The sequence below is a fragment of the Telopea speciosissima genome, chromosome 10 (assembly GCF_018873765.1).
Source record: "Telopea speciosissima isolate NSW1024214 ecotype Mountain lineage chromosome 10, Tspe_v1, whole genome shotgun sequence".
In the NCBI taxonomy this organism is placed as follows: Eukaryota; Viridiplantae; Streptophyta; class Magnoliopsida; order Proteales; family Proteaceae; genus Telopea; species Telopea speciosissima.
The window spans coordinates 62,523,328-62,665,143 of NC_057925.1; the positions used below are offsets into that span (position 1 = coordinate 62,523,328).

General features: G+C 38.1%; 12 protein-coding genes and 2 long non-coding RNA genes across 18 annotated transcripts; 4 read left to right on the top strand and 10 right to left on the bottom strand.

Moving 5' to 3' along the window:
* Positions 1-250: 250 nt before the first annotated feature.
* Positions 251-3,237, bottom strand: LOC122642369. Its single transcript, XM_043835810.1, has 7 exons — positions 2,752-3,237; positions 2,272-2,358; positions 1,900-2,157; positions 1,611-1,775; positions 1,448-1,501; positions 1,173-1,319; positions 251-941 (listed from the first exon to the last, which is right to left on the bottom strand). The coding sequence occupies exons 1-7, from the start codon at positions 2,929-2,931 to the stop codon at positions 564-566; spliced, it is 1,269 nt and encodes a 422-aa protein (XP_043691745.1). The 5' UTR covers positions 2,932-3,237; the 3' UTR covers positions 251-563.
* A 21,355-nt stretch (positions 3,238-24,592) lies between these two features.
* Positions 24,593-29,713, bottom strand: LOC122641581. The gene is made up of 2 exons (XM_043834861.1): positions 29,094-29,713; positions 24,593-24,948 (listed from the first exon to the last, which is right to left on the bottom strand). The coding sequence occupies exons 1-2, from the start codon at positions 29,429-29,431 to the stop codon at positions 24,885-24,887; spliced, it is 402 nt and encodes a 133-aa protein (XP_043690796.1). The 5' UTR covers positions 29,432-29,713; the 3' UTR covers positions 24,593-24,884.
* A 261-nt stretch (positions 29,714-29,974) lies between these two features.
* LOC122641583 lies at positions 29,975-30,442 on the bottom strand. The gene is made up of 2 exons (XR_006329931.1): positions 30,318-30,442; positions 29,975-30,072 (listed from the first exon to the last, which is right to left on the bottom strand). It is a non-coding gene; the product is annotated as an uncharacterized LOC122641583 (long non-coding RNA).
* Positions 30,443-33,421: 2,979 nt separating this feature from the next.
* On the bottom strand, positions 33,422-39,769 carry LOC122641578. 2 transcript variants are annotated; one of them, XM_043834857.1, is made up of 3 exons: positions 39,495-39,769; positions 34,401-34,481; positions 33,422-33,936 (listed from the first exon to the last, which is right to left on the bottom strand). In XM_043834857.1, the coding sequence occupies exons 1-3, from the start codon at positions 39,729-39,731 to the stop codon at positions 33,643-33,645; spliced, it is 612 nt and encodes a 203-aa protein (XP_043690792.1). In that variant the 5' UTR covers positions 39,732-39,769; the 3' UTR covers positions 33,422-33,642. The 2 variants fall into 2 exon arrangements, with proteins under 2 accessions (XP_043690792.1, XP_043690793.1); XM_043834858.1 differs by lacking the exon at positions 34,401-34,481.
* Positions 39,770-41,661: 1,892 nt separating this feature from the next.
* LOC122641580 (putative H/ACA ribonucleoprotein complex subunit 1-like protein 1) lies at positions 41,662-46,396 on the top strand. Of its 2 annotated transcripts, none has more exons than XM_043834860.1 (4): positions 41,662-41,919; positions 42,114-42,262; positions 42,380-42,495; positions 46,046-46,396. In XM_043834860.1, exons 1-4 carry the CDS (start codon positions 41,802-41,804, stop codon positions 46,218-46,220), a joined length of 558 nt encoding a protein of 185 aa, XP_043690795.1. In that variant the 5' UTR covers positions 41,662-41,801; the 3' UTR covers positions 46,221-46,396. The 2 variants fall into 2 exon arrangements, with proteins under 2 accessions (XP_043690795.1, XP_043690794.1); XM_043834859.1 differs by having other exon boundaries at positions 41,665-41,915.
* An 864-nt stretch (positions 46,397-47,260) lies between these two features.
* On the bottom strand, positions 47,261-50,495 carry LOC122641576 (glutamate dehydrogenase 1-like). Of its 2 annotated transcripts, XM_043834853.1 has the most exons (9): positions 50,352-50,485; positions 49,691-49,804; positions 49,216-49,437; positions 49,032-49,106; positions 48,485-48,601; positions 48,070-48,320; positions 47,802-47,877; positions 47,619-47,705; positions 47,261-47,446 (listed from the first exon to the last, which is right to left on the bottom strand). In XM_043834853.1, the coding sequence occupies exons 1-9, from the start codon at positions 50,457-50,459 to the stop codon at positions 47,261-47,263; spliced, it is 1,236 nt and encodes a 411-aa protein (XP_043690788.1). In that variant the 5' UTR covers positions 50,460-50,485. The 2 variants fall into 2 exon arrangements, with proteins under 2 accessions (XP_043690788.1, XP_043690789.1); XM_043834854.1 differs by lacking the exon at positions 49,032-49,106 and having other exon boundaries at positions 50,352-50,495.
* Positions 50,496-56,998: 6,503 nt separating this feature from the next.
* LOC122641582 lies at positions 56,999-57,483 on the top strand. Its single transcript, XM_043834862.1, has 2 exons — positions 56,999-57,209; positions 57,336-57,483. Exons 1-2 carry the CDS (start codon positions 57,033-57,035, stop codon positions 57,438-57,440), a joined length of 282 nt encoding a protein of 93 aa, XP_043690797.1. The 5' UTR covers positions 56,999-57,032; the 3' UTR covers positions 57,441-57,483.
* A 1,500-nt stretch (positions 57,484-58,983) lies between these two features.
* On the bottom strand, positions 58,984-62,676 carry LOC122641577 (dnaJ homolog subfamily A member 3, mitochondrial). Of its 2 annotated transcripts, XM_043834855.1 has the most exons (4): positions 62,336-62,676; positions 60,437-60,505; positions 59,831-59,899; positions 58,984-59,672 (listed from the first exon to the last, which is right to left on the bottom strand). In XM_043834855.1, exons 1-4 carry the CDS (start codon positions 62,606-62,608, stop codon positions 59,061-59,063), a joined length of 1,023 nt encoding a protein of 340 aa, XP_043690790.1. In that variant the 5' UTR covers positions 62,609-62,676; the 3' UTR covers positions 58,984-59,060. The 2 variants fall into 2 exon arrangements, with proteins under 2 accessions (XP_043690790.1, XP_043690791.1); XM_043834856.1 differs by lacking the exon at positions 60,437-60,505.
* A 3,992-nt stretch (positions 62,677-66,668) lies between these two features.
* LOC122641956 (adenylyl-sulfate kinase 3-like) lies at positions 66,669-70,657 on the top strand. Its single transcript, XM_043835311.1, has 6 exons — positions 66,669-66,806; positions 68,714-68,863; positions 69,450-69,568; positions 69,672-69,756; positions 69,968-70,014; positions 70,556-70,657. Exons 1-6 carry the CDS (start codon positions 66,683-66,685, stop codon positions 70,649-70,651), a joined length of 621 nt encoding a protein of 206 aa, XP_043691246.1. The 5' UTR covers positions 66,669-66,682; the 3' UTR covers positions 70,652-70,657.
* A 4,161-nt stretch (positions 70,658-74,818) lies between these two features.
* Positions 74,819-84,004, bottom strand: LOC122641955 (casein kinase 1-like protein HD16). Its single transcript, XM_043835310.1, has 17 exons — positions 83,697-84,004; positions 82,269-82,753; positions 81,573-81,698; positions 81,427-81,500; positions 81,260-81,329; positions 81,121-81,176; positions 80,921-80,992; positions 80,715-80,809; positions 80,436-80,502; positions 80,040-80,169; positions 79,719-79,934; positions 79,470-79,600; positions 77,221-77,395; positions 77,029-77,119; positions 75,557-75,714; positions 75,233-75,421; positions 74,819-75,062 (listed from the first exon to the last, which is right to left on the bottom strand). Exons 2-17 carry the CDS (start codon positions 82,695-82,697, stop codon positions 75,003-75,005), a joined length of 2,139 nt encoding a protein of 712 aa, XP_043691245.1. The 5' UTR covers positions 82,698-82,753; positions 83,697-84,004; the 3' UTR covers positions 74,819-75,002.
* Positions 84,005-93,419: 9,415 nt separating this feature from the next.
* LOC122641466 (pumilio homolog 5-like) lies at positions 93,420-104,946 on the bottom strand. The gene is made up of 7 exons (XM_043834707.1): positions 104,653-104,946; positions 103,039-103,686; positions 101,651-102,984; positions 101,371-101,533; positions 94,259-94,422; positions 93,768-94,026; positions 93,420-93,634 (listed from the first exon to the last, which is right to left on the bottom strand). The coding sequence occupies exons 2-7, from the start codon at positions 103,603-103,605 to the stop codon at positions 93,527-93,529; spliced, it is 2,595 nt and encodes an 864-aa protein (XP_043690642.1). The 5' UTR covers positions 103,606-103,686; positions 104,653-104,946; the 3' UTR covers positions 93,420-93,526.
* A 4,911-nt stretch (positions 104,947-109,857) lies between these two features.
* On the bottom strand, positions 109,858-112,181 carry LOC122644036. Its single transcript, XR_006330219.1, has 3 exons — positions 112,033-112,181; positions 110,184-110,324; positions 109,858-109,966 (listed from the first exon to the last, which is right to left on the bottom strand). It is a non-coding gene; the product is annotated as an uncharacterized LOC122644036 (long non-coding RNA).
* A 686-nt stretch (positions 112,182-112,867) lies between these two features.
* On the top strand, positions 112,868-135,221 carry LOC122642629. Its single transcript, XM_043836161.1, has 3 exons — positions 112,868-112,872; positions 130,419-130,528; positions 134,617-135,221. The coding sequence occupies exons 2-3, from the start codon at positions 130,432-130,434 to the stop codon at positions 134,838-134,840; spliced, it is 321 nt and encodes a 106-aa protein (XP_043692096.1). The 5' UTR covers positions 112,868-112,872; positions 130,419-130,431; the 3' UTR covers positions 134,841-135,221.
* LOC122642627 (probable serine/threonine-protein kinase PBL16) lies at positions 116,113-119,958 on the bottom strand. Its single transcript, XM_043836159.1, has 6 exons — positions 119,613-119,958; positions 118,523-118,830; positions 118,274-118,409; positions 117,551-117,687; positions 116,703-116,826; positions 116,113-116,497 (listed from the first exon to the last, which is right to left on the bottom strand). Exons 1-6 carry the CDS (start codon positions 119,674-119,676, stop codon positions 116,124-116,126), a joined length of 1,143 nt encoding a protein of 380 aa, XP_043692094.1. The 5' UTR covers positions 119,677-119,958; the 3' UTR covers positions 116,113-116,123.
* Positions 135,222-141,816: the final 6,595 nt, after the last annotated feature.

Genomic DNA, 141,816 nt, shown 5'->3' on the forward strand with positions numbered 1-141,816 from the left:
CCTACTAGATAATTGATCAAACAATTTAAAAAAGAAGTGTGGGAGGAGGTGAAGTTCCTCCGAAAGGACCTACAGATCGAAAAGCAATGGCATCCAATTCCAACTAACATTCATACCGACCTCTCCATACACATCTTTTAAAAAAGGGTCCCCTCCCCCCTCCAATGTTTGATGCTTGCAAAAGGCACTAAGCTTTGCTTCCACCATTAGAAATTTAGGATCAAAGTAGTATGAATTTACATCATCTCAATTTAGCATCAGAATCTCATTCATCCATTAACAAACCACTCCAGGGAGAGAGGAGCGAACAAATACAAAGAAACTAGGAAAGTGACCAAGGCTGTTCCTCTAGGCTGCTTTAAGAAACTTGGCCCCCTCCTCTCCAACCTCTTATGGGGAGAGAGTGAGAAACAAAGAGTCAAAACTTCCCAACACAAAGCAAAAGAAAAGATGAACATGTTACTAATCTAACCTAAGAGGTAAAATGTGTATATAAATGGGAAGGACATTAAGTTACATGAGAGAGAGAGAGAGAGAGAGAGAGAGAGAGAGAGAATTATCTTTCATGGGCAATTGGGGTTTTTGCCCGGACCACCATAGTAGAAGTAGTTGCCCCAATCACCATTATTGCCATTTTGGACATCATAGCAATTGGATTGTTCAGTGAAGGTGCCGATTCCTTTTGGGGCTCTTAGATTATTGGACCCATCAACAACCTGAATATTCCTGAAATAACTAGCCTTACCAAAGCCTTCTTCAGGGAAATGGCCACTACCCATCTGAGTTGATGTGTGCTCACCATCTGGTTCTGAGTTTACAATCTCTCCTCCCCACTCAATCATGGATGCACTGTCAGCCAAGTATGAGAAGAGGAAAGAAGGCCAGTAGCCTAACACATAATCATTCCCAAATTGCATCCACCAGTTCCCCTCTGTTGGGTCCTACAATCCCATAATAGACTTAAATTAACTTAAAAATTATTTAAAAAACAAATTTAATAAAGGAACAAAAACATTCATAATTGAACAAATGTCAGAGATTCTCTGTAGCTTTTCTGTAATCGTTTTTTAATTAATCCCTCAATATTTTAAGTGGGTCCTTGGATTTTGTTTTTCTTTGGCGTTTAATCTTTATATCTATCATCACGGACAGATGGATACGTTGGTTTTTACCTTCCAGACAAGTATACTGATATCATATTGGGAACCACGATAGCCAGATACAGGAAAGATGCTTGCACCCATTGCTATTTGATTGTTGATCTGAATAAAGCCTGAGCAGAGGAGGTTGTAGCAACCCGTGGCCTGGTAAGCATCACTCTATACGGAAAAGAAAGAGAAGAAAACGAACTTAAATTAGATATGTATGGTTAAGACTTGAAAAAAAAAAAACAGATAATTGACCCCCAAATCAGATAGGAAGGAAAAATGGAGGCATGGAGGCATACAGTCCAGTAGGTGAAGAGTCTCGTATTGTTGTCTCCATAGAGATCTGGGCTGACCTGTATTTTGTAATCGAAAGTACAAAATCAACCAAAGAAGAACCCACAATAGGTTTCTTAACTCAATTTCCATTTTTTAGGGTTGTAATTATAAAGAAATATAACATACCTGCCAACCAGCTTCAATGCTGTTGAGATCTTGACCAAAAGAACCTCCCAAGATCCAGAGCTGAGATAAGCTAAACTCATTAGTCTGTTGGATCTTGGGTTCCCACACGTTAATGGTTGCTTTTGCTCCATAATACTTGTCCCCTTCAGCATATGCTATTGCATGCTACTCACTCCAAAAGAAATTAAATAAAAGAAAAAGAGTTATAACCGTGAAAACGGGTGAAAAAAAGCAAGAAAAGTAACTGAAAAAAGTTTTTTTTTTTTCTCCCCTTCTCTTCCTCTTTTACCTGATGACCACTTTCATTTATCAGGTCAGGATTAGCAGAACGGGGCAGAGGGATTGTTCTGTGCTTCTTCCTTCCGAATCTTTTGATTGAGCTTGCTCTTAGAATATCATCTTTCTTTGTTCTTCTGATGGGTATGGTTCCTTCTGGGCATCTTCCATTCAAGTGCCATAGCTGAGTAATGGAGTTTGAACTTTGTTTGGACTTGGAACTGACCTTGTTTTGGTCGAAAAGTCCTTCTGGATGAAAGCTAGGTCTCATCTAAAAAAACCAGGAAAAAAGATAAAAACACACTAATTCCAAAGGACAAAAAAAGAGGGGATGCAGTAAACATTAGAGCAACCAATGGCAGGAGTTGAGAGCAGAAACACGAACCTGAATAGTATGGTTCTTGAGAAAAGGATGGTCGAAAGCAGGTTGATGAGAAGCATGGACGCAATCGATAATATCTCCATCTGGGCTCTGTCACCAGCAAAATACCAGATTTACAACGTACAAGAAATCTAATAATCATCAACACTCATACACAGAAAAAAAGATTTTCAGAAAAGATTTTCTCATTTAGTAAACATAAAGGAGGAAAATAAAAGGATTACTGAAGACAATCCCACTTATTCCGAAAGAATCCTTCAAATTTATTATCCACAACAAAAATCCAACCAAAAAGCAAGAAAATGAAAAGAGATCGACTGATTTAAAAAAGGGAAAAAGGGAAGATGGGAACGAAACACTGTAAAAGATCCATAAAAGGAGAAAACTCATTGTAGAGAGAAAATAAACGAAATGGAAGAAAAATAAGGAGGAGATGCTCAACGAAAGAGAAAGAGTGAGGGAGAAGGGGAGGGGGGGGGGGACCTTGATGGTTTTAACGGCAGGCTTGTTGAGGCGTTTTAAGTGGTTCTGAACTTCGAGTTTCTGACGGGAAATGCGCATCCCATTAGCAGCGGATGAGAAGGGGATCAAAGCCATGAAGTAAAGGAATAGCAGCACTCCTACTCTCTTCCTCCTGCTCTCTCCGCTAACCCGCGCTGCCATGTTGAACACCAAACCAAGGAAACACTACTACACCCCTCCCCACATCAACAAAGCAAGCCTAGGTTCGAGCTTTAAGTCACCTCAGTAACATCATGGATTCATGGGTTGGCGATCTCTCAGTCCTTCCCACCCAATAAACAACCACAAGTCCACTTCTCTGATGTTAATCCTCGCTCTCTCTCTCTCTCGGTTGTAACTTGTAACGTGCGAGAAGGAAACCGCCTTCTTCTCTAGAGTCTGCTGCTTATCCTACGCACCCCCCTTTTAATTATCTCGATCCCACTCTGTCTCCTTCTCGCCCTATGTCCCTATCACTCAAATAATTCCCAGAAGAAGAAGAAGAAGAAGAAGAAGCTGAAAAAGAAAGGGTTTCCTGGCTTTCGCTCCCACAAGCAAAAAAATCCTATGCGATTGCCGACGCTCAGTTGTTAACCCCCCCCCCCCCTCTCTCTCTCTCTCTCTCCTATTTTCGTTTTTTTGACGAGACGAGACGAGAGTGAGGGTAAAAATAGAACAGAAATTAAGAAGAAAAAAAAAACAACTGGCGGAAAAAAACAGAAAGTGGGGAAGCGAGTGGATTGATTGGTTTGTCGTTTTTGGGATAGTTCCCAGTTCCCACGCGTCCCCGAGGTCTTCCACTTTACCTTTTTCAGCTTTCATTTGAAATGTGAAGGTTGGTATGTTACCGAAATAACCCCCTACCCTACCCTCAACACATGAAGCCCCCATCAGTCATTTTGCTTTGTTTTGTTTTGTTTTCTGAAGAGAGTATTTCCCATGATGCCACTGTAGGGAGGGATCTCCACGCCAGATAATGAAGATGTAAAAAAAGATTGAGAAAAAATTCTATGGGGGGAGTATACCATCCTCCTATTATAAGAGGAGAGAGATAAACTCAACTAATACTACGCTACGCTACTGGATAGAAAATGCCATTATCTATATAAGATCCACATGAGTGAGATTCTGAGTTGTGAGAATAAGGGAAAGAGAGAGTGCCACTGACATCTCATTGTGTATGAGGGCATCTTGTGCTTCCCCCTCCCCTTCCTTTTTTTTTAATAACTAAGCATGTAAAAAAGATGGTTTACTAGTGAGGAATTTGGACCACAATCCAAACACAGTAATAATAAGATTGTTTACCAATTTTGGTTACATAGTTAAAGAGAAGATTCTGTGTGCAGCACCAATGAGGTGATATGGGGTTGCAAATTTTGGTGTGCAGAACATGCTTTGGTAAAGAGGGGTGAAGAAACTATTTTAGGAGGTGTGGGTATGGAAGCTAGCACTTGGAATGCATTTATGTCTTATGTCTTGTTCAATTAAATTGTACATTTTTAAGGTTAAAATTGATCGAGAACAGCTACTGGTGGAGTTGAAATGGGGTAGCGTAATAGAGCACTTAGGCATCCCAAGCCTATCTATGTTTCTCATCTACTCCCATTCATCCCACTTTGTTTGAATTATTATTTATCAAAAAAAAAAAAAAAAACTATTATGGAATTACTAAAATGTAAATTGAAGGAACTTTAAATTGAACCATGTCTATTCCTGGCAAATTATAGGTTTATGATTAAGATGACATTATTTTTGGTAAAATTGAAGAACGTGCCTTAATTTTAAAACAAAAAAAATTAATAGGAAGGAAGTATTCAGGGAATCCGAGGAAAATGTCTCATGTAAAGATCAAACGAATAATAATAAGAAAACAGTAGCTAGCCTAGCGTTTCATCCACACAGATGTTTTAAATATTTGGTGGTACAGACAAAGATTCTTCTATAACTCAGCTGGGGTTTCACAAATTTTTTATTTTTAAAAAAATAAAATAGTGAAGCTTTAACTCATTAATCGATAATTATCAAATTTTCAATTAGAAAAAACATATGTTTTATATTAAAATTAGCAGAAGAGAGCCATACATACATACATACATACAGCCCCACACTACACACGAGTCGATCCGCATAAGTAAACAGTCCAATGCCATATTATTGTTTGATTAACTCGTTTATGATTTATTTATAATTCAGTTAACTCATTTAAAGATCGATTATAATCTGATTAGTCCAATTATTTTGACTTCCATTACATATGGATAACCGATTGGTTGAGGGAATATAAAATATGACTATGCTTAGCTTATGAGACCTGATTAACTAAATGATGTGATAAAAATGAGGAGCCTTAAATTGGATGGAATTGAGCAGACTGGACCGGACCAGATCAGACCAGATCAGATCGAGCAGTTGACAGCCTCACTTACAGTTCAATTTGAGTACTGAGACCTTAATTTATTTGTGGCGCAAAGCCGCAAAGCCATCAGACACTACGCTCTTACACGGGTGAGGCGAAATGAGCTAAAGGGTATTTTCGTTATTTTAAGTAAATATTAAGGGCTTATATGAGAAGCACATCACTCAGCAGAGCGCCACTCACCTCTCGCCACTCGCCCAATCGTTAATACCAAAGCATGATGAATGAGTGGACTACTTAGTACTTACTGGGTGGAGAGCATCTTTTAAGTAACGGTGAGGATCAGAAAATATAACGCCTGTTAATTAATACCGTCAACTCCGCCACGAAAGTGGATAGGAAAGGCCAACAACGGTGGAGAAGGAATCCGAAGACAGGGTGGAGTAAGTTTACGATAAATAGAAAGAAAATATTTCAGAAAAGTCATCATTTGATTTTGAAGAAACGTAACGTACATAATGTGGTTCACTCTCTCACTCTCTCACTCTCTCACTCTCTCACTCTCTCACTCTCATGAGACATGAGCCTATAGGTAGTATGAGAGATGTCTTATATAGGTCATGGTGTTCATGATCACGTGGGGATGAGAATCTTGAGGGTTGCACGAGTTATAGGGAGTGAGCTTCATTAACCACTCCAGTAGTCCAGTAGTCCAGTAGTCCAGTCCGAACTTTTCAGAGGGTACTTCTGTCTTTTGGGATGCAAACCACAGACTACGGACAAATGGGGATAATGTCTCATCTCTGTACATCATCATTCACGTTCTAGTAGGTATTAACGGACCTTATCCGTTGCCGTAACTGGAGTGTTACTGTGCGTATCATGCGGTGTAACAGTGATCCTATGTATACAGTGAGGCCTGTTGTGCACACATGATCATTGTTGTACCGTATAATACACACAGCAGTGGATAAAATTCATAACTAGTGATGACACCATGAGAAAAAAACCCACGGACTCAGGAATTCAAGAATTCCATTTGAAAATCGAAATTGGAATCGAAATTAGATCGATTCAGTCAAATTGGGATCAGCACAGACCAATCCCGATTTCGACAATCTAGATTAAAATCAGGGAAAAAAAAAAAAAAATTTCTTAGATGGTCCAAATATTTTTATGACAAAGCAGCTTAGTTAGAGTTAAAAATTTAAGTGTAGCTAAACCCTAAGACTAAGGTAGGTTACTGAAATGCTAAATTGGGAGACGAAATATTCTCATAGATTGGATTCCATCTAAACAACTGTGAATCGTTCACGTACATGAAAATTCCCTGCTCACGACAAATAATTGGAAGACATATTTTTCCAACATATATAATAGTGCTTTGCTTTTTTTAAACGTGTGTGAATCGGACAATATAGGATGTATACCACTTATACACCGCTAAGTACTTGATTGAATTAAACTTTAAAATTTGATATGTGACTAATCTAAAGTCTAAATCATGTTTTTTTTCTTCTATCAAATAGTCATAATAGTCATATCGTCTGTCCATGTGATGCAATAAAGGTTGGTTGTGCCAGTCCTTCCTAGGAGGGGTCGCTCAAAGGTATGCCTTTTGAACTATAATTGCATAATTTTTATTCAAAGGTCTATTCACTATCTCGTACCATACTTTGCATTTGCAAACATAAAAACTATTGTAGAGTTTGCTTTTTTAGGTTTTGTTTTTTTGAGGTAATCCTATCAAAATGAAGTTCATGTAAAAAATGTCCCCTATCAATTGAGTGAAAATTTTGCACTTTTGAAATTATCCAAATAGGAAAACAAATGAGTTTTCGAAGATTGGTTTCTCGAATGTCCCTTGATATTTCACCAATGAAATGGGTAGGGATCCTTTTATCATACAACTCTAATTATAACCACATATATAATAAATTGTCATGAAAGATTAAGTTATTACGATTCTTACTACTTTGTTGTTTCTGAAGGGGTTACAGGACAAATTTGAGTAAACCATTTTAAATTCATGGTTTTTTAAGAATTATATATGTCTCTATTGGGAAAGAAAACCAATGGTTTACGTTGGCCTTTTGTTTATAGAGGTTGTGGACTTATATCCTTTTTTTTTTTTTTTGCCCTTTTGAAAAGAATCACCCCTATTGTATCATGCTCCAAAGGTACATCACTTCACTTCCCTTCTTCCACCATGCTCCAACACTTTTTTTTTCTCACCTTTGAAATTTTGTACTAATTAATCTTTGGTAATCATTTATTGTCTTCTTCAATAAAAAAGTGACTTAATTTCTAGTCCCCTATTTGTTTTGGTCTTTAATTTAATTTAAGTTGTATGATGATCTCTGCGAAACAAGGGCAAGACTACGTACATTATAGTTATACCCGCACCTCGATCAAAATGGTGGGAGCCTTGTATTTAGGGCGGCGCACTCCTTTATTTGATGATTTCATTACTAATTTACATTTACGATTTGAGATAATTGACAGATAATTGTTGATACTATATTAAAGTGTACAACCCAAAAGTTTAAGCTATTACACAATGAGACTGATCAATCAAGGATCTAGTTTCCCTCCACCCATGGTGAATGGTATCTCATTGACTGAGGGGCGTGAAAAAGCAAGAATGGATGATATCAGGAGGATATATAGTTTGGAACATACTAAAACCCTAGGAGGGTTTTGTGAACCCTAGCTAGGATGATAGGTGAACTGTCCTCTATGAATGGATGAAAACTTTGTCCCTCAATTAATTTACGAAATCATCCAAAGTCTTATTAGAGTTGATGTGAAATCATTTCTAACAAAAATATCTATGAAATTGTAAAATTGGCCGGTAGTTTTGGGAGGGGGGTTTTCAATCGGAATGCTAGAGAGTAAATCTACATGCAGTCACTTTAATTCCAATGGAGAGCTTAATTACAGTTTGTTTGGTAACCTGCTATTACACCATTTATATATTCTCATCCGGCCACCTTCATGTATGTATTTTGCTTGCTTAGTCGTCGATCAGTCCGACATTGATAGATATATAGATGTTAACGTATAAGGTAATCCTCGCTCCACCGCACATTTCTTCAAATCCATACAAGAGCAGTTAATTAGTTGTCCCATGTATATATGATCAAATTGTGCAGCACGTACCCACATGTAATGGTGATAGGCTTGAGTCACATGCAGTTGGACAAGATCGAAACCATGCATACTCTCCAGTGGCAACAAAATATGGCCTTCGATCTTGGTGAGAGACCCATTAATAATTAATAAGATCCATACCCGGCCCAAGGTGATTCAAGCCTTGAATTTGTATGAAATGAATGGAGTCAGACATTAACAAAGTGGGACCACCAAATCAAACGAACTTATAAACAAGCCACAAGCCACAAGCCACAAGCCTTTGTCATCATGTCTGTGCATGAACTACTGTAGGAACATGAGTTTGTGTTCAAAGGTAAGCCATATTTCCTTTTCAATTGAGAAGAAATTACGTTGGAATATCAATTTTGGTTTATATTATGTATAGAGAAGATATATACCACAATAACAGTAACAGTCTTCTTTCACTGCCTAATTATAACTCCTTCCCGGCCACAAGGCAGAAGAAACAGACCAATTTTAATCAAATGGACTTTGCATGAGCCAATAATCTATATATGGTCTACCTTGGGCCCAATTATGTTCGTGGGTTCAATTAATTGCTTTGATTTTTATAACCTAACAAACTTTGATTTAGACAGCTCAATTGATTAGGATACCACTCTTCAAGTTATTGGTATCGCCAGTACGTACCCAATATCGATTCAGGGAGAGAGGGTAAAATGATAAATAAATTAAAAAAAAATCAAGGTTTCAGTATTTTGAGGGGCAAAGTAATCCAACCCGACCAGATAAGACCAATCTGTATCGATATCGATATCAATATCAATAATGGTCTAGATCGATATGGGTACTAGACCGATATTGATACCGGTACTGACGTACGGTGACATCTCTATTCTTATACAAGTCTAAGTAAAAAAGTTGGAGTCCAGTTCCACTGCATGTCCATGCACATTCCACGTATGTTGAGTGCTGGACAAATGTTCCATCCAAAACCAATAAGAAGTGCCTTGAAGGGCATTTTGGGAAGCAAAGAGTACATGTGTCCAACGCTGTGTGTACGTGCAGCGGAGCCACTCTAAAAACAACACGTAAGTTGGAATTGGAAGAAAGAAAGGGGAAAAAGAACCATATGCCCATGTATTGTCTGCGCGCCCCCGGGACACCTGTGTTTGGCTGTGTCCTCCCCTATGTAAATGTAATGACCTCCCTGCCCCTCTTTTAAATATACCAAAAGAAGGGCTGTGAGTGGCTGTTTTCTGCTGATGTAGCATGCCACTCCCCTATGCGGCTTGCTCAGAGAATCCCAAAATAATTGAAAAAAGAAAAAGGGGTATTTGCATAGTTTTTGGATGGGATAGGGGCATAGGGGACATATTGTGAGAATATGAGTGAAACCTTTTCCTCGTAATTAAGAGTAGTACCCATGATTGTGATATCCAATTCTTTCCAAATATTCTTTATAATATTATTATTATTATTTAAATATAATCTAACCTGTCATGCATCTTTTTTATGAATATGTTCTTTCATACCATACCATACCATACCATACCTTTCAAAGGTGTCTAGAACCCAAAAAGGTAAATCCATTAGCAGCTCAAAAAGATTTATATCTTCAATGCATGGTGTCCCTTAGCTAATGGGGCATATATTAGTGGCCCACAATAAAGCTACCTTTAATATTGTATAATCGTTAATTTATCAGTCAAAAAAAAAAAAAAAATAAATTTATTCTTAACTGAATTGAAGTGCATGAGATCGAGATTAATGCTTCTTGTCAATGAACATGGCTTTGCAGATCGAATTGCAGCTTGTTGAATCACGGGCAACTCTAGCTGATCCGTGAGTGTGAATTGTTAGAACATTGAAAAGAAAATGACTTCATTCTTAATCTAATCACTAGAGAAAGCAACACTTAACTTGTTAACCTTAAATTACGGGGGTCAATATAATTAAGCTCCCATCGCCTTACTCCACTCTCAATCTTGTTTTGTTTTACCTTTCTGAGGTCAACAACTTCAGCTGAATCTGACATTGGAAATTAAGGAAATATGTATATTATCAAAGTATCTATCCTGTCACTCACGTGAACAGATGATACGTCCATTCTAGCCGTTGGATAAAAAGGACATGATATCAAAATCTTCGTCCACAAAACATAACATAATAATTGGTAAATCCCACAATAATAGAAAAATTAGACAAGATGCATGGCAATTCGAATATTTCTTTTCTTGGAAACAAGAATATCAGGGTAAAATTATATGAAGTCACTCCAGACAAAAACTGATTTACAATTCTTAACAGGTCCTCAAGAAAGGAGGAATCCCACAAATCCCCGTCCCGTGAGGATAGGTCAAGGCCCATTTAATTTGGCAATACTATGGGTTTAAAGGTTTGACAATCCGAATGAAAGACAACACTCCGGGTTCGAACTGTGTGCGCACAGCCGCACACCATTAATCTAAGGTAAGGATGTCAATTTAGAATTGAAAACGAAAAACGAAACCAAAAGTGATTGTTTAAAACTGAACCCAAAAAAAAAAAAATGGTTCAGATATGTTTTTGAAATGTGAAATTTCCTTCAGATTGATTCAATGAAAACCAACTGAATAAATAAATAGTAAACCGTATAAAACGAAATGAACCAAAACTAAACTAAACCATACTAAACGCTAGAATCTTTTGTCTTTGTTGAGCTGTGTAAAATTATCTACTATGAGTTTCTTTGTTGGTGTTAAGTAAAAAAGGATGAAAGATTCAATTTTAATATTGTTGTGGGACCTGTATCTTCATGAAGTTGTAATTTCCTTACCAATTTCATTTGTTGTAATAGCTTATTTTCATTTAAACCAAATTTGAACTAAACCGAAACCGTGAGTGAAAAGAATAAAACCGTATTTGGTTTCAGTTTTGAAATTATAAAATTATAAAATTATGAATTATTTGGTTTCAGTTCAATTTCGACTTGCACATTGTATTTTAAACCAAATCGAAACCAAAACCGAAAACAAACCAAAAAATTGAAACCAAACAGATTGACATCCTTAATTTGAGGGCGAGAGCTTCACCTATCAAGACTGAGGGTGGGGTAAAGGTGATCCGAAGCAACTGAGAAGACAAGGTTCCTCTGATCCAACAGAGAATGCAGTCAAACCCCAACTTTAAGAGTAGAAGAGAAAGCTGCATCATTTGAGAACAGAAAGATGGCAATAGAGGTACGTACGTACTAGTGGAGTGAAGAGTTGAACTGTCATACATTTAGTCATTTGTTTTGTTGGAACTACGAGACATGTTTATAGGAGACCCACCACCCTTAACCTGACTGTAATCTGGATAAGATCTAGTGTAGCCCATTGTGAATAAGAGGCGGTTCAGGTTCAAGAAGAAAAGTCTTCAAGGATAAGGTGTCACGAAATGGGGAAGCCGTTGAAAAGGGATTTCCTTCTCTGAAATCAACCATATGGTATCAGGGTTGTGCAGAAAAGGCTCGTGATTACTTTGGTTGATGATTTCATTTGGGAGACAACTTTTAAGTTTTAAGGAGAAATGGATTGTTAATTTTAATGAAGATGAAATCCTTTTTCAGTTTCAGGTTCAGAGAGTGTGGGTGCAAAGGAATCTAGAGCCTCCTCACTAGGAATCTCCATTGGTTCTTCATAGTTGACATTATGATAGCAAAGGAACTGAAGATTCCACTTCTAAAGGGAGAACAGAAGCAGGGTGCATTGCATGCAAACAATTCAAACACTTCTCAGCTCAGTGCCCTAACAGTTTGGGGTGACATTTGCTCATAAGGATGTTCATAGTGCATCTGTTGGCTTGAACAGAAGAAGCAGATCATGTTGTTGGGGGCCAAAAAGAAAAGGGCAGTCTTGCTGACAAGAGAGAAGTAGCAGTGCTGATGAAAGGCATTCACAATCTCAGACATGTCTGAAGCACAATACTCACCTATTTAAGTACAATGGTGATTGGTTGAAGTAATTGTCACTATTTAATTACAATGGTGATTGGTTGAGGTAATTGTACTAATGTGGTCCTTTTGTGTTTGTTCATATGGAGTACGTCTTGTTTGATTCTCAAGTTGCAAGTTGCTGGGGCAAAACTCTAATTTCCTTTGTTATCACAATTTTTTTTTTTTTTTAGGTAATATCAATCTATAGGAAAAGGAGGAAAACAATTATAACTCAAAGGCAGCCAATCTAAGCATCAGGGAGAAAGCCCCCAAGACTAAGAAGGCTCCAAGAACTACTAGGACGGAGGCCTACATTCTAGACCAAACCAAAAGAACCAAAAGCCAGGAACCAGTCGCTAGGATCATAACACCGGGGCCATACTCCTCCCAATCCATATTGGATGAACATCCCATTTCTGAGCTAGGTAGTTCCAAGGAGTCTTCCTCCCCTTAGGAACAACAACTCTACACTTGTCCTCGACATCCTCCGCTTAATGATGCAAGGCAAAGCCTTTGTCTTGTTAAGAAATAATTAGAAATTTCTGTCCTTCCAAATGAGGGCAACCGCAGCACCGAATGCCAGCTTGGCTATACATCCAATAAAATCTCCCTTGAAGGTCTTCCCAATTCACCTTGCTTCCAGGAGGATGCTCTCTGCATTGAACTTCTAAAAGGATGACAAAAGCTCAAAATATCTCTCCAAATTTTTTTGGTAAAGGAGCACTCAAAAAATAAATGGTTCCTACTCTCCAAAGCCAACAAAAATTACAAAAGGGCACCACTAACATTTTTCGCTTTCGGATCTGAACCTTCGAAGGGAGACCATCCACTAGACACCTCCAAGTTGTTGTTGAGTTTCTAGGAATACTAGTCTTAAACCATATTTTGCCCAATCCAACTCCGGGGAAGAACACCTCACAATGTTCTAAGCTGATTTAATAGAGAAGAAACCGGATGGGGAAGCCGTCCAAATGACTGAATCATCCCTCAGATCATTACGTCTGATGATGCTATCAAGCTGGCCCCAAATGAACCTAAGATCCGAAGAAGTGAGTGGCCTTCAGTTAGTCCTCATTAGAGTTCAATTTGAGTCTTTTAGCTTTAATAATTAAGTCTATTTATATAATGTATGCTGCCAATGTAGGATCAGATGAAATAGAATTTTAAGCGAAGCTTTGTAAGCAACAGGCCATGTGAAATGTTGAGGAAGCGTAAGTCATTTTTTCTTCTCTCTCTATCAATCCTATTGCTTCTTCTTTTCTAAATTCACCTGCAACAATTATATTTCTTCTTCTCCATTCTACATATTTTGTTAATTGCTTAGTTTTTTCTAGCATAAGTTTATTTTCTTCTTCTATTTTCCTTAGATAATCATTTCTTAGCTTATCTGAAACATGAAAACTCTGTTTGTACATCCGTGAACTTTCAAACATTAACCCAAAACTCTTTCAAAAACTCTTCTCTTACCTCTTTGCAATTCCATAAATCACAGCCCATGGCAGTGGTCCATTTTATACATCCAGGAAATCACATACACTGGAAAGACCTCCAATACCTGCAGAGGAACTTTAAAGAAATAAAACTGCAACCTTCTCCACACCTAAATTACTTTTAAGCCCAATTGACATATTCATCTTCTTCAGTTAACTAAACCATTTTCTACCTATATCACTCAGCTTGTTTCAGAACCTGAAAGTTTAAAAACATGGAAATCTTCAAACCTACTCAAACAGGCCCTCACCATGCATCTCTGTAATTCTTCAAGCTACAAACCCCAACTTGGGCCATCTGATTAAAGCTACACTTTGATAATTCAATTCCGTAGTTCCTTCAAATTGCATCACAGGCTAGTAGGTGCTTGTTAATATTCTTTAAAAAGGACATGCAATAACTTACTTCTGATACTTCTTTGCTGCATCATTAAATCTTTGCCATTCATCCACATCTACATCACCAGCTTATACACTTGATCAATTTATTTAATAGTCATTATTCCAAGCACTCTTTTTCTCATCATTAATATAGACAACAACAGCAACAACAGCAACAACAATTACAGCAATAACAAAGACTTGACACAGGAACAGTTAATTTCCTTTCACTGTTTGTGCAGGAAACATATATTTCTATAACAATAACAGTACAACAACATACAATCATAGGGTTTTTACACTTGATCTTATTCATAACGCCAGTATAACTGCTTATCATAATCAAATGAATACATACATAGGAAATTAAGCTGCTACTGAGGACCTTAAAAGAATCCATTGGAATATAATGATAATCTGGCAAAGAGCAGAGAAGGATACCCATACAAATAACCAGTACGAAGAACTCACCGGCTATACTGAGTTCCACAAAAGAAATTCAATCAAAATAACATAACAGATGCAACAATTACCAAAAATACACATTAATCAAGCATCGTAATTATACAAATGAAAAATTCATCACCTCTCTTTTTTTTTTTCCCATTTTTTTTGAGGGGGTGGGTTGAGAGTTGAGACACAATAAAGTGAGAAAATAGAGTAAAACTAAAAGGATCATTCAAACTTCAAATTCCTTGTTCCTCCCAATTTACACCCGGACAACGATCAACATTTAGGTCTAAATTAAATTAAGAGCAAATCAAATACATGATGATAATAATAATAATAAATAAGAGAAGAAAAAGTAGAATATATATATACTACAGAGAAAACACGCGGGTATCAATCCGAATTTGAATCGTCAACAACGTCATAATCGGACCCAGATGATGAATCGGAATCATCATCGGAAGAGTATCTGTAGTAAGAATTGGGTGGTGGGAAACAGAAGAAAGTCCACAGACAGAGAGCAAGACGACCCAACCGCTGCAACGGGAAGCAACAGAGGAGCTCCAATAATTGTTGGCTGTTCACTCTCTCTGGATAGCAAGCCATATATTGGAACACATCAGACGACAGGTTCGCCACTGCTAACAATACAACACTACTGAAAACCATCTCTCTCTGTCTGTTCTACAAAATTATAAGCTTTTTCCCTTTCTCTTCCGACGATTTCAACCTATTGGTCTTCTAATCGATAGAGCCATGGTGAATTGGTGAGGGAGGGATGGGAAAAATTTCCGAAAGAACTCTGAGATGAGATGAGATGAGATGGGTTGGCATCTGCTATCCGTGTTTCTGTGGGAAATTGCGTGTCTTTCGGTATATGTTAGATTTGTTTCCTTTCAACCTCCTCATCTTCTCTGCTGATGATGTCTCTGATGACTCAATACCATGTCAACGCTGCAAGTTTTGGGCAACCCAAGGGCGGCGTGTGCGTGTGAAATTTGCCACTCAACTTAAGGGTGGCTTGCGGCATACCCTCAGTAACATCTAAGAGGTTGGTTCCGTGTGTCCAGCAGTTTCATTAGGGTGCGTTTGGTTGCGTAAATCCTTTGGATGTTGTCTGATTGGAGATTGTCATCTATTTGAGTTACCATCAAATGAATCGTAATTCCATAAAATAAACTGTTTGGTTGCCATGATTCTGTGACATGATTCTTTTGGATAAACTGTTTGGTTACCCTGAGTCTGTCACTTGGATTCACCCTGAATCTATCTGAAATACTGTTTGGTTATCCTGAGTCTGTGAATTAGAATCAATTTAAATCTATCTGAAATACTGTTTGGTTACCCTCACTATGTCAGTTGGAATTATGTTTGTTTTTTTTTTTTGTTTTTGTTGATTTTAATACATGGCCCTCTTTTCTTACCTTTTTAAATTTAAAATTAAAATGCCTAGACTAAGAAAAATAGAAACGAAATGAGCATAGATGGAAAACCAGTGGCCAAGAGAAATCTAAAATCACTTGATACTTTGGAGATAAAAAAAAAAAAGAAAAAAAGCTCCTATATTAACAGGGGAGAGATGCACTTTTGCTTCATTGTTCCACCTACACCACTTCAACTACAGCCTAATGGTTTGGTCTTTCATGCTAAGGTCCTAAAGAAAAAATGAGATAATTTCTTTTAACTTCCTATAGTTGATGAGTTAAATTTCTGAGTTTACAATTGAATCAAATACGTACCAGATAAATATGCACGCAATTAAATGCCCATTAAGCTACCACGATTACACAAAACAATTAACATAAAAGACCATCAAAATACCACCCATCCATCCTCTATTCGGTTAGACCCATTCAATCTAGGGTTACAAATATAGAGATACATTGTTTCACAAATTTTAATTTAATTACATGAGTCACATGTTTTGGGCATACACCCCCTCTCAACCCCCTCCCATACTATTTCACTTGTTAAGATTAAGTGTTTTGACAGCATCAAGTAGCTCCTCCCATGTCTTAGTATGTTGTTTGGCATCTTTAATTTTTGCTGTGAGGTATCCCATCAGATAGTCCTTGGATTGACATGGTGTTGGTGAGATGGTTGGTGCATCCATGACATTATTCCTTGGTACCTGATTTGAAGATGAAGATTCTCCCTCATCTATGAATTTAAACCACCCATAACCATTATTTTTGCCCTATATACAAAAAAAAATGATATTTGTAAATATACGGAGACCAACTGTGTTACAAATGAAAATTAAGAAAATAAATGATGAGACACCATACCGAGGTGGAACGTGGGCAACACCAGAAATCTCGTCCTACAGAAGGGCCTCTAGTGCATCTTCTAACCTTGCACTGCCCTTTGCCACAGTCACACATTCGGAAGTGGTTGGCCCACATAAAAAATGATTGGTGGATAGGGCACTTGTAGAAACTTCTGCCCGGATTAGTTTTGGTTTTGGAAATTAATATTATACATTGCTCACCACAAATGTCACATCTAGCCACAATGTCCATCTAGCCAGTTGATCAATATCCCACTAGATCTTGATGGCCTTCGACGCTAGAATCAGTGCATGAGATTGTAACAATTAAAAAAATGGGCATTTTTTGGGAAATGTAATGAGTTAATGGATTACAGATGACTATAAAATGATGTGCCGTTAAAGTTTGGTAAATTACAGTGAAAGTACATGGGAGGAGAGAAGAGTATCTGTCTTCCCTAGTCTTCACATTTGGTCGTCTACTTCCATATGAGTATTCATTTTGAAACACAACAGCCCACATGTACAAAGCACGGCATGAGTTGCCCAAGAAACCCAAAAGAGAGAGAAAAGAGAGAAGGACAGAGAGTGACCATACAGTTGGGCTCCACCTCAAAATCATAGAATAAGTAAAATGGGGAAATAAGAGACAAGGTTTCAATGACTCATTAATTCCTACTATCTGTTGAAGAAATCTCCATTAATGTTTAGATTCTATTTTGAAGATATTGGATCCATGAAAATAGAACCTTCAAACTCATCCCAAAAAGTTAAAAATTAATATAGTATGCATAGAAACTCCAAAGTATTTGAAAAACAATTCTAGCAATGTCACCAGAGACAGATCACCGAAAATCCATACCTGCAGAGAAATATTCTAAAACACATCTTTAATACAGAAAAGTGTGGGTTAGGCTTATCTATGACCCTTCTTAATATAGAAAAGTGTGGGTAGACGAACTAACATGGACCAAAAACTGAACATATACCAAGTTTCAATGCATCCAAACTTAGTGAGCTGTAAATTACCACAATTTAATGGAATGCCCATTAAACCACAGAAGCTATATCTTATAACAAAATTCACAGAAAATATAATTAAAACAACAAAATTGCATCCATAAGTATGAGGTGAAATTAGTCTAAATGCAAAGGCCAGCAAGTATAAGATGAAATGGATCTATCCAACAAAACATAAACATCTTCAACTGTTTAAAACTATGCTAAACCATCCAAAACAAAGCTAAACCAAACAAACATCTATGGCTCCAAAGCTAAACCAAACATCTATCCAACAAAATATAAACATAAAAACATCCATTCAATTAGTTCATGCTTAAAACTATGGATCTAACCACATCTTCAACTGTTCTGGTTCACTTGACAAATATGGTGTATGAATTTCGGCTTGTCTTCGTCACTTGCAGTCAAGAAAAGACTAGCCACGTCCTTGTCTTTCATTAAAGCTATTTTTGCTTGGACTTTCAGTAAGCCATCAATGCCATCAACCTTATCAACTGCATCAGCTACACTTTGTGCAAGTTCGGTCCGTGTGATGTTTTTGTTGACTAGGTTATCTATGGCAGCAGCTATTCTTTTCAAAGGACTTGCAATTTTTTCAGCACCCCCTTTCTTTTTCTTCTCTTTACCAGTTGTGACATCTGCATGCGGCCGCCCACGGGTACGACTGCCACTCCCACGATCACGACTGCCACTGGCAATGGGAGTGGAATGAACATCTTCATATGGAAAGGAAGTGTCAACCACATTGTCATCCATACTTGGAGATTGAACCATATGGTCATTGTGAACATAGTCAGCTGGGTGCATAGCATCTTCTCCTGTTGCTATCTCATTTCCTAACCAAATCGCAAGGGCCATATGGATGGGAAGCACTTTACGTGACTGCCAATACTTCTGTTCCTTTTTCTGTCACAATCATATGTGAAACTACTTGGTTCTTAACATTATGGCCAACTGTGTGTAAAAATATCACCACTTGTTCCTCTACTTGCACTAATTTGTTGTCATACAGTAGACCCCTTTGTCGCAGCATGTCACATAAGCTAGAAAAAGCCCTCTTGCTCAATCTTATCAAGTTTCGACACGTCCTCTCTGAACCATCAATAATTAGTTGTGTCTCAGTAATGCCACGGAGTCTCTGAATACGGTAAGGCTCTTTATGAAGGAACATTTTTGAATACTTCTCCACTGCTATTGCAATAGCAGTAGCCGCCAAGATGATTACTGTCTGGATGGTTTTCTTGTCAATCTCACCGTCACTATCACTCTCTATTTTCATGTCATCATCAGTATCTCGATCATAATCCATTTATAAGCTAAGATGATTACTCTCTTTCACCTATCTCTTAAATATTCTTGAATTACAAAAAAAAAAAAAAAAAAAAAAAAAATCGTTAATACAAAGCAATGTGCATACTTGATGTAACAAGAAAAATCTACAAAAGAAGAAATAAGTAAAAAACAATCTTCATAAAATTGATTGCTATATCTAATAAAAGCAGGCCAGCCTGCCTCTTTGACAAAATTTGTCAAGATTGTGGCCCCTCCCCTATTTATCTAATTAGATTGGTTGAACTCTCAATCTGAGTTTTAGAAGAGGTATCCTATACTTGGAGATCTATCCCTTATGCTATTAACTAGAGTCTCCTAAGATTCTCCCATTATTATTATACATAATAATAATGGCTTCCTATAAACCTCTCAAGGTGGAATCAATTGGGACTCAGAATTTTAGAGGAATGTAGCCATCAAAGTAACTTGATGAAAATCTTCTTTATCACATTATGGATGGATCTACCACAAACTGGAAAAAGTCTAGCATTCCTCTCTTTCTAAATGGTCCAATAACTAAGGTTTTTATAAAAAGAATCCATGCCTAAACTACATTGATTGCAGATAAAACCAAATATAGATATCTCTAGAACTTCCAATAACGATACTACATCTCAATCATAAAAGTAATAGTTGAAAGAAAACAAGCTGGAGTACATCTAAGACAATGGTTAAATAGTTTAGGAAAACTGTCCGAATCAAATAATTTTACAAATGCCCATCCCCAAGGAAAACTGTTTCATTGCATTAGAATTTACTTTCTGAATTTCCAATTCACAGATTCAATCATGAAATGGCTACTTGTTTCCCAATCGATGTACATTTTTTTTGTTAGACAATCAATGTACATTTGAGGTTCAAATCCGAGCAATACAGCCATACAAGAAATATCACTGGAAACGAAGTTTAAGAGAGGAAAATGAGAATGCCCATTAATCTACATGAAGAATATTTTCCTATTCCTTCCTGGATTACTCAAGTTCAAGCACTTTTTTTCCCTTTGTTTACTTGTTTCTTCTAATTTTCATGGAGAAATTTCATTGAAAGATAAGTAATTGAAAAAATAAAATAAATAGACAATATTATGTGGGGGATTAAGTGATTCTGCAATTATGTTTCTCCTCAAATATGTTTGGGTCTCCAACAACTTTAGACCTATGGAATAGAAATCATTTAAAGAGCGAAAAACACTAGCAATATGACAGTAGTAAGTTATGAGTTACAACTATTGATCCAGCAACCCAATGCAGGGCCTCACGGTGTAAAGAAGTTGGAACCAGTGTATCAAGCGGCAAGATTGAATGTGGTAGGCTATACTTTTGATGTACTAGCATATTTTCATCCAGACAATCCCATTATCAGGTATAGTTATGATGTACTAGCATATTTCCTCTGTCTATAAAAAAAATTACTATAATAATGCATGTGAGGAGGACAGTGTACACCTTCGGCTCAGAGAACCTTATCCAAGAAAACAAAAACAGAAAATAAACAAGGAAAAGAAAAAACTAACTGTGTGAACTGCAACTCCTTCCCCCCCCCCCCTTCAAAACAAAAAATTCAATGAACATTTTCATACAAGCAATAGGTAGGCACAAGAAAGTGGTGAATCAACCACAAGCAGCAAAAGAGAAGGATCAACTCCACTTCAACTCATTAATAGTTATCTCAATACACTATCATCCCTTTGTCCCCTCACTCCCCGTCGAATTGGCTTTCAAAGTTTTTGGATTTAGTAACCTCCTCCCAATGACACTTTTTTTTTGTGTGTGTGTGGGAGGGGGGGGGGAGATGAGGTAGAAGAAAAGAATATAGAAAGTAACTGAATCCAAGAAACTAAAAGACTTGCTTTCTAATTTTCGACCTGAAACTCAAATCTAATAAATTTCTAATTCGCTTGCAATTTTAGCAACTCCGGTAAAAGCATTCCAAGTACCCTAAAAAAAATTCAGGAAAAAAATACTGAATAAACACTAAATGGACAAGTATTTGGACCTGGTTTTGACAGATTTATGCCTACAATAACCACTTGGACTGGAAGTTACAGAAGCATGAGGGCATGGGTACCGAAGCATCAATCTATGCAATTACAGAATACAACTCAGGTGAACTAAAACAGTACAAAGAGAGAGAGAGAGAGAGAGAGTAGTTCCCTAAGCTAGCTAGGGGCAAGGTAGTCAAATCCACAAGCAAATAAATATAAGAGGAATTAATGGAGGATTCAAGGACTGAAACAAGGGCGTGGGGTGGGCAGACCATGTGACCCTTTTCACCATTAAAAGAAATAAAGAGAAATTCTATTTATAATTTAAAAAAAAAAATTGAAAATACCCCAAACTCTCTCTCTCCCTATGTGCTATTTATTTAATCGAAAATAGAGCATTTTACACTAAGACAGACTCGGCTACTACTAGTTAGCATCTAGGCTGGTTGGTGGTGTATACCCATCACTCACTTCTGCTTCTTCGTCTGGTCTTTTTCTACTAATACTACTTGGGAGTCTTGGACTTCTATGGCCATGGGCATGGGTATGTGTAAAACAGAGTACTCTGCCTATGTCTCTGTTAATAAAGTCTCTGGCAGAGCTCTCTTCTATTGGCTCACTGAAGCTGTTCATCTTCCAGAATCCAAACATTTGGTCATTTGGCTCAATGGAGGTCATTCTCCCTCTCTCTGTTTGTGTTGTTGGTGTGTGTTTAGGGGAAGGTGGTCCTACTGTTTGTTTTGTTTTTTTAATTATTTTTTTGAATGTGTCTAACTGTTCTGCATTTTTCTTGTTCAGATTAATAAACTACAATCTATTTTTCGTCAATGGGAACATGTACGTTTGAATGAAGGAGAGCACATCCATCTCATGAAGGAGTTGTTTGTTGGTTGTGAAAGCATTGAATGGCAGGTATTACAGCCGAAGGTGAAAAAATCACCTGTTTTTTGAATTTCTAGCATATTTTGGTTCAAACTGTTGTAGACTGCCACTTAAGATTGGATGTACAAAGGCAGAAACGAATTAAAGACTAAATCAAAAATCCAGGTGTAAAAACTCACCTGAACAGGAACCCTAGACAAATCTTCGGTTTACACTTGAAAGAAGAACACCCAAATTAGAACTAAAACCCTAAAAAACAAAAAATACAAACTGCAAACTCCATGTTCTAGGACAGAGAAACAGAGAGAAAGAGAGAGCACAGATGCAAAATGGGTATGAAATAGCAGAGAGGGAGTGACAGAATCCGACAGAGAGAGATGAAAAGAACAATGAGATTTAGGAACGACATACCCAGGGAGCGAGAGAATCGCGAGACACTCCTATTCTTTCGAATGGTAGCAGAGAGGGAGGTATAGAGTCTGAGAGTGAGATCTGATCTTGCTCTCTTCTTCCCTTCGCGAGACACTCCTGTTCACCCTTCTCTTCTCAGTCGCGAGAGAACGCAAGTCGCGATAGCCAGGTTTTTCGATTTAGGGCACATAGGTATGATCCTCTTGGATTATCCTATTTATACCTAGGCTGTAATTTGTAATCCAAATCTGAGTTCTCCTATAAAGGTGAACTCAGATGAATGATCTAATATAGTGTAAAATGTAGAATTACATAATTCTTGTCGTCCGTTGGAATTAGGATACCAAACGGTTTAAAAAATTCAGAATCATGGTCCAACAGAATGATGTTCGGTCGATTTACACAACCAAACGCAGTCTTAACCTTTTGCTTTTTAGGGTGTCAAAGTTCACTCCGAACCCTTAGATCAAACCAAATCTCTTTATTGGTTTGGTTTAAAGAGATTTGGTTTCAGTTTAACCCGATAAGAACCAAACACCCCCCCATCCCCTACAAACCCAATCGGATTGAAATCAAAACTGACCAAGATACTGAAAACTTCCTTAATGGTCTGGTTTCATGGTGGCTGAGTAACAGATCAAAACCGATTCAACCCAACCAAAGCCAGACCAAACTGACTAATTGACACCCTTACAGTTTGCTATCCACATACAACTATGGTGAAGGCTGGCTCCCTACATCAACAGGTAGGGGAGTCAACTGCTCCGTCAGGCATGCAGTTACTAGTCTATAACCGGGTTAAAGCATGCTATGATTGGGCTAATCAAGCTATAAAGGATTGTATCCAATGCACAAGGCTCTTGCGTTTAGTAGGGTCTAGGGAGGGTTAGATGTACGCAGCCTTACCCCTGTTTCCAGAGAGGCTGTTTCTAGGACTTGAACCCGTGACCAAGCATTCAGCAAGCCTTGGAAATTGACCATGCTATAAATGCCCTACTCGGGCTATAAACTGTTGATTACCAGTTTCACTCGGGCACCTGCCGATCTACTATCAAGAGTTGAGTCCTGCCCGAATGATAATCGAGCTAGGGCTAAGACCAGGCCAGTTTTGGACCTGACCTGTTTAACCGGTGCAGTTCATACGTTGACACCCCTACAACTATACTATACTACGAAGATACTGTTGGAAGCCAGCGTATGTGTTTGGTTGGTTTTTCCATGTGGTCTTAAATTCAAATATGAGAGAGGATTTAAACATTGCCCACTTATATTTGGCATCCTACGGGCCATGTCAATGGGGCATGACCCAAGGTGTTGGAGGGGCGTCTAGGCTACAAGAAGCCCACCTAGGCAATGCCTAGGTGTGCAATACATAGATTACATGTTATATAGGTGAGAAGTCACTTCAGCTATCCTTTTCATTTGGTAGCATAATTTTTTAGAAATTAAAGAATTTTCCATTTTCCAAATTTTGCTGGACATAAAGCGCTCCTATATATAACTGCAGATCCAATATGTTTAATTTATGGGTCAAACCCCACTGCTTGCTAGGAAGATTTGATGTACTTAATTAATGTTGTAATGCTTCCACAGACCCCTTATAATGATGCAATGATTGATCAGAAACCAATGTGACTGAGTGAATGGCTGATGTTTAGGTAATCCGCCACCAGATCCGATTATTCATGCATCCATCACTAGCAAACCTTTCAAGCTCAGACATTGGGGTTATTGTTCAATCAGTGGTGGTAAAGGATTTTAATATCACCCACATGAACAATCTATTCCCAAGTTTGTTACACCTTTTTATTCTGATCAAAAGAGCAGCAAAATTTACAAATTCTGTTACCAGTCAGTCACCTTTCTAAATCAGGAGGTTGGGATCTGCAATTCCAAGTTTCCAACATAACAGAACAGAAACCAAATGAATGGAAATTTGAAATGTTCATTGATGGAATATTCTGAGTTGGGGAGGTTTTGGTTTTTTTTTTTTTAAATTTTAATTTTAAACATTAGATGCAAAACCAAGTCAGGATCTAAACAGGGAAAAAATCAATCTTTCTTATAAATCATTTTTTCAAAAAAAACTTCTACAGAAGAAAAACTCGAAAGATTCCTAATACAGACCCTAGTGAGAAAATAATGGAAGAAATGGCACCTGGCTTCAGTGCAGTTCTCTAATAAAATCCCCTTGTGTGAAAGGAATGCCATTGGAGATTGAAATGCACTGGAAGTATATTCTTTTAAGGATTTAAAAGCAATGGCAGAAATCTCTTTTGAGCTCGACCCTGCAGCTCAATTGGTTGATGTTATCCATCATAAACATCTGGCTGCACATTCAGGGACTAAACCCCAACAGTCACTATACAGGACCAAAACATGGAGCCCAAGGAAATGGGAGTTGCTGTCTTTCTGTCCATGCTGTAGCTAATACGGGACTGAGGCAAGCAGAATAAGCAGACTCACTGAATAACACAAACACAGCCTCGATTACCCTGTCCTTCATCATCTGAATATCCTGACTCACTGGAAAATATACCAATAAATAAAAGAATATCAGATTGCAACTATCAATAACTAACAGCAAAGAAACAATCATTAAGTTAATGACCTTACACAAAATGATAGTGTTTTTGTATCAGTGAAGGTTTGTGATCATCCTAGTATATCATAAATGTGACTCAGTCATTAAGAGCTTTTTGACCTTACTCACTTGACCATTCCAAGGATGATCCTAGTCAATATATACTGATAAGATCATTCTTAGATTCTCAGTTCATAACCACCGGACACATCCCATTCAAGTTTTTCTCTTGAATGGAAAGTGAAGATAGGTCATTGGCAGCATTTAGAGATAATAACCCATCAAAGAGGATACTCACCAACTGAACAGTTCTAATTCATGAATAGGTCAGCAAAATAAATTGCAGAAAGCTTTCATTTCCTGTTTTCTGATTGCATTAACAAAGCGTTTCTCTACAACCGCCCCCTCTCCCCCCACCCCCAAAAAAAAAAAAAAGGTGGCAGGAACCAACCAGGATGTAGATGGTTAATCAAATTCATATATTTGTAGTAAGTACAAAAACTGTTCAAAGAGTAAGTGGCAAGAAATTCCACTGAAGATTAGTAAGATCCCGGATAAACATCCAGTTCTACTAGGCCAAAATGATTCTCCTGATAGATGAACAAAAACCACAATCATTTTGTGCGAATATTTAACATAAATATAATCATAGACCCAAGCAACCAGTATTGGCTACTCCTTCGTCCTCCCACATTGTTCATCATAAACTTACACACCCTATATTTAATGGTCATCAAGTCTCAAGTGAGATGAATCATCTGCATAGCTGTGTGGATGGAAATTGGGTCCCTGATGGGATTCTAACAGTACAATAGAGATCAGAATCTCATTTGAGTAAACACCACCAGGAAACTCAATCAAGGACTCCGATTAACACCCAAATCTAATCACAGGTAGACAACTAATAGTACTTCAATGTCCCAAAACAGTTTAACAATCCAATGGTTGGATTCTCAGATATCAGCAAAGGACCAAAAATAGAAACTTGTCCCAGATATAGAAACAGGGTTATAAATCATCATCCGCCCTTCAAAACAACATGAAATTATTAGGATAGTCAGCACTCCATCAGGACATCAACAGATATAGAACTCAGCCAAAACCAGTGAACGGGTATCACAGTTAAGACAGAATACAGAATTAGAAACAAAATAAAATCTGTGTTCCTTAAGTCAGAACACTTCCAGATTGACGCCAATCGGCAGGTAATATTATTAATAAGAATTCATGAAAGCATCTCTCAAAACAGATGAACAGAATTGAACTAGTGAAGTAATCCCAAAATATCAACTGATGGCCAACAAATATTAGTAACTGATTAACAACATGGATGGGACCCAATCTTCCATCAAGAGGAGGGCCCAATTCCACTCCTTGGCTCTAACTAAGGCATCCAAATGTCATTGTCTGCACATTTTTCGATTATACATGTGAAATGACAGTATTTACCTTCATTGGAAAAAAGGGTGTTACATTAAAAGCGTAAAGTAAGGTTACAAAACATTTGACACCTTAAAGGGTGTCGATAAGAAAATCCCAAAATCTAATTGGAAACTATCAACATAGAAAGTAAATAAAATATCCCCTTAAGATTGTATAGATGACAGCTCGGCATCTCTTTGAAGAAGTCTCCATGCAAAAGCCAACTGTCCTGAACATCTCCACACAAGGTGGCCATGGGCCCCACAAAAGCAGTCAAATATCTTTTCAAAATCTTCTCCACACAAGGACTATTCTAAAGACCAAATAATGGGCTAAAGGCTGGCCATTAAGTGGACCACAGACTAGTGCGTTGGGCTGGTTCTTCTCCATCGATCTAGTCTACATCAGTCCCCCCCCCTTCCGAATGGTTCCAAATTTAAATCTTATGATAGAAAATGCACTGTTTTGTGAACCACAGTACCCAGATGCTCCAAAATGGCTACTGTACTGTGTTGTATCCTACTTTGAAGATGGTTCCCCTTCAAATTCTCAAAGCATCTCAGGAGACATAGCATTGAAAAACAAATGGTGTCGAAACTTTTAGGAATCTCAGAACCCTTATTCAATATCCCCTTTCTAAGGAGAAAGATTCCAAAAGATCACAAAGAAATCAATTCAATCAAGGGATAGAAAGATATCAAGAGCAGAAAGGGTGGTACCCCAAGATTCAAATATATTGTTGGAGAGTATCCTGGAGAATTCCAGTCTCTAATTACTTCATCAGTAACTATTTCAGTTGGTAAACCTGTATTCCTTAATAAAATATAGTCATTAACAATTGCTTAAAAACGACAAGGAAAACCACCCATTAGGACCTGCTTGAGGCTCATTGAAGCACATGGAGGACATTAATCAGTTAAAAATTAAAATAACATAACCGGTTATTGCAAGCAAATTAATGGAATCTCCAAAGTAAAAGTCCTATTCACTATATCAACGGATTTATACAAAGTTTGAATACCAAAACATAGACAAAAATGAATAGGAAAAAAGTTTCCCTGGGTGGCCTTCCATCATGGAGCAGTGCAACTAGTTCTGCCACGTGGAAGAGTGATGAGGTAATTTCATGTTGAAATATCTAGTGAATGGTCTGAATTGGCCATGTGTCAAATTTTAAACCTGAATTCAATCACTTCCCTCCCATGTATTCCCATTAATGTTCATGTACTCCCTTAGTGGTCCATGCACCCTCTCTGCTGGCCAAGATTTTCCCATCCAACCTGCCATATGGTAGAAATAGGCGTCTTTCCATAGATTCAGTGGTGCGTAGGCCACACATGAATCCTTTTCCCAAAGAAATATGCAATATGTTACCCAATAACCCAAACATCAGAGACAGTGCCACTATCTATACAGATTCAAAGCGAAAAAAGTCAAGAACATCAAATGCACACACAATGTAAACCAGATGACAACATCTGAAACCAGATTAAGCAAAAAGTATAATGCTTGAGGTCCAGAAAATAGGAGAACCAAGTTCATCAGTATGACTTCCCTCAATTATATTTATAGCTGACATCATAAGTGAATACCTATCATTGATCATTAAAGCTACTCGGTTCTAACAGGAACCATATCTTCAACTTAATTCTGAAAATAATGATCTACTTTCCTGACTGGATCCAGGTCTTTATTCCACCATCATCCAAATTTGTGTCCATTTTGATGTATTCCCATCTCACCTTTTAGAAAGGATCAACTATCAATACTAAATCAAATTCAACTCACCAAGCCTCTAACCAACAACCTTGGGATGCTAAAAGTAGTCATTATTTAACCAGGATGACTTCTATGCTATGTCAACATGAAAAATGAAAAGTTGGGAGGCGGGGGAGAGGGGGGGGGGGGGGGCTCAACATATTGTGCACTAAACAAAAAAATTGACCTCTGCATTACCAACCCAACTTCTTAATGGTTTAATTAAGAAGGTTTGATGTTTTGCTCCTTTATAGATTTCCCCCCCCCCCCGTGACTCTGGAGTGAGACCAGGTTAAACTGTGGATTTATTGACCATCACAAGTTATATTGGCATGATTTCAATCATCAGCCCTTCTTGTTTAACCAAAAGAACTGATTAAAAGAACAAGTGACCAACACTCATTAGAAATACCACACAACATATCTTTGAGACAAGATCCTTTGAAGTGCATACCGGAAAGCTAATTCTCTTTATCTTTTACTTTTTAGGAATCGTCATTTGGCAGGAATACAGTTGCCTAATCGTCTTTCCGCCATCTTCTCAATCACTGTCCTACAATGTAACGCCTCAAATATATTTCTATAATTTGATTACCTACAAGTTTACTAACAAACCCAAAGTATCATATCAAACACAATGTTAGATATATATAGTCCATAAATTTTAACATTCAAACATGGAAAGTCCAACTTTGCTCTATTTAATTATCACTAATGTCCTACAATTCACAAAATAAATTGCAGTTCAATCATGCCCGCAATGTGAAACAATGTTGAGACTTAAACAACCAGTTTTATCAAAATAACAATTTCATGCAGAAGAATACTCTGACAATACGCCAAAAGGAAATCAAATCAGATAATTAAAGAAGAACTAAATGTTAAAAAGAAAGAAGATTGAACCAACCTGGGTTCAAATTCCTGGATCTCAACAAGTTCTTTCCCTAAGAAATCTATCCATTGCACTCTTGCCTTTTCAACCTCTTTCTCAACACCTGGTTCTGAGGACGGCTTCTTGAGACTGCTTTTTGGAAAATTCTCAATTTGATTCCCATTAGAGCTTTCATCCTTTACCTCAATCGTCTCACCAGATAACTGAGCCACAGCATCAGGAACTGAAGATAAGGGAGAAGGAACATGTGGGCTGTTCTCTAATTTCAATGGGCAAGGAGAGAGCAGATGAGGAGAAGGTTTGCAAAAGCAAATGAAAGAAGGGCAGTGGAACTTGCCAAACAAAACCCACATTAAATTTTCTGGAGGAGGAACTATTTAAAAGCAACCCATTTCATATCCAGGAAAATGCAATAGTCTAAAATAAAATTAAAAAGCTCATATCCATGAGTCAATGAAAGAAAGACAGGGTTTCTATTTTTGGATGCATGACAATCCGCCACTCCTAACAATAAGAGCAAATAACAGAAAACATTGACCTCGAGGGTAATTCCCAACTGAAAAACGCTTCATACGAAGAAGTTATCAACCATCCAGAAACAGCCTAAAATCATATCTTTTCGACAATTCCAGTTCTTTCAGAATCATAACTAATTGATGTCCGTTTCCTTCTTTTCTTTTTGAGAAGCCCAACCTTTTTAACCGATTGTAAAGACACCGAAAATAGAATACGAAGCTAGTCTTCTGGAACAAAAAAACAGAACCTGGAAAAGATTTCTGGGTTTTCAGGATCTCAGATGATGATCCAAAGTCCTATTTGATTTCAGCGAACTGGGTAGCTCTCGACAAAGCGCCAAAATAATTCAGAAAAAAAAAATCCTTCTCTTCAGTTTTTTATCGAAGGAAAATTGACAATTTCCTGGTGGAAAACTAAGTCATCGCATTCCATAGTGACCATCATACCCTCCTTCAAGTCTATCCTTGAACCAATTTTACTGTCAAGATCAAACCCAAATAGACGAATAAGAATTAAGAAGGAAGGGGAAATTGGAAATCTTCAATGATTAATCAATAGCAACGTAAGGAAATTAGAAAAATAAGCAAATATTAGCTGAAAAGTCTGCCACATCCAGCATTCTACTTTACTGGGTGATTGTAACCCAAAAAGCACTTAAAGTTAAAAATTTCCTCATGGAACATCAAAGCCAAAGCTTTGAGTCGAAACTTGAAAGTTGCATACCAACCAACAGGACAGAGATATTGCAAGCAGAAAAGAGAACTTGAAAATTGGTTGGCTTCTGATATTGTTAACGAAGGCTTCAATTGCATCAGATCCTTTCAGCATTAAAAGGATATAAGGAGACTTTGAAAGAAAAGAACAAAAGCAGATATTATTATATCTATCCTACAGTAGAAACCTCTGAAGGAGAATTTAGTAAGATGGTTCTGAATCTTTTGAGAAATGAAAAACTTTAACAAATGTAATCAAGTGTATACCCCAACTCCCTGAAAAAAATGTTATTAAAAAGCCTTAATGGATGGCAAGATGGCATATGTTGTCCCCAGCTCACCTCATACTCGACCCACCAACCCATCTACCAAGTGTCAAAGCGAATTTATATAGTCTTTCAGATAGATTGATAGCAGAAACGGGTAATAAACCTTTGAAATTTTGTCTCAGGACTCTCATTAAGTGTGGGGCTGTTCTGTGAGCCTCAAGGATATTTCATGAAGCCATGAATGAAGTCTTTTGAGGAATTCTGCCAAGTTTGAAGCGAAAATAACCTATAAACTCGCTTATAGAGAGTCGTAAAAGGATGGATTCCCAAGTCCTAAAACTACTGTTTGAATAATTGGAATCGGATTGGGAATCAGAAATTAATTTTAGATTCAGAAACCAACTCAATTCTTCGTTTTGGGCCGATTCTGATCAATCCATTTAATTCTGGCCTTTTGTGGAGAAATTTGTCCTCTCAAGTGGGATGCCCTGTCCAGTGTACCACACTTAAAGAGAATCCAACCATCCACTCAAAATTTGAAAAGATAAAAAAACATCATTGTCCATGTTTTTACAATTGAATTCTTTAAATGTAGTGAGAAAATAAAAATCACTTTTGTGGCTCTTATACTTGATAATCGAAGCACCTACAACTACAACTGATGTGGGATTACCTTAATAATGCCTAATGCTTCTGCTTGATATGTTTGTATTATTTTTCAGAGAAAATGAATGTTTAACTGGCCTTTCCACATGTAAGGAGGGCTCAACTTTAATTTGAAGGCCAAATGTCCGTGAGATGTTCCTCTCTTTTGGGTGGGGTGAGAGAGGAACTTCTATAATTCCATATGTCCACATCACATGACAATGAGACATGAAACACACTTCGAGTGGCTAAGAATGAAAAGAATAAAAGACAAAAGAAAAAAGTGTCGTATGGTGTCTCATCAAACATAGTGAACCCATAGATGATAGAACCTCAATTGTTCTGAAAACCACATTCATCTACGTACCAAGGATCATTATCCACTAATTAGGATTTATGGGTTCAAGAACTTCCATCACTGTCCCACTAGCTTGTTTCCCTGATTAGTGTAGGTTACACACTGCCAGGCTGTGTTTGGTATGTTTTCTTGGAATAAATTCTAGTTCAGAATACATTCTATAACTAGAAAATAAACAAGAATCGGATTTTTAAATGGACCTGACCATATAATAATTTGAGAATGCATACCAAACACATTTCTAAATCTCAAATCTTGCCAACCTGTTGACATAGAGAGGGTTACCAGAAATCCCAAAGGAAGGGACAATAATTTAGCCAACATTGCCTACTCAACACAAAATTAACCTGCAATAATGAAGTTTTAAGAACAGTTAAGAGGAGGGTTGACAGACAGACCATATTGCATGTACCTTATATCTATGTAGAGGGAGAAAGAAGGTGAGGGGTGTGTGTGTGTCCCCACCTACTAATATTGAATCCTTAAAAAATGCTTCACTGAATTATACACAAAGAGAAGTCATGAAGAATCCTTGAAATGGGTAGCGCTTGCTTGCTTGTGTAGCTAATAAAAGTCTACAAGCTTTTACACCACCGCTCCCAAGTTCCAAGTTCCAAGTTCCAAGTTCCAAGTTCCAAACCTTAATGAAATGAAATTTCTTTCTCTGTGAAGTGATATAAACCTGGCTGAGTTGTTCATCTGTTATGCTTACATCATGATTTCAAAAATCAGCATTGGAATATTGGATTGGGAACGATCCAAGCTAATCCCGATTCTGGCTGATCTGCCTCCCTCAAGCGAAGCTCAATCGATTCCTGTTTAAAAAAAATTAGGGTTAGTGAATATTTGGGCCGATCTGGCTCAACTGATTACGGTTGGAGCATATATTGGCCTATTCTTAGCAATTCCTCACTGATCCTAATCAATTCTAATCCGAATCAGATTAAAATTGACCGAGACCGATCTAAATCTAGATCCTACTTCCGGGTTTTTAAACACTTCCTTTTGACACATGGCAACTGATTAAAAGGCCAACGTAGTTCTACAAAGCCTAGAACCACTAGCTTCTCTTATGTGCCATCACTGCCAAGTCCTTGCCTACTTAATGACCGCATGTCATGTTGCAAACACCCCACAGCCCACCCAAACACACACAAAACCAATTCTAAAATCCCTTTCAAAGAGTCAAAGAGTACTGAAGATCACTTTTACTTACTCCACCACAAATGGGAAATGGGTTTGGCTACCCGAATCTTTTTTAACATCAACTAATAATGCTCTGGTTCAGCTTACTTAAGTCTTATCCCAAATAAAAGTACCTGACTAAGCCTTGTTTGTTTAGCCGATAAAAAAGATGTGGGATTCATGTGTAACAGAATTAGAAAACAGGAAAGTAAAGGATGGTAAAGCAAAAGAGTTAAAGAAATGTGTGGGACCCAAGCACTCTTTCCTCTCTTTCTCCTCAAAGTCTTAACAAAAAATGGAAGGACTTTTGACAAGAAGGGATGGGGGAAAATTGTGTGCCACATCAGCATACAAAAACTAACTTGTTTAATAATGAACCAAATGTTGTCTTCTTACTTTCCTATCCCGTTCAAACAAATAAATGGGATTCTTTGAATTTTATAGAAAACACATCCATGAACTTTGACATGTGACTAATCCAGATTATTTTCAAGATATCCAATCCTGAAAATTGCTAGATCACTCTTCCAGGGTGGGCAGACCAGGATTTAAGATCTACAAAGAGAGAATAATCATCATCGAAAAAAGAGAGGATGTTTAGTCACACATAGGTTCAACCAACCTGACTCTTGCTTCAGCACAAAGTTAAAAGAAAAGACCCTCATCCTTAGAATTTAAGAAATCCAATGCTGTACAGCCAACAACAAGAAACAGAATATTGACACCTGAAATCCAATAAATCAAACCCAGTACTCAAGACAACTATCAGCAGAAGACCTATATATGAGAGAGATGGCAATGCCAGTCAAGAACAAGAAGACACTGACAAATGAACTTATCAACAACTTGTGAAACTGTGTTACACAGTTTCTCACTCATTACACTTGATCCTTAATCCGCATGCAACGTGCCAACATTTCTGAGTAGCCCACGACTTCAAAAGGCAAACTTCGCTTAACGGAAGTGGATGGAGGATTGGAGGAGACTGAATTCTTGGGCTGGTCGACATTGAAGTCTATCGGTGAACCCAAAGGACTTGTTGCTAGCAGGAATGCTTCCTGCTGCATTACAGGGCTTGGAGCTGACAATGATAAACGAGTATTGCTATTAGAATGTTGTTGCTGCTCGGGTATGGGTGAAAATGGCACTTCTACACCCTTGTCAAGCTCATTCTGCAAATCAAATCATACAATGAAGTCACAATAATGAAGACAAAGTAAATTTTGAATTCAGTAGTGTTGGAGGAAGATCTAAAGTTAATGATCAATAAACTGCCTACAACTATGGTCCATCCAGAAAGTGGTCTGCAAAATGAAACAATTTATATCTATCGTGAATGTAGGCCCTTGATACAAGAATATTCACGCATAAGTTTCTTCAATGCCAATAGTGGCACAGAAGCCTGATCCCAGCAAACAAGTTCAACAAAGTGAGGTATTAAGCTTTCTTAATAGTTGGCAATTTAAGCCATTGTCGACTAAGGAACCAGATTAATCATCTGAAAGTAAAGACTCTTATGGTCTAAGAAATAGGATCCAGCCATAGTTACTGAAATAGATGCCAAGTTACAAAAAGTCAACAGGTAAATAAACAATATTTCCACAATGATTCAAGAAAGAAGTGCATTAATAAGCACCTGTAGATGTGCTAAAATATCTGCTCCAGTAACTCTTACTCCTTCTTGTTGCCTCATCAATATCCATTCATTAAGTTTTTCCTTGGGGAAAATACAAAATAAGTATTAGATATCTTTTATGAAACCATATTCTAATTGAGAAGTTAAAGTCAATTATGATATAACTACATCCCGATCCTCAGCTTCCCAAAATATTTTTTTGGTTGGGGGGGCTCAGAAATAGATCAGAACTCACTTTTAAGTCTGTACAGAAGGCTGATATACACAATTGTGCTTTGCATAAGCTCCCCCTTAAACCTACCTTACTAATCAATATCAAGTAAAAAACATGTCATACCTAAACATAAGTGTCACTGCATCTGTCCTCTAATAGAAATTTGAATCCGCCACTTCCAAAAAACTAAATTATATATCAATAGGAGTATGGGATAAGCAGCCTCCTCTTCCTAAAAAGACAAAAAGATAGAATCCCTAGTAGGTAGTCAGCCCCACTTTAATTAAGCCATGACCAGCTACTTTGGTCTGCTTCATGAATTATGTTCTGCCATTCCACTTTTCAGGGCTATATCTTCTTAGTAAAACTCAAAAAACCCACACAAAGCGCCCCCCCCCCCCCCCCAAAAAAAAAAAAAAAAAAAGATCAGAAGATGTGATTTTCCATTAGCCTTTTTCTTTTAAATTTTCCCCCTTTTGAAAGCTCAAAGAAATTTATATAACAGAGTCCAGAGATAGGGATCCTATACTCCTACTAAGAATAATGTGGAGTACATGCGATCAGACGTTTTTTTTTATTTATTATTTTATATATATATATTTTTTGGGGGGAGGGGAGTGGCAAACCAACACAAACAGAAGGGCAAGGAATAATGCCTCTTCAGCAAGAGTGTAGTGTTGTACTACTGACAACCTTAGAATTGGTATACTCTTCTTCATAAGATTCTTGATTTACCCTCAGCTCTATACGAGAATACTTATGACGAAATACCACCTTCAGCCTCCATTATGTACTTTAAAAATATTATGTGCTGTTCAGATCAGCGCCAATTAAAGCAGGTTGGAAGTGATGTGGCAGCAGGGCCACGTGAACATCTCAAGCCCAAAATCATCAAAAACAAATATGATTTTGGCATGAAACAAGAATAATATTCTTGAAACCATAGTGAACTATTTCTCTAAAATACCAACAAATTGAAAACTGATTCAGAAAAATTTTCTCTTAAACTTCACAAAAAAAATTTGGAAAAGTGAGAACCACGCAAATAGCACAACAGTTAATTAGTTAACCCCTTATTGACTCCAATTCTTGGAGATTTTCCACCTTGTATTTTGCTTTGCTAAGCACTAGATTATTTAGTTCTTGGATATTCTGCCAAAGAAAAATTGCAAGAAGAACCTACTTGAAGTGATCATGCCTTTCCAAACAAACCAACAATTATATCTCCTAAAACTGTGCCCAATCAATGCAACTTAAAAATGAAAAGGCCCAACAAATAGGCAGAAATTTCAAACCATAGAAAGAAGGATATACGCTCTAAAACCATCCAATTAATCTTTTAGAGGAAGGCGGTCCACCAAATACTCATTATGTGAACCAGACAGAGAGTGCAAAAAATGAACCTCTCTCAAACCATGTGAGCCAGAATTATCTTAAAGGTTAATTGATCAAACTGGCATAGGAAATGCAAATATCCGGCCAACCAGGCTGAACATTTCTTGCAATTCTTGATGCTCTTTTGCACAGCAACGATTTGGTGCTTCACTTCCTCGACAAATGGAACCAGGTGACAGGAGGCCATTGGTCCTTCAGTCCAGTCCATAGGCATCATAGAGAATAAAATAAAAATAAGAGTTGTTGGTTTTATCCCTAAATGCAGGAACATTGGGAGTTGCAACTACTTTAAAAATCAATGAAAAAAAGAAAGCCTTCAATATCTACAAACAACGCGTGACTAGGGATAACACAACATCTTGATTATGTACCTACACATTGCACCTCCTAGGGCTGATATTACTGCAAAGAAGGTGGAGCCAGAAGTTCCTTACTTTTTCGGACAAATGGACTCATGCATATTCCTTGCTTGGTTAGATTTTATAGAGGAATATTTTGATTGGTACAACTTGACAAAGGAGCGAAAACTTACATTTGTTTACCTGCAATTGATTGGTTGTACTAGAGGATGGTGGAGATTCCATGAAGAAAGACTTAGAGTTAAAAGGAGTAAACCTCGGACTTGGGAAGAGATGAAGCACAAGTTGAAGAATAAATACCTTCCAGAACATGTCCAAAGAAAGTTCTCCCTTTAACAAGATTACCACTAAAAGGTATTCAAATCTGAAGATAACTTGAAGCAGCCATCTCTGAAATTCAGTTCGTAAGTTAGGGAGTTTTGGAAGTCCGGCCCCAATAATATTAAAGCACAGACTGAGCTCAACTTTGCACCATCAAAAGAAGCATTCAAAGAAAGGAGCTTGCAGTTGAAGATAAAACTAAAGTAATCACAGTGAACTATGAAGATAAAGAAGAGACGGTGCTTGAAGCTTCAAAGACAGAAGATCAACAGGTACAAGATTCTACTGAAGAGGTCCATGTTGAAGAGATCAAAATAGACGAAACTGAAACAGTGTAAGATGTGGCAATATTGTCAACATTCATGATGTTGTTTTTTAATAGGTAGAGCTCATGCCTCAAGTCTTTGATGAGAAAACTACCAAAGTTGAGGACTCTATGAACATGACATTCACAGTTGATATTGATTCAGAAGTTGAGCACAAAGAGTTCATCATGCCACAGTTCTTTGAAGAGAAAGCTCCACACCTTCAAGTCCACATTCCCAACTTGAAGGAGTTGTCAGAGTTTTGTTACTGTCTTAAGAAAGACAGTCATAATATGAAGCTGATCCCTCAAATGTCTAAAACTCGTGGTTGAGTTTTTTCTAAGCCGGGGAGAATTGATGTGGATCAGAGGTTCCAGCCAACATAAGCCAACATAGGCCCAGATTTGTTGGTCTTCATGGTTCTGGCCAGGCCTAGGCCCAAAGCCAACATTTGGCCCATGCATGTGAGACATTTCTAGAAGCATATTAGTTTTCATTAGTGGAGTCATTTTATATTAATGTTTGGTGGATGTTATTTCTTTATTGTTGGGTCAGCCTATTTAAGATGTAAGAGCTAAGCTCTCAACCACGAATTTGACAATCAAAACATTGCTTTGTGCATGTGTGTGAATGTGAGATGCCTCATGTTGTGAGAGGCAGCAGCTCTTGGTGAGATTCCACGGAGTAGATCAGTGGGAGGCCATTTTCTAGTTGGTGGGAGACCAACATATCGTCTTCTTTCTACCCAAATCTTCATCTTCAAGTTTAGCCTTCAATCCAACCTTGGCCTAAGTCTATCTATGAATGGTAAAGTTGATGTTATTTCAGTTCTCTTTTCTCTTTAATTATTAGCGCTATTCAGGTTTTGGTTTTCTTGTGGGATCCTTGTCTCTATTGTTGGTGACTAGATACCATTAACAAGTTCCTCCAACGTCGTGCTTTCTTCTTCTTCTTCTCAATCTCTCTCTTCCCTCTCTCATTTCCCTTTCTATTTTTACATATTTGTACTTAAACCTCAACTAGAAATCGAAGTGCCTCATGCCAACTACTTGAGACTTATATTTAGATAAGAACGAAATAGGATGAAGAAACTAAAAAAATTTTGTCGAATAAATTAAACAAAGCTCAAAGAAGTCTTGCCCCAACTTTCTCAGCCATGCAATACCATTCAACTTCCACTAAATCGAATGCCATACTGCCATATTTTCCAGGGTGGAAATGAAGGGAAAAATAAGCAGTATTAAGATGCAATTCATGTGGTACAAGATTTCCAAGGTAACCTCATACAAGACTCACTTACATAATAGCAGCTGCCCACTCTTAGAACCCCATTCCTGCCACAACTTTAGGATTCAAGAAAAAGAGTACGGAGTAGGAAAATATGCTACAAAAAGGGGGTTTCAAGAGAAGAAGCAAGGGACTTAGTTTTGCTAACTTAAATGTAAAAAAATAATGAAAATAAATGTTGGGGATTCTAATCACAGCTGAATCGTACTAATCACCCGGTCAAAATTCATGGTTCTTGCCAAATTCTCAAAGTTGCTTTCTCAACTTCTCAACAAATATTCACCAAGGAAGCCTCTCAAGGTTCAAAATATTACTAAGGGGATATAAAGTGTTGATCAATTTTCACTTCTTTTAAGGAAAATTTTCGCAATGTGGCTGGCAACTAGCAAGCCAATAAAGATGCAAAGATTTTTTTTTAAAGGAGAAAAATAAATTCCAAGATCCATGGTGAGAAACAAATCAAGTACTTAATGAAATTCAAATTGAAGTGTCCAACTATTATTGTAATTACCAGGTTGAACAACACCAACAGAAAAAAATAGGAATCAAACATGAGGAAACATCAAAGTTCAAGATAAATACTATAGTACAAGTTAACCCATCGCTTAATCATAGCTGAAATATCCAAATGCTTGGCATCAGTCATTCAATTAAATATGTTAGAGCTAGTTGCATGATTATTCTTCTCCATAGCTGAACAATCCCCAAAAAATAGTACGAAGTTCAAGGAATATTAGGTGCCCACTTTCATCCATTCTTTCACCAAGATATCCAGAATATGAATTCCAAAAGGACATTAAAGCAGAAACAACATGAAGGAAGTCTTTAATAAATAACCCAGGATAGAAATAAACTGTTTACTGTAATCAGTGAATCAAGCTAAGCAACAAGTAGCCGTGAGAATAATAAAATTGGCCCAAATGTAACTGACAATTAAAAAAAAAATAGACATCATGGATTACTTTAATCAAGAGGAAAAGCCTTGTCTCATATAAACAACAATTACTCAATTAGTTCATTAAAACATTCAGAAATAAAAAGGCATAAAATATATAAAAATATAAAACCATCCATCAGAACTGGAAGTCTCTCCAATATGTAGGTCTTACAAAATTTGGGGAAAATGGGACATGATCAAGATGGGTTTAGGAATCAAAAGAGAAAAAAGCGAACCAAGGAAGAACCCTTAAGAGTAGGTGATTTGGTTTATTACCAAAGCATGTCGTTCTCCAGCGTGAAAGAGCAACTTCTGCTGATGAAGTGATTGAGCATAAAGTTGAGAGAGAGAATTGGCGGTGTTACAGAAAGAGGAATAGAGTGTTCTATCGCTTTCCTCCAAAGCAGTGACCTCCGCAGATTTCCTCTTCTGAGTCATCTCTCTCGAATTTGGCGCAGCTGGAATCGATGGTACACACTCAGAATTCTGTTCAACCCAGGGACAACACACCATGGACGGTTAAATAGGGAGAGCTCAGAAGCCTGTTGGAAAGGGCAGCTCTCTATTAGTTACAGAAAATTAATTATTCTGACAATCCAATTAAAAAAAAAAAAAAAAAAACGAAATTGAATGAAATTGGCTGTTTTAGAAGAAGGGCGCAGGACCCATTTTGAATTTTCCCATAGAATCATCCTTTCCTCTCTCTCCTGCCATGGGAAAAGTTTAGGGGCGAGATGACAGGTGACAAGCAATACTGGGTGAACATTTGTTGTTGTAGTTGTTGATGTTGCAGCAGAAAAACCACAACTGTCCCACACTCTCTTTTTTATAGGAAAAAATTCCCGTACCTGCCATTGCCATACTCAACTATTAGTGGAGTGCCATCTGATATTGAGATGATGATTTCAAATCACCATCTATCGTATCATTCCTACGCGGGACATCCCATATCTTTTCACTGGACGAGCCTCCATCTTTTTCTTTCCACATCAGAATGCTTTTTAACGGTTTCTGGGAAATATCCTAATCTTACTACATGCAAACTGCCTTCAATGCCCAGCTCTGCAAGTGACGGGTTCTTCCAGCCAAAACTGGGACGTAATCGACTCGAACGAACTCGGCCACATTCTGAGATTACACGCCATCAGAACCATCTTCTTTACTCATCTGTGTTGGATTTTGATTCAGGAGTTTCTTCTTTTGATATATATATATATTTTTTTTCCTTTTTTGAAGTTACAGAACAATCATAGTAATTATAACTTTGCAAGAGATTTCTCTGGTTAGTCCTAGGACATGCGTCTCTTTCCAATCATATGTAGAAGGAGGTACAGAGAATCCAAAGCGCCTAGAATGGTTTTGAGGTTTTCTGTCTGCAACAGAGACGACGGGTTGAGATTGAGCCGGGTTTTTGAAAGTTCAGGCACATCCCAAGGTCTCCAAGGCTTGGTCTAAGCTTGGCCTGGCCTTAGATCGGTTTGAGATATTTTAACCCAGGTCCGGTCCTATCGGGTTAGGACGGCCAAGGTTTGGTCCTATTTTATCATTAGATCATTTGGTTAGTCTAATAATAACCATTTTTTTTAATCCATAAGTAAGGTCCAAAGAGAGTGAACTCATGACCTCTTAGTTGTGATAGATCAATATCCATAGGTTGAGCCCAATGTCCTTTGTTCACATGTTAAGTTTCAATTCAATTCCCATTTATTAATAAATGGTAAAACAACTAAATAAGGAATTGAAAATAATAGGAATTACCAAGATTACAATGGGATTCATGGATATACGTGAGAATGTGCTCACATATGAATGAGAGCATACGCTTCCAATTATTAGAATTTCTAAAATCACCCATTTATGTGGTCAAAAAAAACAAGAGGTGTTGTTGGTTTACTTTCTTACAAAATACAAAAAATATGTTAAAATATTTTTTTAAAACGAAAATGTTCTTGATACTGGGGGTGCAGTATGCACCTAGACACATGGGGATAGATGAAATGATCGTCCCGCCTTGTTGAATGACTGAAATTATGTCCCTGCCCTACCCCATGTGTCTGGGTGCAACCAACGTCCATATGCACTCCCAGACAGAGAACATTACCCCTTGAATGTGAAAGCCAAACAACAAAGGAACTAAAAGTGTGTTTGGATGGCCAGAAATATGTTTAAAAAAAAAAAGAATAAAAAAAACATAGTAAAATAAAAGTAAGAGTGAAACCAATGATGAGTTTTATGTGTATTTTTTTCTTTTCTTACCAGTCAAACACAACTTAAAAAAGTATCGTTAGTCGTTACAAAGGAATTTTTTTCTTGGATAATTCCTTAGAATTGAACTTCCATGCAACCAAATGGAGCATCAAAGTATTTCAGAAAAGTTCAGGGAGATTTCGGTCATTATGGATCTGATAAAGTAACGGTTTAAACCCTAAACCCTCTTCAGTTCACAGCCGCTCCACTTAGCTGAAAAGCACCTCTAGTCCTCAAGGGGAGCTACTCTGCGTGTGTCTCTGTGTCTGTGTGTGTGGGATTAGGGAAGCATGCGACCTCCGAGGGGTAGAGGGGGTGGTTTTAGGGGGGGTAGAGATGGTGGTTTTAGAGGGGGTAGAGACGGTGGTCGCGGTGGAAGCAGAGGTGGACGTTTTGGTGGCCGTGGCGGCGGTGGATTTCGCGACGAAGGACCTCCTGCGGAAGTTACAGGTGGGTTACTTTTCCTTTTCCAATCTTGCTCTAGTTTCTCTTTCGATTGCTAAGATCCTCCTCAACCCTCATCTCTCAATTATTTGCTTCTGACTCTCACGTTCATAAAAAGGAAAGGTACACACATACAAGCAATGGGAAACAAAAAAGAGCTCTTTCTTAACCCATTTTTCTTCTGGCCCCTTTTGTTATATGCAGAGGTTGCTTCCTTTCTTCATGCATGTGAAGGTGACGCTGTAACCAAGCTCACGAATGAGAAAATACCATACTTCAATGCACCTATCTATCTGCAGAACAAGACCCAGATTGGGAAGGTTGATGAAATATTTGGTCCCATCAATGAATCTGTGAGTCCACTTTTTCCTCCCTTGTTCGTTATCATCGTTTCTTGAACTGAGACCCCACCCAAAAAGAATTTCGGGTTTCTTTTTTAACGCAATTGATCATTGTGTGTTCTGTTTCAGTTATTTTCGATTAAGATGATGGAAGGCATCGTGGCGACTTCATATTCGTTGGGTGACAAGTTTTACATTGACCCGGGGAAGCTTTTGCCCTTGTCAAGATTTCTCCCACAGCCAAAGTAGGCATTTTCCTCCTTATCACATATTTCATATTTAGAAAAGTTCTTATTTGTTGTTTCGAAGGCAATGATCCGCCAACCCAAGTTAGAGGATCTAATATACCAATCTTTTAATATTGATCTGGTTCCATTTGCTCAAGGCTCTTGGAGCTATACAAGTTTGAGTATATACGTAGGCCAGGGTGGGTTGTCACTTTATATATGATATTGAGGCACCACTCTTTGAGGTTGGTTACTAATTACTCCTTAGATATATCTGCTGTTGAGAATAATATACAGCATTTCCTTAGTAAGAAAATGTGTGGATTTGTAATATCCTGAAATGTGTAAAACATGTCAAAAAATCAGTAAATATACAATTAATTTCCAGAAATTGGATATTCTCTGGGAATGTAGACTTAGTTCTTTTCCAGTGTCACTTTTTTTGGAAGACAGTTCTTTTTCAGCATCACTAGTTTGCACTTGCATCTTTTAGAAGGTGGCCATGGAGACAATTTTCATTGGTGGTCAGGTATTTGTGTGGGAAGAAACTTGATTCCAAGCTAGTAAGAAAGAATAACCTCAGTTGGTTCCTCTCGACTCTGGGGCTTCTAATTGCATTCTTAATGCTTTATGTTAAGCTGTTAATTTTTTTAGGGAGATTGTGGCCAATTTCATTGAATTGTTTGCTGGATCTTGGAATTAGTAAAAACAGGATAGAGCTGATCTTCTATTGGTGATTTGTTCTATTGAGGTTTTTTTTTGGTTTTTGGAAAAGAGATGTTTGTCTTCCTGTGGTCTGATGTAAGCCTAAATACTCTCCATGGGGAATAGATGCTTCTCTTGTGTGTGTGTGTGTGCTTTTTTTCTTATTTGTTTTTCTCTTGAGCAATCAACTATTCTCTTCTGCAAGTTTCAGTCTACCACCACAAATTTCAATGAACAATGTCTGTTCTGTGGGTTGTATTCTTATTAACTACAGTATCTCTTCACTTAGGTTCAATAAATTGGATCAGTTTGAGAATCTGTTTTCAATTGTTAGTTCATTACATACTCTCTCACCAGCGTTCCTACTTTTGGGAGGTTTTTTTTTTAATTTTTAATCTTAACTGCAGCTGTTTTTTCATTTGTCTAGTGATTACTGCTGCCAAGTATGATGCCCTTATTTGAGTTGAGACCATCTCTCAGATATTCCTCATCGTGCCTGCATCAGTCTACTGCCTAATATGTTGTGGTGTTTCTTGATTGCTTCTTTAAAATCGGATATTACAGTAGTTTGTGCCCATGAACTTATATATGCCACCCCATAAACATTTAGTGACATCTAAAGCTTGACACTTTGAGAACAAATATGCTTGAAGCTATAGATAGCAAGTTTTACCGTTCAATTAATATCGGTAGTAATCTTTTTTGCTACCTTGCTTAAAGTTTTACAGATCAATTGACATCGGTAGTAATCTTTTTTGCTACGTAAATTTTATTCCACAAGATGATCCAACCATTTATCTCATTTTTTTAAAAATATTTTTATTTTATGCTTAAAGCCCATTGTCGTGCATATTTGGTCTACTATAATAAATTCAGTGGATGAGACTATCCTGACATGGTGAATTAAGTTTTATAGATATTATCATTTTAAGCTCGTGAGGCTTGTTTCTTGATGTAAAGCATCCTGAAGATATTCATTATTACAACAACTCAACCTTATCCCAACTAAATGGTGTCGCCTACATGGATCCTTGCCCTCTAATCAGCTTTATTTGAGGTCATACTTGATACAATACCTAAACTATGCACATCTTTCCTCACCACTTCTCCTGGGGTCATTTTAGGTTTGCCCCTTTTCTTTTAGTTCCTTTAATATGAATCAAATCACTCCTTTGTACTGTAAAATCCAAAGCTCCGTTGAACATGGCCATGCCACCTCAAACAATTTTCTTTTTTTTGGTAACAACCTCAAACTATTTTCTTGTAGCTTATCATGTATCAGAGCTATTCTCAAATCAACATGTGATTATTCCTTACTTTATCCTTCCTAATTTTTGCCGCACATCTATCTCAACATCCTCATCTTTACTACATTGTGTTTATCTACATGATGCTTCATAACTACCTAACATTCCACACCACATTACAACCCTGTCATTTGACTGTCCTATTTTCCTTTAAGTTTTAAAAGAATACGTCGATCACATAACACTTCGGATGCACCTTTGAACTTCATCCATCCTATTTTAATTCTCTGTGAAACATCATCCTCTATATCAGCTTTGTTTATGATTGAGCCCAGATACCTAAAATAATTATATTCACATATTTACCTCGAACACTTTTCTTCCCTTATAGTTACCAGATTAATTCTCTAGGGACTATCATAAGCTTTTTCTAGGTTAGTAAAGGGCCATATGGAGATCTTTTTGACAATTTCTAGATCTTTCCATGAGTCCCCTAATTAAGTAAATAGCCTTCTGTCGTGGACCTTTTGTGGCATTAAACCAAATTAGTTCTTCGTAATAGTAGTTTCTTGTCTCAAGAGTGTTTTAATAACCCTCTCCCATAATTTCATATTATGATCGTTAGTTTTATGCTTTTACCCCAAAAAAAAGACTCATTAGTTTTATGCCACTATAGTTATTGCAGCTCTGATATCACTTTTATTTTTGTAAATCGAAAACATAATCCTTCTCCTCCATTCATTTGACTTGTGCTCATAATCTTATTAAACAGCTTGATTAGCCAAGATAAACCACAGATTCCTAAGCTCTTCCACTCTTCTATTGGGACTTAAACCTTCTTTTACTTCAAGTATTTGCATTGTCCTGGTATGTATAGGGACAAGTAGTGGTCATTCTTAGACAATGGAAGTATGCATACTTGAATATTGCAATTTGTGGTATCCATCTAGTAAGTTTTGGTTGGGGGAGATCTGATCCAATCATAGGATCCGGCCTGATCATTTTGTCAATTGTTCGAAGCCATGACTACATGCCAGCAGTCTAGAGAATATGCATTTTTTTTCATATGGTTATTATCACCCATCACACTGATTTGTTTTAATAGATTGGCCCAATGGGATCACTGGTCAAACATTCACATTGATAAGGATATGCACCATGATTGTTTGGAGGTTATTACTTATTTATCCTTGGTAAAAAACATTGGGAATATTGAATGCTGCCTAAATAAATATGTTTAGATAGGATGATGTAAAATCGTCCTATATGATATTTTTATTATACACCTTAATGCTGTAATTTTGCATATGATGCTGTTTTATTTTTCGCGGCTAACTAATAATTTTATTTGTTTTTTGCTGCTGATCTGAAATCCCAGATTAAGTATCCAAGTCATTTATGTTCTTCTGAAAAACATTTATTTCATGATATTCCACCATACTTGAAACTGTTATGACCTTGTTTATGTTGTGTCATTGACTTGTGTGAACCACATAGTAAATTTTATTTATTTTTTAATGAAACCACATATGGAATAGGAACCCTAGGTGTCTCCCATCATACTCATCTTCTGATCATGTTTGAATAGAAGATTTATGTTGCAAATTTTGCTGCAGGGGACAGGCACAAGCCGGTGGAAGAGGTGGAGGTCGTGGAGGCAGAGGTGGCTCTTTTAGAGGTGGTGGGCGAGGTGGTGGTTTTCGTGGAAGGGGTGCCCCAAGGGGAGGCAGGGGTGGCTCTTTTAGAGGTGGTGGCCGTGGTGGTGGCTTTAGGGGCCGAGGGAGGTCATAGAACAATTGCATATCTTTTTTCACCTGTCATTCCAAAGTGTGTTTTTGGGCAATGGAATGCAACAGAGAATATTGTGTTTTGAGGACCCCAATGATCAGTGTTTGATAGAAATTGAGTAGTCTTTATTACTTATTGCCATTATGGTTATCAGCAAAAGCAATTCTATTCAAATTGCACAAATGTTCTTTGCGTAAGCTCATATGTTTTTTGCAGATAAGCTCTCAAAAGAACCGATCTAAATTGAGCATGCACACCAGTTGCAGGCCAAAATACTGTTGTTTTGTTACTGAATCCATCCTCTTTGCAAGTTATTTGCAGATTTTATAGAACGTGCAAGTTAGACACATGACCAATTTAGACTGTTTCTTATATATAGTCAGTCTTCCATGTGGTAGAATAAGTATGCTCACCACCAATTATTGTCGGTCACAAACTTTCACCTAAGATCCAAAATCATTCTGCACTGATTCCCCTCAAATAAAAGGGGTTTAAGCTTGGTTATTTCGTTTTGATCCTAAATTGTGAGTTGTCTTCATGATACAAAATGAATTCAGTGGTTTAATTTCATACAAAAACCAAGGAAAAGTAAATATAATGGATTATGTTCTTCATGGTGTTTGTCTTTGTTTTTGTTATTTTATGGAAAAACCAAATTAATAAAACAGAAAGTTCTCTACTTCATGGTAAAGAGTAAAAGTTTTTCTGTCATTGCATGCTTGCTCAACTCTAGTGACAACCGAAATTAAAGTAATATCCTTTCACTATTTTTTTTTATCAAATTATTTGAGTAAGTCCTAAAGCTAAAGCATTCACCTGAAAAAATACATTAAAATAGAAAAAGTCTTGATAAGTTATTGTTGGGTAAGACTCGAGAGGAATTTCATTAATATAAAAAAAATTCTTAATAAGTTATTGGTGGACAATAAAGACTCAAGAGGAGGAATGCTTTGCCAGGGAAGGGGGCAGGAAGGTCTGCAATCTTCATCTCCATCTTTATCTTCATCAGTCTCATGATCTTTTGTACTATTCCATTATCCATATCAGGCTTCCCAACCTCTGAGGACAGTGGCACGAGCAACCCGGTTGACTCCTAAGGTGAAGGCTCCCATCCGGAGATCACAGTTGTGAGTCTTGCACATTTCCTTGACATCTTTGAAAGCTTTCGTCATGTATGTCTCAAGTTCTTTATTCACCTTCTCTTCATCCCACATAAACCCTTGAATGTTCTATCAACCACCAAAAAGGGTAAAGAGTTATGTAAAAGTCAGCCTCTACAGACCACCAAATAATGGATTCAAATGGTGGAACTGAAATTGGAAATTCAGCCTCGAGGGTATTAAGGATTGAAATAAGAGGCCAAATCAGAGATGAAACCCCACAAGTAAAGGAGAAAAATACCTGAACCCACTCGAAATAACTCACAGTAACTCCACCTGAGTTGGCATATATGTCTGGAAGTATGACAACACCTTTCTTTGATAAGATCTGCAAAGGAGATCATCAACCCACAGTTATAATCATTTTATTTTCTGTGAAGTCACTTACTGCTTCTTACTTTCCAAATCTATTAAATGCTCTCACCTCATCAGCCTCTGGGTCAGTTGGATGGTTGGCAGCTTCAATAATAAACTTAGCTTTTATCTCATTTGCATTGTCCCTTCAATCAGACCAAAAAAAAATTTCTTTGTCAAATTTAGCAAATTATGGCTGTGTGAAGAGCTTTGCATATAAGTAGTAGTCAGATGGAAGGCTTATGCTGGAGAACTATCTTTTCTGACCCTCAACTTTTTAGTTGAGATGAGAAGTAATGTTGCTTGAGGGAGACAGAGAGAGCTGTGGTGAGAAGAACCTGTTGATAACACCACCAAGGGCTGCAGGAATAAGAACATCACAATCCTCAACCAGTATTGACTTTGGATCAATGTGGTCTCCACCACTGAAACCTTTGATTCCTCGATTCTCTTTGGAATGTTTAAGTAATCTTGGTATGTCTATTCCATTGCTATTCTTTAAAGCTCCAGTGATGTCACTTACTGCAACAATCTTCCCACCATTTTCGCTGATGAGTTGGGCTGCCCAGGAACCAACATTTCCGAACCCCTGAGGTTTTCAATGGAAAAGAGATTTACCATCACCAAGCAATCAATCCATTGATGGGAATGGGGAAACAAAAAAATGAAAAAATGATGGTTTTCTTTCATTTTAACTGATTTTCATGCTTCCACCTCCACCATTTACAGATAAAACAACCATTAAAAATGGACCTGTATAACAAATCGTTGGTTGGAGATGCTCTTTCCATATTCTTGAAGCAGGGCCTGAGTTGCAAAAAGTACTCCCCTTCCTGTAGCTGCATCTCTTCCTAAAGATCCACCAAGATCCTAACATAAACAATTTGCCACTATCATGACTCAACTATTAATAGCTTCCCAGTGACATTCAAGTTTGTGCATAACTAACATAAATATTTACACAAATTTGGACAATGACTAATTCATGCATATTTAGAGAGTTCATATTATTATGATTCCCAACAGTTTTAATATGGTCAATACAGCAACACACACTGGTAACACATTAACACATCAATTATACATTTTTTAAGAATTAGATGGTTTTAAATCATGTATGAACTTCTCCAAGGAACATAGAAATAATTTTCTGTGCATAAGCTTGAATCAAATTAGAAGGGTTCCAAAAACACTGAGAATTAGAAAACAATGAGAAAGAAGATATCAAGACTTTATAAGATACTGTGATTGTTTTTTAACCGACTGTTCAACTAAATTTGAAGTTTCAGTTGATACTTACAACAGGTTTTCCAGTCACAATTGCAGGTGAGTAGCCATGAAATTTTGAGTACTCATCCAGTATCCATGCCATCGTCTATTTGATAATCACATAAAGGGAAAGTCAGCCCACATCTGTTGCACACTAACTGAAATAAGAAGCTGAATCTGTTGCACCTAGAAAATCTATGAACTCTGTAACGAACCTGGGGATTCGTTCCCATATCAGGTGCTGGAACATCTGTATGGACTCCAATTAGATCATGTATCTTCTGTGTGAAAACTCTCGTAAGACGCTCTAGCTCGGAGATGCTTAGTTCCCCTGGATCACACCCTATACCCCCTTTAGCACCACCATATGGAATATTTGCTACGGCTGTCTTCCAGGTCATTAGTTGTGCTAGAGCATTCACCTCATCAGGATCAACCTGCATCATACTTGGGATTATTCCAAAATGGCACATGACAGAAAACTGATCTGAAGAGCTTCATTTTATTTCTTATTAAAAAAAAAAAAAGAACCAAGAAGCCCAACTTATCCATCTCTTCATAATTACTACAAGTAATGCAGTATTGCAGGTGCTGAAATTTATGAGAACAAAGACTGCCCCCATCACTAATTATGCACTAGTTACATGGAATTTTAGTAAGATATCTAAGAGCAGAATTGGGGGGACCAACCTCTGGATGGTACCTAATTCCTCCTTTCATGGGGCCTCTAGCATTATCGTGCTGAACCCTGAATCCAACAAACGAGGCCAAACTGCCATCGTCTTTGGGTATGGTGCATTCAACCTGGATTCAATTTCAAACGCAGTGAATGGAGCAAATCAGAAAATTTCCAAAAAAAAAAAAAAAGCAGAGCAGAAAATCACATGCCACTCTTTATATTGATTGGAATGCCTGTCTCCTTGAAAGATAATAGCCATATGCAATCCGTTGTGCAATTCTCAGTTGGAAATTACTATTATCTGAGAAACGGATGAATTTAGTTAGTTTTTCTGCTTAATTGTTACAACTACGATAGCTTTGCATTCAGATTTTTTTTGGTGGGTGGGGTTGGGGGAGGCGGGGGGGGGGGGGGTTAAAGCTTTGCTTTCAGAGCTGAAGGACCAAAATGCAGTCCCAAAAAGTTTTAATAACCCATGAAACAATAACTTTTTTTTTTTGCCCCAGAAAGTCTTATGGTCGTGAGTCCTGAGTCCTGACTGATGGAACCCCTTGCCAAAGCCCCTATAATTGCTAAAGAAAATCTGCATCATACCAATTGCTTGACAAGATAAAATGGGAATGGTAAAAATCCAACAGATTAAGTTCAGTTGTTGTGGTAACCCATTCTCACCTTGATCTCCCTGAAAGGAATTAGTAAACTCTTTTCGAGCTTCGAATCCAAACCCAAAAGGCGTGCTGCCAACTTGAAATTTCTATTTGTTGCTGCTAACGCATTCATGGTTGATCCAAGAAACGAACGGAAAACTAAGCACCAAAAAAAAACAAAAAACAGAAAAAAAAACCATTGAATCTCAGTACAAAATGAAGCATTTCTATCAAACATAACATTACTGTCACCAAAAAAACAAGACCTATTTTTTGAGTCTCAGTACAAAATGAAGAACTTGTACCAAAAATAAGATTATTGTCTGTTTCTTTTCCCCACCCACTCCATATTCCGCTAAATGGGCAAGTGGGTGGTATCTTACCAGAAGCTTTCAAGTTTGAAAGTGTTACAGGTGATGTACCCCAAGGAAGAGGAACGAAATCCCAAGAATGATGAGAACCTGAGACTTCAGAATATGAGGAAGGAAAAGAGTAAGATAGAAAAAGAAAGAAGCAAAGGTAAATAGGTAATGGTTACCGTCGGTTACCTCACCAAATGCTCCCCCCCCAGGCCCCAAGACCTGGTGTTGGCTGTAGCTAGCTAGCGTGTGCTCACAAGACTGAAAGGGACATGGAAAATATTAGCAAATAAGAAACGATTACAAATAATCACAGCACCATACCAGATGTTAACAATGAAGAGCAACTGGTCCCAGAGGCCGTGTGTCCAATTCTCCTGCTCCCAGGTAAGTACACTCCCTAAGTATAGTATAGTTGATTCTCAACTCTGGAGGGACTAACAGAAGACCGCGGATCTACTGGGGAAGGTTGTCAATGTTCCAAGTATTACCATTTACCACCAATCATATAGTAAGACATTTTTTTTAAAATAATTTTTTGGGTATGTCTAAATATCAAATATTGATCTCGGTTGAGGTTTTTATTTTGTCACATATTAGTAAAATTTACAGTGATTATGGGTTGAAATTAGGAACATAGATTAAAGCCTCAAAAGTGATGTGGAAAAATCTGTCAAACAACAAAAAAACAAGAAAAAAAGAGATTTGAGGGAATCTTTATCCCCCTATTAGAAGAATTGGAAGAATGGGAGGTACCCACGAATTATTTAGGGAAACCATATCTAAAAAGGTATCTCTAGCTCAGGTCATCTCTCATATCTGGCAGAGCTCAGTTGGTTTCTTACAAACAGAATAATTATCACTTCTAATTTCTCTAATAGAGTGGAGTAGACCCCATTTTGAACAGTGTTTTCAGGCAAAGGATAGGGTGATCGTTTCTGTACCCATGTGAGGAATTGGAAGAATGGAAAAAAAAATTGAACAGTGAATTGAAGGGGATAACGATTCAAATGAACTAGCTTAACTTAGACACGCATGTTAAGAATTCTGAGACCCAAAAAACCCCAAATGGCGAAAGGTTGTTTGGAATTCTATTCAAGGTAGGAAGGCTTTAAATCCTGAGGCATAGACCTAAACACTAGCTAGACTGCCCAACACTGTAACAGGGGTTTTTGGAGAACCAATCCCTAGCTCAGGGCTCAGGTTAAAAATTCCAGCCCATCCCAGGCCAACCCAGATGTACAACGTTCCAACTTCCAAGGATCTAAAGTAAATTTGGGTCGGGCCCAAGGGAGCCTCTTCAATCTTCATGCTTAATTAAAACGCTTCCCTGGGATGGAGCCATGGAGGTATCAGAAATTGGATGGGGATTGAAAACTGCCGAAAATGAAATGATGTAGAAGGGAAGAGGAAGAAAGTGAAATCATACCGATTCGAGAAACACGGGTGATGAAATCTCCGAGAGAGCAGTAGTTGATAGGTAGGTAGGTACGTAGTGAAGTAACAAAACTGGCCTCTGGATTATTAATTATAATAATAATGATCTATCTATCTATCAATCGCAGCTTCAGCCTTGAGCCTTGAGCCTTGAGCCTTGAGGGGTGAAGATCGAGAAGAAGTAGATCAAAAGCGCGCAGGATCCTCCACTAATAAATACAGAGAGAATCAATGAAGATAGGAGGAGGAGGAATCAATCAATACCCGAATCAGATAAAATTATAAAGTAAAAAAAAAAAAAAAAAAAAGTAGTTTTGCGACCAAATGGACTGGATGCGAGATGTAAAGGGAATATGATGCCGCCCGCCCATGTTTTAATTCGGGTGTGCAAATTAAGTCCCTACTACTTCTTCTTCTTCTTCTTCATCATCATCATCAGCCACCCTGATCATCACGGATACTCCTCGATCCTCCTCCTATGATCATTTACCTAATTGCTGGTTCCCAGGCCGCGAGAAGGCGAGAGAGAGAGAGAGAGAGAGAGAGAGAGAATTGAAAGAGTATAATTAAGTCCATGCAGACGCACTAATATGGAAGCTTTTTAACTAATAAAATGGAAAATGGAATCTTCGAAGGATTTATTAGTGAATCCGACGCGAATTCCACCTTGCGTTGCGAGGCTATTGAATTCGGAAGACTTTATTATAGCATGCCACTGCCACTGCCACTGCCACCCCACCCCTAAATCTATGATGGGGCGGGCGGCTCTTCTTCATCACTACTTACTTAATTGCAACTTGTAATTAAGCACCATTCTCCAACGGACCTTTATCCGCCGCTGTGTCATCGTGCGGTACAGTTGTGCAGTGATCATGTGTGTATAGTGGGGTTTTCTGTGCACACATGGTCACTACTGCATCGCATGATAGCACAGCAGTGGATAAAAATTTTTCTCCGACTCTCCAACTCTCTCTCTCTCTCTCTCCCCGCATCCGTATCCGTGTCTATGTGCGAAGGTCGGGTGGGGGAAGTGGGAGTGTAACTGAGAATTCTCTTTAATCTTCCAGTGACACCTGAGAGAGACACACAAAAAGAAATTCTCAAATTATCTCATCTTTGTTTCCCTACCCACAATAGTAATATCGAATCCGATCTCCCTATCACCTGATCATGATGCTTGGGAATTGGGACCACTGGTCACATTGTGGTCTGTGGGGTATGTTGGTCTCGTGTTTTGTACCCCTCTTGCTCCTTTCTTATCATTTGCCAGCAAGTTAGGTCTTTTGTGGGCCCCTCTTGGCCCCTTCGTGGGTCTATACCTATTGGGCCCCTTGTGTATCACCCCCAAGATCCCATTTAACATGTATTGTATTCGTGCTCATCATGTATACTCCTTTGTGCCACCACCTTCCAGTCTGATTTTTGCCAACCCAACCCTCTCTATTTTGCCACTACATAGGTTTAGGTTTGGGTTACCAATACACATACTCTTGTGCTAAATGCATTTGCCAAAAAATATATATATAAAAAAAAAGGATAAAGAACACTAATTGGTAACGTGGTTCCTGCGTCTAGACACAAGATTATGTAAAATTACAACTCAGTCCCCCCAGTGAACTAAAAAAAATCTCATTTACTTAAATGTTCTTGCACATGCTCTTATTGGCCCTTGCATTGGCATATGCGCTACACAACCAGATAATAATCTCTTGCCCCCCCCCCCCCACTCCCATCCCCACAAAAGAAATGTTTAAAATATTTCTTTTTGTTTTGTTTTTTTAATTTTTTAAGTTTTTGTCCTCCCAAGTTTTAAATCACTGAAAATTTTAATTTTTTTCTTATAAATAAAGTAGTGAGAAATCTTTAGTTACATTGGTTATGAAATAAGTATAGTGATGAGGTTCATATAATATAATGGGAACTACAATGAGTGGTTTTATGAAAGAAAGACTCACTCTGCTCTCTTATCTCTAGGGGCTCGGGATGTATTTTCAAGCTCGGCCTGGCCGGGACATGGGGTAGCAAGGCGAGGCCTTTGTGTGTTGTTCTTTTTCACTACGACTGGACCTGAATCCAGATTTCTTTTTGCCACTGCCACTGCCACTGCCACCATCACCACCACTGCATTTGGTAGTTCAATCTGAAATATTTCAAGAATATGAAATTCATTTGGTAGTTTAATTTATGAGAATAATTTCTCTGTATTTCTTTAGGAGAGAATGCTGGTGATGGGGGTGGTGGCATGGTGGGAGCATGATGGTGGAAGACCATCAAGAGAAGAAGAAGAAGGGTGCATGGTGTTTTATTTTTAACAAGAAATTACTGTTTTACCCATCAACTTAACCATGTGCTCATTAAAAAGCGAGAGTAAAATCAATTTCAATTTCAAAATTAAAATAGCTCCTCGGACCTCACCCTCAGCTGTATAGATTTTTTATTTCTTGGAAATATTTTGCAAAAATCATAACAAACAATTTTTGAAATAGAAATCCTACCAAATCAAGCTTTAATTGAAAAAAAAAAAATTGGGGCTGTTTTTTGGACTATCACCATCCAAATTGAGCCCTAATTCAACATCAACCAAATAAAATAATCTAGGCGGGGACAGCAAGGATTCAGTGTCAATTGATGATATTTATTAAATTTTTTATTTTTGATTGAGAACTCAAAATTTTATTTAGAAAACACTGCCTGGAACAATCTCCTGGGAAAAACTAGGATTAGATTTATAATGATAAGGGAAGGGAAGGGAAGGGAAGGGGGAGGGGGTTAGCAACCAAACATGGGAAAACGAAGTTTAGATGCCACAGAAGCAAAGAAGTCCGCAAAGACATTCTAATAACCAAAACTTCTGAGATGAGGGTGTTTGCTGCACAAACATTCACCCAAAAAAATAAATAAAACTCTTAACCACGACAGGTGATATTAGATTTTGGACCGAGTTTTCCTTCATCCACGCATTCACCGATGGGCAGAAATGAATGTTGGGACTTGGGAGAGTATTTTTAAATATACTAAAACCCTAGGAGGGATTTGTGAACCCTAAGATGATGGGTGCACAGTCTTCTATGAATAAAGGAAAACTTTGTCCTTAAATACTTTTTGAGCAATGGATTAAAAGGAATTTGGATCCTTTGACGTAAGGTTAAGAGATAACAAGAATAATCAATTTTTTAAAATTATTTTTAAACAACAAGTGTCAATTCACTCTAAATACCTTAGGGAATAATCATCCTTTGGGCGAGTGTGCATGTGGATCTTTATCACCTCCAGTTTGCTGACCGGCCCAGTTCCTCAGTTCCTCTAACAAAGGGGGGCTGAAATGACCTCTCTACCCATGCCCAAACACCCTGCCCGGGTGGGATCCACCATCCCCCTATTAGAGGAACTGGGGAACTGGTCCGGTCAGCAAACTGGAGGTGATAATTTTTCGTGTGCATGTACCTGCATAGAAACTCCAACTAATTAAAAGTAGCTCTTAAAAATTGATTCCAAATGCCTTTTTTTTTTTTTTGCTTTGCAATGGGCATTGTCTTTTACTTTGGGTTTCCCACTAAAATGTGTGATAGCTCAAGTTAAAGGAAAGATCGAGGAAGAGATCCGAAGAAGACATTAATGAAAGCCATTGGTTGGTGCATGAGCTTAATTAGTGGGTTCAAAAGATAGACCCAATCGAAACATCTGCTTTTGTTGGCCGATGATCTATTATTTACATGCGTTGTTGTTGTTGGCATTCATATCTTTAATTACACACTTCCCATTTGTTTTTTTTTTGGGTTGAACATTCTTCCCATTTGGAGTGACCAGAAAAAAGTTAACAAGTTGACGGAAAGAGAAAGCAAGGAAAAAAAGGTCGGCATACATAAAGCCAAGTTATTTATTAGGTTTTTTTTTATGTTTTTCTGTTTTTAATTATTAATAAAGTCCAATATAATGGGGTCTCAGTTTACTATTATTTAACCTTTAATAATAGTATTTAGGAGATTCTTAGACTATTGATAGAGGAGGAACTCAAGTTATAAAAACAAGGGGGAAGGGGGGAAGAGGGTTCTTTGAACAAGTGGCATAAAAGAGTGCACTAATGAGCACCAACAAAACAGTTTTGCTCATAAAGGGTAGAGATGTCCATTCATGTGAGAAAGAGAGAGAGATTGATAGAGACGTGCTAATGTACCCTTAAGTCTCAATGGTCAGTTGGAAGAAAATTATGTAAAAAAAAAGAAAAAGAAAAAAGAGACGATATAAAGAGGCACATTATAGATATTTGGGATATGTACAAACTATAGAAGATATTTTTGGAATTTTAAAGAAAATTTCTTTAGCACTCAAGCTTTTTCATCAAACTTAATTTGTCCATATGGATTAATGTTTTTACAAGCTAACAAATTTTTTGTTTTTATTATTTTTTTTTCCAGGTAGTATACCATCTAACAATTGGATACACCGAAAATATTGTGAATCTAACTTTTATGATCTATCTCAACCATATGCATAGTCAGTCAGTCATATATGAGATTTTTTTGATTGATTTTTCAATGCATTCATGTTGAAACATTCAGTCCTCTTGGCTTTTCAAATGTCGTCCAAACATTTTTCAAATCTCTCTAATAAATAATATGTTATTGGGGAGGAGGGGATTTGCTAGATGATTGGGATATATATGTCTACTAAATTTGGGTCATGACGGAATTATTGCATAAGACCTTTAATATTATTATTATTATTATAGGTGTGATTATGGGTGTGGTGGGGTTTTGCTAGGGAGAAGAAACGGCTTGCGTAGCTGTACCTTGATTCTCTCATTGCTCTATGTTCCTACTGCCATTTCATTTCTTTTCTTTTTTCTACTTTTTCTATTTTTGTTTCTTCCTTGGGGGGGGAGGAAGAAGAGAAGAAGAATAAAGAAAGAAATGTGCCCCCTAAGGATCATCTTCTTGTTCCTCTCGGCGACGTTGGCCGGTTACTTTGCATGGAAGACGGTCCGTTCTGCTTCCTCCTCCACCAACGCCGACAAAGAAGATGTGTCTGCAACGGCAGAGTCGTCTTCCTCGTCCTCCAAACCAAACCCTGAATGCAATTTGAAAATGGTATGTTTCTGTTCCCTTAATTCTATTACTTTTCTTCACTGTTTGTTTGGATTTATTTACCATTAAAAAAAAAAAAACAACTTAGAATGAGTTTTTAATGGTTTTTTATTGTATTTTATTGGGCAGACAATTCGAAATGGATTCTGGGTTTTCATGGACATGGCTAGCGGCAGGTTCTTGTGTAGGAATTTGAGGGTCATGAACGAAGGTGAGAAAGGGAAGGTCTGTTAGAGCCTCCCTCAAGACTAGCGACAAGGGTAGAGGGATGCTCTCTCTCTCTCTCTCATTCTATAAGAAATTTGAAGTTATTTAGGCGTAAAATCTCAACAACAGTTGTTATTTTTTTTTTATGAAAGTGTAATCACACAAATCACACACCAATCCAAAAGGTTAATTGATTTTTAGGACCTCAACAACTGTTGTTACACTGCACACCATTATCCTTATTAATTCAAATTTCTTGAGAAAGGAATATGAAGAGAAGATACTTTTCTTTATAGTTCCATTAATGGTACACTGGTACCACTGCCTTTCTTTCTATCCAATTTTCTTTATGCAATCTTTGGCGTATAATTCGGAGCCTACATGATCCATTCATGATTCAACTACCCTGGACAAGAAACATCTCCGTTCTGCAATAGATTAATTTTTTAGTATTGATTGAAGGGTCTGCTAAATTTTTTTTTCTTATCGGCTTCCATTTTCAAGAGGAAGAAGTACATTTGATTTTACGACTTGACACGCTGCCTTCACAAAACCTGGTGACTCAGGCAAGTGAAATCTAGGCTGTGTTTGGTCTGCATTCCCATTCTGAAAATGCTAATGTGTTCTTAGATGAGAACATGAACACTGTTTGGATACACATTTTGACTATAGTGCATTCTTAATTACAGAATACTCACACCTATTAGACATTTTAACAAACAACTCATAGGCAGCAACTCCAATACCCCATGCCTAGATTGCAGAACATCAAGAAGTTCGAAAAACCATTGCACAGCGTCAACACTATCGATTCTTCGCTGTGTACAGGTTATCAAAGAGGAGCAGTGCTTGGCTATTGGTATGTTCTGGATTCCAACATATATAAAGAGGCTGAGAAAGCTAGAACGTGTGACTGTGTTTACATCAAAGAGAGAGAGAAAGAGAGTTTATTCTCCAATCGAAAACGAAAATGGGCGTTAACGTCAAGCTTGGGAGGGGTGACTCGGAATGGGAACAAACCCCATTCCAGAATGGATTGCATTCTTGATCCCATTCTAAAGATTTAAGAATGTAATGTATACCAAACATTGTTTTTTACAATCCAGAATGCTTTCTTTGCCTAGAATGCATTCTAAGATCGCTTTCTTTGTCCAGAATGCATTCTAAGAACACAAACCAAACACAGCCAGAGTCAAGGTAGTGAATCATAATTGTCTATTTTTTGAGTTTATGCTAATACAATCTCTTCAGTAATGCACATGTAATTAAATGACTCGTTTTATGAATCTTATAACATAACTTGTTCCCTCATATAGAGAGAGGAAATCCAACACATTGAGATTCACCACAATTAGAGATACATTCTAACACCCACCCACTAACCCCCTCCAAACCCCGCACCCCCCCCCCCCTCCCCAACAGAACAAAGAGACAACGGGGGTAGGGGGCTTTCATGGTGTTGTTTCAATGGTGTATCCTCTGTGCAAGTGTTGGGGTCATAGCAGATCACCAAACATATTTTGGTGCAATGCATTAGAAACCAAACGAGCAGGGGTGCCTGAAATTTGTCAAGATACAAAATGCCTCGTGGAGCAAGATATATATACAACTTCTAAGGAAAGAGATGCAAGAACTCACTACACGAACTTAGCTTAAATCAACTTGTAGCTTGACAGACATGTACAATAGTGTGATGAGTGCACCTTGTGGAAGTGGAGCATATCGTCCAAGGTTCGCACCAACCCACATGGCCACAACAACCACAGCCACAAGGCTGCTGCTAGTTTTACCACAAAGCCAACTTGCAAATGACAGGCATAAAGTGAGCAGAATTCCCCCTCTACCGCCCAAAATCCATGCAATCAGATAACCCACCTTATACCCTGCATCCAGCTTCTTATCAAGTAATGCAGACAAGCTACACAGTGTCAGAGATATTCGACATCCAAGCGTCTGCATAAAGAAAATAGTGAAGAAGACTGATTTCAGCACCTCGCTGAATGGTCCTCTCTCATCATCTGAGATCTCTTCTCCGTTCTCATCATCTGTTTCACCATGCTCGAAAGAGTTCTCACTTTCATCAAATTGTTGTCTATAACTCTCACGCCACATCTGCTGCCTAACTTCGGTCCATCTATGAACCCTTCTGTCCTCAACATTTGGGTCATCAGTCCAGCTTCTATGCCATGGGCTGCCAGTAGCTTCCTGAAATTTAAGTGCACCATCATACTGAGCCCTTGTTGCTTCATTTGATAGTACCTGTTCAAAAAATATGACCAGGGTAGGGATAAAAGAAGAAAAGGGGGGAGAGGAAGGTGGGCAAGAGATGGGTAGATCTCAGCATAGGTTCTTCTGAATTCCAGTTTACTACTTGAACTAAGGTGACAACTGGTACAAGTTAAAAAGGATTTACTCACATCATATGCATGTCGGATACTCTTGAATACCTCGCTAGCTTGTGAGTCCTTGCTAACATCTGGATGATACTGTAATCATCACAATGAAATATAAGGTGGAAACGATCATTAACACCAGCCTTGAGAAAACTACATAACTAGGCCCAGACCAATGACTCTAGCTCCTCAGTAACTGGAGTCTCCGGACCAATGAGGTGCTAAGGCAGATGTAAAACGGTTTCATTAACATATACAAGAAATAGTAAGTTCAGTCTGTCAATTCTAGCTGACATGAAATTCTGAATGACAACATAATAATTTAAGGGAAAACAACATAGAGAAGATTTTCAATATCAGCCTCAAGAAGATTACATAACTAGCCCGAGTCTGAGATGAGGTGGTAAGGCAAAAGTAAGACAGCTCTCAAAAAGACACTGAGAAAATCAAAGTAGTGGTGTCTTTGTGCTGTTCTAGTTTTTAGCTTTCTTTCTTTTATTTTTCTTCTTGTTAGCGGATGAGAAACAATATCTGCATCTGGGTGCCAAGGGATGTGAAGGAAATAGGGAAAAGAAATAAGAGAGGAAAGTAAAAGAAAGTTGAAAAAAAAAACAGATAAGGGGCTCATACCTGCTCATTGGAGAAATTCATCCCCACATGCCAACTTTTTTTGGCACATGGCCAAAATGACTTGGCATTCTAACCATTGGATGGATGGGGAAATGCTTAGATAGGCGACATGTAAATAAGGTGGCCTATCTTAACCAAATGGCCCACCATATATAGGACTTTCCACGTTTTTTAACAGTTCTAAAAAAAAATAAACGAATTTACAAATAATTTGAATCTACTATAACAATATACAGAGAAATCAGATTGGTCTGAAATTTAAGCCATGACTAAGGGATGATGTGGAAAACATGTCCGCCAAATGCAGGTACAAGCTCCCAGTTGGCAGTTAATGGCTGTTAAAGTGGGTGTGCTGGAAAGGGTTCCTATGACGGGTGTGTAGGAAGTAGGAACCCTGTCGTCTTTCTCACAAACTTTTCCCTAAGGCTCTTCTATTTCCAGGTAAACACTGTGTATGGAAATTTTTTTTAAAGTCAGTATAAGAAAATAAGATGGTGAAGCCGTAAACCCTGATTTTGGCACATGCCCAGGGGTGGGCAGAGAGAAGAATCCTTTTTCTTTTTGGTAGAGAGAGAGAGTTGAAACTTCACTTTCCCCTAGAACTATACAAAATGGTGGTTAGAAAATGAAAAGCTACAAGGTTAATAAGTCCCATAACAAAATGATATGGACTATACCCTGCTTGGAAAATCCACCTACAACGCATTGCCTCCCAAAGGAATGATTTGTTCATGAAGAAAAAAAAGCAAAGTTGTGTACATTCATAGATTTCTATAAGGGATGTTTTAAATGTATTATGTCGACCACTATTGCAATTTTAAAACATATTTTAAGGCTTTTCAAGATTTTCTCTGAAAAATACACTAGTATGGTGAGTTTTACAAAGTTTTCTATTAATTGATTCAAATAATCAGGCTAGTCATATTCATGGGGCTTACACCCTGCAACTTGCAGTTTCAGAACACTGCGCCTAACATAAAGCATAAAGTTCCTCATAGAGCCTCACTGATACCATTCATAACAAAAATCTTAATCTTACAAGTGTATGACAAGTAACTTATCAACATGCTTCAGCAATTTCATCCTTTAGAAGTAAATGAACGTACAGACATAAAGTTTCATTACTATTAAAAGGATCAGCAGTACACATAAAGAAGTAAATGATATGCGGTATTTGTGCATCAAAATTTGCAGTACATACATCCAAAACAAGAGAAGGAAACAGAGTAGCGAGTATTCAGTATGCTGATTAGTCTGCAAATCAGAAATCAAGGCTGAGCAATCCTCAATTCAAACCGAGGAAATTCACAAAAGATGTCAAAGTAACAAAGCAAACAAGCAATGCAGCAATTACTCTATACCTCTATCTGAGGAGACAATTTCCTTACCCCAAATAAAATCTGAGACAATAAAGTCATGTCAACAGTGACGAACCTAAGAAAAGTTTCAATAACATAATATCTTTAGCAACCTATTTCTTTTCTAAGGTGCATATTCAAAGTTTTTACAATCTAGCTAGAAGTTAGTTATCTAGGCAAATCTTCCGAAAATCAGGAATAAGTCATTCAAGACACAACTCTACAACGAATGTGAATTTCTAGTTCAGATGCATGCCCAGAGTCCAAGACAACGAGAATGTTAAAACTGATTGCAGGATCTTAGCGGTATTAAGGTTTAGCAACAAAAAATTCGAATAGAAGTACAAAGTAATTGTAATAAATTAGACAGAGATAAACAACAAATAAAACCATGAAAGCTACTGTCTGGAAAAACCAACCCATCAAAACCCTAAAGGCCTAAATAGAATCCTATATTTCTTTTCTTTAGTCTTATCGATTGAGAGATCCACATAAAGAAGGAAACTGGGACGGAGAGGAAAATTTTCAAATAGGTACAAACCTTTCGAGCGAGAAGACGGTAAGCCTTCTTGATATCGGCGGAAGAAGCAGTTGCAGGAATACCAAGCACTGTGTAGTGGTTCTGCTGGCCATTGATTGCAGCAGAAGAAGCCACTACTGGAGATCGAGGTCGACCACCAAGAGGGCTCCTCCATCGGGGGACGAAGCATTCCACTGGGCCCACGCCGCCCAACAGGAGGTTTGCCTTTGCCTTTGCCTTGATGATGATGCCACCTTCCATGAAGCTGGGGCACACCGAGAGGTATACCTGCATTCTTCAGGCATTCCTCTCTCTCTCTCGCATCCTTTCCCCCTTCTCCCAAGCCTCTCGTTCCTTTTCCCTTCCCTACCCTTGTGGGCCTTTTTTTTTGGGAAGGGATTCGTGGCAAGAGGTCTCTGTCTGGTCGCGTGCGGGGGCAATGAAAGCCGTGCATAGGGGATCCTCTCCAGGCGGGGCAGATGTTGACATGTGGATGTTGTCTCACTACTTTTGCGATGTTTTGAAATTGATCTGAACGGTTCATTTTTATGATATTTTATATCTATAGTCTAAACTTTTTTTCCTTTGGGGCAATATCTAAAGTCTAAACTGAGTGTTCAATATTGGTACTTTATATCTTTATATGATTTATCACAAAAAATAAAAAAATAAAAAAATAAAAAATTATTTATATGGGTAATGCTTCAAAATTGATATACATGCATGGAAATACATATGGTGCATGCCAATGCCAATACAAAGAGGGAAATTGATCGAATTAAATTATGAAATTTAACATGTGATTAGTTTAGACCATAACCTCTCTATCCAACAGTCAAAAATGACACATTATCTATCCGCATGTCCATAGATGTCTTGTGAGGTTTGAAAAAGTAACAAGCCATTGTGACATTGGGGTATTTGATTGAAGGGAAGCAGTTTTTTGTCCAGGAGTGTGGCCTACGTTAGCACTCCCATGTGTCTATCTCTCTCTTCCTTAAAACAAGGGGGCAGAGGTGTCTTTTCACATGGGGAGGAGAGAGATAGACTCATGAGAGTGCTGGCGTAGGCCACACTCCCGGACAGAGTTCTTTTTCCCTTGATTGAATTATACTCTGAAATTTGACACATGACTACTCTAGAGTCTAGACCATGTCATTTGTATCCACCTGTTCTTCTACTCAAAAGCAAAAAGATGACTCTGGTGCCAATAAGACTATCAATTCCCCTAAGAGTTCCCTTTCTTGGCAGCCCCCAGCGAGACTCAAATTTAAATTAAACTCGGATGCTTCCTTGAAGGACAACTCAAGTGGTCTTGGCTTCATTCTAAGGAGCTCCTAGGGTAGTATTATCTCAGCCATCTCTGAACCAACTTCTTTCTCCACTGCCATCCAAGGGGAAGCTCTAGCTCTGAGATCTAGTCTCCTTCAAGGGATCTCTGAGGGGATCATCCACATTCAAGCTGAGGTCGACAGCAGTGACTTGATCAAATGGATCAGCAACTCCAACCTACATCCTCCTCTTGAAATCTCCAGCATTACCCAGGATATTCACTTTTTAGTTTCCTTATTTGAGACTTGTGATCTCAGCTTTATTCCTAGGGAGATTAACAGCGTGGTTGACTCCTTGGCTAGGAAGGTCTTGTCCTGTACGAGTTAGACTGAATGGCCACATTCTACTCCTTGGTTGTCTGAATTATGTAAGTTAGACTCCATGAGCTTTGCTGGTTTCAATAAATGATCTTTTTTCCACAAAAAAATATACATATATATTTGCATCCACCCTGCAAATTTAAATACAAGGAAGATGATCATTATTGAATTAGTAAAAAGGTTCTTTCGCGGTATGGTAATCTAGTACTTCTGTGTCTATCATTCTCTTCCTCACAAGAAATTTCTTCATTGCCCTCTAATGTGTGATACCATTTACCACACCTACTAGGTGAGCTTCTCAATGTCACTTGCTCAAAGAAAGCTCGCCCTACCAAATTATACAAAATAATAGCAAGTCTACATTGACACTATTTGCTACAATATACAGACAAAATAGCCCCTTTGTTTGGCCAACCAACAAAGTCATTGTGAAATTTACCCATACTCAAGTGAAAGACCTGTCTATTGCAAGCCCACCAAACCAATATAATTTAGGGGAGAAAGAATACTAGCCGATCGTGTGTTTGGGCCCAGACATAACCAAATGTGAAATGAACAGCACACCCATGCCTTTCCATGGGGGCGTGTTGCAGTAAGATCTGATCCGAGCTCTCCTACAGTCAAACTGTCCTGCACAAAAGAACCGAGCTGAACAATGAAGTGCTGGTTTGAACCAACGGAGTCACTTCGATGCTAAAGTTAGACCTCTCGCAATAGATAAATCTCAAAGAAGAGATAGTATAGAAAAATGAATTCTTGCTCCCCATACCTAGGCTAGGAGTTGTCATTTATAGGCTTAAGATGGTAGATCGATCTAGGCTTGTCACGATGATAGATCTTTGTAGAGTGACCTTTATTTGATAGGTGTTACTCCTCGGGTAAGACACCTGTTAGCTTGAGACAATTAAAGAAATTATCTAAAGTGGTTGCATGTCAATTTTCAAACTCGAATTCAAGTATATATCAATGTATTGGCACATGCCAATGTGTTACAGGGTTAGTCATTCATTTCTTTTAAAAAAAATTATTTTCTCATTCCATTTTCAAAACTTGATAGGGAAAAGTCACTATGTCTTGAAACATGGCCTAAGTCACTATGTCTTCAAACATAGCCTAAGTCAGTTCTCCCATGTGTCTATCTCTCTCCTCCCCTGTGAAAAGACATCCTTAGCTTTTGTTTGGGGGAGGAGAGAGATAGAAAGAGAGACTGCACTACCAGGCAAAAAACCAATTCCCAACTTTATATTACCAATCGGTGAATTTGTTAACTTCACCATGTGAGCAAAAGACCTTTGGGTCTTCGCACAATTTTAGATCTATCAATTTGCCATGTAGCAAATGTACGAGTCTAGATATGACCTCTAGAAATTCCGTGATATAAAACTTCTGAAACAAGTGTTTGAAAGGGTATTTTGGAAAGGAAAAAAGAATGGGAAAATTATCCTCTCAGGTTCCTTGCCCAGTACAATTCCCTAGTGCCTCTAATAAGAGGAGGTGGACCCCACCCAGGCAATGTGTTAGGGTAGGGGATAAGGTAATCATTTTCGCCCCTTATGAGGGGAACCCTACGAAGTGTATCGGACAGGGAACCTGAGAGGATAAAGATCTGCAAAAATGTTATTTGATCACATCTGGTACAAGGCCCTTGTGTCTAAACATAGGACCATGCAAAATAACTACTACATCCCCATGGAAAGATGGAAATTCCTAGGGGTCATGGCCATGTGCTCTATGCCTTGCATGTGGGCACTGGGGCCATCGATCGTACATTAATGTACGATGGGGAAGATGCTTCTTCCTTCTAATCCATTCGATCCACAGGTACTTATTAAACTGAAAGGATCCTCCGTACATTAGTCGTACACTCGAACACATTTGAAAACCACAACGAACCAGACATTTCGTTCCATCGTTAATTTACGTACTTCAATTCAAAAATTGTCTGAAACCTAAAACATATGGTTGGCGCTTGTCGTTTTTTGTGGCATCGAATGGAAGTCATTGAAGCTTCAACCACCGATTTTGTTGTGGTATTCTAAATTTGTAAGCTCTCTCTTTGTTTTTTTAAAGCTGAGGAGGAGGAGGAGGAGGAGGAGAAAGAGGGAAGAAGCTAAAGACTATTGCAGAGTTTTCTGTTTCATTCAGGTGTTTGGATTTGTCTTCTTTATTAACTTGTGATCTAACCCTATGAATTTGAGATCTTCTTTTTTTTTTTTTTTCCCCCCCGGTTTTCTGAGTAATGCCGTAGGAATAATGACTGGCACTAAGAAAAATTGTAATAATGTGATGGGTTGTTGCTGTAATGTTACAATCTGAGACCTCTTCATAATTTCTCACTAGTTTCCGTGATCCATAATGGCAATTGGCAAAGACCCATCAATCTACTATCGTCTATACTTCTCTGGGTTGAATCAAATTCCTTCGTAGCATCATTTCCAGAGAATTTTCTCTTATCTGAGTAGTGCTAATTAAAGATATTAATTAGCTGATAGAGGATTAACTGTGGAAGCAACTATACTTCTTCAAGACTCTGATCATCATCCCCTATCTCTAATTCCTACATCTGTCAGAGGTGCTATTTTGAATCACCACATGTTTCTGATGGAACCTGCTGACGAATATGCATGGTCCATGTTATTTAGAAGACTTTACTTTCTTTGCTCAATTCATTTGAGCAGTTTTGTTAATTTGACAGGGGTAAGAAAGCAACTCTCCCATGTCTACGTTGGGCAACCCGGCAAACATCTTTTGGCATGAATGTCCAGTAGGGAAACTTGAAAGGCAAAAGCTACTGCAGCAAAAGGGATGTGTTGTATGGATCACAGGTCTCAGTGGGTCAGGTTTGTTCTCAAAACTGATCCGGTTGAATTTTCCATCTTGCTTTTTGTGAGTCATGTTCAAATCAGAAGTTCTAGAAGTAGTGTTATTTGGACAAAGACATGGGAGTTGGAATCTGACACATGTTGGCAAGTCTTAATTGGCAAGAAAAGAACATAACAGCAGTATCGACACAACTCAGCATTATTCTAACTAAATGGGATCAGCTACATGGATCTTTGCCCTCCAATCAGCTTTATTCGAGGTCATACTTGAAACAAGACCTAAGCTATGCAAGTCTTTCCTCACCACTTGAAAAAAGATTGTACTATTCTATTATTAGATTTATTCAAACTTTGCAGTCCAGTTCCAGCACCTATTTCAACCCATCAGCTGAAGTTTTAAGTTATTCTGTACTGTTTTGATGAGATTTCTCCTATTTCCTATAATCTTGTTTGAGCTAATCTCCCACTGGATTCCCCTAGTTTGGGATTAGTCTTCATTACTAGGACTCTCAGAAAAATAAAGAAAAACCAAACCAAAACAGGACTTTTAAATTCCTATCCCAGCCTGAACTAGGACAGATAAACATAATGAAAACTGGAAAAGGACTTGAAACCAGAATCCAAATCAAACTAGGAGTAATAATCCTACTAAGACTAGGACTTCTGAAAAACTAGAAAACTGGAGCCACAGGCTATGTTGAAGCCCCAATTCTGGTCTTTTCTTCTTCCTCTTGCACTGCTGCCAATGCCTAGACTCTGTACCATGTACTAGTGAATACATGATTTCGAGTATTTAACAAGTTAGTTATAGATAAAGTTTTATGCACATTATGTTTATATATCAGCACTTTGTTCATTTTATATTAATTTATGCAAGTTTCGCCTCCTCCCCTCCCCCCTCTCTTCCAAAGTCTTTTTTTTTTTCTTTCTCCCAACTTAAGGATGTATTACATAAGCTCGTCCTAGTACCTGGATGCAATCACTTGACTCAGTATATTCCCCTAGTAAGTCATGTTCCTCCAAAACTGTAAATTATTTTTGGTTGGATAACCCAGGAAGTCTGTTTTGATGGAGAGTTATTATTATTACTTTCTAATGGCTTGATAGTTGAGAGTTCCCAATGCAAGATGTGTAGAGTTTAGTGACCTTAACATGCAAGCAATGGGAGATGGCCTAGCTGGCTCAAAGAAAACCAAATATTTGATGGAACCAATTTTCTGCTGAAGAAATTAATTGGATGAGGTGTAAGAACAGCCCAAAGAAAATTTAATCACCCTAGAACAGCCATAGGAGGTGAAGAGCAATATAGTGAAATGCCGCTAATTGTTCAGAATATATATATATATGCTCCATTAAGAATTTAACAAATTATTTGACATAAGCATCTATAGAGCAGGCTGAGAAAAATTTGATGTTACCTTTAAATCCTTGGAGATGGAAGATATCTGGTGTGATTGGTAGAACCCATTTGTTTGTCTATGGCATATTTAGAACAGCATGAGTTATATATTTTACTTGCCTTTCATTTTGAAAATTTTGATTAGGAGAAACTCGTGTATGCTTACTAATACAAGTTCTCATAGAATTTAGTACATAGTAGTGAATTAATGGAGTGGGGTAAACTTCAATAGTGAGAAAGAAAGGTATACCACCCAAACAAGAGCTTTCATAAAACAAAAACAGTTTTTGTCCATTAAAATGAAATTTCACCATATGTCAGAAATTAATGACCAAACCAACTGCTATATAGGAAAGAAATAGTTATGTATCTCAAGAATGAAGATAACTTTCAACTTTGTTACTAGACCAACTAGTGGGGTAATCTCCAGGGTAATTATTTCCCCAGGGGCTCATGCATTTCTTACCACTTCAAGACCCTTCTAGTGTTGTCAACATGTTTTTAACTTTTTGCCCAAACTACTCAGGGAAAAGCACATTGGCATGCTCAGTAAGCAGAGAATTGCACAACAGAGGAAAGCTTTCCTACATCCTTGATGGAGACAACCTTAGGCATGGACTGAACAAAGACCTTGGTTTTAAATCAGAGGATCGTGCAGAAAACATACGCAGGGTTGGTACGTATGCTTTCCATGGAGGGTGATTTTTCTATGACTCAATCAAAGGTATTCTAGAAAAAAGTACATTGTAGGGCGTTTTAACTCTAAATTTAGTACAAATGATGCAGTCCTTTTTTCTTATGATTTGCGTGTGATGCACATTGCTCAGTGCTAGAACCTACAGCTATATGGTATTTCCTAGTCACTGATGAAGTTGGTGTTTTGGCCATCTTCAAACTTTTTTTTTTTAAACACCATGATATTATGGTAAATTGTAGGACTGGTTATAACTATCAGACAAGGTCTAGTTTTTTGTGGCCTAGAAATACCAACTAATGGGTGGTAACGATAGTTGTCATGCGTCTAGGCGAACCATGGCATTGGAAGGGACATCAGTTGTCAAGGCACCTGGATGCCAAGGTGGTCACCTAGGCGACGCCTTGACAACCATGGTGGTAACACCCTTGAAACATGGATGGATATGATAACATTTGTCATAACTTTGATAAAAAAAAATATTTTTAAGGGACCGTCCTTGCTGAAGTTTTCAGGTATGTATTATTTACTTCAATAATTTCTAGTTTAACTCCTGCTCTGGTTGTAGGGGAAGTAGCAAAGCTTTTGGCAGATGCCGGTTTAATCTGTATGGCTAGTCTGATATCTCCATACAGAAGGGACCGAGATGCTTGTCGTGCCCTTTTGCCAGATGAAAATTTTTTTGAGGCAAGATCTCTGGCAGATACCTCTCATTCAATTTGAATTAACTATGTCTTCTATTCAAAAAGTTCCTTGGAGCAGGGTCATGGGTTTCTATCTAATCTTATAGGTTTTCATGAACATCCCTCTGGAAGTTTGTGAGGAAAGGGATCCAAAAGGACTTTACAAACTTGCACGTGAAGGGAAGATCAAAGGTGTATTCTATAAAATTATTGTACCCTTGAAATTTTGAGATAGTAGCATGGATTTATCTTAAGTATGCAAAGTTATTCAAATGTTTCGGAAAGAACAACCACCAGAAAGTATGCTTTTCAACAATATGCACTGATTTCTACAGGGGAGAGAGAAAGAAAAAACAAGTTGCATTAGAGTGCCATATTTGCTAACTTTCAACTTTATTTGCAGGTTTTACAGGTATAGATGATCCATATGAACCACCCTTGAATTGCGAGGTAAGTATTTCTTAGACCAAAGATAAGTGGGATTTGCATTTTCATTTATACATCGTCATAAACATACTATAACCGAGTGCATGACAACAACATAAAGGCCCATGTCTTCACTCTGGAATGTATGTGATGACATGCAACACAGAGGGAAGGTCTTACCACTTCAGGAGTGACACTTTCCTTTGTAGGAAAAGGAATAATTCTGTCAGAGCAACCCAAAATCCTCTCCTGCGGCACTCTGTTTTAAGACCCAGAATTAGCAACATGGCCTTGGGTGAACCTATGTGATGTCTCCTTGCATCCCATTGAGTAAGGTCCTGTAATGTTGATATTGTGGCTTCCAAGTTCCGGTGAGGTGTTTTATCACCAAGGAACAATCATACCATCCCAAAGAGGTCCAGATTACGTACAAAAGATATTAGTCCAATGGGATTATGCTTCTATGAATGTTATTTATGTCTTAAACCTTGTTTAGGCCTTCTCTTTGTTCTCTTTTTCCTTTCCCTCATATGTTGGGACTCCTATTGATTTCTTCTTCCCCCAGATAGAGATACAACAGAGTGATGGGGTTTGCCCTACTCCACCCATTATGGCAGGACAAGTCGTGACCTACTTGGAGGACAAAGGCTTTCTTCATTGATCAACTGCAACTTCTGTTCCTTAAAAGCTTTTCTTTTTTCCTTCTGTGTATTTTTTTTTTTTTTTTTTGAACTCCTGATAAAATTGTTGTAGATGACTATGATTTTGAAGACATGGGTTGTCAGATCATTTGTCTAGACATTCTTTGTTGTAGTGCCCTACTGATAGATTATGGTGTCTCTAATGGCAGTGGATTCCTTCCGACACCTTAACTCGGAGTATCTCGTTATGCAATTGTTTATATCTAAAGATGCAAATGATGCAAATGATAGCTCTCTCTCTCTCTCTCTCTCTCTCTTACATACACACACACACACACACACTCACGCAGAGGCATCAAATTCAAAACTATTGTCCCCAAGAATAAAGGTTCCTATTGCCGGCCAATTTAAATGTGGGCTCTTGATTACATCTTCTAGCAATTAGGTGAATGATATGAATAATTGTTCAGAGGATTGAGTTTCTCTTCACCTCCCTTCATCCATGGTGAAAAGAGAACCTCTTAATCCACGAAGAAGGGGAGGGGGGGGGGGGCGAACCCATATAAAAAGAGAAGTCATACAATACAATTGAGAGATAGGATATCATATTTGATAAGTAGATTTTATAGGAAAAATCCTCTATTTATACAATAGTCAAGATAGCCAGTCATTTATCTAGTCTATTTCTATGTGGCCTGAAAATAAGGCATGGTCACGAGAGGACGCAATGACAGGAATATTTCCGAAATGAAAAGAAGTAGACAATCTTTCCTTTTTGTTTACTGAGGAATATATAAAAGTAAAAAAAATTGAATACTGGAGACAATAGGTAAGGTATGGTGTGTTTTCAGTTGGTATTGAGGGTTTTTTGTTTTTTTTTTTTTTTTTTTTGGAGGCGGGGGGGGAGGGAAAGGGGTGTGGGTACTCTACATCAACATAAATAAAACTGATCACTCGATCATTCTCTTACAAGTAGAGTAGTGGTAGAAGTTCCAAGTGCGTGCAACTAACCTCACAAACATAAATACCCCCATACTTTAATTACTTGGATGCGCCTCACATTCCAATTTGATTATGTTGTCGTTTGGTTCAGATGGATAAGATCTCATCTCAGACCTTCATTTTTTTGTTAGCAGATTCGATTCGGCTGCAGACTGCAGTGGATGGATGATGGTCTTTTGAGCTTTTTCCCATATATATAGAGATGCAAATTGGAGCTACATACTTAAAAAATAATAACAAAACTCCTTTAGTTCTGTTACGATCATACTTATCCCACATCGATTGTATGAGAAATTTTATGTAGGTTGATAAGTTCTCAAGTTCCCTTACCTTGTAAGTCGATTTTGGAAATGAGTTCTCCCAAGTTTGTATCAGTGCTATCAAAACTAGCACCACATCAGTATTGCTGGTTGGGTTAAAACTTCCAATATTTTTTTAGCAATTCAGAATGCTCTCCTGACATTTTACCTCGTCAGTATTATGTGGCTTTCATATGTTCTGATTGCTTCCCATTGATCTTGGCCCCCTCCATGGGCTTGTTTCATCTTTTACTGGGCTTCAAGGGCTATTGTGGGTAATATAAGTCTCACGTTTTAGTTTATTTTCCTTTGTATCTTTTCTTAGGCTCCGTTTGATTGCAAGGGGAATTAAAGGGAAGGGAAGGGAAATTTTTAAAACCTAAAAAAGAAATTTTTGTAATCATTACCCCATGTGATTGTATAAACTACTTAAATTTTTTACCATATCTAGTAAAGATACATTTTACATGTAATATTTATTTTATATTTTAAACCAAAGAGAAATGGATGCAAAGTAAAGTGAAATTTAATAACCAAATATGAAATGATTTGGAGTTAGATATATTGTCACAAGGGATAATGATTAAAAAAATTTCTTTTTTAAGTATGAAAATTTCACTTCCCTTCCTTTTAATTCTCCTTGCAACCAAACAGACCTTTATGTATCTCGAAACTCTCTTTTAAATAAGGGAGAGGCCTATCTTTTCGCAAAAAGTGCCTCTAATTTTCTCTTTCTTGGGTTTAATTTCTCACAGCATCCTTCTTTGTAGTTTATTTCTTTCTCTTGGCAGGAGTTTTTCTTAAAAAAATTTCACATCTTGGCTACCCAAAAAATATATATATATCTCGTTTATAAACCTTTTTTTTTTTTTTAGAAGTTTATAAATCTTAGTTGTAATTCACTTGAGCCAGATAATCTAAATTGCTCATCGAAATGGTTTTTTTTTTTTTTTTTTTTTTGGGTTGGATCAAATTCTTTAACGTATCTACGACAAAGTTTCAATAAACAAGTCCATTTCGAGGGCTTTCCTATGCCCATCTCTCTCTCTCTCTCTCTCTCTCTCTCTCTCTCTATATATATATATATATATATATATATATATATGGGGTATATATATATAAAAAGTAAAATATGTTATTGTACTAAATTTTTAAAAAACATAAATATATTATATGTTCTGCGGCAGGGTTCCTACATGCACATCCTGCAGAAACCCTTACCCCACTCGCCCACTTTTTCTATCAATAATTGTCATGTAGCAGCGCATTTAAAAATTTGTTAGTTTTGATTGACATGGTTTCCACAATATCACCACTACTAAATTGTACATCATTTGATATCTCAAACACATGATGTGCAATTGGCTTTAAAAATGTTTGAATCTCTATGGAGATCCTTTATTTCATTTCTGAAATTTCTATTTGATAATTGACCACCTAACTAATATGTTTACGGTGGTTTTTTTTTTTTTGTTTTTTTTTATTTCAAAGCAGAAATTTCAACTGAAATCCCATCTAGATTTAGCTAATGGGCCACAATTTTTTTGGGCCTACTAGATTGCAAAATTTTTGAACAAAATGATCAATATTCTCGCACTTTTTCATTTCCGTCCTTAATTGAAATGACCAAGAACCACCAAAAGGAAATTTATGATTAAGTTTGTTTGACAAAAAAACAGAAGGAAATTACAAAATATGAGGAAAACACTATACAATGAATCATTTGACAGAAAAAATAGAACATCAAAATTGACATGTAACCTATCCAGGTTGTTCATTGTTTGTCCAAACACCAAAGATCTTATCCATTGGCAAAAGTCCATGGACAAGGAAATGGGTTCCTACATGTTAGAAACCCCCCCCCCCCCTTTTTATTTTTTGGCATAAGGTCCTGTGCAGCAGGGTCGCACACAAAATCGGGGTACAAAAGCCCCCATCTGGCCTAAATATAATATGTGAGTTACAAGATTAAGAAGACTATTGCACCAAGAGTAATCCTAATCAGAACGTTCAAGAAGTTGCAAAGCTGATGGAAGTGTCAGAGTGATCCCAATCAGAACATTCAAGAAGCTGCAAAGCAGATGGGTATATACCTAAAGCAGAATATTCCCCAAAGTCCTATCAGGAAAAGAGAGAGAGAGAGAGAGAGTACTGCTTGAACATGACAGAAAGCAAATGGAAATGAAATACGCAGAATAGTCAGAAGTCATTGAAAAGGAGGGGGAGATACCTTAGCTCAATGCAGCCCAGGAAGCTCTTCAGAATGGCTTATATCCAAAACTAAATGGCAATCCTATTCCTAATTTACCCCAGCCCTACAATCTGACAATAGTGGTGCAAGTCAGGCTGGATTGGGTTGCGCAACTGATAAATTTGAACAGAGCTGAGTAATGAGCTAGAATGAGCTAGCTTGAGTAGTTATTAAGGTTACGTCTGCAGATGGCACAAGGCAGTATCTAATATTTGTTCACAGGTTATATAAAAGATGATCGGAATCGATAACAGCAGCAATTATACATACCACGTTGAAAGGTCACGAATAATTAACTACTACGAGCAAAAAACATGACCGACTACATATGAACTTCCACAATAATTCATGTCTGAACCGTGAAATTCAACTCTTATTTGAAAGCAATGTGACAGAACACCCACTTGATATCAGACTAGCAACAAGCACAATTTAATCATAGCTTGTTTTCCTGTGAAAATAAATTAAGAACTTCGGCAATTACGAGGAATCACTTCTATTCCATCACCAAATTACTATAGAACATACGTGTTTTCCCAACAAATCATTGTCTTCATTGGCTCTGGTTGATTCAGGCCACATGCTCGGGAATTCCTTTTTTTTTTTTTTTTTTTTTTTTTGTTTTTTTTGTTTTCCTTTTCCCATTTTTACAAGGGCGTAGTAAGATTCGGTTTGAGAAGCAAGGGATTGTCATTCACATTGGGCAATGGTAGCTCTGATTGATTGCAAAACCAATTCCAAGAACAAGCCCTCTCAACTTTCAAGATTTGGCACCTACATTTCTTTAGAAAATTACCGAATATAAACCCCACTGGCACATTAACAAACTGTACGACCATTGCAAATTGATGCAATATAGAGATTCTTGGACCATTTTTCCTGTATAAAAAAAAATAAAGATTGCCAGATATTAGTAACAATAATGACGGAGAAATCTGCAAAATTGCCATGACATCAAATTCATGCAAACATGCCTTCTCATCTGCATTTAAATCAATTAGTGGAAGAGGTACCAATAATTTAGTGAGATATAATATGTAGACATTTACCTTTACATGGGTGCTAGGAAAGGCTGAGGTACGCAGAGTTTCTTGTGTTTCATCCACCACTTTACGTTTAGGTATGCTTAATATGAAGGCAGCTTGATCAGGAGTGGCAGCAGTGGAAGTAATCCTGTAACCACTCTCCCATCGCCGGTGTATTCCTTCACTTGGGTACAAGAAATCAAGTTCCACAACCTTGTACATAAAGCCCAGCAACAGAGACAACAAAATATTTAGTTATAGAAGAGTGGTCAATGAAGTTTGTGAACCCTGAACAAAGTCAGGTATTAGCAAGATAAAATTAGCAATCAATAATTAAGGCCAACACACCTGGTCTGAATAACCAGAATTCCTTGACATTACTACACCCCAGCGGCTGCCGGCAGTAGTCATGGAGGTTACATGGAAACCTTCTTTCCATTTCTTATTAATCCACTTGAAGGGGAAAGACTCACTCACTTTGTAGGACTGTTGGGTGTAAGGTGTTCCTATAACATTTACAGAAGACACCATGTAAGGGACAGAATAATACCTTAACCATTTAATTCTAAAAAAATATATGAAGAATGGAATCTATGATCGATTACGATGAATGAACCATTGATTAAATGAAACAGGTGTGAACATGTATTCCCTTGTAACTTCAACAAAATTACTGTTTGAGAGAGACCATAAAACCTTCAAAAGATATGAACGATCATAAACAAAATACCCACATACAAATGATTGTATGGCTAGAAAACTAGCACTGAACAGACCATTGAATAACTACTGAAGGGATAACAATCTCACTTGCAGAAGTCAAAATTTTGAAGTCAATACTGTCTTTCTAGATGGCTAAGTGATTTAAGGAAAAGAAATAACATTCAGAAACTGCAATGACCTTATCTTTCCAGTTCGTCACACACTATTTGTTCATCAATGTTTTGACTGCCAGGAACTACCACATGAACAAAAGCACAACCAGTAGAGCCCATAATCAAAGCCCATGCCAGATGTACTGGGATTAGAGAATACTATTGCTGACAGCTAGCACAGGAACCCCGGGATTGGAGAATGTCTTCTGATTACATATTAGGGATTTGCTTCATAAATCAGGTCTCTCAGGTTCTTATTCCTCCCTTTTAAATAGCTATCCGATGCCCATTTCCAGATCTAAAGGTTGTTAGCGACTAAGAGAAATGTTCCACTATTTGTAATGCTCTACAAACTGGGCCCTCCTAAACAACCAGGCCTTTAATCAATCAAACATGACAAGTTGATGCTTAATCTGTGTTTAAGAACTATGATTAAAATTAGGAACACTCTTCATCTCCTGATGTACCAATGCATTTCTAAACTTTCCTTGAGCAACAAAATTATGAAGGACGGCTAAATGAAGTTAAATATTCCATGCTTCATTCGCGGACCCAGCATTTAGTTATGACAATTCAAAATAAATCAAGCAACTAAAACAGGCAGCATTCAAACTTTACAATAAAAATATGAAAAGTCAAAGAGAGCTTGTGAGTATTATATCACACTCATCTCTTTGTTGCTACATCGTTAAAGTTGAAGGTAAAGATGAGAATGGCATGGTATCCTCATTAGTATTTTTGGTTTTTCTCCTGTAGCTACATTTTCTGTATTTCTTCCACAAGGCTACATGAGCTACAAAGCTAGACTACTTAAAGACCTCAATCAGCTTGCAAAACAATGAAAGCTCGTCCTACAACAATATTGACCATGTAATATAATCGGAAGTACTCTTTACATAAAAAAAAGAAAAAATAAAAATCTGTAATTCGGGATCAGCTACAGACCTTTAGACATAACAACCAATGAGCTCCCATTTGCCGCACCAGCTATTGAACTGATGTAATAATTTTTTTCCCACTGTTCCATTATCCAATCCTGGAAAGTACCCATATTCAAAATAATGTGGTCAGCAGCAGAACATGAACATGCACAACTCACATATAAGCATATAATAACTGCCACATTTGTAAACCAACCTTATGTAGGAAGACGGCAGACAATTCATAAACCTGAGAACAGAAACCTGTTCCAGCATCCATGATCAGGGCCCAGAGATTTGCTGCAGATGCCACACAACTGATGTATAACCCATCCTCATTACCCTTCTCTACATGTTGACGAAGCCTTGAATCTGCCACATTGTAGTGATATCTACAGCAATCAGGAAAAAGATTTAATAAATGCCTGCAATCACACTGGCTTAATGGTATCATAACTTCATAAGTGCTACTGCTTATGAATGTTATACTGGCTTTAAATGATTTAATTCAACAAACACCTATTGGTTCTCTAATCTCATGAATGTCTACTGCTTTTCAAACCCACACTCCTTATAGAAGCCCATTTAATAATTTCTAAAATTTCTCATCCTTTCATTTCGTTGTATGTTAGTCTTAGATCTGTACTCTCCATGCATTTAAAACCGTTTACAGTCTACATTTAATCTCCCCCATTCTGACAAATCCATATACAAGTTTTATCACCATCCAATACCCTTCAAAATACGATAAAAGCTTATTGTACACCTCACTCAGCATTCTCGTAGCTTCTCCCTTAACCTTTTTTACATCTTCCCAAGCTTTCTCCTCAACAAATATTTTGACATAACCTACCAGGAGCTGTTATGCGTGTCTCGAATTCTTGTACCCGTTGCAAAAAATTGGCCTGCTCCAACATTTTTTTTGTGGCAACTCGAATGGGATTTTTTTTCTGAGGTCTGTGATGGTAGCAGAGGGCTTGGGCCAATGTTTTCGCCCGCACGGTGCGGTACAACCCAACCAGATGGGTTGACCCGTTTGGAGCATAGTTATCAAGGTGTCGCCATGGCGTCCAGGCTCCTTGGACGCCATGGCGGGCGCCTTGCCGCCATGGCTGTGTCGCCTTGATTTTTGCCCCTCTAAAACGCCATGGTCGCCTTCCCGCCTTGATAACTATGGTTTGGAGGAGTATTACCCTGTTTTTCGTGTCTTGTTGTGCAAGCAATTGAAACAAGAGAGAAAAGGGGGGTTTTGAGTGAGGGTTTCTGGGTGAGAGATCTTGCTGCCCTTTTGGGTGTTCTTGAGAGATTTCCATTGTATCTTCTTCCATTATAATGAATCATCTTCAGCTTCGCCCGTGGACGTAGCACATCATATTGGTGTGTGAACAATGTTAAATCTGTTTCTCATCTTTGGTTGTTCTGTTTTGTCTGTTTGTGTTTCATGGTGTTTGTTTTAACAAGAGCTCATAACTCAAATGGTTGCATGGATTTAATATTAATTGTTCTCCTTAAGATTTCACTATCTAGTACTTTAAAATAGCATATGAAGAAATTTTTCCCTCCCTCCCACACTGCACTGATGAATCCAACCACGTGTTTTCAACCCAAATGAATTGATTATAACCATTAGCTCTTTTCCTAAATCTAGTTCACTGAATATCATTCCAAAGCCAATTCTATGGTATCTAGTTGTCTTTAAGATCTTCATTGACTACTATACTATTCTATAATTGCCTTTTCCTCCATACCTATGTTTTTAATCATCATTTCACCATCTCTTTTTTCCTGTTTCTATTTGGTCTCTTATAGCTTATGCAGCATAGAATTTTCATACTTTAGTGTATTTTTTAATTTTTTTTTTCTCTACATACACATTTAATTGATTGTCAATTCCCTATCTTTCAAGTTGCTAAGAAACTACTTTCATGGTTCAACCTGTTTACCACCACTAGTCTGCATGTGGATCCAATGCCTGCTTCTAACCATAACCCAGTGAGGATGCACAGTTGCCTCCATAGAATGATCCAGTAAATTCTTGCCTTTGCTCATTTTTGCCGAGTGATGATGCAGAATAGCATTTCCGAGAAACAACCAAGTATAAGTCAAAAAGCAACAAAATTTCACGATTCAAGTTAGGTAGGATTAACTCAGGAGACAAGGGGAATAGTTTCATAAAAATGACAGATATTTGTTTCAATTGCCTCATCAGGAAGTCAACCACTGCAACAAGAAAGAATCTGCTTATATACCCAATAACAACTTTTTAAGCTAGTTTCATTGCATCATAATGGCTTCAGTGGTTCAGCCACAACAAAAATGGTAAAGGCCAGTCCACATTCAAAAGATCGCCTTAAGAACTGTGTCTTCAAAGATATAAGAATACCGTTCACTAATAAAAGTTGCAAAATGATTACCATGACAAAGGGAACAGCACATCATATTATGCAAAATTATGTATTACTGTACCTTTGTTTCATGGGTCGTCTTGCATTGTAAACTGAAATCCACTGGGTAGCTGGACTTCCTAATCGCACTTTCTTCTTAGGTTGCTCATCTTCTTCCAGATTTACAAGCAATCTTCCACGCTTCTGGCCAACCTATTTATGCAAAATAATAAAAGGAGAAGTCATATAAAAAAATGGGAAGGATGAATGTTTATCAAATTGATGATTAAGCACTTGAATCATCTCTGAAATGCTTCAGAAACCTCATAACCTTTAAAGCTCCATCAATTCTAATTGGCCTCAAGGTGCACGGTTCTATCAGGCTTTCAAAAAGAGAAATAAGCTTAGCATAATTTGGTTCCTCATCAAACTTCATATTTGTCACAACCTCAAGGAACTGTTTGAATGGAGCAGGACAAAAGCAACACAGAAGCTCAGGAGAAGTGGCCATCTTTTTCTTGCAAACAAGGAAACTCTTATTGTCTCCCTACAGTAGTAAACATCAGAAAACAGGCGAATATCAGATGAAGTACAACCCATATATGAAAAGAATAATAGCTAGTCCTAGTGGACAATTAAGAACTGGATTAACCTGATAGCCCTGCCATGGTAACCTTCCTTTGATTAGAAATATCAACGTATAAGCAAGTGATTCAAGGTCATCCCTTCTGCTCCCTGTCCGACCTAAATGTGCATGTACACTAGCATATCTAATTGTTCCCCTGTCAAAGGAGAATATTGTTAATTAGAACATAAAAGCGTAGAGGGTGGGCCTTGGTCCAAAGGTAAGGTTGCTCCATTTTGACCAAGCGGTCACGGGTTCGAGTCTGGAAACAGCCTCTCTGAAAAAGCAGGGGTGAGGCTGCATACATTATGTGACCCTCCCCAGACCCCGCAGTGGCGGGAGCCTCATTCACTGGGTACAGGGAAAAAAATTATATATATATGAGCGGACTAAGAGTTTGTCGAGGATCAGAAAATCACAAACCTGAAGATGTCAGGCCTCTGGTCATAGTCAACGTGTTGACCCGATGATGCGTCCTTCCATCTAGATGCTGAACCATACACACATTAATGACCCTAGCAAGACTTAGCAAGAAATTGGGATTTACTCCAAAATAACTAAAACCATCAGATGGAGTTCCAAGTTGATGTAAAAGATATCGAGATTTAATGGACATTGTTTTAACTTGGAGCGATACTATTCTAGGATTAATATCCAAGTGATAGTGTTACAGATGGTTGGAGACCAGGACGAATAACATACCCAAACCAAGATCGATAAGAAAGAGCTTCTTTTCATCGGCAGACCCTGGTTGACCAAGCAAGAAATTTTCTGGCTTCACATCCCCATGCACGAACCTAATTTAGAAAGGTGGAAAGGTACAACAAATTAATAACTTCATGAAATGAAAACAAGCAATAGACTGACCAATACTAGAAAAAAAAAACGCAAAAAAGATTAGGAAGTACCCCTTCAAGTGAAGCTTTTCAAGAATTGATATCGATTCCACAGCAATGCATGCCACCATATTGGGTGACATCCTGTTGTAAATATTGAATATGCAAAATACAGTAAGAGATTCACACACCCACACCACAAACACACAGCACGAGACAAACACACACACACACACACACAAAGAGAGAGAGAGAGAGGCTCTGTTTCTTACGACTGGCCTACAGAATTCCAAACATCCCAAAGACTGGGGCCAAGCATGTCCATCACCTGAATGATTTACTTAATTTCATTCAGAAACAAAATAAGAATTCAAAACACCTTACATTAAGGAATTCAAAGTCAAAACTCACTAGAATGTAGTAGTCTCCTTGGCGACCCTTGTAGTGAACCCCGGGTATTCCATAACACCCATTCAGGGTGCTTGGTTGACCAGAAAGCAAAAAATCAATGATCAAGCTTACGCCAACAAAACAAAAGTTGGAGGCTTAGATTTAGACAACAACAATAAGACACTTACTTGTAAACTTGCCACTCATAGGGTGGGCCATAATTGCAACCTTTACTGCTACGGTGCTCAAATTTCAAAGCCACCTATTAAGAAACAAATTTTAGGCATCGTAATCTGAAATGCTTTGAACATGACCTTTATGGTGCTGAATGTACCTCCACAGCATCTGGTCCTGTTCGTTCTGTTCCACCATTCATCCTTCTTCCAACATAGACTTGACCAAAACCACCTTTACCCAACTTCCTTTCTATTTTATACATGGGGGAATTACCTACTTGTACCTGCAGGTAGTAAGGGAAAGAGAAGTCTAATCTTAAGAGAAAAAAAAACTTAGCAACCAAACGATAACAGAAGCTTTAACTTGAAGAACAATAATATGGCAGCAGGAGAGTCAATATTGGCCAAGAATTCATCTACTTGAACAGAAAAAACTAGAGCTTTTGCATTGCAACTAATGAAGGAGCAAATGGAAAGGAACGAGTCTAAGCAGTCTGTCTATTTCCCAGGACCACAGCCCACATGAGCTAAAACTGTAAACAGAAAATACTTAGCAAGATAAAGAGGGAGAGAGAGAGAGAGACGAGGGGGAGCAAAGGAAAGACCCATTTGTATTTATGGCAAACTCAGCTAAGTTTTGAAAATGTGAAAGATCAGTGGATAGGGGAACATAAATAGTACTCTACTGAAGAACTACCAAAATAAATTAAAACCAATAGAGTAGAATAAGAAGAACAAAATGGCTGTAAAACACACCACTAAATGACCAATGATTGACATCAGTTTTTATTTTAGTTCATTATTCTTAAGAACCGAATTACTTGAACCGGAATAAAGGGCAAACAGGTGCATACCCTCTCAGGGACTGGAGCTGTGCTTGCCTCCTCCTCAACTCCCATCAGTTTCTCGGCACTTCCACCCTCCATAAATAATTCTTTGTCTGCCACCCCCTCTGCCCTCTTGAAAGCTGGTTCGGCTGCTCCAACAGCTGCAGCTTCTGGAAAAACCTCACAAGGAATCTCTGGGTCTAACTCTATCAGCTTGATACCCCTCCCTCGACCAGCAGCAGCTGGCCTAGCTGGTGTTGCTGCAGAAGGTCCTTTTGCTACTGCTGTGGCATTGCAACCCCTTCCTCTTCCAGCACCAACTCTCCTTCCAGTTCTATTTTGAGCAGGCGGCACCCAATTTTGTGCTTGATCAAGGGGTTGGGGAGAAGGCTGAAGATCATCAAGCCGCTTGGACCTTAACCGAGCTTGCCGGGCTCCACTTCGCAGCTCTGGCATCCTTTCCCCATGCAAATCACATCCACATTCAATTTCGATGAAGCCCTGCGAAACTTCTGTACCCACAAAGCAATAGTAGGAAAGCAAATCATGATCGATGACAAGAATAATCATGAAATGAAGCAGAACACTTCCAACTGCATCAAAGAAAATTTTAAGACAAGAAAATTTGCTCAAAAGAAAACAGGCTCCCCCCCATTCCTGCAGAGAAATCAGTCCTAGAAGTGGAATTCCTAACAGTACTAGTGGAGAATCAGATTGCTACCCAATGAAGATTTAAAATTAGACTAAAATAACCAAAGGTTCAATAATTGCAAAAATAAAAGAAGGAATTAAACACAAGAAAACTGCTTACTAAACAAGCAATTCAACTATAGAGACCCCCATTTTTGCAGAAAACAGATTTCCCAATGCACAAACTTCAATATCCACTTTTCGATCACCACGTCAGAGGAATCGAATGCAGATTAAAGCGAGATGTATCCATCTGTAGGCATTTGATTTTATTAGGTTTCATTTTTTTTATCTCTCTAATATAGGATTACTTTCAAAGAGGGGGGTGGGTGGATGGGAGGGGGTGGAAAGAAAGAAGCTTTAACTGATATTAAGAACAACGAATCCATTAAAACATTGTGCCATGCCGAGAATTTCTCACTCATCCAAAAAAATAATATCAGATTAAAAAGCATTCCAGAAGCCCATCAGAAGCAATTTCAATAGTGAAACCAAACAAAACAGATTGAAATCTATCGGTGTAGATTCTACCTTTCTCCTTTTCCAACACAATCGAATAGAATCTAAAGAAACGTCTGTCTTTCCAATTTCCACATCATTTAAAACAGAATCCATCACCATCAAACAGCTTTAACAGTACGACCAAATCAAAATCAAAGCTTTTATTAATTGATCCTTAGCAGAACCAGACATTTCAACACCGATCATTAAGAAGCAAACTCTAAAGATCAAGTAATCAGTAAAGAAATGATAAAGAATACTCACATATCATCCAAGAGCCGCCGCCAAACCAAAGCAATTCGAAGATGAAATCTGTTAAAATGAACCTTTCTACAGGACCATCGTTTCCAGATCAACAATGCTAGTCTCCAACGATTTCTAGTCCATTCAGATTCGATTTTCTAGAACTGAAACTTCGTCTGAGGATATCAGAAAGCTTCGCTGGATTTGGTGGAGATTGGAAACATATTTAGGTTTTCTTGGGAGGTGAGATGGTGAGATGAATTTAGGTGAAGATTTGGGAGTTAACATGGCGATGTCCTCTGCGCACTTCTCTTTATCTGGTGTCGGAAATCCTCAGTTTTTTTTTTTTCCTTTTCTTTTCTTTTTAATTTTTTTTAATAATTAAAAAAAAAAAAATCGAAAGAAAAAAAAAAAATTTAAGAAAACGAAATTTTGCATGCAAATGTGGCCTTTATTTAATAGTTACGGATATGCGATTTCGTGTATGAACTTAAATTGACTATCGTACCCTTATTGCTTTTGAATTACTTTAGATTTTACCGCTCATTTGTCTTTCAAATTCTACGTCATCTCGAGAAATGACAGCGATCCTATGATACTATACCCACGTGAGAGCGATTCCTTAATCGTCGGATGGAAAGGATGTAACATCAATGGTCCCACCAGTTTGATACAATATTCCAAATCAACGACTAAAAATCTTGACTCTCTCTCGATTGATGAATCCTGTTCATTAAATGAACCTGACATGATTAAAAGTTCCTTAAGCATGGAATACGGACCAAGATCTACGGCATATAATAAACTAGCATGCTACGTCACACATAGTAAGTAGTCTGTAGTGTGTACTGTGGAATTCCTTTCGATGGCGTAACATGAATATGGGAATTGTGTGGAATTTTTTTTTTTTCTTTTTTGGATGCAAGAAATTATGTATAGGAAGGGTGAAATCGTCAGTTCATAAATTAATATAAGAATCCATTAAATAAAAGTGCTGTTTCCGGACCGAGTTTATAGGCCTTAAGGTGAAGAGACTAGAATTACTTACCAGACTAGAGAGAGAGAGAGAGAGAGAGAAGGGGTTATCGAGATTTGAATCGATACAGAGCCGGCCCATTTGTCGGCTATTAGTTTACGAGTTTACCCCTCTAAGAAATTATTCCTCCACTCTGCCCACAGGACTTGGTAGGTCAGTTGACTCGAGAACTTTGTGGACAAGAACAACTCTCCACTTAGGTATATCAAGTTTTAACCGGGTTTGGATCTCATGATCGTTGCAAGGTTCATAGGTCCAAATAGGGAAAACCAGGGTTTTGAAAACCCGGTTTGGGATCAGAATCGGCTTGGATTGATCCGGATTGAATTGGAATCAGCATATTCTACGTATATAGGGTATTCCCATACAGGCTTGGCCCGATCCGGATCAAGGAGAATTGAGATTGGCCGATTTGAACCAATTCTTAGAACCTTGAAGAAAACAGAGGGAGGAGGAGAAAGCATCGGGTGTAAGTCCGTATTAGCCCCCGTATTGTGAAGGCTTTGCGTATGGTTTCATGAGGACGCATATCTTTTGATTCCACAGCTGCCTATCCATGATGCCATTTTTTTTTTTTTTGGGTGAAATATCCATGATGCCATTAAGAGTGTTTAGAGAAGCATTTGTGGAATCAAAAGGACTCGTTTCATTCCGTAACCATACATGAATAGTCATTACATTTAACATATGAGGAGTTGATTCGGACTCGTTGGGTGTTGGGTGTGTGAGTTGGATCAACTATCCGTACGTGAAGAGTTATAATTCTTTACATATAGTTTCGTGACAATACATGATTTTTTCTTCCACAAATGCTCAACAAACATTTTTAATAGCATTATGAAAGGCATTTATGGAAGCAAAAGATCATGTCTCATCACAAAACTGTACGTGAAGCTTTACATACAATGAGTTGATCGAGACTCAATGTGTTGAGATGGATTGTGGAACTTAAATCAGGGTTCAAGGAATTATAATTAGATTTGCACACCAAAAAAAAAATTATAATTAGATCGATCGAGTCTGATCAAAATCGATCGAGGCCAATCTTGGTTCCTACATTCTGTTTTTTAAGTCGATTTATTTGTTGGTCTCTATTTTTTACCATTATTTCTTCATATTGTTAAGTAAAATAACATAAAATCAATGAAACTAATTGGTGGTTTTAAAATGAATTTAAATCAAGGATTCAAAATACTTCTCTTCAGTTTTCCTTAATTTCCGTCAACATACCATGTCGTATTGTGGTGTTGTGAGACAGGTGCGGGTACATGAGTATTTTCTTCTTGGGTGATGTAGTATTTATAATTAAGATAATGGGTGTCTATGTATAGACACATCCCTTAGTGTACTAGTGAAAGATATGATTCTTGGATGAGTCATACCCTTACGTGTACAAAGAGGTACGATACCCCCTATGTATGTGGAGAGACATCTCTATATACTTGGGAGAATTATGAGGCCACATCTCTACATATAAAAGACATGTCTATGCATAAGATTGTGCCTTTAGTAAAAGACACTTATACTAAGAGGTGTGTTCATGATCAAGGATTTAGAATCTTCTATTGAGACTTAATCCTAGCCATTCAAAATAGATAGACACTACCTCCCTCTATAAAAGGAAAGGGTAGTTAGCACCAACGTACTCACTCAATTTGTATGACACTCTCTCTCTCCCAATTTGGTGAGTAAGAGTGAGTGCACTAATAGCACTATATTTTTATACTCCAAATTCCATCCTAGAGTTTCATACTACGGTTTGCCTATAACTCTTTATCGTTTGGATTTGATCACAATTTTGGACATACTTGAAGGGCATAGTAATCAAGTGCACGCCTACTTATAGAAAGCCAACAAGTTATTGTTGTTATATTGTGGAGGTCATTTTGTATATACTCGATTGCACCAACGAGGGGCAAACACGATATTTAGGATAGTGTCAAGTGCCATGTCTCAGTCTACATTCACCTTGGAATGTATATACTCATTGTGGTATTTTCAACAAAACATTCTCCAACTGATGCAAGAGGAACACTTAAAAGGCAAATAAGTTCATAAGTTTGATTGTCATTTTTTACAATACTTGATACTAGATTTTTGTAGCAAATAATCATAAGTTTATTGAATTTTAAACATCGGTAGTAATATAACCTCTTTTGCATATGAAGCATTGCAAAATCCTAAGTTTATTGAAATAGAATTTATCATCCACATTAATTAATATATTTTAAAAAATATGATTTATTTGGTTCTTTATTTGATTTGAAAATAAATAATTTAGTTCGGTTTGACGGATAAAAGATTTTAAATTTTAAAACAAAAATCAAACCGATTTAATTTATTTCAATTCGATCTGATTTTAAATGGTCGGTTTTGGTTTCGGTTTCGGTTCTAATTGACACCCCTAGAACTACTAGTAGTAGAATCCACCACGGTTTCAGTTTCGGTTCTAGGAAGAGTTCCTTGTACGTGGGTGTAGCCATTGTTGTCCACCGTCATAATCACCACAAATCAGGATCAAAATAATAGAGGAATGCTACCCAATTCTCCACTATAAATAACTCTTGTCTAATTGTTGTTTGGCTCATAATAATTTTGATTCCATCTACATCACATGGTTACGTTTAAGGGTGTCAATTTGGGATTAGAATTGGGAACCGTCCCGCTAAAACCCAATATCGGATCGTCCCATTAATAAACGGGACAGTATTGGAATTTGATTTTGGTACCGAATAATAAATGGGACAGGACGGTTCTGGGATGGGATTCCCAATGGTACCAGTACCGGAATATCAATTAGGTACCGAAACCATTTGTATTCTTTCAAAGGGTCTATTTCATGTTATTGTATTGAAGGTATATGGCAGTAGTTTATCCTCAATAATTCTTAGACTTCGTTTTGAGAAACTTACATGTGATCTTAGGGATTTTGAAGAAGTAAAACCATGAAATTCATCTTGGATTTGTACTCTAAGTTGCTTTATAGTAATGGAACTATCTTGGAACCATTAAAGTTCTTATCCCTTTTTTGTCAGGCTTAGAACTAATTAGGAACCGATACCGTCCCGTTCCATTAATAATTGGGATTGAGACTTAGGTCTAATCCCATTTATTAAATGTGACGGTACTGAGATTGGCACCTTTGACACTGGTACCGGTGTGGACCCATCCTGAATACCGGGAACCGTCCCAATTGACACCCTTAGTTACTTTGGTCTCATTTTCGTTCTTTTGACTCCCAAAACAAATGCTCTTTTCATTGTCTGAACTCTGAAGTAGTCTTTTTGGATGGGCCTGAGCCCATGTCCTTGTACACACATAAGTCTCAGTCTCCTCCTCAGTAACCCACCCACCCACCCACCCATTTCCCAATCAGTCCAGTTTTCAATAGGGCACCATCCACTTGCCATCTGTCGCATCCAAAGGATGAGAATATTTCAGAGAAGAGGTCCCACTTAAATTTCAACACTGCAATTACTGGATCTGTTGTAGTTAGTTTAGTAATGTCAAACTATTAAAAACTTCCTTTTGTTTAGAAATAGAAATAAACAGGTAACCAAATTAGACTTAAGATTTGTATTCAAAGTTTCAAACCCTACTAATCAGGTGTTTACCAACAAAAAAAAAAAAAACCCTACTAATCAGTTCTGGTTAAATATCTCTAAATATAAATCACTTTTTAATTATTTCCCAACAACTAATTATTTTTAGAAAAAAAGAAACGTTGCTTGATCGCATGACTCTTTTGTCTAAACATAGGAGTGCACGAAATTACTAACCAACCCCTCTTGAAATAAAAAAAAATGGCCAATTCAGATCAACTAATCTGAAGAGAAGACATTCTACCACATGGCAGATTAGTTGGAGCGCAAATTATTTTAAAAAGTAGATCCCAAGATCCCCCTATTTTCACTTCACGTTTCAACCCAAACAGATCGAGATCTGTCATGTGGTAAAATAAATACTTGAAAATGTAAGAAATACTTCATAGAATATGAGTGGCTGAAAAAATACAAAGATTAATGGTATATGGTTGGATCCACCAAGACAAGAGTGACATCCAGAGTTTTATGAATCGGATGGGATGGGATGGGATTGGATTGGCCGTTCTGAATCAAGATTGGCCAATATTGATCCGATTCTCTTCTGACCCCGACTAAGCGATTCGGTGGCATCTAATCAGTTGGTGTGGGGTTGAGAAATGCCGCTCTCATTTCAATCATTTGTCACCTGGTTTGGTTTGGTATGAATCTGGGGAGTTTGGGACTTTAGGGGTGTGTGTTCAATTGACAGTTGAAAATCAAATCAGAGAGGACCGTAATAGTTATTGTCATGTACCTTAGATATCTATATTGGAGGTGCCATTCTTTCTCTAAGTGGGTCACTTTGGTCTTGGTGCAAATAAATACTCTCATACTTTCTCAAAGTTGATTTCATCCTATTGGGGTAAGAAATCGACGGACTTCCGAAGATGACCAGCATAGAAGAACAAACGAGCAAGGGAGAGTCAGGTTCGATTGGCGGAGACTCTCCGATGCCTAAGTCAGATTTCTTCGCAGCGGATAAGTTACTATTGTATATTATGAATCGTTCCCCTTACCTGGGTGGTGCTTGACTATTTATAATTTGGAGTAGAGGTTGAGGCGATTGTGGAGAGTCCCAATTTAGCAGGTAGTCTAATTATGGTAGGAGATCGATCTAATGTGGTTTTGGAAAAGTTTCCTATTTGGAAGAGTTCTTCCTTAGTTAGACCACGGCGCAAGGTCGTTGATTTATCGGACAAGCGATTGGACTTGCTAAGTTGGCGGTCTAGATATCTCGGCAAGAGATTAGCCGATGGTTAATTAAGTCGGATATCATGTCGACCTGAATGGCTCTAGTGCCGAGTTGTAAGGATCGGCATGGACATCTTGAAGGACGATCTTGTAGGGCAATCCAGTGGCCTGACCTTCATTCTTGACATGATCTCGAAGGCCAATCTCATGGCTCGACCTTGGTGAACTTCGTAGTCCCTATTTGGCTTCTAACCTGTAAAGTTGAGTTATGTATATTCATCCTATGCGATTGGGTTACATTTGTCTGACCTGTAAGGTTGGGTCACACCCTACTGGTTCATTGCCGATGTTCGTCTTGCCTCGCCTCCTTATGAGGCGAGTCATGCATAACGGGCCGATTTTCAGGGTTGGATCATCCCTGGTGGTCCTTCTACAGTGGTCGGTCTATCTTTGGGCTCGGCGATTGGAGCCACATGAAGAATTCTGCCACGTGTCCTCAATTGACTGATAGGTGGGAATTTGGTTCATCAGAATTTTTTTTTTCCGGTTTGGGTGATGTCCAACTCTCCAAGAAAGGGGTCTGTTGAAGATGAAGAGAGTTCAAACATGCACGAAGAGTGTGAGGAACACAAGTTTTATTATTACCCGCCTTCCAAGTCCCACCTAACTTGGAAGGCCTTCCTTTCCTCCTCCACGTACAGGGTTTATTTTCGGGAAAAGGAAATAATCAATGAGTTGGTCCATATGCTTGAATCTATGAATCCCTACCATTCAATAAATGTGAAATGCCAAAGCCTGAACACAACTACTAGGACAGTTGGTTGGTATCATGTCAGCTGCGGGTTTAAAGAATCGGGTTCAGAGTGGGTGAATCAGCTAAAACCAATCCTGATTCTAGCAAATTCGGAGTAACCAATTCATAAGCTAGGGTTAAGGCAGAATCTGGGTGAATCCCAATTTCGTGTTTTGTTAGTGCTATCGCCTAGCGCTTTGACAACTATGGCTGCCAGTAGAGTTCAGGTGTCTCAAGAACAATCATGGGTTCAACTCTGCCGTCTTTACCTTGAGCTCATGGCACCCCTTGTTCTAGGCCCGGCCCGGCCCGGCCCGGCCCGGCCCCTCACTTTGGTAGCTGTAGAGTCCCAAGATGAACTCTTACTCTGTTAGGTGGGTTGAAAAAAAACAAAAAAAAAAAAACCTTGGCCTATTTGATTTGATTGCTATACCTGCACCAAACATTATGAGTTTTATGGGTTAATAAGAACCAAAACTTTGTCAGCCAGAAACTAACAGATATTTCCTCTACTAAATTTGATGTGATGGACAATGAGATGACATTTAAGTTTGTAAGTATGTGCTTTTAACATTTTTTTTAATACCCTTTCTGGATGAGCACTTTGTATGGGTCAAAACATTCCACTAACTCCATAATTTTAGATCGATTAAACAAAGATTTATTATATAGTTGTCCCTACTCCCTACTCCCTACTCATGATCAACTCAAGAAACTAACCCTTTCAATATCATGCATTAAAAGTTTAAAACAAATAGAGCCTTAGATGTTGCATGATACCATGACTCCTGATCCACTGGGAATTTTGAAGAACAAATTGTTGGAAAAGGGGGGGGGGGGGGGGAAAAGAAAAGGGAGGCATGCGCTGGGTGTGATCATGGTTGTTACCTCTGTAAGTTGGAATCAATCAGCTGAACTGTACACCATATCCTTTTCTGTTGGGGTTGGGGTTGGGGTTGTGGTCACCAAAAGAAAGTTTTTTTGGATGCCCTTCCTGCTCCCACCACCCCAAAAGGGGAAAAACCAATATTGTGTTGGCCCCAGAGCCAGAAGCTAAGGCCATATACTCTCTGTAAAAGCAAAGAACCAGAATTTTAGAATTCTTTCAACTGGAAATTTTGTGGATTGGAGTCTTTGTTTTTTTTTCTATATCTCATACTGATTGATAGTTCTTTTTTTTTTTTAATTTCAATTTGGTAATCCCAATTGAAAATCATCATTTTATCAAGCCAATTATGAGGATACTTGGACATGGAGATGAATGGTGTTTACCAACTCCATTGCTTTATTGAAATTGTTCAGTTTTCCTTTTTTTTTTTTTTTTTTTTTTTTTTTTTTTTTGGGGGTGGGGAGGGGGGGGTAATTAAAGAGGGTAATGAAGGTTCAAGATCTTGAATGTGGATATGCTTTGACATAAACATAACAACACCAATCTCAGTGTGAATCATGACCCACCATTTGACTTCATGATTCACAATTCTTCATTTCAATATGCATTCTCGCAAGCATCTCAACTGAGAATTCCTCCTTTATATAATTCCATGATATCAGAGAGAAGATTCTACAGGAAGTACTCTACCTGTATTGAATATATATATATATATATATTTTTGGGATAGGTCACTAAAATTTAATCACTGTCTAATCAAGTGCATTGTGAGTATCTAATGGTCAGTCTCCCAAATCTTCAATCCATGCGGACAAAATTTAACCTGTTGGATCACAAGTTATGTTTTCAAGCCAGCGAGCTGGAAACAATGGGAACCCAGGTCCCTGCTATAATTGATCCAACTGCTGAAACCAAACAAGATCCCAAATGTTTCATAAGGGCAAATTTGCATAGCTTGCAAGCTGCTTTATTATGTCAGCTGTAATTTGAGCTTTTTCCCCAGGAATTTTGTACATGGATTACTGCTTTATGCTCACTGAAACAGCAATAAGATGATTCTATCTCTATCTTTTGGAAATTATTAACTGATTGTACAAGATGGGAAATGCATTTATTAAACCAAACAAAGGTTTAAATTTCCACCGAAATGCTGCAACCTAAAAAATCATATATTTTAGGGATATTTTATCAGACTACACAAATACATTATGAACTGGCGTAACTCTCCACTGCTCCTTTCAATCTTCTGCTGCAAGTGCAAAAGCGTTTATATATTATTTTTTGTTTCCTCTGCAAAATCAAGGAACTAGAAATTTCAGAACTCTCCTCTCGAAATATAAGAAATTTGGGACTTCTCCTTTCTATCAAATGCATGCTTAAAGTTCCCCTCGAACATTGGTTCTTGCAGAGAATGGGAGTGCTCTTCTTCCACTCTAGAAGAAAACAGGGGATTGAAGAGATTAATCACAAGTAGCTGTGTCAAAGCAGATTCCGCATGAATGATGCTACAATGAAAATTATGAATCTGATCGTTAATCATGGTAGTAGCAGCTCAAGTTTCGCAAGCCTTGTGGTAGTCAGAAAAATGATAATCTCATTCTGGATTGGAGATCCCTAGATGACATTAATTCATTGATGCTCCCTAGCACATAGTGTACCTTAAAGGCTCCGCAGATTCAAGAGTAATAATAACTGATGTAGTAGTACTGTAGTAGTATATGCATATCCTCCTACAGAGAAAGTCTAGACTTGGAATGGAATTGTTTAAGCTAGGGCTCATACCAAGCTTCATTCAATTTGAATTTCAAATACAAAAAACGGTTCTGTTACAACCTGGCATGTTAACCATAAATATAGCATGAGCATTACAAGTAGAGTCTTCAAGGCAGTACATCAACAAATGATACTTGGCATGAGAGCTAGATAAATTAAACCATCACAACCTCACCTTCCTCACTTTTGCTTTAATTACCGATCAACAACTCCAGGTCACTAACATGCAGACTCATGTCACAAATTGCCTCTACAGCAATACTTCTTTGATTGAACATAAATAAGAGATAGACAAAGGCAATAAAATGCAAAATTCACCTTGATCTGTTCAGATGGGCTGTACAAGGCATCTCTACCATTCTTCTTTCTTGAGTTCCATCTCCCAGCGTGAAAACCATTTCTGAATAGCTAATTCAAGGCTTTCTTCTGTACTCCTTACTACACAACTTTACAAAATCCTCTGGAACCCTGAACTGGAGCACTGTAGCTGCAATGCTCCAAGAAATTGCTCAAAACCCAGACAGTTGTATAGGGAAAAGAGATGTACTGACTTGATCCAGGAGTCGAATGAAAGAATAACATATGTTACTTCTTCAGGCTGTTGCTTGAGAGGACTTTCTTTCCGTATGGACTTGTCTGTAGCTCCGGAACAAAGGGCTTGATAGCTTCTACCAAGGCAGCATGAAGAGCTCCCTACTCAAAAGGAAAATGTGGAACCAGATGAGTTTGAAACCAGGAAAGTCAAAACATATATATATATATATATATATATATATATATATATATATATATATATATATATCAAGAAATTCCAGTGTAGTCCTACCTTAGAATGATTAAGTGCAGCTTGAATAACATAATTGCCATAAGGGTCCAGCAAGATTTGATCTAATCGTGAGTTATTTATCAGTTCCTTAATGATACGAGGGCGATGCTCTTCTCCAGCGTATTTCAGGCACTTCTCAACCACATTGCTGCTATATTTCTGCATAGAGAGGTATCCATAGTTACCCTCCAGTTGGTCAAGAACATCAATGGTGGCCCAAGGAATCTGAAGTTCAAATACAAACTGTACCACATAATTCCTGCAAATTAAAATTCAATATGAGACACTTCATAAAAAAAAAAAAGTTAATATGAGACAGATTACTAACTCCAAGAAAAACTGGGCTTTACTGACACATGAACATGCACAACAATAGACAGGACCACAATATGCTTACCAGTAATTAAAAAGAATAGCTATCTCTGGAGATCTGAGATCATAGACAAGATTCACACAATACAACAACAGAAAAAAGGAAATATAGTGAATACCCAAATGGATCTTGGGTGAGGATAAGAGCATTAGAAGTGATCTCGGAGATCAAACGCCGTTTATGTTCACCATCAGAAAGGCCAAGGCACTTTTGAAGCACACAGCACCCATGGCGGTCTGTTGCAAGCTCAGCACAGTGCGAGATTGCAGCTTTAAAGAGAAACTGGAAAACAAAACTCAGAATATCATTGAAATAAGAAAACTAGTCCAATTCCAAAAGGTCTACAGATCAACTGTAATGAGAGCAGTGCTTCTGATTCCTATGCATGAAGCAAGGAGAACGAAGGGAATTATGTTCCACATAATTGGCCGCCACAATCATATCGGATCTCTCAAGCAATAACAATGAAACAATAGCTGTTAACTTATAATTGCAAAGTCAAACCTGATCAGATGATCCTAACTACCTATTCTATTAATGCAATCCACACTGTTTGTGTATAGCATAAAAATCAACATCATAAAACAAAGAACAACAACAGGATGATGGGCTTAGAATAAACTGAAAATTTTGTATAATGAATTCATATGCAGTAGTGTACAATCAACAACATAAAATATGCGACAAGCCTGAGGAAAGACTGAAATTTCAAAGGACTTGCCTAGGCATTACAGTATTAGTTATGCAAAAGGAGAATTTGATGAAACAAAGATACCATATCAAAACAATAAGCATCATATGTTATATACAAAGCATGGTAGAAGAGTGGAGCTTTCCATGGGGGGAGGGGGAGATTGTAAAATGAAATACAAGCTATTTACAAGACCAGAATAGAGAGACAAATATTTCAGATACAACATTTAAATCCAGAGCTTAAAAAACTAATTGCTATAATACACGACAATCCTGTGATGTACTCATGGAACTTAGAACTTATGATGAAATAAAGTTGTTTACATACACATAGAAGATAACTGAAAGTGCCATCCATAATATAATTTTGTTCTACAATGTACAACATTTACACAGTAAGTGTGTTTCCAAGTAATACATAACTATTTTAAAAGAGAAAAAGAATCTGTTCCCTGACTTTGATCTGAATCTTTCACTGTTCAAGTTGGTGCCAAAAACAAAATATATCCAAGCCTCTCCATGGAGTACCCAAGCTGAATGCCAAATTGTTAACCATGGTGCAAAATCAAATATAGGGGCGGAAAACTTGAAAGTGGAGATATACATGTCTGATTTTAATTATTTTAGAAACTAGACAATCACAAGAGGTGCTCATCTTGAACTATTTTGAAAACATAACGATTCACAATGGATCAAAAGTATCAACATATTCAGCAACATCCAAAGGCAGAGTTTTTTAAATTACAACCCCAAGAATACACACAAGCAAATGTTTGTCTCAACTTCTGAACTCACATACTAAAACTTAAGCACCATATATAATAATTCATGATTAAAGTTTTAACTTCAAGCTCTGCAAGTTGGCTTGACTCAAACCTGTTCAAGCCATAACCAATCATCGAGAAACTGTGCCTTGAGCTCTTGTGCTTCCAACTCTCTATCCATTTAAGTTCCTTCTCAATCTAGCTATTTTTTAAAATTTTAAATCAATTGATTCTAAAGTCAAAACAGGGATCAATCAGCATTTCTTTGTGCAAATTTCCTCAAAATTGCATTCACTCATTGTTAGAGGGCCATCAGACCTGCAAAATGGGACCCTTAAGAACTACGTCCTGTAAGGACAACGTTCTGATCCTCGTCGTCTCCTAAATATCTATTTTATTTTCTAAATTTGAAATAAAATAAGGCATGGTTTTTCATAAGTCTATGTATGTCCATATGAATTCTTGTGTGGTTATTTTTTATTTTTTTTATCTATTGGGAGGTTCATAATTATATTCTGTAATTATCTGTCATCTCTACAGAGATGTCAACATGCTTGTTGGTTTGGACAGTCAACTGAGGGCTATGGTATTAAACATTGGAACTCCCCTAAAAGTCTATTCAATTTCCCACTTGCTTAAGATAAGTAAATTTAAATGATATGGTGCACATGGAAATCCGTTGGCTTGTCAAGACCATCCTCCTATAATGAACTGTAGCAAACTAGGACTTGGGTTATCATTTTTAGCAAGTGCTCTAAAGTGTATTCTAAATTGAAGAAAGGAAACCAATTATGCACCAGGAGCCGTGTGTAAGAAAGGGATTAAATTTTCCAGCACCAAGCTTATCCCTTGCATTGCCAGTCAGGCATTGGTCACAAGGATTTCCTATGAAGGGTGCCCCAATTACCTGAGCATGCTATGTCTAAAATGGATGAGCTGTTCACAGTTAAAACAGCCTAGATAAGATTTATAAAGTTTAGATTCTGTCTTCTCATATTCGGCGAGTAAATATGCGGATGTAATTAAAGATATGTATGAGGGTGTGGTGACTAGTGCGAGATTGTGAGAGGTCAAAGCAATGAATTTCCAAATACGATTGAGTTACATCAGGGATCAGCCTTAAGCCCTTATCTTTTTGCACTTATCATGGACGACCTAACCAAGAGTATCCAAGATGAGGTCTCGTGGTGTATGCTCTTCGCCGATGATATCGTTTTGGTGGATGAGACAAAAGCAAGAATTGATGCTAAGTTAGAGTTATGGAGATCAACCTTAGAAACAAAAGGCTTTAAGATTAGTAGAAAGAAGACAGAATATGATGTGTAATTTTAGTCATACTATGATGGATTTTGATATGGTGAGAATTGGGGAAAGAGAGAGACCGGAAAGTAACTATTTTAGATATCTGGGGTCAATCATAAATAAAGAAGGTGACATAGAAGATGCTGTTTCACAGATAATTAAAGTGGGATGGATGAAGTAGAGAGGTGCATCCGGAGTGCTGTGTGACCGACATATTCCATTAAAGTTTAAATGAAAGTTCTATAGGACTGTTGTACGACCGGCTATGATGTATGGGGGCAGAATGTTGGGCAGTTAAGAAGTGTCATATTGAAAAGCTGTGTGTAGCAAAGATGAGGATGTTAAGATGGATGTGCGGAAAAACTAGAAAGGATAAAGTAAGGAATGAGCATATTAGAGCTGACTAGGGAGTTGACCCGATCAATGACAAACTTCAAGAGAGTCGTTTGAGGTGGTATGGTCATGTTCAACGGAGGCCTAAGGACACCCCAATAAGGAGGATTGATATGATCCCGATTGAAGGAGCTAAAAGAGCTAGGGGCAGGCCTAAAATGACCATAGGAGAAGTTGTGAAGAAAGACATGCATAGTCTAGGTCTTGTACCAAGTATGACCTCGGATAGAGCCTATTGGAGGGCAAGGATCCATGTAGCAGATTTAGCTGAGATTCTCCTGACTTACTAGGCTGTGCCTCTTTCTTCTTACTTTGTTTTGTTGGATCCATGTAAGCCAACCCCATTAAGTTGGGATAAGGCTAAGTTTGTAGTTGTTGCAGATTCTGTCTTCACAATTCACACTTTTCAGGTTTTCTTTTTCAATATTATTGATAGATAACTGAAAATACTTCACTGAAAGAACAGAAAAGAAAAGGGAAGGTAGGAGGAAGCAAAGACATCCAGAAAGGATACAGCTGACAGGAGAAAACAGGAGCATTTGAAAAAAGTGCAACAACCTGACAATCGATAATCATTCCAAACCAGTATATTGCCTCAAGGGTCAAACACCTTGTATTTTTTTGAGCTGCTAAGTGTGAATAGTCTAGGCATGTGGGTACTAATTCTATCAGTTGTAAGTCACATTTATGTTCTAGTTAGCACCTTCTATTTTTGACATTTCATATTCCTTCTTTAAGGACCTCGTTTGGTATAAGTAGCCTCCTCACCATCCTAACAAAAAATTCTTTCATTTAAAGGGGAAAAAAGTAGCAAGTTTGCTCATACAAGATTTCATGTCTAGATATATTCATGCTTTAAATACACAGAGGCATCTTTGCTTTGAATACAATGCATGATATCACTACCAACCTTCTTCATTTCACCTATGATTTCGTTTTAAATATGACACAATGTGAAGGTATAGGATGAGTATCAGATCTATAAAACCAGGACCAACCAGTTTCAATCGCCAGCCCAAGTGTCAATTTTGATAGTTTAAATAAGCAATTAAGGAGTACCAGCATGAACCAAGATAATAAAGAGGTATTGAAACAAAAAGAGCAATTATAAATTAAAATTCAAGTCTATGCAACACTTGACTAGGAAGTAGCATCTCTTTAACCTAATATATTGTAGATTTTAGAATTTCACTTCCGAGGACCTTCATGTAATGTTGCATTGTTTTCATATTGGTACCCTTCTCTGTTGAACGTTCTGTTTAATAATACATATGGATTAGCCTGGAAGTTGTACATCCAGTTTTTAATATATGATGGGGGCATGAGAGGTTCCAATTTTCCCCATCCAATTTAGCTGAGAACTCATAGAGCGTCTTTTTTTTCATGAATTAAACAGTTTATCTGTGTTGTATCTTTGAAATCTTAGTTCCATAAATTATTTGATTTTAATCATGTCATGTGGAATTTAACCTTTAGGTATTGCTTTATGAGTTCTCTGGGATTTAATCAGAGGGCGGACCTCGGCGCCAACGCCCAACGGTAAGTTGCTCCATTGGGTTTGAGTCGGGAAACAGCCTCTCCGCGAAGCAGGGGTAAGGTTGCGTACATTATGACCCTCCCTAGACCCTACTGTAGCAGGAGCCTCGTGCACTCAGTACGGCCTCATGTGGAATTTAACCTTTTTACCAGACTTACCTACTAAATCCGCCCAGTCCAACCACCATGAGCAATAGGAGGTCAACTCAACCTGAATTTGTGGAATTTGGTCTCTGGAATTGTTCACCCTATTCCAAACCTACTAAAAAAGTATATTCTACTCTCAATTCGACAATAAATTATCACTCTTGCAAGTTGCAACTTCCAATTCCAACAACCAAACAGAGCCTACACCATAGGTACTCAAAATTCCATTTTCTGTAGAATCTTTTAGTAAGAGAACTCCCTTCCAGAAGTAACACATCCCATGTATGCCTCAGACCTCTTTCAACTATTAACAAAGAAAAATATTGCAACAACTCTGTTCAGTAAACAACCAAGTTCATTTTCCTTGTTGCTACACTTAAGACAAAAGAAATGATTCCCTGTGGTAGTCTATTCTTTCGGATTTATAAGGGACTGCTCAAATATGTGTCAAGAAATCAAGCCAAGAAATGAGATGCCTTCAGGATGTGGTAGATGTTCTATCCAAGCCAAATAGCCAATAGCAAGCAAAGGTTCTGTAGTGTCATTGAAGGGATAAAAACAAATCATCTTTCTCCTGGCACCTAGGTAAACATAAATTTAGTTTGATTGCTCAAAGTTGTAAGCAATTAATGAATGAATTTATATTCAAGTATTATGGCAAACAATTATTAAAATAAAAACAAACGTATTTAAATATGATGGCCACTACCATCACTTTTCTTCATAAAACAGCACCAAAGATTATGGGTACCATGGAATAGATAAGACAAAGAATCCGTAAACTGGAAAAAAAAACCCCGAAATGAAAGGGTTTTCCTAAAAAAAAAAATCAAATTATTATGTATAATATCCTTTCATTACAACAACAACTCAGCCTTATCCCACTTAATGGGGTCGGCTACATGGATCCAACAAAACAAAGTAGGGAAAACTAAGGTCAAACAAGAAAAAGGGGGATGGAGAGATGGAAAAAGTGGGATGGGGGATGAGAAATTATTTAGTTCCTTTAAATCTTTAATAATAAATTAAAGTATGTTTAAAAATCACCCTTTTTGTCTGAGACTAACGTCAGTGTTACAGATCTTGAAATTATGGGTACAAGCACAGGAGATTCTTTGGCTCCATCAGAATAAAAGAATTTCTTACATGAAGACTCAGGGGCCTCAGGGAAGAAAAAATAGCTCACGGAACCAATTTTCTAAGTTAGCAAATGAGATATTAGAACTATATATTATATAAAACTTTAAGATATCTTTTATCAACATGCTCACAGAATATGAAGAATAGTATATTGGTTAGATAAGACATGAATAGGCATATACTCATACATTGGAAGTGGCTCTTGAAAGCAGTTCTTATGCTTTCTTAAAATAATAAAGAAAACATTATTGCAAATTCTGAATGATAAGGTAATCCAGCAGGTGTGCAACAGAGAAGGATGTGCTATCTAGATGGTTTGGGTAAGGTATTTTGGAGGTCCCATGCACACCTAACTTCACCTCCTAATTTAATATGGGTTAAGAGTTCCTGTTCCTACTACTACATACCGTTCTTTTTATAGTCTACTAGTCTCAGGACTGTATCCACTGATCAGCAAATCTTCAGAGATTTGCCAGCTAAAAGTTTGGCTTTGGTGTCTGGGTACTGCTGAATCTTTATCTCACCTTCTAATGCATGGGTGGTGGCAGAGATGAGCGATGACATGGGTAATGGCATGATCTTTTTTTGAGTTAGTTTCGTGTTTAAAGGTGAGGCGTGGAAAGCAAAGATTTTTGAGAGAGAGGGGGGGGGAAACTTTGGTCCTTTATGCCAGATGTGGTGAAGGAATCCAAGGGCCTCTGAAATCATGCTGAGCCTATGTACAGGGTGGCTCTTTAAGGCTAAGGAAAAGATGTTGTTCGGGCATCCACCTGTAAAGAATTCTACAAACAATAGAGGAGACTGGAAACTGCTTTCATCTGTAGGTTACAGTTGGGTTATACTGTTGTATGACCTCACTCCTTAAGGATTCAATAGAGTATAGGGGTCTCCCTTTAATAAACTTTCCTGCCTTGTCCAAGAGAAAAGAAAAGAAAAGTCCTCATAAGATGTTGGTATTTGGAAATAATGAATATATTGTCTTACTCAAGAAGACATGATCAGCAGAAAATACACATTATATAAGAGAAGTTATAACTAATAAGAGCAGTACCCAAGCATCTAAAGTTATACAAGCTTTTGCCAGTATGAAGTTTCTCAATTATCTTGAAATTACACTTAAATTACCTTAATAAATACAATTTTCAGCCATAAACTTGAGCGATAACCACCACAAATGTATTGATGTAAACAAGTAAGTCTTTAATAGATTGGTAGAGCATAAATGAGGGGGGAGGGGGGAATAAGTTGTTCTTACCTCACTATATTCAGGCATTAAGTACTGTAAGCAGCGCTGTGCAACATGATTACCATTCATATCTTTTATCAAAGGCACAATACCAGACTTCAGAGAGGAAACAATCATTGAAAACTGCTCAGGAGTTGTAAGGGTCTCAATAACCTTCTGTACAGCTCGAGTCCTGTGTCATAGAACGGAACTAGGAATGAGAAGAGAAACTTATTGCAAACTAAATACAATAAGAAATAAAACTTCAAATGACAATTAAAAGCATAAAAAGATGAAGAAAAATACATACCCATGCATGTCACATGAAATTCTAACAAGGTCACCAGGTTTTCTTGTAATTGCATGAATGATCTGCATTCTCTGGTCATCATCACACACTTCGAGTAGCTTCTGGACTAGGTAGTTTCCAAAAGGATCTGTCATGAGTTCAACAATGTGGCCAATTATCTCAACAAAAATTTTCTCAACATCTTCTGCAGTACCCTCAGCAAATTTCTTTTGCAAGAAGCGGCAACCATGTTGATCCTTTGCCATAAGGAATATTCGACCTGTAACGTCGTCATCCATGGAATTATATCTTTGAGATGGTGACATCAGATTATTATTACTGATGTCTGCGGTATCAGGGGATGAACCTTGTGAGTTCTGGCCATCAAGAAGGAAGGATCCCGCATTTAGAATGGATGGGTGGTGGTGGTGGAAATGACCATTTGAGAGGGTCCTCCCATTGGCATTACCATAGTTCAAAGATTTATGTCCTCCATCAGATCCTGGCTTGATAGCTCTTATTGAATTCAAGCCATGTGATCTTGTTAGAATCTTCTCAGGAAAACTATGTTTCCCCACTTTGTCCATAACTGGGACTGCTTCAATATCTTTGGCAGCAAGAGCAGGAGAATTACGTCCCAAACCGCTTGCAGATGTCTGTTTCTGGCCATGTGCAAATGGACAGCTATCACCCCTCCCACAAAACCCCTGAGTGCACTGATGGCATACACCATTGCTAATAGGAGTTAGATCTGATGAATTAAATCCCCTACTAGTTGCAGCATTGTTCCAAAAGGCATCTCGATTGGATTGTTCAAGTGGGTGGGAGATGGGCATTTCAAAATAAGGCTGCCTCAGGTTCCTAGTCATAGGCCCAAGTATTGAATTCACATTTGCTTGCATTGAAAGTTGAGCCTCTGATCCCTGATTCCGAAGCTGCTGCAAATAGAGGTTTTGTTGATGCATCCTACAATACCTCTCTTCTTCCATATGCCGCCAACTGAGAGGGGAGCGGCCCGTTTCCTGTGGCTGCAGGTAAGGAACAGGCGATTGTGTATCCATGAAATACTGCTGCTGATACGGCATCACTGGGAATTCGACTCCAGGAGCAGGACTAGATAGAACCTGAAAGGCGTGCATTCCTTGAGATAATGGCATAGATGCAGAGTACATTGGAAGCCTCAGTAATTGCTCCCCAAGGTCATCTGATAAATTCTCAAGTGGCTGGTAAGAACCAGGTTTCTGTTTCTCTAGTTCCTGAACATTAAGTTTTAGAAACTTCATGCTTCCCTGGCCATTCATCTCTGCACTTAACTTATTGACCCCATTTGAAGTGGTAGTCACCATATTCATGCCATTTAGTGCATTGGGCGATGAGAGATGAGAAACTGCTACTACTCCTAAATCCAAACTTGAAAAAGGTTTCTGTAGGCAGTTTGGATACTGCCCCTCAAGTACAAAGGTGCAATTTTGTAGTGTTTTATAGTTAACATTCTGAAGACTTGGTGATTCCAATGGCACTCCATCTTTAAAGCTCAATTCTGCAAATGAAGATGTCAAGGATTGGTCATGTGGAAGATTCGGGTACAACCGATCAATATTCTTGACAGGTGACTGACGGTCGCCCTTCTCTGCAGTTAATTTTCCTCCATCCATAATTCCATTGGCCTGAAGACATTCATCAGCTGAACCTTGAGAGGAATTCACACATGTGGCATTGGGTCTTTCAAAAGACAATCCAGCACAGAAAGCAGCATTACTGCCTTGGTTATCTGCCAGGGAAGCATTGCAGAAGTTAGTAAAAGTTGTAGGAGGAGGAGATTTCATGTCTCCCTCTTCCAAAGGGTTTATTTCGAAGTTCGCAGAAGAATTGGGATGCCCGGATTCCTCAGAATATGGATTTACAGAAGTCGCATTTGGGATCTCATGCAGAAGCATCTCCATTTCGTAAATGTCCTGCTCAGTCTCTCCTCCCATATTCTGAATGGAAGAAAGATAGATACCAAATTACGGTGCGGAAAGAGCCTGTACTCGGCAATACAAAACCAAGGAAGAGCCCTGCAACGCAGCAAGATCCTACCCTGGCTAAAAATCTGACTCAAGGTGTGGCATTGAAGTAAATTACTGTAAAAAGAAGCAAAATCCACAAACTTCACAGAAACCCAAATAACGGAAATGTCATCTAATTTAAAGAAACCCAATAACGGACATGTCGTCTAATTCACATCCAAAAACATAAAAACCCTCACTAATACGGGAACTGACACACACACATTGCAAAACAGATGAACAACTTAGCAACGTTTCTTTTTCTATCAGAAATAAACAAGTAACACAAATGCACGAATACCCCGTTAATTCAAGTCCATTGTCCAACTAAACCAGATTATAAAATTCATGACTTGGAAAAGAATAAAGCCTGTATATTATTATAGTTACTGAAAACCCAGTGAAACCAAAGTGTGGAAACTAATCTCCCAACCCACAGAAAAGCCCATTATAACCGAGAGGTACAATCATGTAGGCACCACCACTCAACACCAACAGATTCCACACAAGAAAAACGATCAATGCAGAGAAATCAGTCCCCCAAAAAATAAAAAGCAAAGCCCTCATAACCACGATCATCATCATCGTCAAACAGATTTACCAAGACGTCATTCCTCGAATTCTTTGACGTCCGGAAACCCGTATGACAGAAAGAGAGTGAGGGAGGGGGGGGGGGGAAGAAACCTGAATTTTCCCCAACAATTCAGAAAGCCCAATAAAATTTAATCAATCCAGGTAAAGTACCAAAAACCCCTAAAACCCTGATCATCAAAAACCAACCCAAAAATAGAAAAAAAAAATCACAAAACCCACAGAAAGCAAGCATTCAATTAATAAGAACTAAAACCCATCACTGTCAATGAAAGGAACGAAAACAGAGTCCATTGATAGATAAAGAGGAAAACTTGAGATACAGATAGATAGAAAGACGAAGAAAAGAACGAAAAAGGGAAGCATACGTCAATGGAGACGTACCGGGAACGGAAGCGCCGGCATTAGTGAGAAGAGGTAAGGTAACTCATTTTGGTTAACAAAGGAAAGGGAAGAAGAAAAAAAAAAGGGCTTGACTGGTGATTTTGCAGTGAAAGAGAGATAGTGCGTGGGGTGTTTTGGTAAATTGAGAGAAATGCAAAGGGGATGAAGATGGTGTTGGCAACTTGGTAAGGTCAGGCAGAGAAGCGGCGTTGAGGAGAAGAAGAGGTTTTCATTTCAAAAGGAAAGAGAGAGGAGAGAGAGAGAGAGAGGTACACCAACTTACATAGGAAGCCAATGCCAATTGCCAAATCACATATATTCATGAGTACATTACATGCATGAGATGGTTTCCTTCTTTAATTTACTTATTTGGAATCGGAATCGGAATCGTATCGGATGTGGTGGTTGTAGCTGCCGATACAATATATCATTACAAATCGATATCGTTGGACCGATACGACCTCCAATATCAATATACCAATTACCTACTACCTTGATGGTAAGGTTGTGGATGTAAGCCTCCAATACTCATATCCCGTTATCTGAGAGTTAAGTTCTTACCCAAAAAACATAAATAAAAAACATCTGAGAGTTAAGCAAGTGAAAGGACCAAAATATCCTCTACTCTACTATACTCTATACGTAGGTTTGGAAGTTCGGATTTGTGATACGAATTGAACCAGCCACATGATTAGATTCTTATTTCACTCCCGTTTTAACAAAGTTTGTATGTATAAATACCAGTGTTAATATTGGTATCCGTGTTCGTATCAATCTTGGCCGATATATCGATATGTCTGGGTTGTATTGGCTCGATATTTCCCACTTTTAAGTGGTGTTTATATGTTGTGATTCGACCGATATCCCCGTATGATATTATTGATACTTAGAACTATGGTTTTAACTAAACCATGAGGAGTGCATGAGAAGATATTTGATTGAATTAAGTTATTTTAATTTGAGGTGTGATTAATCTAAATCATGTACTTTCTATCCAATGATCCAAATGACCACATTTACTTTTCACATGGTACAAAGAGGCGCATTAGAATCACTAGACCAAGTAATGTTAACGCTACTTATACATGTAAAATGTTAGTGTATGTGTAGATCAAGAATTTGTTTTAAGTCTACCAATCTAAGAATATATTGATTGTTTTTCAATGTATCCAAATCTATAATAGGGATCAAGGTATCAATATCGTCAAAGGTTGATACTAATATAATCAAGGTTTAAAGTATCGGAAAGGTGATCTTAAGAGACGTATCGTATCATATTGTATCATATCGGAGTGTATTAACCATATCGGGTCACTTATCAACCTTATACAATTGATACTTTTAAGTATCGTATTGGTATCGTATCGTATTGATACCCTACAAATAAAATATGTATCGATTAGTATTGATGGATATGTTAAGATACTTAAAACCTTGAAAATAATATCAATCTTGTTCTATGGTATCAGCCGAAACATGATGTATTTTTTTTAATTTGGTCTGATTGTGGATCAATAAAGCCTGATACCAAACATATGGATGTATCGGTATCACTATCGTTGCAGCCTCAAGATAGTTCTCTATTTTTTTTTGTTTTGAGTATGGGGGAGTGTATTACCCATGTCTAGACACAGTGTGAGTGAAATGACGGATCTATGACAGATGGAAATCTTGGCCCAAGATGCTTCTGCGTGCATTCTCATTGGCTCCCGCATATGCAGAGTCACGCTTCCTTTTGTTTAGGTTTTTTGAGTGGGGGTAAGGGTAAGGATCAAAGAAAGAGGCCTATTCAACGGAGCCCTTTCTTTCTAAGGGAGGACTGTGGGCCCAAAACTCAGTCCATGATTGCTTGGGCTTGTGTCTCAGGCTTGAAATTTATCATTATAGTCAACCCACTAATTAAAAAGCTCCTATATATATATATATAAGGAAGAGCAGTCCAGTAAACCAACCTCCTTAACAACTCCTTTCCCCATTTGATTATTGATATGAAGGAAACAGTGATCGAAATCAACCAATAGAATAACCAGTCAGCAAAACGGTTCGGACCCATTTGAAAAAACCACTTAGACCAACCACACCTAGCCGGCCACTCTGGTTAATTGGGCCATTGGTTCACGTAGTTGACAGGTGCGAGCCGGGTGGTCTCAAAACATTTGGTTATAATAAGTGACACTGAGCCTTGTGTTATCTATACAAACCAGAAACTACTGACACCATATAAATCTTAACCCCATCGGTGGTTACTGTTGGAGTTTTGGGCAATATTAGACTTAAAATTACTAGACTAATCGATGTATAAGTTTTATCTCATTCAAAGTTTGGTGGTACTTGTACAAAGACATAATCTGGTCTTGAGATAATAGTGCATCGGGGGAGTCTATATAATTTTTTTTTTTAATGCTGTTGGGCTTTGTTGAAGAGTATAATAATTACTTTTAGGGGTGATGTTCTCTGTTCCGCAGCGTAGCCTGCGCCCAGATACATGGGCCTGCCTATAGGGTGGCAGGGTGGTCACTTCGCCCACCGCCATGTGTCTGGGCGCACCTGTGCCAGCGGCACAGAAAACATTCCCCCTTACTTTTATGGGAGAGGAATCTTTGAGCAAGCTGCATAGAGGAGCCCACCAATGAGGTGCGACAGAATGGTATCTTATATGAAAGGGCAATGAGGTCATTTCATGTGAGAAGGTGAGAGATAAAGAAAGAGGATAGAGCTAGAGACAGTGCTAGTGTATCCACCCTTGGCCACTCAGGTGAGCAGTGAATCTTCATGTACGTGAGCGTACGTGAACGACTCACAGCCATTCAGATGTAATCCAATCTGTGAGAATATTCATCTGAACGGTTGTGAGTTATTCACGTACGCTCACATAGGTGAAGATTCACTAGACCCGCCACTCAGAGAACCTTTCCCCTAGTTTTATAGAAAATGAAGTTAATCTCTTTTTGTTCCCTCCTCTCCTCTCCTCTCCGCTGCCGCTCTACTCTTCTTCTAACAGCAGCAATAACTTCTCTGCTGATCACAACAATGTGTTTGCCTTCCAAGCCCTCGCGAGACAACACTTTTGAAAGTAGTGTTGGAGGCTAGCTAGCTAGTACTATTTTTTTTTTTTTTATGGAAAAAAACAAAAAGTATTTATAACTAAAAGATTACATTTGTACAATCATCTAGACAAAAAGGGGTATGGGGAGCAGAATTAACAAAACATTTGAACCATGAAATAAGAGAGGGGTTACCAAATTGTTTAAAAAGGACACCACTTGTTTGATCCAAAATCTTCAAAAAGTAGGGAAGGACTTCAAATGACCAGGGAGAAAGGGATGGAGTTGGAAGAAGTCCAGGTAGCACCTTATCAGAGCACCAAACTTCTTTCAACGTCAAATCTCTCAAAGCAGCAGAATCTAATCCGTAAAGTATGGCAGCCAACTCAAGTTCCAAAAAATGATTGTTTTTACTTCGCCCAGCTATCAGAAAATGAAGTTTCCCATCTATCAAAAAACCAAAAGCCCATCCAGGTTTACCTATTTCTCTGGAATCGAACCCTGTGCATAACAAAATAGGAAAATCTAATGTATGTAAATCAAACCTAGGATTAGGATCAATGTTAGTAATATCCAAATAAGGAGAAGATAACACATCCGCTTTATAAAGAGGGGGTGGGGACTGGTTTATTCTTCTCAGAATCTGACCAGAGTTAGGACCAACAGAATTAAACACAGAATCGTTTCTAACCTGCCAAACAAAATAGCAAGTATTAATAAAAACAAAAAAAAACCAAATAAGAGAGGCCTTATCAAGCTGCCGGCCAAGCAACACATAAGTGCAAAAATGTTTGATAGAGGGGAATGAAATGAGTTCAGTCCTCAAACCCAAAGGACCATCTACCCAAATGTGCTTAACCCAATCACAAAAGAGAAAGATATGCCAGAGGGTCTCATTACAAATGCCACAGAGAGCACAAGTAGGATCAATCTGAACCTATTTCGAAATAAAATCCTTAACCGAAATCCCTGCATGTAATACACACCAGAAGAAAATTTTAAACTTAAGATAAAACTTGAGTTTCCAAAAAAATTTCCACCAAGCTATAGAAGCAAAATCAATTAAAGAGTTACTCAAAAGAAAAGAAGCCGCTACTGTTGTTTTAAAGCGACCGTCCTTGGTTAACGTGCACCACCAAGAGTCAATAATGTCAGAATAGGGGATGTTTAGGATGTGATGCAAAAGAGAAGGGATAGTATCCTTGAGAAGATTTTCCTTCCACCTAAGGTTCGAGAGAAATAAGTCAACTTTCTCAGGCTACACCCTCTAAAAGAATCCTGGTTTAATGGTGAAAGAAAGGATAGAGGGTACCCAAGGGTCAATCCAAAAATAAGTGTTAGATCCATTACCAATCCTCCTAAAGCAGATACTGGAGGGGTTCTAGTGATACTGTTCCAGCACCAGGATCCTCTCTGGTTGAAGGGTGAAGCTAAGCCACCCATATATTTTTGTGGCTTTGGCATATGTTGTTGAACCACACAACCAAACTTAGACACACGTACTTTTAAGTATTGAACCAAGTAGTCAAAAAGTGAACAAAGTAGTCAAAAAGTGAACAAAAAGATCGAGGTTACAAAATCGATCTGCTGCAACCAAGTAGGGTAATGATTACAAACGTTTGTGTTTTAGGTTTGAAAATTTTCATGAAAATTAATTAAGAAAGAAAGACACCAGCCACTACAATTACACTAATGCAGAGATCTAGCGGGAGATCAAGATTAATCAACATCAGATTTGTGCATATCCATCTTGACAATGCCAATTTTGGTGAAGCATATGTATATATAGAACTTATAGGCGCTACCTCGATCTGTTGAAGCTCTGATCATCAAGCTAATTGCAGTACTGATCAAGTGTCTCAAACCTTACTGAAAGATCGATAATTAAGGCAGTAGTACTGCAGGTGTGATCGATATACAGTACAGTACTGAAGGGTTTGAATAGATCGAAGCCCTGATGAGAGCCTGCGCGGAGATCAGATCAGATGAGGTAGGGTACGTAGAGACATGGTCTAGCTAGCTAGGAGTTGCTGTTGTTTTGATGATGACCAAAGAATTGTGTGAACAAATCATACTGGTTGGCCCTTGAGGCGGAAGAAGCTTCTTCTTCTTCTTCTTCTTGTTGAGAAGAACCTTGTTGATGAGGAGGAGGAGGAGAAGGATGAGTGTGTTCTCCTTCATAGAAGATTTGGTTGTTTGTTGGGTTGGAGGCACACCACTCTACTCGCTTCTTGGCTCTGCAGTTCTTCTTTTGGCACCTGAAATAGCTTCTTTATATGCAAATCCAACCCCCCCCCCCAAAAAAAAAAAAAAAAAACATAAATTAATTATTTCTCATAATCGATCATCTCCTGATCACTAGCTATATATATATAGATCGACTTTAATAAAGTACATATGTAGTAAATGAAGAGTTGTGGAGGATGATTTCATCAAACTCATATTCTTTTTGGTTTTGGTGAAATCTAGACAGCTATGTATATAAACCTGTTTTTGCTAATGTTCTTGATGAACTTTTGGCCATATTTTTTCCAGTCATGCCCATCTGCTGGGATCACCAGTGTGTGTTCTCTTTCTGATCTCATCACTTGCAGCTGATCTTCTCTAAGCCCTTCCTCGGTATCCCTCCTACAAGAATCTCATCATCCATCATAATAAAATATATATCTTTATATGAAACACAATTAATTACCATTAATTTCCATGCATAATATATATATACATATATGATCACACATGCATGTACATTCATATAAAAAGAAAGAAGGTCCATCTGACTGATCATGAGAGAAAGAGAAGCAATTAAATGCATATTATATTATATAGTAATTAATGATGATGATGTTTTGACTAGTTGGTAGTGTTGGATTTGTGCCTAACAAATAAATATATACAGTATATGGAGGATACATGATACACACGGGCAGGGCACTGCTGAAGTATAGAGACAAATGAGGGTCACTCATACATGCATTAGATTGACATATGACATATGACATATGACATATATGAGTATGAGGTGGCGCCGCCCACTAGAAAAAGCCAAATTAAGAAACGAAAAAAACATGCATATATATATATATATATATATATATATATATATATATATATATATATATATATATATATATATGTTAGAAAGACTCTAAGTGATGATGCTCAACCACATCATCATCATCTTCATACATCGATCGATCATTATAATGATCATGATGATGCATGTTAATTTTATTGGAGGCGCTAGTTGCATGTGCATGATTGTATATACCTGGATATATATATAAGGATGACATGAAATTCAAGCATTAAATTAATTAATTAATTAATTAATTCCATCCTATATGCCGCAGTGTAGTTTTAAACCCAACATACACATTAATTAGATATATACAATTACTTATCGATGATCAGCAATTAAACATATATGGACATGTCTCATAAAAAAAAACTAAAAAAAAACATATATATATATATATATATATATGGACATGCATGCCAATATGCCATACTCATTAATCCACAAATCTCATCATGTGTACGTTTGGTATGTTAACTTTCTCGGCTGGAAAAGGAAAAGATTCTGGATCTACAACATTTAACACATTCTGAAACAAGAAAAATGAATCAGATTTCAAAATGCGTTCTAATTAAGGACGAGAATACATACCAAATACGTACAGCCTCAATGACTCGATAAGAACCCCGTGCATCCATCATCAAACTTCAGCTCTGGACATGTATCCACATGGATGTATGTATAGGAGTGCATTATATATTCAAGAACACAACCTAGCTAGCTATGATGAGATGGATGAGGAACCATGGTGGAAAAGATCAAAAGGGGAAGTAAAAGTAGGAGAGCCTGTGGAGATCGAGCAGGTTAATAATTAGTTTCACACTCGATCACTACCAAACCCTAATTAAACTACTGCAGAACAGACTCAACAGTACACTTAGTACTACTGGCCGATGCAGTCTGTCTACCTCCAACAACATATAAAAGTATATATATACACAGCATCAACTAGAAAGAGCCAAGAGAGAATTGAAGAACAAGCCCATCATCCTATTTCTACCTGCTCAGATACATATAACCAAACACACACAAAAACAAAAACAAAAAAACACAGAAAAACCCTAGAAACAAACAAACATACCCATATATAAAGGAAGAAGAAGAAGAAGGCTTGATGAGCGGCTTGGGATCGCCCTAAAACATAGAATATAAGAAACGCCCAGTTCGAATTTCTTAGTTAAATTATGAAACTTTTAAAAAATAAAAAATAAAAAACCTGGAAATAAAGTGCAGAAATTAAGCAGAAAGAAGAAGGCATACAGAGGGGTTCCTCTGGTTGGAGGAGGGTTGGCCATCTCTTCTCTTCTCTTCTCTTCTTCAAAACTGCTAAAGAAGGTATAGAGAACCTGTAATTAAAAGGACAAAAATGAGAGAGAGAGATGTATGGATATGTCGGCACTCCTCTTATATTTCTGTGATGGTGTTAGGATTCTTATCACTATCTTTAAACGGTGAAGTAAATTGAGAAAGAGTAGTAGTTGATTATTAATAGGGCCTGCGTGGGAGGAAGAGAGGGAGGGAGGCCTCATGAAGACTTAATTGGGGTACGGTGGGGAGTGTGGGGCCGGGGGTAGACCGGCAGAGACGTCATAGGAGAGGGTCTGTAGCGGACACGTACGTGTTTAGTGACGTATATGTGATGACGTAACTAGATTGAGTACATTTCACCCAACCCTACTCTACCCTACTTGGAGTTGCGTTGTTAATTACTCCTGGCAGGTTCATGTATTTAATTATTTCTATATATGTTTCCCTTTCTTTCATTGTGTTTGTGTCTGTTATCCATTAAACACTTTATAACCCTTCTTCTGTCTTTCTTTTCTTTTCTTTTTTTATTTTTATTTTTCTTTTTTCTTTTTTTTATTTTTTTATTTTTTATTTGTTAAACCATATAGTAGTGCGGTTGAAGGAATCTTTTACTTAGAGTGGTTAATTTGTAGATACTAGACATGGAATCTTAAGCTTAACTCAAAAATGTAAATGAACTTAATTTGATCCATGGTTTTAAAATCGGACCGATCCGAATGGTGTGGTTGAACCATATATGGTTTCACTTTTCTGATTTCTAACTCTCAAAACGTTCCCAACTTAATTTTTGAGGTCATCTTTATTCTCATTACAGACTTGCTGGTGTTTGGAAGGTATACACGTGACTGAATGGGATGAAATTAATTAATAATTAAATGTGTCAAACAAGATTAAAATTTTCAATGATCCAATGGTTGGTCGATCTAGTTCAGGAATCTCTCTCCCTCTCTGTCTCTCTCTTTAGCATTTCATTCACTATCACTTTTATCAACAGGTATCTAGTGTAGTTGGTGAGCCGTGGTGCACTTTATACCCATGCTCACCAAAAAGTCTCGAGTTAACAATTCTCTTTTGGAAATTAAAACATAAAAACACTAATTGATCGTGTGGTTTGCGTGGTTTATGTGCAAATTAATGCCTTTTTGCACCATAAGACCTTTATAACATGTATACTTAATCTGAATTAATAATTAAGGATTAAAATTTATAAAAGTTAAGATGAGAATTAATGACTGAAACAGGATTGGAATCAATGGTATGAGACAGTGTGCACGGCAGGCAGGCAGGCAGGCATAATTTAACTCAACTCCAAGAACTAGAGAGACAGACAGAAATGAGACACGGCCCTTTTCATGAGATCGATAAATAAAATTTTTCACTTCAGGTTTTCTCTTCCGTGACCCTTTACTGTCAGCACATATACAGCCGGCCCTTGACTCATATTCACTCACTCAGACACTTTAAAGACACACCTCTTCTCTTTTATTGAGACCATATATTAACCTTATCTTCCTTAATCATTTCCTTGACTTTCCTTATGTATTTGATGTTTATGAGACCTTTTTATATATAACCCCCCATTAAATATGAAGCCCTGATCTTCTTGGATTCTCCAACACAATTTTCTTACATTATGGGTTGGTAGTTGGGTTCCATGTAGGAACTATAGAGAGAAAGAGAGAGGGGGGTTGTATCTGTCTACAGCAAAAGCAGAAAGCTTAAAGGAGAAAGAATGAAAAAGAAGGAAGCCAACGTCCATGTCCTTGTAAGGTTGAAATGATATGAACTATGAGGAATTAAAGATATCTCCAACAGTCTGATCAGTTATCCATTTTACTTTATTGAATCACTCTTTTTTTTTTTTAATAAAAATTTGATAAAATCACTCACATGCACGTACAGAGAGAAAGAGAGAGAGAAAGATAGATGGGAAGACCAATTGACAGTGCCAAAAACCCAAAACCCAATAGGGGCAAATGAAATATCAGAGAAATGGTAGATCAACATGTGGCACAAAGTGGTACAATCATTGAAGAAGAATTGTTCAAGTGGATCTTTTTATTCTTAAAAGATTTTTAAGATAGATTATAAAAGAATTTTTAAAAATAATTTAAAAGTGACATATCATTATATCATTATCAAAAAGTAAGCATATATATGTCCCATGATATTATTATCCTCGATCATTGAAAAAAAAAAATTTGTGTCATACGAAAAAAAAAAAAAAGAATACAAAAATAAGGTTACATGTTATTTGACACCTTAAGAGCTAGCTGAGGCATTAATAAGAAAATCCCTTCCTTAAAAAGACATTTTAAGAATAAAACAAGCCAAAATCAAAAGAAGGTTGCATGTTCTAAATTAATACACTAATAGATTAGAGGTACCATGCAGACCATCACAGTTTTAAATATTGGTATCATATCAATTATCAGTGTATCAGTATCGGCCAGACCCAATATTGATATTGAACCGATACAATCGGTCAATATATATGACTAAAAAAAAAAAGGGTAGTTTTTTTTTTTTTTTTTTTGATATCGAATCAGTCGAATACAGAGGATCCTACACCAGTATTGGTACCAACTGTACTACCCGATATTTTGTTTTTATATTTTAATGATTCAGATTTCAGTGAGACAGTCAGACCCTTTTTTTGTAATTACAAAGAATAGGGGTGGGTGTCTGTCTAGTTTTGGGATATCTTCCCTACTTGCACCTTAACAACTCTGCATGTCTGTGGATTGAAGATTTTGGTCCAAATGTCCAATTAAGAAGCTATTGTTTTTTGCTTCCACACATTAATTAATGGTGTTAAAATCTTATTAAAGATTCATGTGAAGAGTACATAGAATGTGGATCAGTACCTCATTGTTGTGCAACCTAAAATTAGCTGTGCTGATGATGATAGTATTATGTATATCACTTAAGAGAGAGAGAGAGAGAGAGGTTAGCTAGCTGTTAGTGAGTAACAGCTGGATATGATTTACCTGCTCACTTCAGTAAGACAGTAATTAATAAGGGTTTGTTTTTTGTTTCAAAAACTCATTACTCATTTATCTTTCTTTTTTTTTTTTTTTTGGGTTTTTCGGGGCAGATATGAATTTAAATCCTCCTACAGTTCTAGCTACGTCATTGTGTGTATAAGCAAAATCTATCTTTTCCTTTTTGTTTGGTCTTATCCATTGGAAGTAATAAATAGGCTGTATCCAGCTGTTAAGATCGAACAGCTAAACCTCAGAAACTTTATACAAATTAATTAACATTATACAACATCATTAAAACTACTAAGAATTGAAATCAGTGAAATAAGGATTCAAATTTTCCCCCCATCTCATCTCATGGCCATCATGACCCTAGCTCGGTGAAGGAATATGATGATCGATCGTATAATATTGTATGTACAAGTCTTCAAATAAAGTCATGATAAGCTAACAGAGCACGGATGAATGAAACAATCAGATCAGACCAAATTTCACATGTATGATCTCCATCATATTTATATATATATATCTATGTTTACCATTGCTGCTAATTAGCCTTTGGCAATGACTGTAACCCAGATCGAGTTCTAACCATCTCCTCATCGATCAACTACAGTAATCATTCCAACACCAAAACGTACAGCTATATATATATATGATCGATCAAAATCCAGATGTGAACATCCATCATCTCATTATGTCATGCTAGCTTCTACACACTAACTAAAGAGGTACAACTTATAGATCGCGTGATGATTTCCAGGTTAATTTTACAAGGATATGGAAAGTGGGTTTCTATCAACCACCCTATCAAAATATATGATCATTAATTTGTGATCTCATGCAACTACCACAGCTACATCTAACCAACAAAAGCTCTCTCTCTCCCTCTATATATATATATATATATATATATATATATATATATATATATATATATAATGTATTACTTTTGCAAAAATTCTCTGTTCAAAGTTCAAACTGATTGAAGAATTGAAGAAGCTTGAAACAATTAGAAAACATGTCATCAGTTATTATACCAACCAAACTTATTTTCATTTAAACTGTACAGCGCGCTGGGGATCCATTGCTAATCACTGAAGGAGGAGCAGCACTTGGTACCTCAACAGCTACCTGCAGAGGCTCCAGAGAATCCACTATATCTCTCATCAATGGCCTTGCCTTTGGGTTTCGGTTCAGACAGTGATAAACAAGCATGGCTGCCTTGTGGACGCCTTTGGCTGGGTAATCTCCTTCTAATCTTGGGTCGACGATGTTCACCACTTTCTTCTTCTCTCTCAGCAGTGGGAGGGCCCAATCAGCTAGGTTTTGCTCTCTAGCCGGTCTGAACTTTTCTAAGGATTTTCTGCCGGTGAGAAGCTCTAGAAGAACAATGCCAAAGCTGTAGACATCACTTCTAGGTGTCAGGTGTCCTGCATACCAGCACAGGAAAAAAAATTTTATTTTTGAGTAGGCTATTTTGAATTAGCTTTTCCCCCCCTCTGGGCTCTTGAGAGAGAGAGAGAGAGAGAGAGAGAACTCTTCCAGTAAATTTTGAATGAAAGATCACACAATTGAGAAAAAAGGATCTAATGGCTCCAGCTTGTCCAAATTTTCTTTGGAAACAAAAATATTCACCTGTCATTATATACTCTGGAGCTGCATATCCATATGTCCCCATAATGCGTGTAGACACATGAGTTTTGTCACCCACTGGTCCATCTTTTGCAAGGCCAAAGTCCGAAAGCTTGGCATTGTAGTCCTGAATTTAAAGCATATACAAAACCAAAACCAAAACCAAAAAAAATGTGAGGAAGATTTATTGGCAAAAGATCGAAGAAAAACAAGAGCATAACTTTCACCAACCATAGTGGACGGATTTCCAAGTTCCTATCACATTTTTGCAAGTTTTTGGATTTCAAGTAAGTTTTTTTATTCTTTTTAAATTTATTAAAAGTTTTGGTTTTTTTATTGGGGTCTGAAGAATTTTCAAGTAGTTAGTTTAGGGTGCTGAAATCAGTTCTCTTTTTATTTTTCCAGATTTATTATAAAGAAACTTGATTTCTTTTCCCTGTTTTGGATGGTTAAGCAGGAGTCAGATGCATTAAATCATGGTTGTATTGTATAATTTCTCCAATCCTTTAAATGGTGTACTTAAGATCTGTATTTGATAACTTAGGCAAGTTCTTCACTTTTTTTTTAATGCTAAATTCATTTCTTTCAAGGTTTTTCTGGGTGGGTGAGCTGGGATCTAACTCATGAGTCATGCCATAATGATCAGAAAACCAGTCACATGAGCAGGAGGCTTGAGTAGCCATTCTATAATTGATAATAGTCTCTAGCCAATGATACAGTCGAATTGCATTGGTGATATCCTAGAACATTTGACCTGGTTTTTGAAATGCTACATGTGTAGGACCTCCGCTACTGTAGTACTTGATTTATCATTCATTTCTTGCACCAAAAACAGGAAGAACATTACGAACCAGGTCCAGCAAAATATTAGACGTCTTGAAATCACGATAAATAACTGGTTTCTCAGCTTCATGGAGAAATGCAAGTCCTTTTGCAGCACCAAATGCAATCTTCATTCTGATAGACCAAGGTAGAGGAAGTAATACTCCTGCACAACCAGGAAACATATAAATCAAGCCAAAAATTGAAAGATTTGAAGGTATATAAGGCTGTCAGAACCTTCAAAAATAAAAGACATTTGGACATTGAAACATAAAAGGAATGCTTGTTATAATGAGGCTTGAGAACATGTCATTGGATGATAAAAACAAAAACTATCAAAATGCGCCTCAGATTTCTTGAGACACCACTTGGTTAGAATTGAAGTAAAATAAGATGAAAGAAGTTAGTTGATCGCACTTCACTTATAACCAAACAGACACTTAAGTTGTCAATAGACCAACCTTTCATTGTGACTTACAAGGGGCACTGTTCTCTGTGCCGCAGCGCAGGCTGCGCCCAGGCACATGGGGGTGGATGCAATGACCACCCTGCCCCCCTACACAGGCTGCCCATGTGCCTGGGTGCAGCCTGCGCTGCGGCACAGAGAACATTCTCCCGACTTATAATTAACATAGTTGAAAAGAATACTGTAACCATCAGAAGTCTACAATTAAAATTTTTAACAGAACAGGGTTGTGATTATATAATAGGTTAGGGTCAAAAAAAGGGTGTAAGGATTTGAGAAGAATTACTTGAAAAGAGATTGTTTTCCACACTACCCTGAGGCATATACTCATAAATCAGTACCCTATGGTCATCTTCACAGCAGTATCCGATAAGTGTCACCAAATTTGGATGAGAAAGTTGTCCAAGAAATATAACTTCTGCCTACAGAACCACCAAGCTAAGTATTAATTAAGACTGATGAATAGAAGGATAACTCAAAAGACTGCAGAGAAGATTTCTATAGAAAAATAAGCAAAGGAAGGTGAAATAAGTACCAGCCATTCTCTGTGGCCCTGGTAACTGTTATCCCCATCATGAACCTTGACAGCAACCTGAAGGGGCTGAAGCCCCTCCCGTAAATCCTCAGTAATAAATCCTTTATAAACACTTCCGAAACCTCCTCCACCCAATACATAATCCTGCCTGAAATTATCAGTAATTATTCTTAGCTCATTAAAAGAAAAAGCGATTAGAGGATTTGTCGCTGAATTCCGACGAATGTACTCTACTTCTTCAGGATTTGAAGGCAGCTTGCTATCTTCCTTCCTTTCAATGGCAGATGGGCTTTGGTTTTTTGGGGAATCTAGAACAACAGAAAATATGAATGCATAAATGAATTAGAGAAGACAGAGATGTAAAGCCCAAAAATCACTTTCCAAACTTTTTTTGATGCAGTAAAAGAGAAAAATCCCATATGTTTATTACTCTTCTGTTTATCGACAAGCATCAATATGGAAAATTATTGGACTATGAGAGGAAATAAACTAGAACACTAAATACAGAGAACTCTCCTTCCTATGCATAACTTCTGAAAATTGGGCAGATGGGGAAGGGGTGGGGATGATTGAGAAAGAAAACTTTTTGCTTATTTTATTATTCTTCTTTCATTCTCTTCCCATTTCCCAAATGTTTAAATCAGCAAAGGAGTGCATTAGAACCTATAATTCTAGATTCTAAAACCTACTCGGCCTATGAGATCCACTTTCAGAAACTAACTTGAAATAGAAAAACACAGAAAAGGAAAACCGAGAATGAACCCAAGTATCCACTTTTGAAACCTCAGATATACTTTCAAAGAAAACCTTATCTAAAATTTTATAAACTACCTAAAACCAAATAGAGGAAAGTAAGAAAGTGAATTCAAATCATGAACTCAAAATCCATAAAAAGTAAGGGGGGGGGGGGGGGAGAAAAAGAGATATCAAACCAATGTTCCCATTCTTTTGCAGCTAATTTTAGTCTAAGAAAGAATAGACACTCAAACATTAGAAGATACTTGCAGAAAACATAACAAACGGTTTCCACTAAAACCCAGTTGCAGAAAACATAACAAACTATAAACAAGAAACGGGCAGCATAACGCACCTGACTTTGCATTAGAAGATACCCTGTAAATCGACGGTTTCCACCTAAACCAGCAGTTCCCCATCAAATAAAAGTCAGAGCTAGAAAGCAACACCCGCACGTCACAAGAAAGCCATTACCGCACAAAGTTTCAAGTTCATTAAGTCTTCATAGATATGAATTTAACCCAGTCACAACACATAAAAGAAGGAAAAGGAAAAAAAATTTATTTTCATATGAATTGGATTCTTGAGATAGAGCGAATAAACGATTATGTAACCTTTGCCAGTGTTGTTGTTGATCAAGGATTCAATTTTATACAATTTCAATTCTTAAGAAAGATAAATTAAACCCAGAAAGAAGAAAAAGTGAGCAACTCTGTTGGTGTGAATGGGATTGTTTCATAGTTGAGAAAGAGAGAAGTTTTTTTTTTTTCAAAAGAGTATCATTTGGGAATTGCAAGGTGTGCAGTGGGAATGTGAGGGGATGAAACTTTCTCGGTAACAATGATGCGTTCGTGTTAAGGTGGTGGTGCGGTGCCTTCTTGGCTCACCCGGAAATGCAGAGTGGGGGCCCCGTTTGGGCTGCTTCCTTGTTTTGATTCAAACGCTTTCGTGCGCCCTTTTATATTTCTCTTTTTTTTTTAATAAAGAAAGGGAGTTGGTGCAAAGTGGCGCATTTAAATCCCTCAATTCCTTTTGCCTTGCTCCCACGCCTCCTCCTAATCAGTAACTTTGTACCACAAGGATTATAACCATCTTACCTAACATGAAATTTAGTTGATGTTTCCCTAAACCCCCCTTCAAGAGAGACGAGATTTAGAAGTATGGGTGTTTGGTTTGAACTTTGAACCACATGAATACATGAATGGGGAAGCACCTCTTTACATGGTGGTGGCTGCTAGCGCTCTTCTCCCCACCCCCACCCTTGGCCACCCTTGGCCGCCCTTCCTTGAGTTTAGAAGTCAACCCCTAGTGGCCTATGGCCTATGGGTCCTCGATAATATATTTCCCAAAACCCCCCCCCTCCCATCACCAAAATAAAAAAAATTACATGAATGATGAAGTGGCTAATCAAGATCCATTGATAGATAGGGGACACTCTTTATAGACCACATGTCAAATTTTATGCTAAAAAAAATAAATACAAAATTTTAATATAAATTAAAGACTATTCAACAAGGGCAGAGGTTTCCCAAGATGTTGGAGTGACCACTTCCCATCCTTGCCCGCACCCCTACCCTTAATACCGGTTCCACCATTATTAAACTTCAATTAAGTATTAAGTTATTGTTGGACTAGGAATCGTTACGGCGGATACCGATTTTTCCTCCGTCTCTTTCTTATTGAAGATCTCTTTGGAATTGTTTTGAACGAAGGAGTTGTAGGAAGTAGCTACATCGGAATGTCATGGACATCCTAATTTAACCAGCTTTCCATAAAATCTGTCTGGTGAAGACATTTGAATAGTTCATCCTAGAGGGTGCAGGGCAAAGGATACCAAGTATTTTAGTGTTTTAACTGCTTGGTGATCTATGAAAAAAACAATTAGATTGAATCATTCATCTATCTATAAACCCAAAAGAGTTACAGTCGATTAGAAAATGTTTTGAACTTTCTTCTTCACCACAATTCATTTAGTGAGAAATTCTTTTTTTTTTTTCTTGATCGAATCAAATAATAAAAGAAAAGGGTTTATCCTTTCCTGCTATTGATTTGGTGCAGTTTGAGTAAAAAAAATGGGGAAGAGTAAGTTTGGATTAAAGATTTTCCATTTGCAAAGAGGCCAGTAGCAAGCAACGGACTTTGGAAGCATGTGTTAAGATACAGAACACGTTATGTGTAACTTAGTAGTGTGGCATAGGTTGTAAATATCAGCTTTCATATGGGCTACTATCATATCATTATTAGTGCATATAAATATAAGGAAATTCTTAGGGTTCTCTCTAAGTTGGAGAAGACCTCAGAAACTCAGTCTCGTTCTCTATTTTCCATTCTTCTCTGGTTCTCTGTTTCTCTTATGGTATCAAAGCTCGCACAGAGCTGACTTCTCACTTCTGGTTTGATTAATGGTGAGTTCTACCTCACTCATGGAGTCCCTTATCCGGCCACTCTCAATGTTGCGAATTTTGTGTCGATCAAGCTCACGCAGAGCAACTTCTTACTCTGGGAAACTCAGATGTTATCACTATTAGAAAGCCAAGATTTGCTTGGATTCATCCATGGAGAGGTTCCCCAACCGATTCGCGAGATAGAGGATCCGGATAGTGGAGCAGTGCTTGTGAATCCAGACTTCTTGTCATGGATTCGCACTGATCGTTTGGTGAAGGCGCGGATAACTGGAACCCTATCAGAGGAGGTTCTCGGTCTTGCGGTTGGAGTCAAGACTGCTTCTGATTTGTGGAAGATTCTTGCAGATGCATTCTCGTAAGCCTCTGCTGCTAGAGAGTTTGAGCTCATGTCGAAGCTCCATTTCTTGAAGAAGACGGACTCTGTAGATCTGTCTTCATTCTTGATCGAATTTAAGAGTATTTGTGATCAACTAAGCTCCATTGGAAAACCAGTTCACAATCAACGCAAAGTATTTCTGCTACTCACAAATCTTGGGCCAGCATATGAAAGTTTTGCAACAATGATGTTGAAGCCACCGGTGCCGAGCTATCAAGAACTCATTCCTCTTCTTCATAGCCATAAAATGCGCAACTGGGGCAACAATCTTAAGTCATCGAATCCTCATATGACCTTTCTTGGTCAATAGAACAATAAATCTGAGAAAAATTTCAATCGAGGCAAGGGCAGACGAGGCTATTTTACATCTCGTGGTCGAGGATTCATTCAAAACTCCAGGCCATCTGGTTCTAATGACAAGGAGAACAAGAATCCTGGTTCCGATTCCTCATCTCAACAAGGCAGCAAAACTTTTGCTCAATCATCTTAATCTGTGATCAGGTGCCAGATTTGCCATAAACTGGGCCACGGTGCTCTCAAGTGTTACAGTGGGTTTGATAATAGCTATCAAGCTAATGATATTCCTCAGGCTCTCAAAGCTATGCATCTTGAAGGCTCTCAAGATTCTGCATGGTTCCCTGATACTGGAGCAATAGCTCATGTGACTGACTCGGTAGGTATGCTTCATTCTTTAATTCCTTATAGAGGTACAACTTCAGTCATGGTAGGGAACGAAACTCATCTTCCCATCACTCATGTTGGTGAGGGATCTATCTCAGCTGGAAATACTGTTTTACCTCTTAAGAATGTTCTCCTAGTTCCTTCTATTAAGAAGAACTTGCAATTTGTTTCACAGCTTACTCAAGAATATCCCTGCTTCTTTGAATTTAATAAATCTGGTTTTATGGTTAAGGACCTTCGAACCAAGAGGACTTTGGCATCAGGGAGTAACACTGGAGAGCTCTATACCTTTGATGCATCACTGGATTATGGGGATCGGCATCCCCTTGCATTGTTTTCTTCTAGATTTCAAGCTACTACTGAGGATATCTAGCACCAGAGGCTTGGTCATCCTCAGGGTAGAATTACTAAGTTTCTCTGTAATAAGGGTTTAATTTCTGTTACCCATCCTACTAGACATTTGTGTTCTGGGTGTCAGCTTAGCAAGAGTAGAAAGTTGCCCTTTATCAGTTCCTTTACTCGTTGTACTGCTCCATTAGAGCGCATACACTGTGATTTGTGGGGCAAGGTTCCAGTTGATAGTGTGCAACACTTTAAATACTATGTGATATTGATTGATGATTTTTCCATATTTTCTTGGTTTTATCCATTGAAGAAAAAATTAGATTTCTATTCTGTATTTTTGGACTTTCAGTCCATGGTTGAAAGGCAATTCAATACTAAAATCAAGGTTTTCCAGTGTGATGGTGGAGGTGAATTTTCGGGTGCACATTTCTTAACTCATCTTCGAAATTGTGGGATTATCATACATGTTTCTTGTCCTGGAACTCCGAAACAGAATAGTGTCGCGGAGCATAAACACAGACATGTGATCAAACTAGGCTTGGCGATGATGTACACAGCTTTGGTGCCTTACAGATATTGGGTAGAAGCTTTCTCTTCTGCAGTTTTTTTAATCAACAGATTGCCTTCTACAGTGTTGCAATTTGATTGTCCACTTCATGTACTGTTTGGTCACCAACCCGATTACTCCATGCTACGGGTGTTTGGGTTTTTATGTTACCCATACTTGAGAGATTATGTGCCTCACAAATTAGCTCCACGCTCTCTACCTTGTGCGTTTTTGGGATACTGTTATACCCGTACCCCAGGATATAATTAAATATTTTTTCTTCTCGTGACGTGTAGATACCGCTGCCATGTATGCTGGTGACCTGTTCTCCATGATGGTCAAACCTAGCTACAAAATTGTTGACCACAGTACGGGTTTGCCTGTGGAGGAAAGATTCCTCAACCGTCAGTGGGGAAAGTTCGTTGACGGCGACTTCGTTGACTAGCCTCCAAGTACCAGCCCGGGAAGCGAGGAGTTTAGGAGAGAGCATCCTGGACCGTCACCTCAGTTGGATAATTCGTTCAGTGATGATCTTGGCATTGCCGTGGCGAAGCTATTCGGGGCCATGGGTGATAAACCATGACAGGGGAAAAGTAAGTTCTAGCCCTCAAGATTTATTATTTATTCTTTTCTTGGTGACCTCGAAGTGAGGGTCCAGGCCTGAACCGCTCAAGCTAATTCATGAGAGAAGGGAATATTTTAAGTTCGGGTCCCACTTACCTTTGGGAAGTACATTGGGGACTTATACCCATCTCATATGAACCTATCTTAAAGTGGGCTTTTCCCTAATTTAAGTTGTGGGCAGGCCCATTTAACTTAAGAAGCCATTTAACTAGTATGGCCCATTTCACTAAGGGTCCATTTAACCTATTGACACAATGATGGGTTATTCCATTCACTTACCCACATAGAACTAATGGGTCGACCCATTAAGCCTCATGACCCATTTGACTAGAGGTACCCAAATACCCATTTATTATAAATAAGTCCAAGAGGGAGAGAGAGAACATTTACTTCTCCTTCATCATTCTCATCTACCCTAAATCGTGGAGGAGAGAAAGAGGAGAGAAAGAGGAGGAGGAGGAAGGTGGAGAAGCTTGGTGGAAGGTGGAGACCCCATCTCTTGGAGCCATAAATCGTGGAGCTCTCTCATCTTGGGGGTAGGTAAGCTCTTGAAGCTTCTTCCTTCTTCTATTTCGGATTTTAAAAGGGGTTGGGTAATGGGAGAGATTGACCTAGAGCTCTCTTGGAACCTAAGAAGTCGATGGAGCCTTAAAGCCTAAGCTATGGTAGAGTTATTTCACTCCATTATGAGCTCTAATGTAAGGGTTTTCATTTCCATTTGAGAGATTTAAGGTTGGACCCTATTATGCTTTAGGTTAGGTTCTTCTCGGTTCCTTCTCTTGAACCTATTGTGATTGATTGGACCTAGAGAGGTCTTAGGACCCTAATGAGCTTAGGATGGAGTTTCCTAGATGTTCTTATACTTTAAAACCACTTGAAAATGGAGCCCTTGGAGGGGATCCTTCGGATTTTGGACCTGCAGGTGTGAGGATTTACATGTGGTTTCAAACCTGCAAGAAACCACCCTGAAATTACCTCCCTGAGAAGGCCCCTGGAAAGCTCGGATTTATGGGTGGTTTCATTTTTCTGAGAAACCACATCTGCAACCGACCTTGACTGAAACTGTCCTGAACCCCTAGTTTCCTAGGATTTACATGTGGTTGTAGAATTTGGGCATGAAACCACTCCTGCAACCACTCTGTTTCTGAAACCTTATACTTAAGTGATTATGGGAGACCTTTTGGGGATCCTTTCCCTTCGCTCGTTTAACCTTATTTTACTCTTTGTTTAGGTTAATATATCCATCTTGTGGCTTATTGCTTGATCGAGGCGATAACTTATAATCTTGGTGCTTGGCATATACATAGTGAGTGGGTTTGGTTGTTTGGGCTTGATATTATTATTGCATTATATATTATGTAATCATTATAATTATTAAGCATGTTTACGCATATTGCATACTTTTATATATGATTGTTACAATGTGATTGGAGATGTTGTACTTTGATGGGTCTCGGTGCCGGTGGGTACCGGTGCCGGAACCCCGAATACTATATACATTTATGAAGAAATTATGTTGAATGCCATGTTGAACTGTATGCGTCGTGTAGTGCTGGTAATCGGACACTAAACCAGATGAAAGCTGATGCGCCCGGATTACCTCTCGGGACGATAGGACTTGCATGTAGTATATTTGTGGCTAGGATTTCACACCCTTATGCTACGACCCTTACCAACAGGGGTTTAGGTGTTGGGTAATCAGTACACTGGATTCTGTGGAGGTGGGAGAGGCCAGTCATGGTAGTATTGGTTATCAGGGTTCTGCCACTGAGTGGTCTTGGAGGCTTCGATCGGCGTAGGTCCCGCGTGACAATTGAGGTTTCATTGTGGCGATAAGTTAAGTGACCCACAGTGTCTCCCGAGTTGTCACAGTAGCATATGCCATTGACTTAGTTGTTTGTTAGGTGGAAAAATGGACTTAACATGTGCATGCATCATTGGACTATGTGAATTGCGTGTTTGTGCATCCCCATCCCCTCACTGGCTCAGTGGAGCTAACCCCCTCGTGCGCACACTTTTTAGATTATGATGCAGGTGACGGATATCTCGCGGGACTTGGAGTTCAGCCCTCGGGATACGATGAGATTGGTGAGGAGGAGCCGGAGGCCGTGTTTGAGGAACATGGCGACGGGTGTCCTTGCGATGATTGTGCCTACGGGCCGTGAGGATATTCGGGACTTGGTCCCTTTTTGATTTACTTTTGGGGCTTAGGCCTATGTTGAAATATTTACTGTTATACCATTTTGATAGTTATTAGATGGTCATTGGAAATGTAACTAATTACTGTATTTATCATCTAGCCTTTGAACATCTTGTAACTATTCGATTTATACGCTTCCGCAATACTACTGATCTTTAGAATGTAATATTCCTTTTTCTGCATTCTAATATTATATTGTGTTAATGTTGGTTATGACTGTGCGTTGGGACACTGTGTCAGTGATCCTGGCAGATTAGTAGGATGACACGCATCGTCCTAGTCACCCCTTATAATGTATTTCATCCCTTGGCTGGGATGGGGGCGTGACAGATACAGTGATAAGCACAAAGGATATTGGTGCCTACAACGCTCCACTGGTCGTGTGTACATTTCTCGACATGTTGTATTCGATGAAACTCTATTCCCATTTCAGCAGGGTTTTACACACCATACGTCCACACCATCAATGCCATGTGATGTTGGAATATTTGAGCGTTGGATTACTCCATCATCTCAACCTGTGTCATGCAATAATTCACCATGAACAGATCCGTGGTTTACTCCTTCAGACTCCAGCGTGGTTCACCATAGACATCCTAGTGCTTCACCCATAGCACTAGGCCCAAATGCACTAGATACCATTGCTGGGCTGCCAACACCTGAGCCTCAAGTGGAGAGTCCAGCTGACGTTCTCTCACCTCATGGGCCAGAATCCATTCCTGGGCCTTCTACTGAGACAATTATTAGGTCTGAGAACACTACTGAAATAGTTGTTGCTGGGCCAGAGCCCAATACTGAAGCTGTGACCGTCCAAGCTAGCCCATCAGGACCAGCGCATGGTTCCTCACACCCTATGGTCACTCGCAGTCGTGTTGGGGTTCGAAAACCAAACCCCAAATATGCCCTTATAGTCTTGGACATTCCCACTGAGCCAACCTCTGTGAAGGCTGCTCTATGCCATCCGGGTTGGAAGGCTGCTATGGTGGAGGAGATGGATGCCTTGGCTGGGAACAACACTTGGACCTTAGTGCCTCGACTTCCCTCGATGAATATTGTGGGCTGCAAGTGGATTTTTAAAACCAAACTAAAGGCTGATGCCACGTTGGAGCGACTAAAGGCTCGTTTGGTCACGAAGGGATTTACACAACAAGAAGGAATGGATTTTGTTGAGACCTTCAGCCGGGTTATTAAACCGGGTTCCATACGGCTTGTTTTGTCTATTGCTACAGTACTCAATTGGCCGATACTACAATTAGACGTAAAGAATGCTTTCTTACATGGTTTTTTTTACTACACCGGTGTATATGTCACAACCACCTAGATTTGTTGATCAACAACAACCTCGTGCTGCCTGCCGGTTGGATCGTGCTCTATATGGACTTCGTCAGACACCATGTGCGTGGTTCGATAGGTTTAGCACATTTCTCATTGAGTGTGGTTTTGTTTGTAGTGCATACGACTCATCCTTATTTGTCTATCGTCGGGGTGGTCGCACACTGATTCTTTTACTCTATGTTGATGATATAGTTCTTACAGGGAATGGTTTGGATTTCCTAGCATCTTTTATTGATACTCTACGGACTCAGTTTGCCATGAAGGATTTAGGTCCTTTACATTTTTTTTTGGGAATTGAGGTGACATCTACGCCACAGGGACTTTTCTTGACACAAGCTAAGTACGCTACTGATATCTTACGCCGTGCTCACATGGTGGACATCAAGTCCACAACTACTCCCATGGCTTCTCGCCTTGATATGCGATCGATAGAGGCTTTTTCGGATGTCACTTTGTATCGGAGTTTAGTAGGGGCATTACAGTATTTAACTATGACACGCCCAAATCTTTCCTATGCCGTCAACAGTGTTTGTCAGTTCATGCATGCTCCCACCGTGGCACATTTTGGAATGGTGAAACGCATTCTTCGCTATGTTCGTGGCACACTTGACCGGGGGCTTCGTATTGTGCGTAATAGTACACTTGATTTGTATGCATTTTTAGATTCTGATTGGGTTGGGTGCCCTACTACTCGGAGCTCAACTACAGGTTTTTGTACGTTTCTCGGCTCCAACTGTATCTCTAAGAGTGCGAAGAAACAACCTACCATTGCACGTTCTAGTACAGAGGCTGAATATCGTGCTATGGCTACTACCACAGCCAAATTGACTTAGCTAGCTTTTTTACTCCGAGATCTTGGTATCCCACAACCCCGGCCGGCTTTACTATTTTGTGATAATCTTAGTGCTCTCCACATGACTGTCAATCCAGTTCTTCATGCCCGCACGAAGGACATTGAAGTCGACTGTCATTTTGTACGTGAGAAGGTGGCTCTCGGGACTCTTATCACATGCTTTGCGCCCTCAAATAGGCAATTGACAGATGTGTTCACCAAGCCGCTTGCGCGACAAGAGCTGGCTAGTATTTGTTCCAAACTGGGCCTTTGCTCAAGGCACAATTTGAGGGGGGATGTTAGGATACAGAACACGTTATGTGTAACTTAGTAGTGTGGCATAGGTTGTAAATATCAGCTCTCATATGGGCTGTTATCATATCATTATTAGTGCATATAAATATGATGAAATTCTTAGGGTTCTCTCTAAGTTGGAGATGACCTCAGAAGCTCAGTCTCGTTCTCTGTTTTCCATTTTTCTCTGGTTCTCTGTTTCTCTTAATGAACACAGATAAATTTCATCACACGACAGAGGCTCTGCCCCTCCTCGATCACTTGTCTCAAAACTAAGCTCTCTCCTGCCTTCAATGCTTTACCAAGACCCATTGATGTATACAACAAATGGATCTATGAGTACAAATGTGCCACTGACTTTGAAGCTTGATGATGATTCCAGGACTAGTTGCCACAGAAAGGGATTGGAAGGGGGCAGAGTTGCAGTAAAGGGCGGGATTGCAGAGGGGTGGGAGGCGGGTGGGGTTGCAAGAGGAGGAAGAAGAAGAATCATTTTTAATCAAAAGGGTAAAAGAGTCACCTTACATAGACCCAGGGTTAGTTTAGGGATTAAAAGAAATTATTATTAAATCACATCAGGAAATGGTATTATTATAATTAATATCAAATAGGAAAGAATAGGTTTTACCAAACACCATTTTTGTTTTGAATACGTTCTTGAGACCGTTACCAAACGGTCATTTTCGGTCACAGAATGCCGTTCCAGGTCAGAAACCCCAAATACGTTTCTAATCAAGAACGGATGTTCTTTGTTCTGACCGTTACAAACGTAGCCTTAAATAGATGGACGCTAATGGCACAGGTGTAATCGTAATTTATAGTTGTAAACTGCATCCCATACGAGTGTAATTGAAAAAAGTCAAGGAGTGGAATGTGTAATTAGGACAAAGTAGAGGGGAAGAGATGTAGTTTCCCCTAAAATTGTTTAGAATGAACCCTGACGGGACAGGGAACCTTATAGAAAAAAATTCCTCTCGTCTCCTCTCCTCTCCTCGATTGATGACATTCCTATTTCTTAATTCCATTGATTTCTAAGTCTGTTAGAACAAATTAGGAGCGAAAGGCGTCAGTCAGTTCCCACAGCAGCTAACGGCGTATCTCAGATCAGGTAAGAGGAACTCCTTCCCTTTGTCTCTCTCATTCGTTTCTCAGGCCTGCCTAGTACGAAACCCTAACCTGCTCTGTTTTCACTTCTCTCTTTCCGACCTCTCTCACTCTTTCATCAATCCCTCGTTTTACTTTTTTTGCTTTCTCATATTCTGGTTTTTGTATTGCATTCATCTGTTTCGTTGCGTGAAACTCTTTCTATTTCCATTCTGTTTGGTAGCGGATTGTACCCAGCAGATGTTGCCAAAGGTCTTGTTGGATCAATTGCTGACCATGCCATTTTCTTGTTCAATCTCTCTCTCTCTCTCTACCTTTCATTGTTTCTGTAATGCAATATGAGGTGACCTGTTAAAGATGAATTCACCTTTTCACACAACCATCCGTATGACAATGCTGCTTTTATATTTGTCTGCAGATTAGAAATTATAATGGCCGGAGTAATAAAGAAATTTTTCGTTGCATCATTGTTTATGTGGGTGGCTCCAATCACAATTTTATATGGTTTTAACCATCAACTGTTTCCTGGTAAGCATACTTCTGTAGTTTCCTACAAAGATTTTATATGCATACTTGTTCATCTCCTTGGTTGTTTTTTCTACTTCCTAAACCCTACTCCATCAATTGTGATTCTTATGTGTTTATTTAATGCTCCATAAGTGTTGATTTGTCTTATGGTGGTTGACTATTCATATGTTGGAATTCAAGTAAGTTCTCATCTTTAAAAGTAATGTTTTTTGTAAGTGTGAGGTATCCCTCCTAATCATCATCTAGATACACCTAAAAGTAGATACTTTAATTTATCTATTCCACATTATCAATCCCATTTGTTGACCCTGTTGCTGCAGAAAGGGATCAACGCAAGACATTTTCCAAACCTTTGTTTTATAGGAGGACTTCACCGTCATTGTTGTCATAATCATGTCTGTTATAGAAAATCAGTAGTAGATAGTGGTACTCTTTACTACTCCCTGCATCTCACAAAATTATCCTCCTTGCTTCTGTGACTAGAATTTGAGATTGCTACTCACTCACACTTACATAGCCATTGCATGTCAATAGCATACATCTTGCATTGCTTTCTTCACCAGCTGATGGCAATTTTTTGTTGGAAATCATTGTAGACCTTGCGTTGGCCCACCCCTCTCTACTTTTGCAAACCTTCTTTAATATTATTCTTTTCTTTGGTGGAGGAAAGTATCAAACAGATAGAAAAACCCTTAATTCAGTCTGTGATGCGATCCCGGATTCCAAAACCCTCAAATTGGATCACTATGAGCCCACGAGAATAATAAATAACTCAAATTAAAGGTTCAATTGCAAATCAGTAATATTTGAAGCAAGGCAAACCCTTAGAACTTAGAAGTAAATAACAGAATTTGGGGACCAATTCGGTGTTAAATCCAAGTTTGCTTAAATTTGATTTATATTGAAGGAGTTATGTTCCGGTCAAACCTTATTTGGTGTGCACGAATGCTATTCAAAATCGCTCTGAATGAAATATTTTTTAATATAAAAACTAATGACTATTTTACTGCACTTTTGTTTTATAGCAATGTTTTACCATGTTAAGATTTATGGAATTTTTAGATTTGAGAAAAACCCCTTTATTTAAAAGTTGAAAATTGCACCTACCGCCGAAAATCTAGTTTTTGTTCTTGAACTGGGGGGGGGGGGGTTTCACTTTTTATTTTTTTTGGAATTTGATTTTTTTTAACTATTTTTATTGGATTTAAATAGGGGTATTTGCTTATTTATGAATAATATCTTAAGTAATGAAGATATTTGGCATAAATAAGTGCATGTCCTGGTTTCGAGCCAGGTTTCCTCAAGTTTCAATGGGGACAAGTGAAATTTATATAGGTATTCAGGTCGAAACTTGCAAAATATGGACTATTTCATTTGAAACCTGGTTGAAACAGGTCAAGAAGAGTCGAAACCAGGGATTTTGTGGAGTCGATGGCCATCTCGTCTTGGTAGCTGGCGAAATCGAAACCGCAAGTTTTGGCCGAGATGTTTTTCCATGCATGGTACTGTAATGGCGCAAATTGTAGATGTACTCGAGCTACTGCACTGGCCTCTTCTGGAGCTATAGGTCCAAAACCTAGCACATGAATCTTTTTGAAGAGCTGCTTTTGTGGGAGATTGAGTGCTAGAACAAATTCAACAGAAATAAAATTTGTTTCTACCCCAGTATCAACGATTGTATGAACATCTATAGAGCCAACACCGTGCAAAAGAATACCCTTCTGTTTGAATAGGGGAGCTTTATCAAGTATCAACTAGTCTATTTGAGAATGATGTAAGAGTAGCAGAGCTTTAACTTCGTCATCATCAGGGCCATCAACCTCTAAAGGATAACCGTATAAATTATCTATATCATCATCGTCATCCTTTCTGCCGATTGTGTCTCTGTTACATTTGTTGCTGAAGTGACCCTTCTCACCAAAATTACAGCACGCGATGCTCTTCAACCAATCATTTCCTTTGATAACCTCTGGCTTCCTATCTTCCACTGTGTGGGATTCAGACTTCGTTTCTTCAATCCTTGGTGGAGGTCTGAAAGTTGAGGGAGGTTTGATCATATTCTTCAAATAACTGTACTTCTCTTCAATTGTTTTGGCATAAGCAGCTGCCACACCAACAGACTTGAAATCACTGTTGGCCAACTCTAGTTGAATCTCGGTATTCAGCCCATTGATATATCTCAAAATCCACTGTTGTTTTGTTTCCTGTAGTCTGCATATGGAAGATAGCTTGTGAGACTCCATGGTGTAAGTTTCCACATCTAAACTGCCCTGATGGAAGTTGACCAGCTTGTGGAAGAGTACCTTGTAATTAGGAGGGATGAAATTGTCATTCAAAATCTGCTTCATGGCCTCCCAATTAGTGACGGATCCAAGTCATCTAATAAGCCTCAAATTTATTACATCATCCCACCTTAAACATGCAAAACTAGTAAATTTAGTGAGGTTCAGCTCGCACTTCTTTTCATCTGGGAAGGATTTATAAGCGAAAATCCTCTCTACTTAAGCCAGTTAAGAAAATCTCTGGGGCCCTTCTTGCCGGTGAACTCTGGAACCTCAATCTTGATGCCATAGTTCCTGTCTGAAAATTGCCGTGTAACATCCTGGGGTATAGCCGAATCGGATTGCCGTTTCTTAGGTCTATCTTTGATTTGTACTGAACTGTTGCAGATGGTCCAACTTCTTGTTTGTCAGTCCTCATGAAAGCATGAAACTCTGTAAGGAGGCTGCGTGTCTCTTCTATGAACTTATCAACCTTGTTGTCAGTCTGCTGCTTCTTAGCCAGTTTCCGATATCACTTGTGCAACTTGGGATTGAGGATGTGAGATTGACCTGTCATGGTTAGTAACTGCCAGAAAATTCGGCTCTAATACCAAATTGATGTGATCCCAGATTCCGAAATCCTCAAGTCGGATCGCTATGGGCCCACGAGAATAATAAATAACTTGAATTAAAGGTTCTGTGGCAAATCAGTAATATTTCAAGCAAGGCAAGTCCTTAGAAGTAAATAACAGAATTTGGGACCAATCTCGATTTAAATCTAAAGAGAAAAGACAGTTCTGGAAGCACTTTGGAGATGGATTTAAACTGAAATAAAGTTCCTGAATCAGGAGCGTTGTTGTAATTACCAGGGGACAAGAAATAGGCCTTAATACAGAAGAAGAGTTCTTCCTCATGAAACCAGTGATGGAGGAACCTTTGTGATCGATCCAGCCCCTCTACCAAGAACCCAAGTCACATGACAATTTAGGAATAGCTTTGTAACACTTGGCCCTCCCAAATCCAAACCAATAACAGTCTCAAGGCGCTTATGAAATTTCATTCCCATCTCAAAATCTGTCTCATCGATTGGTATATGCTAGTATATAAAGAAAATAAAGTCTCGTAATTGGAGTCTAAAACTTAAAACTTGGAGTTTGACTCAATCTCCTATTGACTCATACCACAACTAGCACTACTATCTAATTGATATAAAAATTACAAAAATAACTCAACGAAATTTATCCCGACTTCCTACGTTACTGCATTAGTTTGTTGGAAAAAAAATCCCTCTCCAATTCCCTAAAAGTGCAGTGCGGTGCAGTTCGGGGCTGAGAGCTCGACACCTGGCAGGCCGACATCCAACGGTGCCGAGCTCAAGAAGAAAGGAAAAAAAAAAAACTAACTCAATCGACCTCGGACCGTTGGGTCGTGCCTACCAGGTGTTGACCTCTCAACCCCGAACTGCACCGCACTCGGTGAACAAGGAATTGGAGAGGATTTTAACCCTAGTTTGTTTTGTTTTAATTTCCATTTAGGTTCCTCTTGTTTGGTCATGAATTAAAAGGTTTCTCTTTACCTGAAAGTAAATTAAACTGAAGAGAAAAAAAAAAAAGGGTTATAAGCCACTTTCTTTTGAATATGGCTCAGTTTAACCATTTTGACTTGGGTATGTGGTGTAGTCTCTAAAAATTTGAAGATTCATTCTATATTTGTAGTCTATAGAGTATAGATCTGTTGCTCTACTTTACCAGCTCTTGAAATGTGTCCTCCCTCCCCCCCCCCCCCCCCCTCTTTTTTCTCTAAGCAAGTATCGTTCTTTTGTGGCAGGTTCAACTCAATTATCCTCCTATTCACAAACGTTGCTTAGTGGATTCCTTGCTGTCATATCTTTCAATATGGTCATAGCATTCTACATTTGCATGGCAATGAAAGAGCCTTCAGATAGACATGAACCAGATCCTGCTTTCCTTGCAGAGGCCAAATCCAGTATTAGCCAATCTACTCCATGTGAAAGTGGAGACTCTTCCCAAGCCCGAGAAAAACAAGAGTAGGAAATGTTAATCCAGTCTTCCTTTCTCAAACTAACCAGCCAAGTTCAAAAGCTCTTTCACATCAATTTATTGGAAGGCATTGATCTACAAGCTATACAAAATTGTTCAGGTAACAAGTACCATAGTTAACTTGGTTAACTAGTTTGGTCCCTCTGCTTCACATTTCACTGTATTTTTCATATTTTGAAGTAGTATTTTGTAATCTATGGGGTGGCTGAAGAAGTTTAAAACTGATTCGTTAATCTGGATTTGATAAGTGATACCGATGAGGCTGGCCCATTGCAGGGCCTCCTTATATTTTGGATTCAAGCAATTGTTGGACATACCAATACATTGGTCTGAATACAATTGTCACCTGCAAGTTGGATCAGTTCCTTTTCATGTTTTGTATGGAAAATGCTGCAGAGTGGTCCTAACTTTTGAACTACAAAAGAATATTATTCAAATTTGACCTCTTAAGCATTCTCTCAAACATTTGGTATGTGAGAGAGATCAGTGAAAAATTTAATCATAATAACCAAAATAATAATTATAATAACAACAACAATAATGATGATGATAGTATCAAAATAATAATAATAATATGGCAAAAGGTTTTATGCATGGTCGACCGGCATAACGACCATCGGATGGGGACAATAGGGGGATCGAGATGACCAAAACCCCCCTATTTGATGCATCGCCGCACTAAAACTTTCCCTAATAACAATAGTAATAATTATTATTAGGGCAAGAGATCATTGTTTGGTCATGTAGCGCTTGCACCAGCAAGGGGGCCAATAAAAATGCATGCAGGAGCATTTAACTGAATGGATTTTTTAGTTCACGGGGGGCTGAGTGTAATTTTGCGTAGTCCTGTGTCTGAGTGCAGGAACCACGCGATTGGTTAGCATTCTTTTTCCCTTATAATAATAATTATTATTATTAGAATTCTTACTTTGGCAATAGCTTACCAAGGCAATGATTAATAGCTGGTTCGAGGGGATGATCAGCCTCACTGGGACTGAGACACGGCCCAGAATATGGTACTTTATTGTTATTGTGCTTACTTAATATATTTGTTTTTCCTTATTCAGTGAGAGCACTCAAATTGGAGCAGTGGCTCCATATCACTTTTCCAGTTGGGCTACATATTTAGTTTTATTCGTGAGAGCTCGTATTACCCTTGTAACAAGATTCCAATCCCTGTAAGCTCTCTGCCGGCTATGTGGTTGGTATTTACTATTTAGGCCTCAACTAGAGGTGACATTGGTCATTTTAAGAGCAGAGGTTATGGGCTGGTTGCCTAACCCCACCGAGACCCCTATTACGACCAGCCAAAATCAAATTGTGGGATTGGGGCTCTGGTGTCAGGTCACTTGTGTAAAGCCCAAATTGAAACAAGTTGCTGCTGGATTGCATTTGACGGGTCGACTTGTTGGATTTATGGTTGCAATTTGTCCACAATAATGTAATTCTCTAAACTTGCAGCCAAAATCAAATTGTGGGATTGGGGCTCTGGTTTCAGGTCCCTTACTAATTGGATTTATGGATGGTTGCAATTTGTCCATGCCAGCAAATTGTGAATTAGTTTATTGAACTTCGTAATGGAATTTGGTAAACTTGCAGTTAAATTCTAAAAGTACTTGCCAAATTGCTAACCGTGTAAATCAAACCTAATAGAGATCAGGTAGCCATAGCTAACCCATTACTTGGGGAAAGAACTAGGCAGATGGTTGGTGGGTCAGATAAAAAGTTGCCACCCCTAGTCATCCCAGCTAATGGGTCTCAAATCTGGAAAAGGAAGTTACTTGTTCTCATTTCTAAGCATTGTGGATGGAAGTTCTACTAGTTTCCATAGATTAATCAATGCCCTTCAAAGACCAATTTGGGTGCCAAGATAATGAACGCATGAGGATTCATGTGTTTGGATGCCAGTTTGATCCAATAAACAGTGATGGCTTGATGTTGCTGCAACCATGTTATTATATATCACTTTCCTTGGAGATATTACTTTTTGTTCTCTTTGGAGGTCAGGAATGTTGAGGTAGTAGGGTGTCCCCTTGCCAGAAAACGATTGCTTGAGGGAGAAAGTCTTCACAAGTTCTTCAACTGCTGGCATGAGACACATACCTCACCAGGGGAACCTGTCCTGAAGAGGTTGTGAGGAAGTTTCTAAAGAAATTTTCTTGGTTTGATATTTTCCATTTTACTTTTTAAGCTGTGGGGGATCCAATTGTAGTTCTACTTTTTTGTTTGCATGGGTTCACTTTAGAGATACTGTATACATCCAAGAAGGTAAGACAGTGGAAATAAAGATTTCTATGAAAGAAAAAAAAGGAGCAAGATAGAGAGAGGATCTGTATTCTATGTCAATGTGCTGACATTAGATTCTAGGAGTCATGGCCGGGGTCGAAGGGCAGAGAGAGAGAGAGGTGTTTAATGTTTGCAGTCATATTCTAACTTTGAAGGTAGAGTATCATCATTTTCTTCCATGGTGCATGTCAGGGTTCTTACAGCTTTGAAAGCCTTCCAATGCACGCAGCCTAGACTATACTATTCATGGCCAACACCATTGTAATCATAGATCAAACTTACCCATCTATTTAATCCCAACCCACCAAGTAGTTCTTTCAGTGAGACAACAGCCACTTCTTTTCATTGGTTATGGGGCCTATACCTCTTACTTTCACTGTATTATTTTCCCTCAGTCTTCATCTCTCTTAACTTTACGACAGAAAGTGCTTCAGCTTTTCTGGCATTCTTTGTAATAGTAATGTCATATATTAACTTGATTCTGGTCTTGTGTACTTAGATCTCTTCCAAGTCCAAGATCCTCTCTTCACTACCAAATCACATGTCCAGCCCCTCTCTAATGTCTCTTTTCTAGTTATTCACTAACCTACTTGAAATCTATTTCTTCTGTTATACTATCTTACACTAAGCAGCGCTAACCAATTTAATAACTCTTTACCCCATTCCCATCTCTAATTCTTCTTCCTTTTTTATTTTTTTGTGTGTTTGCTTTTTGTCTCTACACTGAACACAAACTGCAAAAAATGATATGCTGGACATCTACAAGCATAGCTTCTCAGGTTTTTCTGCGAGGCTCAATTCAGCAAAGGCAGCCATGCACCTTAGCCAGTAAGATCCTCATCAACCTTTGACATTTTCTGGTTAAGGATAAAAACCAATGTTGGATAAAGCAATAGGAGATTAGGAGGAGCCAAAAGTAATGCTGGATGGTGAGAAAATTAAATATGCATGCGGAGATGGAAGGTGTAATAAGAGCGTTTAGGAGCAAGAGACATTGAGGTTGCAGATGACTTTGAAGCTGGGATTTCCAGGGCCTCACATTGGATTACAGTAAAGGAACCCTAATACAGATAGCATATGGAGACGATGTTTGTCATTGGGATCTTTGATACTGGTGTTCTAGTTGTAGCCTCTACTTATCCTTTTCCTTGGTTCTAATTTTCTTCTTTCGTCTTCCCATATAATCGGAGGCCAGGATCTAGATAAACTCGTGATCACAGGCTGTATTGAGTTCTGCTAATACTGGCATGGATCAGCCAATGTGACCCGAATTCCATCTGTTTTTACAGTCATGTAGTATTGTATCAGCATGGTATCTGAAGATTGGTGTTGGCTCATCTCCTATAAAATGGCATCTTTGTGATTTTAGCTTCATTGTTTGCTCATTTTGCTCTCAAATTATTTAACTATGTCCTCTATTACTTGGAAATACCTTCTATTTGTCAGTCAAATCTTGTATTAAAAATTCCTCTATATCAAGCTATTTTTTTATTAAGTCGATGGTTAGAGGGACTCCTAGTTAAATTTCTGGCTGCAGCTTAATCATATTGCTACCTTGAACTGTAGTATTCTTTTACTTTTAGATTTGTGACGATCCAGAATTGATCAATGGAACTGTTATGCAAATGAAATGGTCAACCTACTACTATTATCTGGCCCAACTTTATTTTAGCGCTGAAGTTTCTTTTTTGGTGAAGATTTTACTTTCCGAATTCTATCTTGTGGAAATTCTACAATTTTAAGTTTTTTTTTTTTTTTTTTGATGAAAGTGTAATCACACAAACCACACATCAATCCCATAAGGTTAACCGACTTTTAGGACCGTGGAATGGCGCATATACACAACACAGACCACACACACACACACACACATGATGTGGGACTAAACCCATGTCTACAATTTTAAGTTTGTTAAAGATAAATGAAGGTTTATTTAAAAAAAAACCATATATAAAGGTTCTAAAATATGCAAAACGAAGACGTAGTGTAACTTTGGTTACATCAGGACGGATAATGAGGTGATGAAAATTGATGTGAGAGAGAGATTCCACAAAGTGGTTATTTTAGGTATCAAAGCTCAATCATAAATAAAGAAGATGATATATAAGATATTTCACAGAGAATTAAAGTAGAATGGATGGAATGGAGATGTGTGTTTGAAGTGTTGTGTGATTGGCTTACTTCTTTAAAACTTAAAGTGAAATTTTATAAGCGACTATGATATCTAGAGTGGAATGTTGGGCAGTTAAGAAACATTATACATATAAACTCAATGAAGTGGAGATGAGGATATTGAGGTTGATGAGTGGTAAGACTACGAAGAATAAAGTAAGGAATGATCATATTAGAGCCGGTTTGGGAGTAGCTCCGATACATGATAAGTTATGAGAAGGTCGTTTGTGGTGGCATGACTATGTTCAACTGAGGCCTTTGGATTCCTTAGTGCGGAGGAGTGATTTGATTCAGATTGAAAGAACTAAAAGACTTAGAGGCAGACCTAAAATGACCTTAGAAAAAATGGTGATGAAAGACACGTATAACTTAGACCTTTTATCAAGTATGAACTCGAATAAAACAGATTGGAAGGGTAAGGATCCATGTAATCAACACTATTTAGTTGAGATGGGTTGAGTTTTTGTTGTGTATTTCATTTCCCAAGGAAATATTTGCATTTCTTTTACAACCAATCACCAAAAATGATTTTCCTTGTAAATTATATTTCTCTTCTCAAAGAAATATTTGTATTTCCCTCGCAATCAAACAGACCCTTAGAAGTGATATAACACACATCGTTTAGGAATGAGTATTGGGGGCCATTAAACTTTCTATTTCCCAAGTCCAATTCAATCATGGGGTGCCCGTGGGGATTTCGTGGGCTTCTGAGTTGGGTAGGGCTTGTGATAATCTAATTATAGTTTCTTTTTCCAGCCCATATAGCTTTTTTTTTTTTTTTTTTAAAAACAAAGAATTCTTGCATTTCGCATAGACACTCAAAACTCTTAAACCAGGAAGGGGCAATGTAACACATCGCTTAAATGTACATCAATTTTATTCCATCATGTAATGGTAATGGTAATTTTTAATACTTATCACAATTGGTTATTAGACTTTTCTTTAATTTTTATTTGCTGAATAACAAGGAATTAGAGGAGAGGAATCACATTAGGGCTGATACATGGTGAGTGGAGAATGATGACGTGGGAAACTTACTAGCTTTTTTTTTTTTTTGGTAAAGAAAACATACTAGCTTTTGGATGCATCATTACAGTTGCAATGAATCGGCTCTGTTTGTTTCCATGTAAAATGGTGGAAAATGAAAAATGTAATATAAAACAAATTTTTTCCCCACTATTTGTTTTATAATAAAATGTGAAAAAATTTATTAAAAATGGGAAAGAGATCTCTACTTGGCACCTTGAGATGACGCCTCTATCCCTGGGATAGATAGCCAAACATGCTCACCCATTGGCCCAAATATGAGCTCGAGGTTTTAATCTTTTCATGGTAGTACCCTCGTTGACCTGGGCTTTGCTAATAATTAAATTTGCTTTGTTGAAACCGCTATTGTGACTAGCATTTGCTGCTGCAGAATAAATCAATTTAAAAATGGGATAACATGCTCGATAAGGCATAAGTTCGAGTATCATAAGTGTTTCTTCATAGGAACACCCACGAATCCGATCAATTACTCTTCGTGCTTTGTGAGCAGACATACATGTATGTTGACCTAAAGCATATACTTCTGTATACGTATTCTTTTTTATCTTCTTTATCATAAGTTCACCTCCCTCAATGAACGACGAAGACCTATATTCACCTTATTAATTTTTTATTAAATTAACGACGAGATCTATTATCATTTCTCGCATGTCCTCGGAAATTTATAGTGGGTGCAAATTCTCCCAATTTGTGACTTATCATACGATCTGTTATAAAAATAGGCAAATGTTCCTTGCCATTATGAATAGCAATTGCATGGCCGATCATCGTGGGTATAATGGTAGATGCTCGGGACCAAGTTATTATTATCTCTTTTTCTGCCTTGGTGTTGAGTTTCTCAATTTTTGCTAATAAATGATTAGCCACAAAAGGATTTTTTTTTAGTGAACATGTCACAGTTAACTTCTCCCAATTTCTTTTTTCTTTTGTAAAGACGAAGAAAGATATTCAATTTTCTCTCCTACTTTATTTAGTACGCCGACAAAGAATCAAACTATCACTATATTTATTCTTTTTTCTACTTCTTCTTCCAAGCGCATGATAACCCCAAGGGGTTATGGGTTTTTTTCTACCAATTGGGGTCCTTCCTTCACCACCCCCGTGGGGATGGTCTACAGGGTTCATAACTACTCCTCTTACTACAAGACGCTTGCCTAGCCAACACTTAGATCCAGCTCTACCCAAACTTTTCTGGTTTACCCCAACATTATCCACCTATCCGAATATTGCTAAGGGAAGAGATTCTCGAACGAGGAAAAGGATCCAATGACTTCGAAAGAATTGAACGAGGAGCCATATGAGGTGATGTAGAGTGACAGTAAAGGTGACTTATCTGTCAAATTTTCCACTATCACCCCAAAAAACCAAACTCTGCCTTACGTAAAGTTGCCAGAGTACGATTAACCTCTGGATTTGAAATCACTGCTTATATACCTGGTATTGGCCATAATTCACAAGAACA

Bases quoted from the DNA above. Each gene is read 5' to 3' on its own strand.
- LOC122641955 (XM_043835310.1), bottom strand. From the start codon at position 82,697: ATGCCAGAGCTGCGAAGTGGAGCCCGGCAAGCTCGGTTAAGGTCCAAG. The intron at 80,503-80,714 runs GTATGTTATTCG...TGTATGGTTCAG, and splicing joins TCTTATCGATCTTGGTTTGG to CATCTAGATGGAAGGACGCA. The intron at 77,396-79,469 runs GTACAGTAATAC...TGATTGCTGTAG, and splicing joins AGACGACCCATGAAACAAAG to ATATCACTACAATGTGGCAG.
- LOC122642629 (XM_043836161.1), top strand. From the start codon at position 130,432: ATGGCCGGAGTAATAAAGAAATTTTTCGTTGCATCATTGTTTATGTGG. The intron at 130,529-134,616 runs GTAAGCATACTT...CTTTTGTGGCAG, and splicing joins TAACCATCAACTGTTTCCTG to GTTCAACTCAATTATCCTCC.
- LOC122642369 (XM_043835810.1), bottom strand. From the start codon at position 2,931: ATGGCAGCGCGGGTTAGCGGAGAGAGCAGGAGGAAGAGAGTAGGAGTG. The intron at 1,776-1,899 runs GTAAAAGAGGAA...TGGAGTGAGTAG, and splicing joins TAAATGAAAGTGGTCATCAG to CATGCAATAGCATATGCTGA. The intron at 942-1,172 runs GTAAAAACCAAC...ATGGGATTGTAG, and splicing joins TCAGTATACTTGTCTGGAAG to GACCCAACAGAGGGGAACTG.
- LOC122641576 (XM_043834853.1), bottom strand. From the start codon at position 50,459: ATGAATGCGTTAGCAGCAACAAATAGAAATTTCAAGTTGGCAGCACGC. The intron at 49,805-50,351 runs GTGAGAATGGGT...AATTGAATCCAG, and splicing joins TTCCTTTCAGGGAGATCAAG to GTTGAATGCACCATACCCAA. The intron at 47,878-48,069 runs GTTCTTCTCACC...GTCTGATTGAAG, and splicing joins CTTGGTGGTGTTATCAACAG to GGACAATGCAAATGAGATAA.
- LOC122641580 (XM_043834859.1), top strand. From the start codon at position 41,756: ATGCGACCTCCGAGGGGTAGAGGGGGTGGTTTTAGGGGGGGTAGAGAT. The intron at 41,916-42,113 runs GTGGGTTACTTT...TGTTATATGCAG, and splicing joins ACCTCCTGCGGAAGTTACAG to AGGTTGCTTCCTTTCTTCAT. The intron at 42,263-42,379 runs GTGAGTCCACTT...GTTCTGTTTCAG, and splicing joins TTGGTCCCATCAATGAATCT to TTATTTTCGATTAAGATGAT.
- LOC122641582 (XM_043834862.1), top strand. From the start codon at position 57,033: ATGTGCCCCCTAAGGATCATCTTCTTGTTCCTCTCGGCGACGTTGGCC. The intron at 57,210-57,335 runs GTATGTTTCTGT...TTTATTGGGCAG, and splicing joins CTGAATGCAATTTGAAAATG to ACAATTCGAAATGGATTCTG.
- LOC122642627 (XM_043836159.1), bottom strand. From the start codon at position 119,676: ATGGGGAACTGCTGGTTTAGGTGGAAACCGTCGATTTACAGGGTATCT. The intron at 118,831-119,612 runs GTGCGTTATGCT...CTGTTGTTCTAG, and splicing joins ATCTTCTAATGCAAAGTCAG to ATTCCCCAAAAAACCAAAGC. The intron at 117,688-118,273 runs GTAATTCTTCTC...CTGGTTGTGCAG, and splicing joins GGAAAACAATCTCTTTTCAA to GAGTATTACTTCCTCTACCT.
- LOC122641466 (XM_043834707.1), bottom strand. From the start codon at position 103,605: ATGGGAGGAGAGACTGAGCAGGACATTTACGAAATGGAGATGCTTCTG. The intron at 101,534-101,650 runs GTATGTATTTTT...TCTATGACACAG, and splicing joins ATTTCATGTGACATGCATGG to GACTCGAGCTGTACAGAAGG. The intron at 93,635-93,767 runs GTAGGACTACAC...CCTTTTGAGTAG, and splicing joins CTGCACTTAATCATTCTAAG to GGAGCTCTTCATGCTGCCTT.
- LOC122641581 (XM_043834861.1), bottom strand. From the start codon at position 29,431: ATGTGGGTTTTGTTTGGCAAGTTCCACTGCCCTTCTTTCATTTGCTTT. The intron at 24,949-29,093 runs GTTGGTTCAATC...TATATTTTCCAG, and splicing joins ATCCAGGAATTTGAACCCAG to TGAGTCAGGATATTCAGATG.
- LOC122641956 (XM_043835311.1), top strand. From the start codon at position 66,683: ATGTCTACGTTGGGCAACCCGGCAAACATCTTTTGGCATGAATGTCCA. The intron at 68,864-69,449 runs GTACGTATGCTT...CTCTGGTTGTAG, and splicing joins AGAAAACATACGCAGGGTTG to GGGAAGTAGCAAAGCTTTTG. The intron at 69,757-69,967 runs GTGTATTCTATA...CTTTATTTGCAG, and splicing joins ACGTGAAGGGAAGATCAAAG to GTTTTACAGGTATAGATGAT.
- LOC122641578 (XM_043834857.1), bottom strand. From the start codon at position 39,731: ATGGTGTGTTGTCCCTGGGTTGAACAGAATTCTGAGTGTGTACCATCG. The intron at 34,482-39,494 runs GTAATAAACCAA...ATTTTCCCCAAG, and splicing joins CTGGAGAACGACATGCTTTG to GAAAAACTTAATGAATGGAT. The intron at 33,937-34,400 runs GTGCTTATTAAT...TTTGATTTGCAG, and splicing joins ATATTTTAGCACATCTACAG to AATGAGCTTGACAAGGGTGT.
- LOC122641577 (XM_043834855.1), bottom strand. From the start codon at position 62,608: ATGCAGGTATACCTCTCGGTGTGCCCCAGCTTCATGGAAGGTGGCATC. The intron at 59,900-60,436 runs GTATGAGCCCCT...TGATGATTACAG, and splicing joins TGAATTTCTCCAATGAGCAG to TATCATCCAGATGTTAGCAA. The intron at 59,673-59,830 runs GTGAGTAAATCC...TTTTTTGAACAG, and splicing joins GTATCCGACATGCATATGAT to GTACTATCAAATGAAGCAAC.